General features: G+C 37.2%; 1 protein-coding gene and 1 non-coding gene across 3 annotated transcripts; one reads left to right on the top strand and one right to left on the bottom strand.

The window, feature by feature from the left end:
• Positions 1–9,067: 9,067 nt before the first annotated feature.
• Positions 9,068–103,371, bottom strand: LOC5578888 (neural Wiskott-Aldrich syndrome protein). 2 transcript variants are annotated; one of them, XM_021839641.1, is made up of 10 exons: positions 103,003–103,371; positions 89,085–89,386; positions 33,736–33,963; positions 33,565–33,664; positions 17,428–17,535; positions 17,079–17,332; positions 10,779–10,928; positions 10,550–10,711; positions 10,304–10,480; positions 9,068–10,097 (listed from the first exon to the last, which is right to left on the bottom strand). In XM_021839641.1, exons 2-10 carry the CDS (start codon positions 89,199–89,201, stop codon positions 9,825–9,827), a joined length of 1,569 nt encoding a protein of 522 aa, XP_021695333.1. In that variant the 5' UTR covers positions 89,202–89,386; positions 103,003–103,371; the 3' UTR covers positions 9,068–9,824. The 2 variants fall into 2 exon arrangements, with proteins under 2 accessions (XP_021695333.1, XP_021695336.1); XM_021839644.1 differs by lacking the exon at positions 103,003–103,371 and adding an exon at positions 90,011–90,227 and having other exon boundaries at positions 9,495–10,097.
• Trnaa-agc lies at positions 23,715–23,786 on the top strand. Its single transcript has one exon. It is a non-coding gene; the product is annotated as a tRNA-Ala (tRNA).
• Positions 103,372–103,888: the final 517 nt, after the last annotated feature.

Raw genomic sequence — 103,888 nt, forward strand, 5'->3', positions numbered from 1 at the left:
GATCCGTCATTGATTTCGGAACTTTCAATAGCAGTTTTTTCGTTCAAAATCAAGAAAATTTACAGGAAAATGTGTTCACTGTATTCTATTCTTCAACCGAAACACAGTGAACACATTTTCGTCGGATAATTTTTAGTTTTGAAAAGAAAAACTGCTTTTGAAGTTTGGATGATGACGATGATCACGATGACGGAGCGTTGATCGTTTAAGATGTTACAGCAAAAAAAAAAAGTTGAAATATATTCTTACGCATTTTGTAACAAGGGGATGGGTGGGTGCCGAAAATGGCCATATTTAGCGTTATGAGTTTTGTGAATAAACCCGTAGATGTTGAAGTCAGTTAATGATGCTTCACCATTTTACCTTACAACAACCTTATGGACTAACATGAAAAAGGATGTTCTTTCTATTCTATTTCGAAATCATTCATACTGCTTTTTGTTAACATAGTAATTATATTTGCGCCTTTCTGATACAATATTACAGAGGAAGTAAAATACATATGAATAAAAATTGATAGTAGTAAAGTTTGAATTTAAGCAGAGGTTTAGCTAAGCGAAATATTAAACTAAATTGTCTAGGATGGGGATAGGAAAAAATGTACATTCACTTCAACAAATGATAAACGTATGCAATGTTACAGGAAGGTTCAACTTATTAGACTAGGTAAATTGATTTAGAATATTTACACCAATTGAAATTTTATCTTCTCGCATTGGTAGTTGAACAATTCTAAAAGTGTATTCTGTGAAACAGAACCTGCTATGAAGTACACCTATCTTTTTGAGTCGGTCCACTAATCTGAAGTGTGACTTCCAGATTGATCTTCCGATTGACTAATCATCTATTTACTGCATTTATTCTACATCCAGTTATTTCTACTTATTGTTTGATTGAATCACGTTCGAAATTGTCGCTAAGTAAAATACAGTTTCGTGAGCAAATCAGCAGTCCCAAGATTTTGAGCACAGGTTAATAAGGCTTTTGGATAAGTATGATCTCAGTTGTAACAGTTAAAGTTAAAATGCGAGAAAAGAGCAAAGCACACAAAATTGGGCTTGTAGACAAGCAGTATCTCTTTTTGACTGTTCGCAGGGTGCGAAGAGAGAAAGACTAAATAAGAGTAGGGTTTTTTTTTCGTTTGAATTCAAGAAATGTGGTCTCAGGTATAAATAGTTCTAAAGAAGTTCGTTTAGTACAGATTCTGCTTTTGATTATAATATAGGTCTAGACCAAGGCTGGTTTCTATTTTAATGAAAGTTTTTAAAAAGTCTTTTAATGGAAGGTCTTCAAGGCTCTTTTTTAACCAAAATGGTATATAAAATCAATATATTCCTTCCATTTGCAGTGACCCCTGATTCGAAATACCTAGCCTGAAATTTCCATTGGGATTGCACTAAAATTCTCAAATATGCTATTTCAGGATTTCCTTCAGAGATTTTCCACCAATTCTAGTTTTCCACCGATTGTTGCAGTAGTTATTCTAGCAAATTTTTCGATTCTTACAAGAGTTCTTTCAAGAAAATCCCCAAGGGTCTACTCCAGACATTTTGAAAAAAAAAAAATCGTTTTCATAAACTCCTACAGAAAAACCTCAAGGAGTTCCTACATCGTTTTTTTTTTCTATTATGTCTCAGCCATTTTCATATGAACTCTTTCGTCAAATAATTTAAGGGTTATCTCAGTGTTACATCAAGGCAACCCTTGAATTGTTGGCCTTGACAGAACAAATAATTTTCCAATTCATTATATGTCCAACCACCAACTAGAATAGACGTTAAACTAGAAACCACCTTTATTTTATTCTACGGATGTATCATTTGGCGACGAAAAATAAGAATTCACGAACATGTCAGCTAGGGTGCCGGTGCCATTAGTGGACTACCTAAGCTATAAAAAATCATAATAAAATAACGAAAAGCCTTAACATAGATCTTTTGGCGTCAGCAGAAAGATTTCAACCTCTACTATATGGGAAAAATATAAAAAGAGTGATAACACTATTTTTTTAACATAAAATCGCTTGAGCCACTATTGGTACACGTGTTCCAGTAGTTGCGCTAGTGCTCCAGTAATAGAATGAACAAGGAATTTTAAGGCTCAAGACACCATCATTCAATCATCAGCAATCATCAAAAAATAAAAACCAGTTTTTTCGTTCAAATTTGGAGAAACCCTTATGAAAATCTATCATCGCATTACAGATAGCCAGTGCAATGCAATGATAGATTTTCTTGAGCATTGCTTCAACTTTGAGCGAAAAAACTGGTTTTGAAAATTTTTAAAACGATGATGGTTATTTTCCTCTTAAACAAAATGGTAAATTTTTATATAGGTTTAACATTTTTCCCTTGGAACAGCAACTAATATCTTTCCAATGAAGCATAAAGATCATCTCTGGGACTTTTCTTCGTTTTTATAAATCCATTTAAAAAACTGCTTCCATCCGTTGATCCACTAACGGAACACGACGGCAACTACTGGTGCAAGGGAGCAATTTTTTGCGTGAACTTAATTATTTATATGATAAAATAAAAAGCTAAAATTTGGCAAATCGAAAAAAAAACTAGAGACGATCTATCCACCAAAAATAGCATATGTCATTTTTATCGAAAAATGTACGGTTTATTCCATAGTCCAATCTACTGGTACATTAAAACCATTGGTACCGGTACCCTAATCAAGAACCTGGAATTCAAGACGTTATCCTTCAAATGGCCCAGCTTCTTCAGCAAATGGCGGTCCAGCAGCAGCAACTTCCGCAGCATCAAAGTCGCTATCTCAATTACGTTTTGCCGAAGTTGCCAAAAGAGGTCAAGTTTGAAGATAACGTGAAAATTCTGAAGAAAATCTTTGGTAATCAAATATCCATGTTGCGGAAGCGATTCCAATGTCTCCAGTTGTTGAAGAGTGATTGTGAAGACATAATCAGCTATGGAGGACACGTGAACAGAGCCTGTGAAGATTTTCAATTCCAGAACCTCACTCTCGAACATTTCAAGTGCCTGATGTTTGACAGCGGATTGAAAGCCTCGAAGTACGCCGATGTCCGAACAAGATTACTTTCAATTTTGGAAAACGAAAGGCCTGAAGCTCCAGTCGTCGTTAATTGACGACTATCAACCCTTTTGTCAACCTTTAGGAAGACAAGACGATAATCGAACAGCAGGGCAGTCCGAAATCAATGCTCCACGCCGTCAGGGACAGGAAGAGCGCAACGCATCAGCAAGTTTCCGTGAAGCATGAAAGTAAGAAGCCGAAGTCTCCTTGTTGGCAATGTGGCCAAATGCACTTCGTGAAGGAATGCGGCTACAGCACCCACCTCTGCAAGGAATGTAATCGGGCCGGCATAAGGAAGGATATTGTACCTGCTCCATGGAGTCTGCAAAGCCATCCAATTCAGCTCAAACAAACAGCAGCAAGAAGCGGAAGAAGGGAAAATCCTTCGGAAGGAAGTTGAATTCCTTGAACACATCGTCACAACGGAGGGCGTAAGGCCAAATCCTCAGAAAATAAAGGCAATTTTAGACTGGCCTTTACCTAAAATTCCAAAAGAGTTAAAATCTTTCTTGGGAACCGTAGGATACTATCGGCGATTTATCCCTGGTTTTGCTAATATTGCTAAGCCCCTCAATAGCCAGCTGAGAGGAAAGAGCAAAATAATAAATTACGAAACAAATGAATTCGAAACTTCTTTTACAAAACTTAAACAAATCATGTCCTCAGACTTGTTACTAGTTTATCCCAATTCCGGAAAACCATTGACGACAGATGCTTCCAACATTGCTATTGCAGTTGCTATCCATCTGTTACTCAGACCAGACGTGCGTTGTTTTGCTCCACCCGTTTCTTTTTTCATCTCGCAGTCATGCCGGTGTCGAGAAAAAAATGTATCGTGCTGGATACATCTATTCTCCCAAATCGGCCAAGCATTCCGGACATAAAGAAGTTTCTCGATGAGGAACTCAAAGTAGATATGTCTACAGTGAAAAGTTTGCAACTGCATAATGTGAAAAACGTTGTGTATCTCACGATGAATAGTGAGGAAGCAGCATCTGACGTTGCATCGAAGCATCACTTGAAGCATTTCATGGAGTGCAACGGGATAAGACGAAAAATCCCGCTTCCGATTTACGTCGATAGCACTGCTGTGGATGTGCGTGTGAATGACCTCCCGGAAGAAACTGACAACCTTGCTATCATTAATCATGTGAGTCAGTATGGTAATGTGTTCAGCATTCGGAATGAGGTCTGGAAACATTATTTTCCAGGCCTCAACAACGGTGTACGTGTGGTGCGAATGCAAATCAAGAAGCCGATTCCGTCATACGTAACTATAGGAGAAGAAGTCACTTCTATTTCCCACTTTCAACAAGTTCGCACCTGTAAAAACTGCGGTGGTAAATCGCACCCAAAAGTACGGTGCTCAGAAGTCATTACTAAAACTGCAGTCCAAACGATCCGTACCAGCCCACCGCTTCAACACCATCAGCCGATACAACCAGCATCCAAACAACAGCAGAACGAGATACCAAGCACTGATGAACAATGGCCACCACTGTCGAAGCCAGCGGCCGCCACTGATAAAGCAACAGCAACAAAACCCAGTGAAGGAGAAACAAAACGCCAACGGTCAGTCGATTCGGACACAGAACACATCCAAACAACCAAAAAACCCACATCGTCAGCATCCACCACAAGCGATAGCAGCGTTACGATCATATCTGATGTTTCCCCCGAGCGACCACGAGTTAGACGAATTTCGTACTCTTGGATCGAGGATGCAGAACTAATGTCGAATTCGTTTTTGAACCCAGGTTGGAACTGGCGCAACCCGTTCTGAATCACAGTTTCAACCCCAACCCGATTCAGGTTCGACCGAACTACAATTTTCTTGACGTTTGTTTGTTTATGTGTTGATCACCGACCCAGTTCCTAAAAACGAAAACGACATAAGAAAGCAGTACATAGAAGAGGATGAGAGAAGAATTAATGAATTGATTGCACAAGGTTGTAAACTTTGATACTTTGTAATCGATTTGTAAGGATTCCGGCTCCGTTATGCTTTATTGCGAATGAGCCTTTCAAATAAACGATTAAAGAAAAAAAAACATTGCTATTGGGCAGTACTGTCTCAATTAGAAGACGTAAAGGAAAGGCCAATAGCCTACCTCTCGCGTACACTTTCTAAAGCTGAGGAAAAGTATTCAGCTACAGCGAAAGAACTTCTTGCAAAACGTTTTCGGCCATACTTGTATGGAAGACCTTTTGTAATTTACACGGACCATGAACCACTTACGAAAGAACTGAAGTTGACCGATGCCACGAGTAATCATATTGTTCAAGATTTAGCCGTTGACGTGTCACAGCTAAATCTTGAACAATATGATTTCAAAATCATTTATAAAAAGGGCAAGCAAAACAAGGTAGCAGATGGGCTGTCAAGAATTCCACCCGGTGAACTAAATATGCATGAACTGTCAAATGAATGTTTTGATAATGACGAAATATACGGGCCAGAAATTGTCAACAAATTTCAGAATCAAATTATAATAAGGGTGAGTAATGACCCCTCGAAAAGCTCTCACATCATATGCAAAATATTTCCTGGACAAGTATGCCACGTATTTCATCAAGATCCTTATACTAAAGAAAATCTTACTGACATTCTGAAAAAATACATAAACCCTTCAACAAGCAACGGAATTTTCGCACCAGCTGGAATTATCAGAACATGTGACGAAATGCAGCATTTTTCTAAACGCCTTAAGTTTCACTATTCTAATATTCTTTTACCAGATATCATTTTAGGAACGGACCAACAAAATGCCATAACTTTAATCACAGAAACTATAAACTGGCATACGAGGAAGCAATAAAATCTGCTTACTTTCCTGGTATGTTAGAAAAAAATAAAATATTCATTAAGAACTGCGGAGATTGCAAATTCGCAAAATACGTACGTAAACCTTTCAAAATTCCTATTTCTAGAAGAATCTATGAAGGTCCTTTTGATAATGTTTTTATTGACGTCTATATTAGAAAACAATATAAATGTTTAACGTTAGTAGATTCTTTTTCAAAATTTGTGCAAATTTTCCAAATTTAAAATGAAACTACGGACGACCTGATCAGTACTCTAATCGAGTATTTCAAATTTTTTGGTTTGCCAAAAATGAAATTTAGAAATCCCCGATTCAGAGAATTCCTGGAACAACAGGGTATCGCATCGCATTTCGCCAGCAATAGCAATGCTAATGGTATTGTTGAACGCTTTCACAATACTTTACTTGAGATGTATTTGGCGAACAGACAAAAATTTGAGAACCTTACATTACCTGAAGGTTTAGCATTAACTACCTCACTCTACAATGCCTCAACCCATAGCATGACGAGCCTTAAGCCTCGAGAGATTATTTTCGGCAATTGTTCTTCTTTGAACCGAGCTGAGATCAATGCCTCGAAACTTAGGAAGATACAGACAGCAAATTACCCGTAATAAATAAAGACGATTACAAGACGCTTACAAATCCCATTCTAGTGAAAAGAAAAGCAAAACCGAGCCCTTATGGTCATAGATACCGTCAAGTAGAAATTGTTAACCAAACTGTGACAGACGGACAAAATATAAAATCACACAAAACGAACGTACAGAGAACTTAATTGATTAATACCGTTTGCATCGAATTACCGGACGCTTCGAAAGCCGGACACCTTAAATGTTTTCATGGTTTATGTAATGTTTAAGTAATCATTAATGTTATACTAATAAACAGATCGATTTTTTGCACTAACAAGTTTATTGTTAATGTTAATGTATCATAGTAGGCTATTAAATAATCAAAACAAAAATAAATATGTAGTGCGTGTCAAATCGTCCGTTGATTTTAATCTCTACTAAACAAATTATTAAGATTGATGACTGGTCAATACACCATTAGATTAAATATCCAAAATGTGTTTCTCTTCCATTCAACGCGTTAAACAGCATAATAAAAGTGTATTCGCGTTGGCAGTTAGTGAAATTCACTGGATTATGTTTTGAAATATTGTTTAAAACGGTTAAATGTCTGCGTCCGGAATACGAATCAAGATTCTCAGCTGCTTCAAAAGCCGGACATCATTGGATAAGGAGTAAATTGTACCTGTTAATAAACTCAAAAATGATTGGCAATGGATCAAACTGCTATTTTGTGGCTTCAGGAATGTTTATAAAAGTCTCAACTAGAAAAATTGTGTCTGTTTTTCTTTGTTCTGGTTAAATAAGTTAAATGAAGCTTCTAGATGCTGCATGTTTCTGAACCAGAGGCGTCAATAAGAAAGAGCTAACACAAGACGAGACAGGTCAAAGTACAAAAATGAAACCAATTGCCTGTCAAAAAAGACCATTTCTCATTGGTCGTTTTGGCAAAGGCCTACTTTCACATCGTTGAGTTTAATTGCAACAGGGCACTTTGTTGCTAGTCCGGCCGTGTTGCTAGTTCATAGATTAGAGTTTTTATAAAAAGTTTGGAAATTTTCCATTAAATCTTTTTGTTTCAAATCAATCTATATTCGATGTTAAGTTCAAAGCATGTGCTCCTACAATGCTAAAATAAATAAAAAATACCTAATTGGGTCCTAAAATTTTTAATGAAATCTTGTTTTTATTTAATAACACGAAAGAGCATGTTACTGTAACTACTTTAGCAATTTTTCCCGCTCAAATAACGGCTATATCATGTTTAAACTTTAATTTAAAAATTTGGTCCATAAATGAACCTTGACACTTTTGATCATGTTTGACGTTCGCTTAGTCGACAAAAACACCACAGGGGTTTTAGTTCGACCACTGGGGTTGTTCCTATCTGACATTTCGTAAGGGACACGGAAAACAAAATACACCCAAAATTTGAGTTTAAGCCAACGGATGTGACAAAATCTAAAAAATGTTTTTTTGGGCTTAAACCAACGGAAAACATTAGAAAATTGAGTAAACATGTGTTTTTGGCCTAAACTTAAGCGTTTGGCATAAAAATTGGGACAGGGCTTTAGGACCCTATTGAGACCAATTTGATGGAATTTGTGTCATTTTTCTCTAAAAATATAGTCAGTTCTGAATTTAAACCTGAGTTTTAAAAAATATAACATCCTTTATTGCACTAAATGAATGAAGCGTGCACGTAACAATCAAATTGTGAACCTTGATTTTTGAATTTGTTAACAAGATTTGCTTTAAAAGGATACTGGTAACACTGGCTTTTGTATCGTCAAGGATATCGACTGAAAAACAACCGGGCAGTCTTAGTTGAGCTGTCACGTCCTGTCCTAGGTCCATAGTTTGAAAAATCGAAACTCAGTGCATCATGTTGAGAAGGGTTTTTCAAGCGGTCAGGTGGACATGATAATTCAGACGAAGAAACAGACGAAATGGAAGATAAAGTTTGACCGGTCTGGTTTTGAGGAAAATTTTGTGCCTAATGCATTCGAGTTAAATTAATGAATTTTATTCAAATACGTTCTGAACTGTATTTTTTAAACATAAGTTGAAATTGTATTTTAAGAAGACTGAGATATAGCAAGGTTCTTGAGAAGGAAGGACTGTAGCGCACCGCGTACGAATCTAATTAGCGCGTTCGGTAAAATAATCCAACCCCTGTCGTTATACGGCCAAAAAGCCGATCGATTATTGAGTAGGCTATTGTGTCGCCAGCACTAAATTGAAGTTCGGAAGTCCAGACTTCCGACTTCCGAACTTACTTCCGAAGTTTTTTGACATTTGGATTTGGCAGCTACGTTATAATGAGAATGAACTTGTTTTGGCTAGCTGAAAAGGGAAGTAAAGTACGATAACAGTGCGCCGCCAACAGGCCTACGGATAAAACGGAATCTATAAGATAAACAGTGAAAGCAGGTGTTTGAGAAACTAAGTGGTGGAAGGAGGGAATGGCTGGTGGACGTTTACCGCCGTGAACCTGTCCTGTTCCTGGAAGAGCCAAGGCAAAAGTTCCACGGAAGATTTTTCACAACCATTAGTGTGTCATCCTTCACGGTGTTTTTGTTTTGATTTATTAGGTGCAGTGTTTCGAAATCATATGATTTGAACAAAAAAAAGTATCGGAAGTAAGCAAAGTTGCCAGTTTGCCAGCGCCCTCCCGACAATTTTTGTCTAAATGCACAATAAGAAACGAATCGAAAATATATCCAGCAGCAGAAGATTCTGTGATCTGGTAGAAACCACACGTAGTTTCGTTTTCCCATTTATATCCCGAAAGTTTGACCAAAGTGTAAATCTATAAACCCCAAGTGAAACATAAAATAGTGATTCATCTGTTTTGAATCATGTTGAACCCAAAAGCACGATAGATCAACGATTGTCTGTTTTGCTCCGATTCCTTTTGCGACTAGTAGGACTCTCCTCGATTTCCGTGAAACAGTTCTAACAAAATAGCAAAATTTAAAAGTGTAACATTGTATTCCCTTCACTGTAGTCTCACTCAGTTAGAAAGTTTGAATAAAGCTACAACATAATTATCTACTTTTTACCTATAAATACACATTCAAAAAGGCAGTTTGTTACATACTGTAGGGGAAAGAAAACAATAATTACAAATTAAAAAAAAAAGAAGGCATGTGCTCTCGTATGACTACACTAATTCCTATAAACTGTGCAATTACCGATCTCCTGTTCTCGGGATATCACTAAATCTTCTTTCCTCTGTCTCTCTCTCTCGGTAACCTGTTTCTACCTCCTCCCCGTTTGCTTCATTTGGCACCGCGTTAGCGTAGTTGACTCGTATCGCTTCCTAAAAACTTACCCCTCATCATCGTGGTCATCACGCTTATTAGTCGTCCCAATCGTCATTGGCCGAATTGGAATCGCTATCGTCCTCATCGCTGGACCGGATGACGCGACCCCGCTCGGCCAGTGCCCTTCGGAGGGCATCCGCCAGGGCGTCGGTTCCTACCTCGCCGCTTCCTGCGCTTCCGCTGCTGCGGTCCGCATTGGGTTCACGATCGCCGACCGGCCGCAGCACCGTCCCGTCCCGGATCTGGGACATGAGGTCCGATCGCGGATCGCCTCCGCTGCCGGTACTCAGCGCACCTTGGTCCACTTTCTGCATTTGGGGGAGGGGAAAATTGAGTAACGATGCAAAAGTAATTAAAACAGGAAACAATTTTTCTCTTCAGTTCTCTTTGATTTAAGACAGGTTAAAAAAATAATTTGAACAGAGACAAATTATATATGTAGGTTAAAAATCAAGAGACCAGAGTTTTCTCCAGCTCGATTCGAACCCATGTGTAGCAAAGGGTCTTCACTTACCTTAAGGGTTGTTCCCTTGCGAATGCTGTCCAGCAGTGCCGACCGGCCATCGTCAACGACTGGTAAGGGCGCGGCAGGGGCTTGTGCTTTCACCGATCCCGGCGTCATCATCATCGGAGGGGGCGGCGGCGGAACGGCACCGGAAGAAGAGGCAGGTGGAGGCGGCGGCGGTGGGGGCTGAAACAGAATTGAATTCACAAAGCAATTATTCGAGAAAATTGGAAGAAGTTTTAGGGGGCAACTTACTGGTCCCGGAGTGGGTGCTGCCGGAGCAACAGGCAGCATGGGAGGTGGTCGTGAGGGCGCTTGGTTCACCTTTGGTGGGGTTGTGGCCGGCAGCGGTGGCAATGTCCTGTTGGGTGGCGGAGGCGGCGGGTTCCGTTGCTGCGTATTGCCATTTACTAGGGGCTGCAAGGTGAATTATATTAGATCGAGTGAAACACGTGTATCGCTCATAACCACCGATTAGACTGACCTGTGACTCCTGTTGACTCCGAACGGGGACCGGGGGCGGCGCAGGGTGCTTCTGCTTCCGAGTGCCGCTCTGCTCCGACTTCATCGCATCCACCACCTTATAGTTCTGAATGAAGTCGTAGATGAATTCGCGCGTTTCGCGATCCTTCAACTGAAAAACAACCGACGAGAGAAACGAGAAATGCATATCAATCTCCAACAACACACACCTAGGTCGATCGACATCGGTAACGACTTTCCAACCAATTATGATGAGATATAGATAGTGAGCGCGAACGCATTGCGTTGCACAGTGGGAGATTTCGTCGGTTTTGGCGCTTCTAATAAATAGCGTTTATTAGTAGAAAATCCGGTTTTAAACAACTTTGTCGAAGATACAAAGTTCAAAACATCAATACTTTTACCATCATTTTTTTAACAAACTTAACATAAAACATTTCAGTTCAATATTGTATTGTAGATATTGGAAAAAGATTATGTGTCTATGGTAGATTTGGTGTTGCTGAATCTGATGCCGTTCTCAGATATGTTCCAGCACGTCACAATGTTTAGCTACAGGTCGCCAAAGAAGTGTAAAACACTGGTTTTAACGAAGTTTACATACAATTGAAGTATGATTTATCAAACTTTTTTTGTGATCTAATCCACTAAGAATGTAAAATAGGACTTGACCTTTTATTTTAGATATAATTTGGTTGAAATACACGATTACATTTAGATTTGAATTTAAACTTGAGAGATTTGAACTTTAACTTTGATGATAAGTACTGTTATATACATGAAGAATTCTGTGGCAAATTTAGCAAATTAATTGCCATACAAGCTGGCAAACTTGCACGCAAGTTGACTGAAATTGTCAAATGTTGCATTTTCAACAGCCAATATCTCAAAAATTAGACGAGCTATGATATTTTTGAAAACGACAATGAATTCAGCAACCCTTCCGGAGTTATTTCGGATTGTCTTGGGGTACCAAAATTGGCCAAAAATGGCCTAGATTTTCCCGGATCTTGCTTACTTGATTCAAATAGGAACTGACATCTACTCTAGCTTAGAATTTAACGATTCCGCTACGATATTGCTGAAAACTTTCAAGTCGCCGTTGGAAAGTCTCAATGGTGTATTAGGACTTGCAAGCAATTTTCCAAATCCGATAGAAACCTATTCAGTATCCTCAATATTTCTGCCAGTAATACTCAAAATACCACTAAAAATTTAGGCGTCCACCTAGAAATCTTACGGGTCTACTATCAAATTCCAGATTGCGTGCAGCATCCCAAAAAAAAACTAATTAAACATTCTCAGGATCCTACAAGAAACCTCTAATGTCCGTAATGAATACCCAGATTCCAGCTTCAACAGTCAGCAGTTGAGCACCGTTGATATATACACTATTGACATGACCGGGCCCTGGATCCGGTTTACCGGTTTCCAGTCAGCCCAAGGGGAGGTTGCTAAGAACACGTGGCGGGGTTTCAATGCAGGGCTCTGTTAAGGTGATTATAAAAGGGAACCAAACTATGAATTTTCAAGTGCACAAGACTGGTGAATCTGACAACAGTTCGCGTTGAAAATCAATAAAATTGATTGCTTGTTGGTGGTGACCAATGTGATAAATTTTCAACGCGGAACGCTGTTTGGTTCTCAAGACTTGTGCTCTTGAAAATTTGAGGTGTGGCTTCGTTCTATAATCACCTTAAACTTCTACAGAAACGCACAGGTTCGCAAGCACATCTTCGTACAAGCGACCCGTACAGCTTTCAAAGTACTTTAGCCCATAGGATAGCGGCTTAAGGGGGGGGGGGGCACTAAAATGGAGAATTTCCAAAACGATGCCGGTACAATGGAATTCAACACAGCAGGAGTCGAGGACGCGAGCGTGTTCCAGAAAAGCGATAAGGTGCCACGATCGCCGGTGCATAGCACGGAATATCTACCGACGTGTAGCAGTAGCTCGCACTCATCTAGTTCGTAAAGGACCGGCACACTGTGCATACCGCGATCAAGAGCAAGCTAACGATCGCATCAAATTGTTTGTCAACGCTTCCATGAACGAGCAGAAAACGAGGATGAGAGAAGAGCTTACCGAAAAGGCACTGAAAAGGGTTACGGAGCAAGCAGCGGCTGACAAGCTTAAGACCCCGAAGTTGCGAGGTGACAAACCTACGAAGAAGCGAAACAGAGAGTCACCAGGAGAAGAGGATGTCCCAAAAAAGCAGCCCAACGAGGAAAAGGTGCGGCGGAAAAGGACAGGAACGATGACGGGTGGCAAACCGTCGTCAACGTCAAAGATAAAAAAAGAAACAGAAAGAGAAGGTGGAGATGAAACAGAACGGGAAGAAGAAAGCGAAGAGTCGCCCGGGGGATGCCATACTTGTGAAGGCAAACGACCAAACAACGTACGCAGATATCCTTCAAAAAGTTAAGGACGATCCTAACCCGAATGAATTTGGAAAAAACGTGGTCAGAACGCGGCGCTCCCAGAAAGGAGAGATGCTGTTTGAGCTGAAGATCGACCAAGCGATCAAGAGCTCGGCCTATTAGGAGCTAATCGTGAAATCTTTGGCGATCGTGGCGGAAGTAAGGGCACTTACTCAGGAAGCAGTTGTTGAGTGCAGATATCTGGACGAGATAACAAACATGGACGAGGTGAGTGAGGAGCTGCGTAAGCAATGCAGACTTGGAGAGGAGACCATGGCAATCCGTCTGAGGAAGTCGTACGACAGCACACTGTCAGCGACGATTCGACTACCAGTTGACACGGCGAACAAACTGCTGGAGAATTGGCTGGTCGATATGCCCACTGAGACTCGTCACACGAGCAGATAGGCCACCGATGCTATGCTTCACAGAACCGAACTGTACAGGAAATGTGGAGAAAGAGGTCACTTTTAGAAAGACTGCAAGAATCGACCAAGGTGTTTTCTCTGCTCACCGGAGGAAGGAAACACCCATTCGACGGGCAGCTTCAAATGCCGTGCTTACAAAAAGGTGATCGAAGCACAACAGTAACGGAGGTAACGCAGCTCAATCTGAATCACTGCGAAATCGCATAATAACTGTTGTGGCAATCGACATAAGAAACTAAGTGTGACATTGCGATAATAGCTGAACCCTGGGAGGGAGGCACCGATACTACACACGAAATATAAGACAACATTATTTTGAAATGCAAGATAACTCCAGTATGCCAACAACAATCAAGGCAGGCTTCGAGAAAATCGGTAGTTTCCTTTTGTTGTGCACCTTCGATCTTTCCTGACAAACATGAAAAAAGGGCCACAGTTTTCTATGCATTAAATATTCATTTTCATTGAAAAAGTAGAACGATGCGTTTTTCAATGCTTTATGTTCAATCAGATTAAATGGTGCTCACGTGACATTACTTGCATTATGTGCATGAATTGATTTTTATTCGATTTTTATCACTTTTGAAGAAATACGAAAATGTGTTTTAATCAGTTACGCGCTTTTTTCATGTTAGTCCAATGTTTGAGATCTGAGCTCACAGTGACAGTTCGTGACAGCGGAATCTCGGATCACTATGACGTACAGAAATTTTGCATTGGTTTCTCCCTCCCAGGCTGAACCGTATCGAGTACCACTCAATAACGTCAAATGGGTGGCGAATAGCACAGGCACAGCAGCGATACAAGTGACTGGTAGGTTTCCTATCCAGGAAGTGATTGGCAGCTCAAATGCGAGATTCGTGATCGCCAAAATCAACGGAATCTACTTTTGTAGCTTGAAGAATTTAATCAGATGTTGGAGGAGTTTACCGACTAACTACTTGGTCGAAAACAATAGAAATATAAGTAGTAGAACGCCAGTGGCGTTAATTTAATTAATTTATTAATACTTACTATTGAAGTTTTTGATTGTTTGTTTAGTGCCATGTTGTAGAGAATGTTTTATTGTGGTTAAAAAAAATGATTTGACACTTATAGACCCGGTACTCAGACTGTCAGAGCGTGGCAAACTAGATGTTGGTCACACGAACAGTCGCGACATTGGCCTTCTACGGCTAATGCTTCTACTTCGAAAACTGATGCTGATTGGAGGTGACTTCAATGCATGGGCCGTGTAGTGGGTTAGCAGGGTAACCAATGCCAGACGTTCCAACATACTGGAGGCTCTAGCAAATCTAGACGTACGATTGTGCAACGATGGCACTGTTAGCACATTTGGGAAAGACGGATGGGTGTCGATCATCGACCTAACTTTCTGTAGTCCATCGCTGGCGGGTAACATGAAATGGACGGTAAGCGAAGAGTGCACTCATATCGATCACCAGACTATACGCTCGACGATACGTCGACGAGGAAGGATCAAACGTCGAAGATCGTCAGCTCTCCAATGACGAGCTTGTGGCAGCTGCAAAAGCATTGATGGTGAGAAAGGCCCCCGGACCGGAAGTAATACCGCAAAGCGGCGGTCCTAGCGTACCCGGACATGTTCCGCAAGGTGATGCAGAAATGCCTGGACGAAGGTCACTTCCCAGATATATGGAAGATCCAGAAGCTGGTGCTGCTACCGAAGCCAGGAAAATCACCCGGTGATCCATCGTCATACAGGCCTATATGCTTGCTGGGTACACTGGGTAAACTCTTGGAACGGGTTATTCTAAACAGGGTGACTACCAGAAAGTTCGAATTCCGACGGTCGACGGTAGACGCAATTCGGAAGGTTCTGGAGAGAGCCGAGAAGGCATCGAAGCATACACGATGAGGAAATTGTTAATGCGCTGTAGTTACAAGTGACGTGAGGAACGCGTTCAATAACGCCAGTTGGGAGGCCAACGCCCCAGCGCTGCATGGAATGCGGATTCCTGACTATCTGTGCCGGATTCTGCAGAGCTACTACGAGAATCGGGTGTTGGTGTATGCAACCGTCGCCGGGGGAAGTCAAGAGGAGAAGGAAGCGAGAAGGAAAGAAAAGGATGACAGAAGAAGACAGAGAAGCGGAGGAAGATTAGAAGGCAGTTTACTCAACATGCAAGAGCAAACCACTGGCAGACTGCGCAGAGTGCAAGAGCACGAAAAAACGTCAAGAGCGTAATAGAAGTGCAGATGCACAGCCCTAAGTTTAGAAGTTTAGAATGTTCTATGAACTTTTGGATATCGTCAAAATACACAACTTTGCAGAATATGGCATGTCGTTGAATTAGGAAAAAACATGCTATAGCAGTTTACGTAATATTTGTGGGCATATTTCGCATACTTGTAAGTTGTAACTAAAGAAGAAACCGAAAGATGAAAATTATATTATACGCATATGTAACTAAAAGTTCTTAACTATAAAATGAATAATCTGTAAGTGATTGAAAGATATGTTTAGCCCTCTCTTTCCAATGGTAACACAGGTAAACCACCGATTTTCGATGAACGATAACTAAATGGAATTAGTACGATTAACTCAATAATAATGTATGATTAAACATCAAAATAAGTGACCTAATGGTCAAACCAATGATAAACGATCAACTAACTATTGATTTATCACGAAAAAAAAGTCAAAGTGATTTTGAATAACTAAACTTATTTACAACAACTTTTGTTCAAGATTTTTTAGTAACGCCATTTTGGCAGTTAAATTGTCGAAGAAAGGGTTGACCCCTCTTTTCCCGTGATAGCTCCAGAGCTCCATTGATTTTTGACGAACTTGAGATAAACCGAATCAGATGAATACTACGAAGCAGTTGCGATCCCATACTCATAAGATTATTCCGAGAATCTACTAACAGTTTCAATAGTAAAACTATTGATAAACAATCAAATTACTATAAACAAACACAACCAAAAATTTTTAAATTGATTTTGAAAAATTTAGATCATGTACGTACAATGTTTTTATTTAATAAAAGTTTTTTTGTAAAGTCGATCACAGTCGTGAGAAAAAAAAGGCTAACCATATAGGGAGCCGGATCCTATTCTTGGCACTTTTGATTCATTTCGGCAGTGGGGTTTTTTGAAAGCTACTGAGCTCATATTTAGCCACAATATGCGTTACATTGAAGTGTTTCTTATTGCAAAGTTTCAGACGATTCGGACGAGAAAAACCCCCCATACCAAAGTGAATCATGGAAGTGCCCAAGTAGCTCTGCACCCTAATACAATCCCGTACATTCGCAAGGTCGACGTGAGTACCATTGACAATTTTAGCATTGTAACTAGCGTTTGACGAAAAGCATTCTAGCAGCAGACACCATAACACTTACGCGCTAAAACAACGAAATCTCCCACTGTGCGTTGGTGGAGGATCGCTTCGATGTAACTAAAAACTATATGGATGCTATACTCACATGCTGGTCCCGCACGCCCGCCTTCTCGAGGAACGGTTTCAGTGTTTCCTCCTCGCCGCTAAGATCGAAACCACTGGTCGGACTCCAGCCGACGTGCGTTACGTGCTTGAAGTTCGACGGCATGCCAATGTCCTCCTTGCGTAGGCGGGGCTTACCCTTGTTTTTGGCCGCCGAACGGTGATGGTGGTGGGACTGCTGCTGCTGCTGATACGCCTGGGGCTGCACGGCGGTGTTGGGAATCGTCGGTGCGGAAACTGCGTGGAGTAGCATGCGATCATGGAGAAAATTGGTGTTTGTTTGGGTTATGTTGATTTGAGTTAAGTTTGAATTGAAGGTGTTGATTACTTACACGTTGGTTTGTGGCGTAGTGTGACGGTGTTGTCCTCTTTTTGGTTAGACACCGGCGGTGGCCGCGCTGGAGGTGGATCTTTGCGGGTGCTGTTCCGTTTGAGGCGTTCTGGAAGTAGGGAAGATGAGATTTACACATGATTAACATGTCTTGACTATGTGAGGTGAGGTAAATGTCTACCAAACCATAAAATCATAATCATTCATAACGAATATGATGATAGAATCTACATCACTCTGTGTTCAGATCTTCTATAGAACTTTTGATAACAAGTAATCTTTTTATCAGACGCAGCATACAAGGGATAGGCAAAATGAATCAGGAAATTGCTAATAACTTTTCGAAAAATGCCTGAAATTAGATTCATCCAGGAGCGAATTTTGTCTAGTTTCTGGAGTTGTTCCGGATTTTCCGAGGTCATATCTCAATCACGTTTTACTATCGCTTGTTTCTTTGCGAGGTGTAAAGTTGTATAGATGTTCATCGTCAAGCTACCATGCAACGTGCATTTAAAAAATCTGCACTTCAAAAAATAATATAATTTTTTCAAATAACTTAAAGCGATCTAGAATACCACTACGAGGCGTGCAATTACCGTGACCGCCCCTAATTCTGTGCACTTTCACCAAAATCCATCAAAATTTGGTAAAAAACTTATTTTTCATATATTGCTACACTGCCCATAACTGCATATTTGTAATATTCGACAAAAGTAGGCATTGCATTTCATTGCAGTTTGGAAGGAGACTAATATTAAAAAAAAACTAAGAATTCAAAAGTGCTTATTTGAGGCTGACATTTTGTACTACTCATTCATATCGCATATTGGGTGAATAGTCAGAAAATAATTCTGATAGAAATTTCGTTGCTACTGCACTATGAGGCTCGTATATAATCTCAATGTGACTGTTATGCGGTTACAATTGCCAATGTAACAAAACAACTTGGTATTTATTTTTTCGAATTTTCTAGAACAATCTCACAGATTTCAGTAAGTCGATCGAAAGTATTTGCCATTTGATGACTCTCCCCGGGATTGACTCGGAATTGTCAAAAATGTCAATATATTTCAGATTGTTAGTACGTAGGCACTAGTTTCATAACGGGTAAAGTGCAACTTTTTTTTTAACTAAGGTACCGCGGGGCAAGTGAGAATCCGGGGTAAGTGGGACATTCCGTCATAGCTCGTTTAGGAAAAGTTTTTCAAGGGGGTATTCCTCTAGAAAGTTGAAGATACAATGATAAGGAAAGTATTTAGTACAAAAATTATTGTTATTTTTAATACCATGTGCTCCATGTAACAGTTGTCAGCTCAGCACCATTTTCAACTTGCATGATAAATTGTGACACGTTTCACGTTCTGCATTGGCTCACAAAAAATAATAGGGTCCTAAAGGCCTGTACCAATTTTAGTACCAAACGCTTAAGCTTAGGCCAAAAACACATGTTTACTCAATTTTTTAATGTTTTTCTTTTGTTTGAGTCCAAAAAACATTTTTTTAGATTTTGTCATACTCCTTGGCTTAAACTTAAATTTTGCTTTCCGTGTGCCTTCCGAAATGTCAGATAGGAACATCCCCAGTGTTAAAACTAAAAACCCTTGTGGTGTTTTTGCTGATTGAGCGAACGTCAAACATGATCAAAAGTGTCAAGGTTCATTTATGGCCCCAATTTTTAAATTAAAGTTTAAATATGATATAGTCGTCATTTGAGCGGGAAAAATAGCTAAAATAGTTGAAGTAACATGCTCTTTCGTGTCATTAAATAAAAACAAGTTTTCAATCAACATTTTAGGACCCAATTGTGCTACAAATCGAATTACCATCGTAAGCTACAATTTTAAGTATTGTTCAGTGAATCAAATTATCATCATAATAGACGAAAAACAAACAACAAAGCTCGCTCACAACCGTTTGTCGCAACTGTTGCGGATAAGGACACAATCAAAAGCAATATTATCATGACAATTACAGAGCGCAACATTGTCATAGCCTTTTCAACTCGCGATTAATCAGTTATTTTAAACACAAAACCAAATTTGTTTTATGGATTCTGTTTAATAATGCGGTAATGTTTACCAACACGGAGAAAGTTCTCGAAAATTGCAATGCGATGCTTAGCAAATCGCTGCGCACGTGGTTATCGATCTTTGTCATATTCTGTGCAAGTAATGATAAACCCATGTTGCGGAATAAAATTGTAGCAACAAGAATGGAAGGTGACAATGTCTTTGTTGCTGCGTGTTGGGTGACAATTGATTCAATGGTATTGTTACAAGCTGCTAACGATAAACAGGTAATTTGCTTTCATTTCATTTGAAAATTTCTATAGTCTAACTTACCCCAAAATATCATTATACCCGGGGTAACTGGGACTTATCGAAACAAGCATCAGAATCCAAACTTTTCCTACACGTTTCAAATATTTTCCAAAGAGTAGCTCTAAAACATTCAAAGGAATGATTTTTATCAAAGAAAAAATCTTTGATTACGTAATTGTTGAACAGGGAAGAAATTACTAATTTGTCTAAATATTTTTTTCTAATTTTATTTCAATTTAAAATTGAAAGAAGGCAGAGATATTTAAAATTTAAAATACATCTTGAGAATGATTACTATACTATTTTTATTGAACTTTATTTGATATTTCTACCAAATTCAGTAGTTGCGGAAAACAGATCCATGCCATTAAGTGGTTTCCGCCATGCATAACAGTAATAACAAATAATAAAAAAATATTAAAAAAATCGTCAATTATTGAAAGTTTACTTGCTGCATTTCGGTTGATAACTTATAAATGATATATTTTGAACATGTTTCATACCTCTTTACGCTTTCAGTGAGGAGTTTTCAGTTAAAATTAAATGCGATGTGACATAACCTTACATTTACGTTTTCTTCCTAAAGCGTTACGTATTTTATGGTTGATCCCTTCTGTACATCAAATGTGTACTGAAAATTGAAAATCCATGATTTATCAATTCTATTATTGCAATGGTTGACTTACTGATGTGGTTTGACGCATGAAACTGGATGTGTCCCACTTGCCCCGTTTAGCGAGGTAACTGCGTCTAACGGCTCACTGTCCATCTCTCTTTTGAGCTTTTCACAATTTCGAAATTATTCGACCAAATTCATGCACGCACCAGCAAATATGTTGCCAAAATGTGACCGAGTTATTGAATTTGCAAAATATTGACATTTTTAAATTATATAAAACAATATGTTTGAACTATCGTTTTTTTATGTCCCGCTTGCCCCGCGGTACCTTACACAATCTTATTCTTCTAATAGTAAAGAATCATTTTTCAACTATGTTCCTCACTATGCGCAGCAGTTATCAAACGTTATTTTCATCAAACATTCAACCCTCAATAAGTCGATATTTAGGGGAATTGTCGACGCCATCGAGATATGGAATAGGCTTTGAAAAATTGTTTGAGGTGACCATCATAGTAAGGGAAGATTAAAAAATGACGTCCATCATTTTTTTTGGGATTTCTACACTTTTTTTCGTTTTCTTGCCATTACATCCCCACTGGGACAGAGCCTGCTTCACAGCTTAGTTTTCTTGAAAAGCACTTCCACAGTTATTAACGTTCAACGGGATTTCTACACTCCATCCCCTCAATCGCCTGTTGCGCTTTTTACAGTACCTAATGCAAGCATTGTCACATTTTCGTAGATTCCTCCTCCCCAGAATGATGAACGTAATTTTTGAATGCTCCCTAACCATACAATAAAATAATTTCGATTTTTTGTATAGTTTCATAGATCAATGTAATGATCTAGAATCGCGAACACCTAATGAAAATTGACTATTTTATTATTTAATGAATATTTTTTGCATTGAACTTGAAATAATTAGAAAATGGCTACTTCTATAGAGAAGTGATCATTATGGTTTAGAATGATTTCAAGATTCTTATTGTATCATCTGAACGTATTTTGAAAAAAAAAAAACAAAACTTTGAAAATCGACCAAAAGTTGTTCATATTAATCAACAGTTTCGGAGCTATAATTATTCAAATAAAATACATGCAAAAACTTATAGGCCATTTTCAAAAGTTATTCTCCTGAACAAATTGAGATAATCTCTTACTTATCGCTCTCTGTAACAATCATAATTTGCAGCACATTATGAGAGCCTGCATATCGTATGCTGCTACAACTCTGATTAGATTAAGGGGGGAGGGGGGTTGGTTAACAGTGCATGATAAAACCCCTGTAAACAAACTCCAAATTTTGGGGGCACTATTGCCACAGACAAACAGACGTCACGCTATCATCACCTTTTAACGGCCGATTCAAATAAATGGTAGGTGGTCAATCCACCACCCACAGCGCTCGTATCGTTTTGTTCGCGTATGACATTTATACACTACCGCCATCTGTTGGTCCATCGGGCAAACACATCGATTTTAGCATTGGGCGTACATATCCTTGTGACAAAAGCATCGTTATTTGTTATAAGTGTTACGTCTGTTTGTACAGTTAACTCTCCCTTACTCGATATTCCGTATCTCGATATAGAGTCAGAGAACCATAGTAAAAGTTGGTTTTCTTGGCTAACTCCATGGTCCCTTGGAACGCAGTTGCACTGCTTTTGTGTTCTGTAACTCGATACCTCCCTAACTCGATGACCCCTTCAATATCGAGAATGAGTAGTAGTAGTAGGCTTGAATCTCGCGAAAATCACGTGGCTCTCTCACTGCAGTAGTTTAAAATCGTGAATTTCATCAAGTAGCCTATGTTGGGTACATGAATTTTCTAAATCAGTAGGGCTCATTCATTGATTTCATAACGCTGAAATTGACCATTTTTGACCCCCACCCACCCTCTTGTAACGCTTTTTGTATGAATATCATTCAGTTTTAGTATAGACCGTAACATCGCACATTGGGGAATTCCGACCCCAAAGGTGGAAAAAATTGATAAATTTCACAATAGAAAGATAAAAAATAAGTTTTATAGCTCATTCGAAAGGAAATTTTCTCAGGAATCGATTAGTGATGGTTTCATGAATGTGGGGCCACTCTGGGATAAGCTATGGTGCCCGTTTTGCCCCGATTCCTTGAAAATTTTAGATTTTCATGTTGTTTTGAGTAAAACTATTTTATTGTGGAGATTATTTCCCATGAAATTCATCATTTCTAGTCCATTAAACAATGTTTCACAGAGAACGTTATAAAAAGATGGAAATTTAGGGGATTATGGGGCCAAATGTACAATGAAATATTTTTGACGAGGAATTTTTGCTTTACACTTTTTCAACGTGTTTTTATTGAAATAAATTCTAAATCATGAATATAGCTTGCAGAAATAAGTTGTAGTAAAATTTGTAGAATATGTATGATAATTGTGTATGCTCTATGCAACATATTGTGAATAATTTACCTTCTTATATCACAAATTCCAAACATTTCCAAACGATGTGCGATAGTTTCGGTAAACGATATTGATCTAAATGATCGATTGCCGTTAGCCTCATTGATAGGAGATAGTGGGAGCATATAGTTTTTTGGCTATTTTGCCCACGATTTCTTTCGTAATTTATTCAACTTTTTTCCCAAATCAAATTTATTGTGTACTGAATTGTTTATTCTGTATCTGATACAATATTTAAATCATAAAACATAGGAAATCTTTTACACATAAACAAAAAAAAATAACCAAATGAAAAAATCAAAAATGAATCTATCAAGAAATCATTAGCCGTTTTTTCTGATTGCAACCAACTATTCAGGATCAGGTTAGTTATTCAATCATTACTGTACCAATTTCGTGAGAGTCAAAATGCATTTTACAAGAAATTATTCGGGAAATAATTTTGTCTTTTTATGGATATTTTTTATTCAATATTCCAATTGCCATCATACACTACAGAAAAAGTTATCATAAAAGTGATAATGCAGTTGTTTATAATGCTCAATTCTAGGTTTTTCCAAAATCGATCATACATTTCATTAGTATAATTTATAGTTACTATGTTTGTTATGTTGCCTCTACATTTGCTGTTAACAGATTGCTTGTTGGTTGACATCAATGTTCCTCATGGTGAACCATACTTTGTTAATATTGTAAACAGTAATTATGGTTACATCTGTTTGACTGAATTTCAAGCATGTTCAAGAGCTTTCTAAAATGCATAACATGAAGAAATTTAAATTAATTAACTCATTACGCGTGGTAAAGATGGAGAACTTATGGGTGAAAATATGAAAAAATCCACGAGCTCGGCTGGGATTTGAACCCAGGACTCTTGTATGCTAGACGAGCGCTTTACGGGCTCGGTAGCTTAGTTGGTAAAGCGCTCGTCTAGCATACAAGAGTCCTGGGTTCAAATCCCAGCCGAGCTCGTGGATTTTTTTTTTTTTTCATAATTTCACCCATGATTTGCCCAACTTTACCACGCGTAATGAGTTAATTAATTTAATAACCATGCGGATTGGATTACCGAACAGTCTAATATAAACGTCAATTTATTTTGAATTAAGCATTATTAACTACTACATCTTCAATCAAAATGTGCCATATTGAAATATATGGAAGACTTTGTTTGTTTATGATCACTTTTTCAGTAGTAGGGTGCAGGCAGAGCTACTTGGGCACTTCCATGCAATTTTATTCTCATGAAATTTCTTCAGGTATGATTGTGTAACTAATTAAATTCTGAGTGATTTGTTTCAATAAAAAAAAAAAACTCCAGATGATTACTTAATGGATCCATTTTTGAGTGTTTTTGTTTTATTTATGTGTAAAAGATCCCCATAATCTCCTATGTTTTAGGATTTAAATACTGTATCAACAATTTAGTAAACAATAAACACAATAAATTTAATTCGGAGATATCTGTTCAATTAATTATGAAAGAAATCGTTTTTAGGGGAATCGGGGCAAAATAGCCAAAAAACTATATGCTCCCACTATCTCCTATCAATGAGGCTAACGGCAATTGATCATTTAGATCAATATCGTTTACCCAAACTATCACACATCGTTTGGAAATGTTTGGAATTTGTGATATAAGAAGGTAAATTATTCACAATAATTTGCATAGAGCATAAATAATGATCATACATATTCTAAAAATTTGAATACAACTTATTTCTGCAAGCTATATTCATGATTATTAGACTATTTTAAAATTTATTTCAATATAAAAACACGTTGAAAATATTTAAAACAAAAATTCCTCTTCAAAAATATTTCATTGTACATTTAGCCCCATAATCGCCTAAATTTCCATCTTTTTATAACGTTCTCTGTGAAACATTGTTGAATGGACTAGAAATGATGGATTTCATGGGAAATAATCTCCACAATAAAATAGTTTTACTCAAAACAACATGAAAATCTAAAATTTTCAAGGAATCGGGGCAAAACGGGCACCATAGCTTATCCCAGAGTGGCCCCACATTCATGAAACCATCACCAATCGATTCCCGAGAAAATTTCCTTTCGAATGAGCTATAAAACTTATTTTTTATCTTTCTATTGTGGAAGTTATCAATTTATTCCACCTTTGGGTTCGGATTTCCCCAATGGGCATCGTTGGGACAAGCACCCACCCCCTCCAGCGTTATGAATTTTGTGAATGGGCCCGTAGTGTCATTGAAGGCTGCAAATGCGGGAAATAGAACATTTTTCTACAGTAGTTTAGGGTTGCCCTTAGCAACGAGTGTTTTGCTATTTCCAAGGAATCTTTCCTACAGCAGCGATAGGCGTGAGTTTCACTGGCTTCGTTGACTGTGACTTGTTACGCTTGCCTACTGTAGTGTGAATTTCAGAACTTTTCCCAACTCTGGCTATTGCTATCGAATGTTCGGGGGTTGTTTATCGTGCCAGTAAAATAAAACACCTATCCCCAATGGTAAACAAGCGAGAAAATATACTCTATCATCGCTCTCTCTTTGCGGCTGTCGTTCGCTACTCTTATTCATCGAGCATGTTACAACATTGCCGATCATGGACCGCTACAGATGGGATGTGTTGCTTCGCCGGCTTTGATCGTGCTTCAAAATCAAATCAAAATCATCCATTGAAGTTCATTCCATACGAATTGTATGGGAGCCAAAAAAACAGCCAATGGACCGATCCACGCGTTCATTCTTTGACGTTTTGGCGGTGCCGTGTTATTCATGTTACCATGGAAACGAGTGAATTCGGCACCGCTCAAACGTCAAAATAGTGAACTCGTGCATCAGTCCATGGACCAATGCACGAGTTCACTTATTTGACGTTTGAGTGGTGCCGAATTCACTCGTTGCTATGGTCACGTAAATAACACGGCACCGCTCAAACGTCAATTAGTGAACTCGTGCATTGATCCATTCTCTTAATTCTTACCGTTGTGTCCCAAATTTCGAACATGACTCGTATTCCGAACAGTGTGATTTCAATGTAAGATTTGATATTTTCACAACTTTTAAATGTGAGGACTTGAATCATAGAAGAATTGATGATTCTGTAAAGTAATTTGAATAGTTGTCATAAAAAATCGCAATTAAAAGTCTAGTGTTCGGGACATTAGACGTGTTCTAAATTTAATACAAAATGATAACTTAAGGGGATTATAAAACGAAGCCAAACTTTGAAGTGTCAAGTGCACAAGACGAGAGAATCTGACAACATTTCACGTAGAAAACCAATCGAATTGCTTGCTTGCTGGTGGTGATTAATGGGATAGATTTTCAACGCGGAGCGCTATTTGTTTCTCAAGTCTTGTGCTCTTGAAAACTTGAGGTGTGGCTTCGTTCTATAATCACCTTAAAACCGACCAAAATGTTACTTTGCGTTTGGGACGAATTTCTGGGAGAATTGCTGGAATTAATTTTTTGGATACTTGTATTGAAATAGTGACCAAGTCTTTAATGTGAAGATAAATCGTAGCCAAACTTCAATTTTTCAAAAGCACAAATTTGGAGATCTGAACACCCGTTCGAGCTTAAAACTTAATCGCTTGGTCACCACCAGCTAGTGGCCAATCGATTAAGTTTTCAGCTAAAACGGATGCTTGGTTCACCAGATTTGTGCTCTTGAAAATTTGAGGTTTGGATTCGATTCATCTTCACCTTAAGGGTGTCCATTAAAAATCATGTTTTACAATTTCCGGTTGCCCATGATTTGGACATGATGCTGAAATAACTAAACGTCCATCCACAATTCATAGGAAGTTAAAAGAAATTTTGCATTTATATGAACAAGTTTCTACTCTGTGTATTTAAACTTAGATTATATTTCCACAAAACCAGTAAAGTTCAACAACCATTCAACCTATTTCTCCTAAAAATGCTTTCGCAATTGCTAGTTCCTAGAGAAATTCTTGATTAGACAAGCTCATGTTGGATCCTGGGAGAGATCTTTTTAACAAAAATTATATCTCGTTAAGATCATTTTATTGGTGAATTCAAAAAAAAAAAAGATCTTCCAATCAAAGATTTTGCCAATAATCTCGTCAAGAACACAACAAAAATCTGCCTAATAATACCCAAAAGAACTCGCTGATTATATATTCATCAAAGGTCTTCCCATGAATCCATGAATTTATGTTGGGAATGGTTGAAAGAATTCACTGTAAATCTACAGGATTCTACACAAAATCTTGTCAGGGGTCTCATTAGAAATTTGTCATAGACCAAGGGCTATTCAAATTAGTAATCCAAACACCAATCAGTAACTCCACAAATCCGTAAACGGAATCCCTTATTAATCTGTCCAGGATTTCAGCAGATCTCCCAAGAAATCCACTAAAAACCTTAATTAGCAATCCTTCAATTGCCTTTCAAATGATCTTTCAAATAACTTTCAAGAAACAGGTCAACTATCGTTTTGATTCCCGTCTTGCAAAGATCTCATGGAAAATTTGCCGTGTATCTACATCGAAATCTATTATCTCATCAAAACCTCGCCAGAAATCCCTAAATAACCTTTCTAGAAAAGTTTCTAGCATCTTATTAGTAGCGTGGTAAAGATGGATAAATAATCGGTGAAATTATGATAAAAACATATACTCAGGTGGGATTCGAACCCACGACTCTAGTACGCTAGATGAGTGCTTTACCAACTAAACTACCGTATCCATGTCGTCACTCAGAGTGTCTACTCGTTTACCGAAATGAAATTCCCTGATATTTCCAGGTTTTTCCAGGTTTTGCAAAAAAAATCCAGGTTCAAGAAATACTCTAATATTATATGTTTAAAACAAACTAATGACAAATTTTGAAGTGTTTTCCATTTAATATCTATTTATACACTTCTAAACATTATTCAAAGCATGCTGAAGCCATTCCAATATCCAATATCACAATATGAAGATGCTAACAATACCAAAACTTAAGTTTTATTCAAATGAATTGTATTTTGTTTTGTTTATAAGAGCTCTGTGAACTGAATGGAACTTTCAAGTACATCAGTATGCTTCTTCTTGAAATATTTTTAGTGCATATTATTTACCATTCGAGGTTGGTCGTTTAAATAACTAAGACAGCTTGATGGGCGCAAAAGTAAAACTTTATTTGTATTTGTGGCAATAATTACTAAGGTAACCGATTTATTAGCAAGTAATCATACAGTACTGACCTGCAAAAAAAAACAAATTCTTTAAATTATCTCAAATTGAATCAATTGTTAGTGATTATCTGCTACATATTTAAGTAGATATATACCAAAGACAAATTAAAGACCTCCATGTCCCTTGCAGTTGCCCAAAATTTTATGGCTCATAAGGTAATCTAGAATGCCGTGAAAAGTGTACTGCGATCTGTCAAACTTGGGTACCTTTTGTACTACCGAGGGACCAAATGCAGTACTAGAAGTGGTACCCAATCTGAGCCCGAGTGTGACGGACCTGTATATACCCATCTAAAGTAATACAAATAATCCATAAAACTGCTGGATCCCGAGTCCATTTTTTTGGATAATAGCAACACGGATTATCAAGCCCCTGGGTAATCAAGTTCGACCACATAACATTTAACTGTGGCAATTTGAATAAATGATGAACTTTTGCATTTCATTTTAAAAACTTAAATTAATCATGATTGTTACGAAATTTTAAATTTGAAGTTGTTTAAATTCCAGATTACTTTTCTAAAAACATTTTTTTTTCTGAAACCAAATATTTTCCAATAAATTTAAAAATTGTGCATGAAGCAGGCCTGGTGGTGACTGAGTTTCTTGGAAATAGGAAATTAAGAAACCTCTCTCCAGAAAGAAAGAGACTAAAAAGTAACTAAAAAAGACCGAAAAGAGACAAAACAGTAATCAAAAAACGAAACCTTACAGGAACCTGTATGCAATAGTTTGATCGGACAGACATTTCTCTGAGAATAATTTTAAAACTTTTTTTTTATTTTTTCGTTACATTATGACGACATTTCAACAAATCTGGTATATGTCAGTAAAGGACAAACTTCCATTGATGTATTACGAAGACATTATGAGAGACATGGACTGATATCTTTATTGAGATTTTCACTCTCCAAGAATTTTCCTGAATTCCTCCAAAAATTTTGTTTTGGATATTTCGAAATAAAACCAGGATTTTCTCCAAAAAATATCACAAAAATAACCTCAGGGCTTCCATTAAAAATTCCTTCATATATTATTTCAGATATTTTTCGAAAATGCCCTTAGTCCTCTAGGATTTAATCTGATGATTCTCCACTCAGTTTTTCTAGAACATCCTCCAAGACTCCCGTTTAAAATATGTTGTAATATTCAACCAGAGACTTGTCCAGATGTCGCCAAGGATTTTTTTTTATGATCTTGACTACAATTTTGTCTGAGCACACCTTCAGGAATCACTCCAGAGATTGCTTCTATGATTTCTTAAGAAATTCCTCCATTAATTCTAAGAAATGTTTTCGTCTAAGAAAATTTTAATGAAATTTTCCAGAAAGCTGAGAAATTACTGAGAAAAATTCGTGATGTATTGCTAAAGCAAGTTTTAGGCTTACTTCTGTAACAGTTACTTATGTAATTTCTTAGGTCACCCTTGATTTTCAGAAAGACTCACTCTTGAAGAATCTCTTAGAAGATTTCCAAGATTATTGCTAAGATAATTGAGATTCCTAAAAAATTGTGTTGGAATAGTTATTCCTACAATCGGAGGAATTCATAAAAAATATGCTGTAGTGTTAACTTGTGTGGAACCTTAAACGAACTTTTCAATATTCCATGGGGAATTTTTCAGAAATTCATTGAAAAATGTTTGGATGAGCGCTCCAGTAATCCTTGAACGAAATGCTGGAGAAATTCCTATAAAAAATCTAAAGAAACTCTGAAACAGGTCGAATTTAAGGAATTATTTGAAATGTTCTTAATAGATTCACTCGAATAATCTCTCGAGGAACTTTTGGAGCTATTATTTGGAATAGCCGTAGATGAAATGGCGTTGAAATTTTTATCGGCTTTTCTTGTAAAAAATTCTGTGGGAAACTTTGGATATCTCTTAGATTAACAACTGTAGAATTCGGTTGAAAAGATAGTGAGAAAAATATCTGGAGGAAGTAGTAGGATAGTATTTGTTCTAAGTACTCCCTGAGAAAATTACTAGAGGTAATAACGTTGAAATGCTCAAGGATTTTTCGAAGTAAGAGTAGAGGAATTTCTGGCAGAATTTCTAATAAAATCTCTGGAGAAACCACAAGGATAATTCCTGAAGCTGTTCTCGAGAAATATGAGAAGAAATTTTGCATCTCAATTACCTGCAAGCAAGATAAGGGAAAAAATAGACTTTAGAGACTATTTTGGTTTAAATAGGGACTTCACCTTTTCAAAAATAGAGACTTTTTAGAGATTTGCATAAAAATGGTATCTATAAGAAACCTGCTACCAGCTCTAGATAGTTAGTTCGTTACTGAATAAACATAGAAACATAAAAAACATCAATCATGTCAAGCGTGTGAATAAGGGCGTAAGTCGCATGGTCGATTTCTCTTCATCGATCCTCTCTTCTGTGAACGAAGGTGACAAGAAGCAGGTTTGTCAGCATTTTTTCACTTCAGGACGCAAGATTGCATCGCTGCCAAGTGGTCTGAAGTGAAAAATGCTAACAAACCCGCGTCTTGTCACTTTTATTCACAGAAGAGTGGATCGATGAAGAGAAATCGATCATGCGACTTACGCCCTTATTCTAGCACACGCTTGATGTGTTGGTAAGCTGATACAATTTCATACTCGAAAGGATCCTCACTCAGGATCAAAACAGCTCATATAGATTTTTTTTTTCGAATGAATAGAGTTTTCTGGCAAATAATGGTAGCTCTGGGTTATGACCCAAAAATCCTTTGTCATGAACATCATGAATCTCTGCCTCAAAATAATTTCCCTGATCGTGATCGAAATTCCCTGAGAATTCCAGGTTTTTTCCAGTTTGAATAAAATTTCCTGATAATTCCAGGTTTTCCAGGTTTTTCCAGGTAGTAGACACCCTGTCACTTGAATGCGATCGACACGTTGATAGCTTTCCCTTATCTATACAATTTTACAATACAGTTGTTGACTATCAGTTTCAGCACTTAAGGTGAAACAGTTTGGAACCAAACTTTTGAGATTGCACTAAAACTTCTAAGGCACTGATCTCGGGAAGAATATAACCATCCAACAAGCAGGAAGCTTAAAATAAGAAAATCAGAAACGTTTGCCAACTGTTTCTCCAGTTTAGTGCCTTTGAAAACGTGAATAGGGGCACAAGTCGGCGCGTTTGTATACATGAGATCAATTGATATTAGAGCGATTCAAAATTTAAAAATATTTGAGACTCCAATCTACCATATGTTCCCTACCATTCTTACTATAAAAATAATATTCTGTGAAATTTTCAGCTTTCTAGGTGGTGATAAAAGGTGGCCCAAAGACAATGTAGGATTACATGGAAATTACTATGGAGAAATTTTGAGATATGTTGCAAACTCGCTAGTACTTGAATGTAAGTACAAACTTATAATCCCATAGTGAAAACTTATTCTTCAAACCATAATAAAGAAATTTGCTGAAGAGAGAAATTAAACCCGACGGAATGCAGAAGAGATATTCATGAGTTTGTTTGCTATTATTTAGTTTAATATGGGCTATTGCAGGGCAGGGGATTTATCCATCTTTACCACGCGTAATGACTTAATTAAATTGAAAATATGCGGATTGGATTACCGAACAGCTCAATATATGTGTCAGTATGTCAATATGATGTTCTATAAGATCTTCTTTGAATTTGTTCAATATGTAGCCGCTAGTAATCTGCAATACATTTCACAAGAAATCGGTAAGAATTGATAGAAAATCTACTTAAAATCCAGGAAATCAACGATTTTTGACAGCATTTTGAACAAAAATACTAGGGGTATTCACTTAACGGCGTAAATCCCCGCGTATATCGTGGTAAACTGATTAACTCAAATCTTTCACGAAATCGCGTAAACTGTGAAGGAAACATTTCAAATTGTTGACATTCGTCAGTTTTTCAATCTAGGAAGGCGTTGTCTATCCTTGTTCCGTTGTCATGATGAGAATAACAAACAAACTTTTCCCCCTTCTTTCCGGTCAGCAAATCTTGAGACAAGATTCACGAGTAGGAATTTTGTTTGATAGGCAGTCTTAAGAGGTCTGAAATGCCCGAAGAACAGTCATGGAAACTAAATCTTGTCAATAATTAGGAGGGTCTTTGTAGGAGGGGAGCAGACAGTGATGTAAGTGACGACGGTGTTTGCGCTTCAAAAACGAGTAGTGTGTTTAATTCTTTATATTCTCAAACACCCCATTCATGCAACCCAACTTAACACAATCCGAATCCAATTTTTAATAGAATTCGGTTCAAGTTTTTCTTCCATTCAATCACTTTAATGCTGTGCAACACAATTTTACAACTTAACGACACTTGATCTTGCGCAACCCATTTTTTCATCTCTTAAATGCAACTATCACATTCATGATTTTCAGTAATTATTATTTAAAACAGCAGTCAAATCTGCAAAAAGCAACAAAATCCTTCCGTTTTTACATTTATTCCATTCCATTTTTCAAGTTCAAACAACAACAATCGTTGAAATGACATAAGTTTGCTGCGGGTAAGCTAAGACAAGACGTGACAGATCACAGTACAAAAATGAAACCAATTGCCTGTCAAAAAAGACCACTTCTGATTGGTCGTTTTGGCAAAGGCCTACTTTCACATCGTTGAGTTGGATTTCAACAGGGCACTTTGTTGCTAGCCCGGCCGTGTTGCTAGATCATAAATTAAAGTTTCATAAAAAGATTGAAAATTTTTCATGAAGTCTATTTGTTTCGAATCCATTTATATTCCATGTTAACTTTTCCGCATGTGCTCCTACAATACTAAAATCAATCAAATATACTTAATTGAGAGCAATATAATGGAAATTGTGTCAATTTTCTCTACAAGTATTGCCGGTTTCTAATATAAACTTGAATTTTTTAAAATAAAGCATCCTCTATTGCACTATATGAATGAAGCGTGCAAGAAACAACCAAATTATGGGCATATTTGAATTTGTTCACAAGATTTGCTTAAAATGAATACTGGTAGCACTGGCTTTTGTATCGTCAAGGATATCGGCCGAAAAACAACTGGGCAGTCTTAGTTGAGCTGTCACGTCCTGTCCTAGCGGGTAACTAGATTATTGATCACTCTTTTGACATCGCACTGAGTCAGAAGAGAATTATTTCATTCGAAATATTTCATCGCTACAATTACGCAAAATCACACGTTACACAGCTTTAAGTGAATACCCCTACTGTCTTTCTACCAATTTACCATGAGTTAGTCATGATGTGAAGTGTCAAGCAGTGGTACACCTCCCGATTTTTTTTTTTAGTTTCTCGCGTAGCCCTTGAAATTTGAACAAACTAGTATTCTTATGTTTGAAAAACATATTTTCCCGGTGCTTTCTTTAAATTCATAAGTTTTTTTTTCGGTAATTTGTAATTCCCGGATGAAATTAGGGCCCTTCGACTCTCTGATTTGCAATTAGATATGTAAGATTATGCTGATATTTTGGCATACCTATACATAGCGTCCAATGCTGTGGATTGATGTCAATTGTCTTGTAGGAGGCTGGAGTGAGGAAGTACCTTGCCCACATCGAAACGGAAGGAACAATCACAAAAGAAACTTACCATCTCTTCGCCGGTTTCTGTTGGATATCGTTGAGATGGTCGTGTTCATGAATGCAGTCGCCTCGTCATCCGTGGCAAAGTTAAACGCCACGATTCCTTCCTGTCGTAGTATGAAGAAGAAAGATAAGTCAAATTCATTAAATTGGTCTTCAAATCAATTTTGGGCCTTACCTGGCCTTCGAACACCATCAGAAACGGCCTGGGCTTGGTGACCTCTATTCCGTTGTAGATCTCCTGTTCCCAAACCATTCGGTTGGCTTTAAGGCAGTATAGGCGAAAAAAGTACGACTTCCGGATGTTGTCCTTGATGAAGCACAACGCCCCGGTCCATTTTTTCATCCAGGAAGCATGTGCGGGCGATTGCGTCATGTAAAGCTGAACCACGGCGGTGCATTGGGTCTATGACAAAAAAAAAGAGAAATAAAAGGAAGAAACCAATTACAAAAAATGGTGATGATGATGCACCAGCGATCGATCGCCAGCAAAGCCGTTATGTTACTACTGGACGATCGGTGAGCGAACGGTGGCTGTGTGTAGGGGAGTACGGGGTGCAACCTGGACAACCTCAGTTTTAGCCATAAATTTTCGTCAGAATGATATTTTTAGTATGAGGAACGATAAATAAGGTAGAAAGAACAATATTTTGAAAAAAAAAATCTTAGAGGCACACAATAATCTTTTGAAATACTAGTTGTTACTTTGTTAACATGAAACATGCATTTTTCTTCAAAAAATATCGCGGTGTACCAATGACCGTTTGTGATGCAAATTAATGTGAGCCTTTTTTTTTGAGACTTTTAGCTCAACTAATGTTATAAATGTCCTTGTAGTTTGAATGCTGTTCAAGTAAGAGACTTTCACTCCAAACATTTTAGACATTGAGATTTGAAACGGTTATGGCTATTTGTTGTTTTTAGACGCAAAAAGTATTTTTTACAATTTCATGATCAAAAGGTTTATATACCTTTTGGCATTTTTGAATTGACTATTTTCAATGCGAATGAAAATTCGCACATGTGCTAGTGGATCAAATTGGAAAGTTATCATAATTTGAAAATTTATAACTTCTTCTTTTTCTTCTTGGAATGAACGTCCTTACTGGGATAGAGCCTGCTTCTCAGCTTAGTGTTCTCATGAGCACTCCCACAGCTATTAATCAGGAGCTTTCTTTGACAAAGTTGCCATTTCGCATTCGAACATCGTGTGGCAGGTACGATTATACTCTATGCCCAGGGAAGTCAAGGAAACTTCATATACTTCAGGGTGGTGAACAAACTGGTCATCAGATATGCACCCTTCTTTGTTGAATTGGCGATTCTTTCGAGTTTCACCGACCTCGTCATCTTTGGCTTTTTTTTGAACTGCATCACTTTTCGGGAAAACGGGTCATTCGGGGAACTGGCGTTTGGGAAAATGACATTCGGGGAAACTACATTCAAGCAAAGATAATATTCAACAGAGAACCCGGACGAGGCAGCCGACATCGTGGTAGGCCGCGCACACGATGCCTCTTTACAGTTGATGAGGACTTAAGGGCACTTAACGTGGCTTAACGTTCAGGGCGACTGGAAGCGATTGGCTTAGGAGTGGAGAAGACTCATACATTTTGTGCAGATTTATCGTAGCGAATTGTAGCCCATCAAGTATAACAAAAATAATCAATTTTACTTATAATTTCAACTCTTTTACACCTAATTTGGCTAGAGTACTCCTAATTTGGCCACTCTCATAAGAAATCAATGTGATTGGACAATTTAGGAATCGAAGACAAATCTGGGACGATTCAAATATGACGTCCATCGTTTTTCTGGATTTTTAGACCCCTCTCCCCCCTCTGTCACGCTTTTTCTAATACCTTATACACGTACTGTCACACTTTCGTTCCCCCAAATCCTGGACGTCATTTTTGAATGCCCCTCTATGGGCGAAGCAGGTTCTAGTGGCCTATATGGACCAAGGCGAAAAAATTGTTTCAGCTCAGTTTTGATATTTTCCATACATAATACGGATTTAAAGGTTGCTTTTGACGTATGTATTTTGCTTCGCATATTTTTTAAAGACATTTCTTCTTTGATTGGCTAAAACCGGGGCTTCTACTCTAATATCCTAAAGGATTTTCTGTAGGGATTCTTTAAAAAAAATATGGATAGAATCCCTGGAGAAATTTGTATAAGAGTGATCCGAGGAATTACTAGAATAATTCCTGAAATATTTCCTAGAAGTTGTTTTTGAGCAATTTCTGGAAGTATCTGTGATACATTCTTGAAGAAATCCAAATGAAAATACCTTGCACAATAACTGTGAAATTTGGCATAGTAATTGTTGTAGTGTTTTTCAAAAACCTTTGTGTTTTTTTTGTTTTAAGATTTTACTAAGGAATCTTTGAATGATCTCCTAGTGTAACAACTGAAAAAAATCGGTGGAAGAATAAGAGAAAAAACTGGAGGAAATCCTAGTATAGACTGCGGGAGAATTTTCAGAATAATATCTGTGGCAGTTGCTGGACGTAGAAGCGCTGGAATGCTCAAGAATTTCTTAGAGTAAATACCGCAGAAATTCCTGTGAGCAACCCTTGAAAAATTGCCGGTGTAATTTTTGGGTGAATTAAACGTATTTTTTATAGGAATTTCAGGATCTCTGGAAGAGTCACTGAAGACATTCTAGAAGAAAACTCTGCAGAAATCACTGGAAGCATTCTTATAGCTCAAGTAATCTGAGAAGAAATTCTTGGAGAACTGGTGGAACAGTTACGTAAAAGTCTCTGAAGGTTTATCTGGAGCCTCTAGAATATTGCAACAGGGTTCACTACAAGCAGAATATCGGAAAAGAAATCGCTTTAGATACCATTTTGGTTAAAGTAGAGACTTTAGAGACCTTTAATTAAAAATAGAGCCTATATGGAGACTTCCATTAAAATAGTGAGTCTTGTTAAAGCCCTGTTATTGGCTTTACTTGAGGTAAAAACTATTAATTTTGATTTGAAATAGTGCTGTATATATGCTATAGGATAAAAGCTATTTTAGAAACCAGATTTATATTTAAAACCTTCAATAGTTTTTAGAGACAATAAAAACAATTTTAATTGTAATGCTTTCAATTAACTATTCCTTGTTATTTCACCTTTGTAGTGACTTGTAGGATCAACCCAGCATCAAATATTAAAGTTAACTCTCCGCATCTCGATGTTCTACATCTCGATATCTTTCTCTATGTCGATGATTTTCGTGATTTCATGACAAAAGTTTATATTTTTGGTAAAAAATCAAATTTGTGAACTAGCAACACTGCCAGGCTAACAACGAAAAGCCCGGTTGTAATTCAACTCAACAACGTTGTGAAAGTAAGCCTTTGTCAAAACCTAGAACAGGACGTAACAGTTACATTAGAATGATTATAAACCGAAGACAAGTCTCAAATTTTCAAGAGCAATAGTCTCATCATTTCAAACAACGCTATGAAACTGAAAATTATCAATGCACACGGCTGCCAGGTTCTCTAGATCTGTGAACTGGAAAATTCGAAGTTTCGCTTCAATTTATAACCATCTTAAGACTGCTCTGTTGTTTTTCAGTCCAATAACAATAACCATTCAGACAATAACCAGTTCTATCAGTAACTTTGAAAAATATCTTGCGAACAAATTCAAATATCGATGATTGTTTCTTGCATGAGAGCAATAGAGGATGTCAGCTACTCAAACACTCAGATTTGATTTTCAAACCGGTTATTTTTTTGCGAAAATTGATATCAATTCAATTAATTGCTCAATATATACTCAATATCACTACTCGCTTTAGCATTGTAGGGACACATGCGATAAACTTGACATCGACTATTAAAAAGATTTGATGAAAGATTTTCAAGCTCTTTTAAAAACTCTAATTTACTAAGTGTTTGAAAGTAGGTCTTCGATCGTACGATTAATCAGAAGTGATCTTTTTGGACAGACATTTGTTTTAGGTATAGTTACCCGACTAAGGGTACATAACAAAATTATATCAGCATATGTTATTGTGTTATAAGTTTTTTTTCGAACATAGGTTGTTACAAACTTGATGCAGGATGTTGTTAAAATAACTAAAATTATAACAAAAAGTGTATGAATAGTAACATAAACCTAACAAAATGTGTTTTAATTCTATCAAAAACATATCAAACCAAGTTATAATGTTTGATACAAAGTATCAAAATTATAATACTGTTCGAAATACGATAATATTGTATATTATTGAAATGCTTAACTATCTATTTATTTTGTTATAAAGTTGTTAAAAATGAACATAAAAATATATCAAAGGGAAATAAAACACATTATGTTATATTTCTGTTATATTATGTTCTATGGATAACGGAGCCTAACAAAATTTCATCATAATATGATATGCATATCATATTCTGATAAAATTTTATTATATTTTTGTTACAAGCCTCTAGTCGGGTAATCATCCATTTTACAAATCTTTTTGTTTTGTATTCAATATTCATTTTTTATTGTTTTATGGGATGACATACTCAGAGCCGTAGCGTGGCTTTATGGTGCCCTTGGCGAACCGTGATTTGAGCGCCCCCTATGCATAGTTTTTGTTTTGCCTTGTACAAAGTTACCTGAAACATGTACCCGACCAGAACCACATAACAAAATTCTAACACATTCATATCAGCAGCAGTTATAAATAACAGAAGTTGATTTAATGTTGTTATCAAGATGGCTTTGTTCTCAACTTGTTATATTTTTAGTAACACATTTATAATAACATTTGTTATATTTTTGACATCGCATTTATAAGTTTGTTGCAAATAACATCAGATGTCATAATCAGCAACATAGTTTGCAATAATTTTGTTATTTTGTAACATCCTTGCAACACATTCTGTAATAATTTTGATATAATTGTAACAGGGTTTGTTGTATTTTAGTTTAATTTGGTATAAATTTTGTTATTTTAACTACTAACGGTACATGTTTTATAACAACTGGTGATATAAAAAAATCATATCAGGAGAACACATTATGGTATAATCTTGTTTCTTCCGTCTGGTCGGGTAGCGATTCATTTCGAAAGTGTATGCTGACATCTGCAATAATTATCCATCGAAATAGTAAAAATATGTCATAAATACTCAAGTATTAATTGACAATTAGAAATAACTGGTAAGACCTTTTTGAGAAGACATACAAAATATTTCTAATATATTTTAGCGGTGAATTGTCTTATAGTCTTGAGGCAATCTTGAAGATGTTTCAAATAAATTGTTGATAAAATTCATGTTTATATGACCAAAGATACATTCGCAGAAACTATTGTATTTTATAAGCAAAACCATTAATGAAATGTTAGTGAAATGTATATTTTTGAATAAATAAGAGTGGTAATCACCGAACTTTTGATGTTTATTAATTTCTAGGTTATTCTTCTAGGTTAATATATTTGTTAAATATTTCAAAAGAAATCTTCAGTTAATTTCTTTAGTGCAATTTACTAGCCACATTTTGTTGACTTTATCTTTGAAGAATTTCTTCAGCAATTCCTTCAATAAGCCGGTTTTTTTTTTGTCTTGAATCATATAATAATTTTAAAATGTTTATCGCTGTAGCTCAGATCTCTTATATAAAAAAAATAAAAGTTTTTTCATCCATGATATACCCACAAAGAACAAAATAAGATTTTTAAGAAAAAAATGCCTACATATCCTTCAGAAGCTTACTTCAAACAGCAGCATGAAATTAAATAAAAAATCCTTTCACTAATCAATCAACCCTTTCTTTAAATGTTATCAATAATTCTGCATAGGTTTTTGAGAAATTGTTTCAAAGTGCAATTTTTCTACTTATAACATTTAAAATAAATAAACGTCTATTATCCAGGGTGGAATATTCGTTTATAGAAACAAAAACAGTTCCTGTTTTTACGGATAGTAACCAATTCCGTTGGCGCGGTAAATGGCTGGGCATGGCGTACCATTGGTACCTCGCGTACCTGCAGGAATAAAATTGATCCCTTTGTGCGGTCCTTAGCCTCTTGCCCAGCAACTCCTATCCCTACCTCCTCGTGGTACTGGCCGGGATACCAGTAACCTTGGGGAAGATCGGGTAACCAACCCCCGGTGGGAACTTTGGTCGTATGCTGACAGGGAAGGGGGGGATCAGGGGCGGCTGATCATCGTCCGAGTGCCAGAGAATTTAGGGGGAATGGTCCTCCGGAAATCTAGGGGGTTGGTGTCAGGCCCTGCAAGTCAACCGTAAAAACACATCAGCACAGGAACGTCAACGAGAGAATACGGACCGGAACAATCGGCAAAGACCACAGCGACGAAAAAGGACTAGCGATTGGAAACTCGGGACGTGGAACTGCAAATCTCTCAACTTCATCGGAAGCACACGCATACTCTCCGATGTACTGAAGACCCGTGGTTTCGACATCGTAGCGCTACAGGAGCATTGGTGCGAACGTTTAGAGGTAACCATACCATCTACCAGAGCTGCGGCAACACACGCGAGCTGGGAACAGCTTTCATAGTGATGGGTGATATGCAAAGGCGCGTGATCGGGTGGTGGCCGATCAATGAACGAATGTGCAAGTTAAGCATCAAAGGCCGATTCTTTAACTTCAGCATAATCAACGTGCATAGCCCACACTCCGGAATCACTGATGATGACAAGGACGCATTTTACGCGCAGCTCGAACGCGAGTACGACCGCTGCCCAAGCCACGACGTCAAGATCATCATAGGAGATTTGAACGCTCAGGTTGGCCAGGAGGAGGAGTTCAGACCGACGATTGGAAAGTTCAGCGCCCACCGGCTGACGAACGAGAAAGGCCTACGACTGATAGATTTTGTCGCCTCCAAGAACATGGCCATTCGTAGCACCTATTTCCAGCACACCCGTATCGGTACACCTGGAGATCACCTCAGCAGACAGAATCGCAAATCGACCACGTTTTGATCGATGGACGGCACTTTTCCAACATAACCGACGTCAGAACCTATCGTGGCGCTAACATTGACTCCGACCACTACCTGGTGATGGTGAAACTGCGCCCAAAACTATCCGTCATCAATGATGTACGGTACCGACGCCCGCCCCGGTACAATCTCGAGCGGCTGAAACAACCGGATGTCGCCAATGCGTACGCGCAGCATCTTGAGGCAGCGTTGCCGGATGAGGGAGAGCTCGATAGGGCCCCTCTTGAGGACTGCTGGAGGACAGTCAAAGCAGCCATTGACGACTCTGCCGAAAGCATTGTCGGATATGTGGAACGGAGCTCAAGAAACGATTCGTTCGACGAGTAGTGCCAGGAGGTTTTAGAGGAGAAGAATGCAGCGCGGGCTGCAATGCTGCAGCATGGTACGCGGCAAAACGTAGAACGATACAGACTGAAGCAGAAACAGCAAACCCGCCTATTCCGGGACAAAAAGCGCCGCCTGGAAGAGGTGGAATGCCGAGAGATGGAGTTGCTGTACCGTTCTCAAGAAACGCGGAAGTTCTTTCAGAAGATCAACACATCCCGCAAAGGCTTCGTGCCGCGAGCTGAGATGTGTCGGGATAAGGATGAGACCATCTTGACGGACGGACGCGACGTGATCGAAAGGTGGAAGCAGCACTACGATGAACACCTGAATGGCGCAGAGAACACAGGCACAGAAGGTCAGGACAACGAAGGCGATGGCTACGTCAGCACAGCGGACAGCGGAAATCAACCAGCTCCCACGATGGGGGAAGTTAAGGATGCCATTCAACAGCTCAAGAACAACAAGGCCGCTGGCAAGGATGGTGTCGGAGCCGAACTCATCAAGATGGGCCCGGACAGGTTGGCCGCTTGTCTGCATCGGCTGATATTCAGAATCTGGGAAACGGAACCACTACCGGAGGAGTGGAAGCAAGGCGTTATATGCCATATCTACAAAAAGGGCGACAAACTGGAGTGTGAAAATTATCGTGCAATCACCATCCTAAACGCCGCCTACAAAGTGCTATCCCAGATTTTCTTCCGTCGTCTATCACCTATAACAAATGAGTTCGTCGGAAGTTATCAAGCAGGTTTCATCGACGGCCGCTCGACAACGGACCAGATCTTTTCCGTGCGGCAAATCCTCCAGAAATGCCGTGAGTACCAGGTCCCTACGCACCATTTGTTCATCGATTTCAAGGCGGCAATCATGGACGAGAACAGCTTTCCCGGGAAGCTCACAAGATTGATTAGAGCAACGATGGACGGTGTACAAAACTGCGTGAAGATCTCGGGCGAACACTCCAGTTCGTTCGAGTCTCGGCGGGGACTACGACAGGGCGATGGACTTTCGTGCCTGTTGTTCAATATTGCGCTTGAAGGTGTTATGCGGAGAGCCGGACTTAACAGTCGAGGCACGATTTTCATGAGATCCGGACAATTTTTTGCTTCGCGGACGACATGGATATTATTGGGAGAAAATTTGAAACGGTGGCAGATTTGTTCACCCGCCTAAAACGGGAAGCAACAAGTGTCGGGGTAATGGTGAATGCGTCGAAAACAAAGTACATGATAGACGGAGATACCTTCGAGGTGGTGGACGAGTTCGTCTACCTCGGATCCTTGTTGACGGCTGACAACAATGTTAGTCGGGAAATACGAAGGCGCATCATCAGCGGAAGTCGTGCCTACTATGGGCTCCAGAAGAAACTGCGGTCAAGAAAGATTCACCCCCGCACCAAATGCACGATGTACAAAACGCTCATAAGACCGGTAGTCCTCTATGGGCATGAGGCGTGGACTTTGCTCGAGGAGGACTTGCAAGCTCTTGGGGTTTTCGAACGCTGAGTGCTAAGGACGATCTTCGGCGGCGTACAGGAGAACGGCGTTTGGCGGCGAAGGATGAACCACGAGCTCGCTCAACTCTACAAAAACCCTGTAAAGATGGTGTTCGCTACGAATCCGGTCGGAACAAGAAGGCGTGGGGCGCAGCGAGCTAGGTGGATTGACCAGGTGCACCAGGACCTGGAGAGCGTGGGTCACAGTCGAGGATGGAGAGAAGCGGCCATGAACCGAGTGAATTGGCGAATTATTGTTGGCGAGGCTTTATCAAGATGATTGATGTAAAGCCAAATAAAAAAAAAAACAATTCCGTTGCTTTTCATTCAAGTTCCCATTCCAATGACCATATTCTGGGAATTTGCTTAGGGTTTCATCAAAATTTTGATTATTATTGTTTGAAAATTCAACCCGAAATTCCGTGAGAATACCCTCTAGAAATACCTAAGAAATAAGCTAAAAATTCTATTAGAAACCCGCTTAGTATTCTTTAATGATATTCTTGGAGAAACCTGTCTATGATTTCCTGAGAGAATTATGTCCCGGATTGTGTGTGAATCCGGCCAATAATTCTATGAAATCCAGATGTTTTAACTTTGAGTCGTTAGAACATAACCGTTTGTAGGAGTATTTCTAGATATTGATTGTTTTTAAATATTTTTACCACGAGTATTGCTTGTATGGTTTACAAATTATGCTATTGAGAACTATTGCAACTATTGCAGATATCCAATGCATTTTTTTTTGTTAAGTTTAAGAATTTCTATCAAAGAAATTCAAATAATGTATTCATTTTCATAACTTCTGGGAGCTTCCAACATATTTTGTCAAAATCGTTTGAAAAGTTCTTTCAACAAATCATATTTATGTCAAAGATTCGTTTAAGACTTAAAATTTAACCAAGTACGTCACACGTTTTGGCGCCCCCTGAAGGCTGGCGCCGTTGGCGAGTGCCAACCTGGCCAACCGCCCGCTACGGCACTGGACATACTAGCAAACACTTGAAAATAGTAGGATCAGCATAATTCAGCTTCAGCTTATGATGACCATCAATCCATAATGCCCCCCAATCCCCTATCCGATACAATTTGGACCGAGATGAAAGTGAAACTGGATCACACTGACTGCTGGAGGACGTGAGGAAGTAAGAGATATAGGTATCAAATCCCCCCGTGCGTGATGGTTTTTATTTCTTCGTTGGTTATGCATTATTGTTCATCACTCGGATGATGACGAGTGCCGAGTGCCTGCCAAATTGCGGTCAAATGGAAACACCCGCACCGGCCATGGCTTTTTTGCTCGGTCGTTGCGGTGCGGATGATGTCACAAAGTCAGCTTAATTGAGAGCGGTGTGATAAAAGATAATGTAATTCGTTGGCACTTTTTCGGGCGCTTGTTTTGTGGTTTGTTTTTTTTTTCTTTTGCATTGAAATATATGTATTTCATTTTGCACTGCAAACTGTTCGTGAATAATTCATAGATAGGTGTAAAAATTAAGTGACTCGGTCTTAGTAATTGGACTGCTGAAAATAATCAACATGAATTAGATTTGAACTTGCGGAAATATGATGATAGCTCGCTCACTCTAATGTTTACATCATAAGTGAAATAAAACATCCCTCAAACATTTTTTTAAACATGTTAAAAACTTTCAGAAAGCAAAATGCAATATATATAACTTGCAACATTTCATTTTCAAATATTCGATCAATGTTGGACCTTCCTTAACCGAGTGGTTAGAGTTTGCGGCAATAAAGCAAAGCCATGCTGAAGGTGTCTGGGTTCAATTCCCGGTCTGTCATTTGGTTGTGAATAAGTATTTGCCAAGAAAATTTGCCAGTCACGTTGACTTCATCGAACTGTTTCCTATTAGCTATAATTATCGGTCGGCTTTTATCTGTACAAAATATATTATCAGTTTTCATTAATGGCGATGATCACACAAAATCTGGATTCCACAAAGTGTTTGATAGATCGATTATGCAAAATGCGTTTAGCTCTCATTGGTTTGCTCATCGTTCGCATTTTTTTTTCCTTCTGTTTGGTTATGCATCTATATATGCATGCACCAGTCCCGGGCGTTTGAATATATAATGGGCGACGATCTTTTGTTTTCGGTCTATCGTCGGTATTTTTCTCCGATGCATTTATTATCATGTGCATTCTCACCTCTTTCACAGATGAGTTGCTGTTGTTGTTTTGGGCGGTGCAGTTTTTCACACTTTTTTTTTGCTTCTTTCGTTTGCCTACGAACAAGAGCATTATCTGAGCAATGTGTGTTAATTGAGTGCAGTTCGCAATATATGTAGGTGCATAGGCTCACAAAAGCACACAGTAGATGTTGTGTGTTGGAAATGTGCAATGTGTTGACACATGACGTATTTGTTATATTTCATCGAACGTCCATTCCTATGTTTATCTCAGGCGAATATATTGGCCTCTAGAGATCATTTGTAGACTGTAGACGTGTATATCTACAAACTGCTGAATGAATCAATTGAAATTTACGTCGTACACTACCCACCAAAAGTATGGAATTACAATTTACAATGATGTAATGTTCCGTCATATTAAACTGAATATTCTTTGGATCACATCAAATTTCAGTCACATTGAACGTGATTTTGCAAGAATGACGTATTTTTAAATTCAAATACATACCATCAAATTTACGTGATTACATATTTTACATCAAGTATTTTTCTTTTCGTGAAATTTACTCCATATGTAATATTAGTTTTTTTAGTGTGCAGCGTTTTACTGCTAAGAGATTTCCTAGAGAAACTCCTGAATAAATTTCTTTCAGCAAATTATGAGAAATCATCATCTGGTATTGCTGGATTTGCTGGAGGGATTTCTGTAAGAGCCCCTAAATGTATTCGTGGAGAAATTTCCTGAGGAATCTATGGAAGAACTGTGGAAGGATTTCTTGAATAATCAGTGAACGATTCGTGTAGGACTTAAGGGATTTATCTAAGATCTACAGCAGGATTCTCTACAAAGTATCATCCACGACTTCTTGCAGAAATTGCATTACGTTCACATCATGGATTTTTCCAGCAAATTCCAATGACTCCATTCAGAAAATCTCCAACGCTTGACGCAGCAAAAAAAAAAACTCCAGATATATTTTCGACTAGACATTGTTCAATGATATTTGCGGAATTTCTTCATTTTAAGGTGAAGATAAATCGAAGCCAAACCTTTGGCTTCGACTTATCTTCACCTTAATAACTTCAAGATTTCTTGAAATCTTTCTCTTATGAAATGAACTCATGAAAATAATATTTAAAAAAATCTAGAAATCTACAATTATTTCTGCACAAAGTCTAGGAGTGGCTCCTGGAAGGTTTCTTATAAAAACCCAAATTGAGGAACCACATCGAGTATCCTCGGAAAGTATGTTTAGGAAAGCTCCTTCAGCAATCTGAAGAGTTTGGTAAAGACAATCATTAAGGAAAAGATGGGAGAAAAGTTCTAGCTTAGCTTAGCTTAGACTGACTGCACATATCAATGGTTGCTATTCCGTGATTGACCGAAGTCAATGAAAATGCACAAAGAATCAAATAGAAGCTCGGCTGGGATTGGCCATAATCTTCTTCAGTGTGCATAATTCAGTGCCTCTATGTATACATGGTCAATAACGGCGCCGGCCACGTCCTTACAGTCAGGTGAGATTGGGGGAAGGACTGTTAGTGTGTAATCTTTGCTATTTGGAGACCGTGTTTGCCTATGCATCTCCACAAAGGTTACTGGGAGGGATGTTTGTTAATGGGAAGGATCGTTGGGTCACAGGATTCACTTTGATAAGCGATTAGACCATGATAAATAATTATTTGTGAGATATAAACATTTTCATTTGATATAATATTTTCATTTGATATGAACAATATCTATGTAGAGAAAAAATATGCCGACACTTGAGGTGACGAACCTTTCAAAGTTTGTTGAATAAAGTGAACCTTTTGGAAGTCTACACTTGAAGTGTCGAACCATTTAAAGTTTTTTTCTAATTACAAAAAAGGTAAAAAGAAGAAGGTGTTTTTAATAAAAAAAAAAATTTAGGCAGAAATAATTTGTGAATCAGAGTTTATGTCGACACTCGCATTGACGAACCAATCATATTTTTTTGAAAAATCATATTTACGTCTCACCGTTTTAACGATTAAAGGTGCAGTCATACATATTTTATAGATTAGAAACAATATCATGAAACGAGCTCACCAATTGATCCGTCATCCCTGAGCAGCAACAATCCTCTTTCAGCCCCACTCGTTTGCTCAGCTATATAAAAGCACTCAGAGAAAATAGGCGCGCAACCCGTGAGGGAAAACAACTGACGACTGCTGGGGCTTTCTTGACGCACTCCCCAGGAGCAAGCGTCAACGTCGGAAGATCAAAAAGAACTAATCGAAAGCGGCACTTTTTCACTTTACTCGATCGACGCGGCACTTTTTCACTTTACTCGATCGACGCGGCACTGTTTCACTTTACTCGATCGACGCGCGACATGTTTGATCCTGTCCTCATCGCCGGCCCCGCAGGAGCAAGCGTCAAGGTCGGAAGATCAAACTCAACTCAAAAGATGGGAGAAAAGTTCTAGCCGAAATACATCCGATTCTGTTTTTGCACGGGGGATGCGTACCGTGCAAAAAAAGTTTTCAGTTCAAAATTTCAAAAACCGTGCAAAAACAAGTAACACCAATTCTCGACGTTTCATGCAAAAATAAGGTTTTGGTGAAAAATTTTGTATGAAAACTTTTTTTGCACGGCCGTGTAAAAAAAATCCGTGCAAAAACAGAATCGGGTGTATATGGAGAAATTCTCTAAAGGCTCGCTTGAAAGGAATCTTTAAAGAAAAACTAGAACAGGGTTCCTCATCCGGTGGTCCGCGGACCCCCAGTGACTCCAACCATGGTGATCCTTTAGGGGGTCCGCGCTACCATTGTAAATAAGTGTCGTAATTGATTGATTGATAATCAAATATAACGAATCGATTTTTTTGAGAATGCAGGCCAAGTAAATTTACCTCACCTGCCATTTTTAAATCATTTCTTGAAGGTATTTGTAGAAAAGTCCAGGTACATTTTTGGCTTGCCTCTTGTCAGATTTCCCCAGAAATGTTGTAAAGTCCTTGTTAAATTCACTTGAATCTACCAATAGTATCTGTGGTGAGATTTTTGATACATATCTGTATTTTAAGTAGAAGATTGTAGACGACTATCTAACAGGTTTTTTTTTTAATTTTTAACGGCCGATAATTTGATCTAGATTAGAAGACCATGAGCAAGTTTCTAACAACATGCATATTAACCTTCATCCAGCCAACATACTTTTCACATGCAAAAAATACACTGAAATGTGCATAACTTTTTTATTTCTCGATGGATTCTGTTGAAATTTTCAGAACTTACCGAAAAACTCTTCTAGTTTATGGTCCAGGAAACTTGAAAATATGGTCCACGTGGTTCCGGAGTTATTCCGGATTGTCTTGGGGTACCAAAATTGGCCACATCGTCCATTCAACGGATATCTCAAAACCCAGATGAGCTAGAAGGTTGGTTTCTTCGGCAAAGTTGTTCAGCAGACTGAGGGCTATCCGACAGTAACAATCTTAATTGGGAATTTATCCGCTAGGTGGCGCCAGTTACAATTTTTCTTCTATATTCTATATCTCAAAACCCAGATGAGCTAGAAGGTTGGTGTCTTCGGCAAAGTTGTTCATCAGACTAAGGGCTATCTGTCAGTAACAAAATTAGTTGAGAAATTCTCCGCAAGGTGGTGCCAGTTACAATTTTTCTTCAATCTTCTATATCTCAAGATCCTGATGAGCTAGAAGGTTGGTGTCTTCGGCAAAGTTCTTCAGCAGACCAAGGGCTATCCGGAAGTAATAATCTAAATTGGAAATGTATACGCTAGGTGGCGCTAGTTACAATTTTTCTTCTATATTCTATATCTCAAAACCCAGATGAGCTAGAAGGTTGGTATCTTCCGCAAAGTTGTTCATCAGACTAAGAGCTATCTTGCAGTAACAAAATTAGTTGAGAACTTCTCCGCAAGATGGTGCCATTTACAATTTTTGTTCAATCTTCTATATCTCAAGATCCTGATGAGCTAGAAGGTTGGTGTCTTCGGCGAAGTTGTTCAACAGACCTAGAGCTATCTGGCAGTAACAATCTTAATTGAGAATTTATGCGCTAGGTGGCGCTAGTTACAAATTTTCTTCGTTCTTCTATATCTCAAGATCCTGATGAGCTAGAAGGTTGGTGTCTTCGGCAAAGTTGTTCATCAGACTAAGGACTATCTGGTAGTAACGAAATTAGTTGAGAATTGCTCCGCAATGTGGCGCCAATTGTAATTTTTCTTCAATCTTCTATATCTTACGATTCTGATGAGCTAGAAGGTTGGTGTCTTAGACAAACTTGTTCAGCAGGCTAAGGGCTATCTGTCAGTGACAAAATTAGTTGAGAATTTCTCCGCAAGGTGGCGCCAGTTATAATTTTTCTTCAATCTTCTATATCTTAGGATCCTGATGAGCTAGAAGGTTGGTGTCTTCGCAAAGTTGTTCAGCAGACCAAGAGCTATCCGGCAGTAATAATCTTAATTGGAAATGTATCCGCTAGGTGGCGTTAGTAACAAATTATCTTCAATTTTATGTATCAATAGTTAACAAGCAGATCAATGTTGGGTGGCTCCAGTTTGTCTTCGGCAAAGTTGTTCATATCGTGGCGAAAATTTTATATTCTACTATTTTATGTTCGACATTTTTCACGCTCGATTTGTAACTTACGCAGCTCAACAGCCACAATACATGAGTTGGAACATCAATTAGTTCTACATGCTTTTTTCACTCAAAGCCTTATATTTTATTTACGAGATGTTTTGGTGGAGCCTTCCTTCGCCGAGTGGTTAGAGTCCGCGGCTATGAAGCAAAGCCATGCTGAAGATATCTTTGTTCGATTCCCGGTAGACTCAGGATCTTTTCGTAATAGAAATTTCCTTGACTTCTCTGGACATAGAGTATCATCGTACCTGCCACACGATGTACAAATACTAAAATGGCAATTTTGGCAAAGAAAGCTCTCAGTTAATAACTGTGGAAGTGCTCATTGAACACTTAACTGAGAAGCACGTTATATCCTAATGAGGACGTAATGCCAAGAAGAAGAACGAGCTATGGGCTAGTTCATCTCGGGATCAACGGCTTTACTTCCCTTCAGAAGGAAGTCGTCACTGAAATTTGTAATGATTATCTCTAACATGGGTCGCATCTCAGGTCCTCAGCGTATGTTCTAACCACTATACCGAGTCCATTTCCACATAGAGTCCAAATTCTTTGTTTTTCTGCTAGAATTATAACGAACCTTTCTAATGTAAACAATAACATTGGGTTTTGACAGACACTCAATGTGTTTCATGATTGAATATTTTCGACGGCATGAGCGTGAGCAAGTGATTTTGCATCCGAAAACCATTCGTGAGTATGAGGAACACTGATCTCACAAGATTTTGCTTTTGTGGGAGAACCTCATGGTTGAGATTTGAATGTCAATGTACCAACACTGGATGTTCAATAGATCAAGGGCCATCTGAAATGGAAAACTGAACCAATATTCATTCGCTATATGGTGCTAGTAACCTCTCCAATATTCTAAATTTGATGATCCTAAACAGCTAAAAAATTATGTACCAAACAGTTCAGAGCCCCAATATCTGTCTGATAGTGATAAAATTGATTTAAATTTTGTTCCCTAGATGTCACTATTGATATTTTCATAGAACTTATCTAATTAAAAAACATGATAAGCAGGAAGGTTATTTTTTCGGCAAATAATATTGGATGGCTGAATTCTACCTAATAGGGATCAAGTTGGTTTGAGTTTTAGTGGCGCTGCCGTATATTTTTTTTAAGAAGAATTTTATTCCATTATCCTACGCTAAAATATCGGTCTTTTAGGATTCCTTAATCTTCCTTAAAACTATCCAACGGAAATGTTAGAGACAACGGTTTGAATGCTCAACTTGCTGCTCAACGCTAAGATTTAAAGTTAGAGCAATCTGAGTCCAAGTAAATGCTAAAGTAATAACAAATAATGTCACTTATAACAAAACTTGTTAGTTTATTTTTTGAGTTTTGAGTTATTAAAAACTTCCATTAGTTGATGTTCTTTAACTCGATATCGAAAACATTAATTTACTGGGATTGTGTGAAAATTTATTTTCATGAATAATCAAAATTCAAGGGGATTCCTGCACAGAAAAAACCGATACTCAACGCGTAATGCTTATATACATATATATATGCACATATATCGAAAAGTTATATGGAATAATTTTGTATGGCAAAAATCGTCTGATAAATTATGTACTTTACGATATTGAAAAATATATTCAGGAAAGTATTTTAAGTATCGGTTGTACATAATGGAGAAACACCAAAATTCCTCACAAACGTCTTTTTCAAACAAACGTTTTGATATTCGGGGATTGCTGCGAAGCTATGGGGATGAATTTTTAATAAGATTTGCTGTCCAAAAATCCTTGGTCTGCTTTGGATGAATTTTTAATAAGATTTGCTGTCCAAAAATCCTTGGTCTGCTGAACAACTATGTCGAAGACACCAACCCTCTAGCTTATCAATATCTCGTTATAAAGAAGATAGAAGAAAATTTGTGACTAGCGCAAGCTAGCGAATAATTTCCCAACCACTATCAGATAGCTCTTGGTCTATTAAACGACTTTGCCGAAGACACCAACCTTCCAGCTCATCAGGATCTTGAGAAATAGAAGATTGAAGAAAATTTGTAACTAGCGCCACCTAGCGGATACATTCACAATTAAGATTGTTACTGCCAGATAGCCCTTGGTCTGCTAAACAACTTTGCCGAAGACACCAACCTTCTAGCTCATCAGGATCTTTAGATAAAGATAATTGAAGAAAAATTGTTACTAGCACCACCTATCGAATAAATGTTCAATTAATTTTGTTATTGCCAGATAGCCCTTAGTCTGATGAACAACTTTGCCAAAGACATCAACCATCTAGCTCAACAGGATCTTGAGATATAGAAGATTGAAGCAAAATTGTAACTGGTGCCACCTAGCGGATAATTCCCCAATTAGGATTGTTACTGACGAATAGCCCTTAGTCTGCTGAACAACTTTGCCAAAGACACCAACCTTCTAGCTCATCTGGGAATAACTCCGGAACCACGTGGACTATATTCCCAAGTTTCCTGGACCATAAACTAGAAGAGTTTTTCGGGAAATTCTGAAAATTTCAACAAAATCCATCGAGAAACAAAAATGTTATGCACATTTTAGTGTATTTTTTGTATGTGAAAAGTATGTTGGCTGGATGAAGGTTAAAGTCGCTAGTGGCTATTTTTGAAGGATACAATACTTTTGAAAGAAAAAGCAAAAATTTTGTTGAAATCTTCGTGAATTTCTGTTGATACCCAAGGAAATCTTGTAAATATTGCGAAAATCTTTTAGGATGATTCAAAGAAATCTTCAAAATATATCTTGAATATATTTAAAGGATTGATTGAGGAATTATTTTTTTGGAATCTTCCCAAGAATAGGACCTGCAAGATTTGTTGTTGGATTCCGGCCCAATTCTTAGTGCACTTTTCTAAAGGTTCATAGTCGAGTTGTTGCATTATTTGTGGTGCATAGCATATGCCATTTTTGGGTGAGATATTTTTCAGGTCTTTTTAATCATGTATCGAACAGAATTGGTGCTAACGAATGTTCATTAAAAATGATAATTTTTTGAGTCAAAAAAATGTACTATTTTTTATTGTTCCAACGAATTCAGTAATTTTCATTAAAAACATTAAACATTTACTTATAGGTATTTCACTAAACAGCTCGAAGATTTATTATCATTCTGTTTATTCTAAAAAAAAACGTAAATTGGAGAAGAGGTTCTGATCAATCGTACGACGCAGCATAGTCGCAATGCTCTCACAAGAGTGCTGGATGGCACTGACGTCCATCTTCAGGATACAATTCCGGATCCTCGTAGTCAACTACTCCGTGTCCGTGGCCCACCCATTGTTTTTGTTCACTAGAGCACTGAAGGAGCCGAAAAATCCTCTATAAATGAATATCTATCGAAGTGTAGTTATTTCAGTCAAATCAGATTTTCATTTTAAACTTTCAAGCTCAAAATTGACTCAGTGCTTATGATATGGACAAAGCCTACATTTTCATAAGCTTCGATTGCATTAATATCCATTTTCAGGGGTCCGTGAGATGTTTAAAGATTTTAGAAGGGGGTTGCAGCTAGATTATTTGCAGGATTTATTTGAAAAAAAAAATTGTATTTGCATCTCGACTGTAGGTACAGTGTGGCCACCAAATTTCGCTTTTGGAATTCCCGCTTTTTTCCCGGTTTTCCCGGTATATTTTACATAATTTTCCCGGTTTTTAATCCATTCTTTCCAATGACTTTAATTGACTTTTTCTATATCAAAAATCGTTTTTGTGAAAAGCACTGCAACATTTGTTTTTTGAAGTCGGTTTAAAGTTTATTAGTTGTTTTTTTTTTATAGTAATTTGATTGTTTATCAATAGGTCTGTTGGAACAATAAGTTGATTGTTCTAATCTATAAAAAATCTTATTCTGAAAACAATGTCATAGTATAATATTCATCTGAATCGATTTGTCTCGCGTTAGTCAATAATCAATGGAGGTTTAGGTTAATATCTTGGAAAAGAGTTGGTTAATTGTGCACATAGAACAGATTCTACTCTTGACACGACAGGGGTTCAAATTGAATGCTATTTGAACCATATCTACCAACAATATGCCCTTTAAGCCAAACTTCGAATTTTCAAGTTCAAGTTTTAAGATCTATAGAACCTGACAACCGTTCGCGTTGAGAATTTGATTGGTTGCATTCTGGTGATTATAAAACTAACAAAATTTCAGCTCAGAGATCTGTTTGCTTCTCTAGACTCGTGCTCTTGAAATTTCGAGGTTTGGCTTTGATTTATAACCTAGGGCTGAAAATCTCCTTAATAAAGCTATAATAATAATTTGATTTATAATCATCTTAAGTGCATCCCAATGCTGAATTTCAGATAATTAGGCCGACAAAAGCCCCACGTGCCTAAGTAAATCATCAAGGTGCCCTAGTAGTTCTTTACCGTAATTGAAATTATTTCAATTCTAAATCCTTTGAATTTTCTTCTCTAAAGCAAACAAGTTCACTCACAATTTTAATAACACCGAAGATTATCATTTTGATACCCACCCACCCTCTCGTAATGCTTTATGCATCGATATCCTACACATTTTATATGAGCTGAAACAGCTTGATCGTTATTAAAATCGTAAAAATCTTTTATAAATAAAGGCTTCTTTTCAAGATTAGTTGTGGTATTCAGCAATTAAGGAAGAGTGCTAAATCAATCTACAATAAGTAATTAAAATTTGATTCAAAACGTCGAGTAAAACAGTTAGAGAAAAGTTCAAAAATATTAGCCCTGATAGTGCGAGAACAATAATTCAAAAAAAATATTTCGAAACATTGCTAAGAAAAAAGTGAAACATTTTTAAGAAATATGGTGTAGTATAGTAGTTAAATCATTAAGATTTGAAAGATATTTGTTCAAAATTGCGGATACCTCATGGCAATAGCATTAAACATAACTATTTTCTATAACTTGGAGGTAGGTTTGTAGATTACAGCTTGAAGATGTTCGTTCAAAACGATTTTCCCGGTGATCTTCTCAGATTCCCGGTTTTTCCCGGTGGATCCAAATTCCCGTCTTTTCCCGCTTTTCCCGTTTTTCCCGGTTCGGTGGCCACCCTGTAGGTATGATGGAAAGGAGAGAGGGTGTTTTCGGCCTTGATCTGACGGTTTCGGTTATATAATTTTTTTTTTCAAGGATTAAAAGCTGTGTTTGAGAACACTTTACACAACAGAAAATAGTCTTTAATATTTGCAAAAGGTTAAATATATAATCGAAACCGTTGGATCAGAAGGGAATATCGTTCAAGCTGCCATCATAGACTGAAACACCCTCCTTTTTTTTTTTTTTGAAGAAATATTGCAGGAAATTAATAGAGTAATTCTTGGAGAAATTTCTCGAAGACTTCTTGGAATACTTCTTTAATAATTTCTTTCTTAAAAATACATTCAAGAGCAAAACAAAATCCTCGGAGAGATGTTTGGGGGTATTCCCCCAGGAATCTGAAGGGTTGCTGGATAAAATCTATAGGAGTAAGTTGAAAAACAGGTATAAACCTAAAGTTTTCTTCAGATATTAATCCTAAGTTTCTTCAGACACTCGTTTATTGATTGTTTAACGGCCTTCTTATGGAATTCCTCCATTAATTTCGTTCAAATTGAGCTTAATTTTGAAGTTAAGCTCAATTTGAACGAAATTAATACAGGATTGCTTCTGATTACACCTTTAGTTTTAAAAGGAATTCCTTCACAAACTCCTTGAAAAACCTTTTGAAAATAGTCTTTCAGGAATGCATGACGTGAAAACGAAGATTTCTTTTTAGGACATTTTCTTGAATTCAATAAGTAATTTCACTGATTTCTTGTGATCCTTCTGTGCAAAGCGCATCTCTTTCAGAAGAATATACACTGATAGGCAAAATAAAGGGCCCACCTTGCCAGTTTCTCCCATTGATTTCTCCCATTGATTTGGTTTAAATTAAAGTTAACACACTTAAATCTTTTTTGATATTTTATTTTTGATATTCTTTTAAAGTTGCACTTGCGAAATTTTGCTAAAAACATAATTTTACTCAAAGAAAAAGAAAATCAATTTGTATTAAAAAAAAAATAGTGACCAAAAAAAAGTGCCCACTTCCTTCTGGGCCTTCTGGGGGTGTTTTTCATGGGGTGGAGTATGAAACCTCGTGAAAATCGACGGAATAATGACGGCAGATTCCTACATCAACATCTTGCGGGAAAATCTGGAGGTTTCGCTGATCCAGACGGGCCTTGAAGAGAAATTCATATTTCTCCAGAACAACGACCCGTAGCATACTGGCAAGAAGACCAAGTCTTTCTTCCGGTCTTGTCGGATTAAACTGCTGGAATGGCCTCCACAAAGCCCAGACCTCAACCCCATCGAGAATTTGTGGGCGATTCTCGATGCCAGGGTTGACAAAACTGGTGTTACCAACAAAAATAATAATGTTGAAGCCTTGGAGCGGGCCTGGGAAGAACTAGATCCACAACACCTACAAAACCTGGTGAAAAGCATGCCGGAGCGCCTCCAGCAAGTCCTTAAGGCCAAAGGAGGACACATTAGCTATTGAATTGCTTTTTATTTTTCTTAAATCATCTTTTCTGGGGCCAAGAAGGAAGTGGGCACTTTTTTTTGAGACTATTTTTTTTCAATACAAATTGATTCTTTTTTTTTGAATAAATTTTTTTTTATCAAAATTTCGCAAGTGCAACTTTAAAAGAATATCAAAAATAAAATATCAAAAAAGATTTAAGTGTGTTAACTTTAATTTGAACCAAATCAATGAGAGAAATTCTAAAACTGGTAAAGTGGGCACTCTATTTTGCCTATTAGTGTACAATTGAAAGCATTACGGATATTCTCGTGGCGTAGGGGTAACGCGCCCTATCTAGCGAATTGTGAGTCGTGAGTTCGATTCTCACCGGGAAGACGTGTAACTTTTTCACCAATTTCACTTCAAGCATTTAATCCATTTGCAAAGTATATGTAGTCAAAGTTTTTACTCGTCTAATTAGCTGTAAACGACAAATCATAATTTTAAAAAAGTAAATAAGTTGCTAAAATTTCTTCAACTCAAAAACTCTAGAATGGACCTTTGAGGATTGTATGAACTGTAGAAATCATTGGAAGATCTGCTGGAGTAACTACTTGAGAAACTGGTTGAAGAATTAGTGGAAAATCTCTAGGATAAATCCTGGAATAGTAGTTTGGAAAATTTGTGTTGGATTTCCAGGAGAATCATCACGGATTAGTGCCCTAAATCATTCCTTAAAAAATCTCTGGAGATATATGTGGATGAATTCCTAGAAGATTTTGTGGGAAATCTCTGAAGGGGACCCTGAAAGTATTGCAGATGAAATCTCTGAAGAAACCACTAGACGAATGCGTATAGCATTTCCTCGAAGGATCTGCTAAGCGATTCCTGGCGAATAATCGCGGAAGGGTCTATGAAGGTTTCTAAGTAATCTCTAGAATTATGCACTAAGATTCACTGCAAGGAGAAAGATAAAAAAATGACTTTAGAGCAGGGCTGGGAATGGTAATAACAGTAGGCTTAAATTTCGCGAAAATCACGTGGATCTACTCACTGAAGTATTTTAAAATAGTGAATCTTATCAAATAACTTATGCTGGGTACATGAATTTTCTAAATCAGTAGTGTGTTACAGCCTTCAAGTAAATGCGCGAAATGCAGCGGCAAATAGAACATTTTTCTACAGTAGTTTTGAGTTGTTCTTAGCAACGGGAGTTTTGCTACTTTCAATGCTTTTTGCTACAGCAGTGATAGGCGTGAATTTCACTGACTTTGCTGACTGATTTGCTACGCTTGCATACTGTAGTGTGAATCTCATTTTTTTCCCACCTCTGCTATAAAGACCATTTTGGTTGAAAAAAAAATTTAAAGACCAAATCTCTAAAAAGAGACCTGTTACCAGCTCTTGTAAAGGCTTCCTTGAACGGAACCCCTACAGATACCAGAAAAAAAACCGGAAAACTTATATGAGGTTTCAGGTAGATTTTTGGATTTTCTGTGGAGGATTTCCAATAGAATAGGATCACTGTAGAAATCCATGAAAATCCGAGAAAAAAAATCCAAATATAATATGGTCGGTGTTCAAACAGACCGGACTAAATGATATTATAGCGTTCTAAAAATACGTTCAGGGCTCCATCAATTCGAAATTTTACGATACTTTCTTAATACAGATGCATCATCAAATAGAAAAGTTTCAAATGTAAATATTTCAATATTTTGAAAGCTTGGGATACATTTTCTTGAAACCATAAAAAAAACACTTGATACACTCTGTCTGAACACCGACCATATATTCAAGTGATTTCTGTACGAAATCGTTGAACCCTGGAAAACTTTTGGCAACTCTCTGAAATCCCCTGGAAAACTCGCTGAAGTGATTTCTGGAGGTATCCCAGTATAAATCCTTGCAGGTATCCTTCTTGTGCTTTTGGATGAATTCCTGGAGGAACGTATAGATTAATCTCTGAAGTAATTTTTAGTGTGGTTTTTTGATAAATAGACAGAAAAATAATTGCAGGATTTTGGAAGAATCGTTGAAAAATGTTTCCAAAAAATCCTGGAATAATTACTTAATTGTTTTCTAAAAAGAACGCTGGAAGAATTTAAATCAAGATCTAGATCTATTGAAAAATCCTGAAGAATCTAGATCTTTGGAAAAAAAATCTTTAAAAAAGAGGAAACTCTTGAAAAAAAAAATACTGACAAACCGCGAGAAAACCTTTGGGGAATGCGTAGAGGATTCGTTAAACGAATCTTAGTAAGTATACTCTGGGGAAAGTCATAGAGAAATTACTGGAGAAATCCCCGGAGAACGTCTTCGATGTATGCGTAGAGAAATTCCACGAGAAAATATTGACAGAATTCTTTTAAGGATATATTCTTCTTATTCTTTTTGGCATTACGTCCTCACTGAGCAGAGCCTGAATCTCAGGCCCAAGTCAATTTAGATACAGTCCTTATTATTCAATTATTCAATTCTTTTCGTTCTTCATAAGTAAGAAAGCTCTTTAATGAACGAAACAATTTATTAGTAGCATATCAAAACTTGTTATTCAATATTGTAAAAATAATTGGTAAAGAATGGCCAGAGGCACTTTAAGACAACGCTAGCCTACATCAGGAAATTATCCGACTAGCCTAATCCACTAACCAAAAGCCTTCCATTCCAAGCAGGAAGTACCACTATTTGACACTTGGCTTTCGAAGTCCACACACAAAACCGCATTCAATCCAGTCTGTACAACGTTTTGCTGCGATCGGGAAAGAAGTTGAATAATATAATTTATGGTATGCAATGCACACATTATTGGAAACCTGGTAGACCCATGTCTCGATTGCCCGTAGACTGCAGAAGACATGCCATGCAGAAATATGGTCATCAGGCCAGATGCCGAGTGCATACAGCGGAGATCGAAGCTCTCGATTACATTTGACCGAAGAACTGGTTCGGTTGCTTTCCTGAGCGAAAGTAAAAGGCTACACGTACCTACCTACCTAAAGGAAAATCAGGAAATGTCAGCCTCAATATGGGCACGTTTTTCCCATGAAATGGGTTTCAGGCCCTTCGGCCAGAGGGCCGCAAATTCCACCGTTGAAACGGGAAATATCGAAAACGTTGAACTCCGATGCAGATGACAGTTTCCAATCGTGATACCGACCTACATATTGCACATCTACACACCAATGGAACAAACCACAATGCAGTGATTATCTGTGCGATAAAAATTAAAATTGTATTAATAGACAAAATTAAAAGCATGATTGTTAAGAGCGTATAATTGTTCTCTTGGGAACCAGTCAAGCTCATGAATCGGAGGGCTTTTTTCTCTGTTCACATGGCGTATCGTCTCGATGAGGAAACAAACGGTATTCCTCTTTTTTCTGTGGGTAATCTTAATTCTCTTCCCACTGACTGACTGGAGTGTGACGACGACTCGCTGGCCGTATGGATAGCAGATCATTTCACGGAATTAGCGAGCAAACCGGCGAACGACAGATACCAAAACATAAACGGCGATAATACGTTTTTGTTTCTACTGACTGGTTGGTTGTTTGTGCATTATTTTTTAATTAGAGTATTTTAGCACACGTTTCACATGAGCTGGTCTGTTTGTGTACCGGGAGTGGTGGATGTTTAGATTCAAATAGCGTTGCTATTGGGAGGAATGTCTAGATTTGTGTAACTTCCCTGACGAAGGAGGAAGTTACCGCAGCTAAATTGCGATTTATACGCAATCAATCTCTTTCTACCAATCGTTTTTTTTGCTTGGATATTGGAGATTCCGGAAAAGAACATCGCCGGAGGAAGCATCGCTTGCAACACAAACATTCCAAATCAGGCAGCATTTGTTCAGCCCTTCCTGCTGGCTAAGCTTTGCATATTACGGTCCAAATCGGATTCGAAGCGAATATTATTTTTGCAGTGTTTTTATCCGGCGTTTAACCCAACCAGGCATTGGCAATGCTCAGCTCATGAGGCAAGTTCAGCCAAATCCCAAAATATTGCCCCTGAATCCCAGAATGTTTACCGAACTCCTAAAATTCCAACTAGAAGTAATTAGATCCACTTCAAATTCAGAATTTCTATGGAAGTCTCAAAATTCTTCACAATGGAATTAGTTAAAGTTTCAAAAGCATTGTCAATATCAAGATTTGTTTGCAAAGAAATGTTAACATCAAGATTACTATCGATGCACGTTTGATTCGTATTCCAGTTGGCTTGAAAATAATTGAAAGTGGAGCTGATAGGATTGAGAATCGCTTCATAGGATATTTGAAACGTAACAGGGACATGATCAGAAACAACATCGGCATGAGTAGGGGGAGATCCCCCAGTGCCGGACAGCACCCAATAACGGACAAAGCCGAAACATTGAGAAATCATGGTCCAATCAAGATGGTGTATTAGTAGAAAAGAAAGCTATTATGTAGAATAACACATCCTTGAAATATGCATGCCTATTTAAAAAAGTAGAAAAGTTTGAAAATCTTTAAAAAATTGACGTATCCACTTAATTTTGAGCCTATTTAGTAAATATTTTGAATATGAAAAGATACTTTGAATCCCGCAAGCATGATCGAACATAATCCTAATTTGATAGTATGAATGTATTTTGTACCTTAATTGAACTAAATATGGACAAATTACAATTTTGGTTAAACATCTCCTGTCCCTCAGTTTCGGACAGCTTGATTTGTTATATGATATCTTTGTAATTATTGCATCAGTGTCTCAGAATACTTTCATTTTTCATGGATTCCGTCGATCATGGTATCAAATATGCAATAAAATTAAGAATAATGAACATTCAGAACAACATCGTAAAATGTGCTATTTTTCATCATATATGAAAGAGGTTTTTGATAGGCATCTTGCAAACTAAGAAAAACTCAAATTATACTTGTAAATGATGCAAATGCATTGAATTGGTAATTATAAACTATTCCTATAGTGTACACATTCGATGATGTTCAAATTTACAGAATTCGAGGCATTTCCAGATCTTGTCCGGTATTGGGTGCCACCTGGGAGGGAGAAACCAATACAAAATTTCTGTACGTCATAGTGAGCCGAGATTCCGCTGTCACGAACTGTCACTGTGAGCCCAGATCTCAAACATTGGACTAACATGAAAAAAGCGCGTAACTGATTAAAACACATTTTCGTATTTCTTCAAAAGTGATAAAAATCGAATAAAAATCAATTCATGCACATAATGCAAGTAATCCCACGTGAGCACCATTTAATCTGATTGAACATAAAGCATTGAAAAACGCATCGTTCTACTTTTTCCAATGAAAATGAATATTTAGTGCATAGAAAACTGTGGTCCTTTTTTCATGTTTGTCAGGAAAGATCGAAGGTGCACAACAAAAGGAAACTACCGATTTTCTCGAAGCCTGCCTTGATTCTTTTTGGCATACTGGAGTTATCTTGCAGTTAAAAATAACGTTGTCTTATATTTCGTGTGTAGTATCGGTGCCTCCCTCCCAGGGTGCAGCCTTTCGAGATCGATCAATTTGGTACTAAAACTCATCACCAAAATGCAATATCAAAATTCATATTTATATTTTAAAATATATTTTTGTACACTATAAAAATGATAATATTTATCATAAATGGGTAACACGCAGTCTTCAAATTTGCCTTTGCTTTTCGTTGATTTGATTCATAAAACAACGAGAAAGAGAATGCGCGATCCTTATTTTTCAATCCAACAAGGCTTTGATTTGATCCTATCATTTTGGTGAAAATACTGCATCATTTTTCTGAATCATTTGTGACTCAATCAACAAGGTAGACTAAGCTGCAGAGGGATAACAAGCTTTGCTGGTAGGCCTAGCAACGCACACTGTTTTCTTTTCATCGCGAATTCACGAAGTGCGCGTCAATGGACCTATGCACGAGTTCACTGATTTGACGTTTGAGCGGTGCCGAATTCACTCGTTGCCATGGTCACGTAAATAACACGGCACCGCTCGAACGTCAGATAGTGAACTCGTGCATCGGTCCATGGTTAACAAGTGATAATATTTATCAAAATGGTACTCGATGTTGTGTGTACAGAGTTATTCAGAATTCAAGTCATCTATGGTTGTTGCTCAACGCACTACTTTACCTGTTATTGAGTATTAGTTGAATTTGCTCATGTATTCTATATAATCGTGAATGTAATCATATTTTTCTTACAGCCACAATCAGTTTCCTTAGTCTTTTCCTACGAAAATGGCATGATATTTTATCATTGGCACTGGCATTGGCGTCATGATCGAACAGGAACACCACCACTGTAGCGCTGTGGGAGCCATGGATCATTTCACGGAGCCCAACTATTATTGCACCGTTCGGAACAGGGCTATATTATATAACCCTGATCTTCAACACTCTGTTATGCATTACTTCACAATATTTTATCCTATGTTTTGTGGCAATAAAAATGTTCTTGGAATGTCTGAAAAAGATCTACCAAATGAAAATATCATGGAACAAATTGTTTTCACATATAATACGCGTCTCTATTCTCACACTCAATTGAAAAAACGTATCAAAAGTCCCCCTTTCTAAGTCCTTTTAACCCGACAAACAAATTCCATTATGCCCGGATGGTCAAGTTTGACCATTAACGTTTTTAACATATGAATTTTACATTTTGAACCAAACTTTTTTTCGTAGATATACCATATATTTAAACGATTTCTGGTACTCAAAGAAATTATTAGTTTTCACCCAGGTATACTATTGATCGAAAATCGATTTGCATTCTCCTTTACGCCAGCAAAATCAGATGGGACATGGATTCGAACGAATAAGATTCAATACGCCGTAAACAAGAATAAGGGTGATAATCTATAGGAGATATTCTATGCCCAGGGACGTCAAGGAAATCGACAGGATGTTTGAACCCAGCCACCTTCAGCTGAAAACCGTTATTCTACACAGCGATTTTTTCTATGCTAGCTATAGTCTATCTAGAGTATGCAGTTTGCTTTGAAATGATTTGAATCAATGATGCATTATTTTTGATCAAGTGAGCACAGGAGCAATTGAATTGAAAAGACGCGAATCCTACGCGAAGCATTGATATTTTCAAAGCATGCTTTTCAAAAAATATGTGCAGCAATGATGATCCTTGAAGACTGGTAACACGAGCCCATAAAATCAATATTTTTCGAATTATGAATTTAGTGGCTTAAGTGTCCGGTACTGGGGCATCTCCCCCTAACCACTTGGCTACAAATGTGACTAGAGTCGGTTAGGGCCAAATCAATCGTAGAAGGATAGAAACCCTTGGCTCAAACCGACTCTTGCCACCTTTGTAGCGAACTGGTTTTTTACGCTGATTTTGAGAAGAGAAAACAAGTAGGGCTATCAGGGTATTGAATTCAGCAATATCCTGAAGAGCACTCATCAAATAAAATTTTGCCGTTGGAATTACTACATGACCGATGTTATGCTTCCAAGTCACCAATGACAATTTTTTTTGACTTATTGCGAGTCAATTTCCGCAAGTCATTTTGAAGCAAATTAACTCGCTGCCCAGTGCATTGAAGAGGCAAATAGGCAGCTATGAAAGTATATTTACCAAGCTTATTGCGAAGAAATACTCAAAGTTTCAAAAACTGAAAGTTTTATACGCCTATGAATGACGATGGCAACTCCCCACCATGCCCCATCAAGTCGATCATTATGATAAACAAAAAAGTTTGGATCCAGGTTTCAAGGGGCCCATATAGCCGTAGCGGTAAACGCGCAGCTATTCAGCAAGACTAAGCTGAGGGTCGTGGGTTCGAATTCCACCGGTCGAGCTGAGATGCAGGCTCTGTCCCAGTGGGGACGTAATGCCAGAAAGAAGAAGAAGATCCAGGTTTCAAATAGGTTTCAGTAATAACTGCTATATGCTCTTTACCATTCAAAGAACGAGCATTCAAATTTAAAATATTCAAAATAATATTCTATTAGAGTAACGTCATTCGATAATAATTTTATTAGTAAATTTTACACCAACTTGGACTGCTTCAGCCATTGTGGTGGTTTTGAACACCGCATCAATCATTCGATGCAATTGTTCAGTTAAAAATCAAAATCAGAGGGAAACATTTTTGCGTGGACGTTAATAATCATCATAGAAGATTATTTCGTTTGTAATTATGAATGTCATATCAACTAGTATTGGTTCATTAGATTTTCATTGTTTAAAACACGTAATTAGTTTGGTCAGTACCACATAGTTGGATAAATGTTGACGATAAAGGAAAAAAACAGGTTATTTCCACTATATTTGTTCACTATAAGTTGCCGGAATATCTGTCGACCGGCGGACATTTCCCAAAGTTCTATAGGTCTTTATAAATCTAGACATCTGTACTGCCCATAACTGCATATTTGTAACATTCGACAAAAGTAGGCATTGAGTAAATGGAACACCAAGTGTGCATATTATGGCAGAATGGGAGGACCCTAAATTTCTAAAAATTACCAGGAACTCAAAAGTGCTTATTTGAGGCTAATATTTTGTACAACTCATATCGCATACTGGGTGAACTGTCAGAAAATAATTCTGATAGAAATTTCATTGCTATCACATTACGAGGCCCATTTATAATCTCGATGTGACTGTTATGCGGTTATAATTACCAATGTGACAAATCAACTTGGTATTTTTTCGAATTTTCTAGAACAATCTCATAGCTTTCAGTAAGTTGATTGAAAGTATTTATCATTTGATGACTCTCCATGGTATTAACTCCATTAAGTCCAAAATGTCGAATGTGACTGTTTTGCAGTTATGGGCAGTGTACGAATCCATTGAAGTTAAAACAAAGACAATTAGTTGAAAATTGTAAAAACGCCGATATCTTGAATTTATCACTTTTGGCTGCGTAGATAGCATACTTAAAATTAGTACAAGCCCAAACTAAAATAACATTTTAGATAATGTACATCTTTATAACAGTGTACGCTAACATAACATTAATTAAGGTACCGTGGGGTAAGTGGATACAGAAAAATCATTAATCAACTTCATTATTACGTACAGCTTACGTAAATAATGTAATTCAAACTTTTTTCTGTGGATAACAAATGAAGGACTAATATACTTCAAATCGTCATTTATTTAGATTTTTCTGATTTTTATGTATTGAGTATGAGGGACTTGAAAATTTGCGCCAAATGATCCACTTGCCTCACCATATGGTGGGGTAAGTGGATCATCACTAATTTTTTTTTTTTTCTCAAAACATATATGGTGTAATCATCTATACTAAGAATTATATTGCTTTCGTTCTTGTTATTAGTGCTAGTTATGTTATGTTTTGATACCATAAAAATTGAAAAGTGTCTTCATTTTATCAAAATATTATTAAAAATATTTATACATTAGTTCACACTAATTCAAACAAAAATAAAACATTGTAGCTAGAATTATTTCGAGAAAATTCTTTAATATAATCGCATAAGTTATAAAGAAGTATTGTAGGATTATTTCTAACGATGTTTTCGAAAATCACTTGTAGTTTAAAAATATTAGATACATTTATTTTGGTTTAACAAATTGAAATCTTCTTATTCTATTTTTGAATGTATTTGTATCATCTGTCTAGAACAATGTATATGGTCAAATAAGGTACGATAACATGTTTTCAATTGGAAAATTTGTATGTTTTGCTCTTTTGCAACTCAGCTTTAATAAACCACGAAAAGTTTTGTTAGAATTTTGCAATATTCATTCTTTTATATTTTCTTATACCAGAAGATTAAAATAAATTTTAGGTGGATTAATTCAAATTTTCTATAGTCAATTCGACAAGTTTAAGCTAGTAATGAGAAACAGTAAAAACAAAACAATATTTGCGAGTATTCAAACTTATTCAAATTATCGTAAGCAGTCTGCCAATAAATGGTAATAATACTTGATCCACTTTCCCCATCCCATTAAAAAGTGGGGGTAAGTGTACCATGTCCAATATATCTGTATTTATTTATAAAATTCGCATATTTTTCATTGTGATTCATACAATTAGAACTGAAATATTCACCATGCGTTGAAAAAACTAATAGAATTTTATTTAAGGCAGAGACACAATGAATTTTTGATTGACGGAAAACAATTTTGAAATTAATTGATTTTTGCAGTCAACAAGTTTGCTTGTGTTAGTGTTGGTGTAGTACAAGTTTTGCATTAGTATCAGTGTGGACGTAAGAACATAACCTAAAACGAAGCAATGCTGCGAAAACATTCAACATATTCAAGTATTTATGCTCAATATAGACAAATGATCCACTTACCCCACTGATACACTTCCCCCACTGTACCTTACTACAAAAAAAAAACAACGTGCTCAGGTTAATTTGTTACTAATGGCTTTTCGTACTCACGAAGCATGCACTAGAGCAGCGAGCTCGATTTGCACACGGGGGCCATCTACACCTGATACCTTCAAGGCCGTTGGGGGACCACTTAGCATTGTTCACGTACGGACTTCAAATTTTTACTTGATTTTTTTCTTACTGAAATGAGCACTTCACAATGACGAACTTATAACATTTCGCATTTTTGATAAGGGACGGCCTACTAAGTATCCTACGGAATAAAACTAACTTGTGAATGAGCATGATTAGCGGAATTTGGGGCAAGTGTGCCATAGGGGCAAATGTGCCACCCCTGATTTTTGTAAAAACTACAAACTATATTTTTTATTTGAGATTAACAATATGTTTCCTTATAGCCCATAATACAATGACCAAAATATGACACAAATTGCTCTATTTTTTACGTATTTACATCGACTTTTGTGAAAACCATCAAATTTCAGTGATTTTTTATAAGATTTCGTTGTCCCTAAATAGCATGGTGAGAGGTAAATTGATACCGAATTTTTCAAACGTACTGTACATTGTGAAGCTATACAAATGTGTAAGTAATTGTGACATTTGAACGAAAAAAAATATTTAGTTTTACATACAAAATCCATTTTGGTTGAAATCTATACTTTTTGGGGCAAGTGTGCCACCTATATGGTAAACAAAAATGGTTGGGGCGAAATTCATAAAAATGTAAACATCATCAACAAAATCATGATAATGAACCAAAATGAGGCACCAGTAGTGGTTTTTGAAGTGTAGAAGAGGAATAGCGAACATTTTTGCTCCCACAATGCTTTTTTTCTCCAAATATTCGATAATAACATGGTTTTAGGCGTTTTAAGAACTATTTTGCTTATTTTCATCAATATTTTACCTTTATTTAGTGCTGATCTAGTGTAATATTATACAGATCCTACATAATGCAAGAGTAATTCATATATCGCATTGAATGGAGACAAAAATAACGATTTTAGTTATTCGAATTGACTAGTAGAGAGTTCCGCATGTGATGAACCTTGTTATAAAGCATCCCCTCATGACGGTAAACCTAAAAATATTTTTAAAATTGTCAATTAGTCTCTGCTTTGTTAGCAATATGAACAGGAAATAATGAAAATTTCATGACAAGTAGAATTACATGAATGTTCATTCGATGGCCGTCTTGCCCCATAAGGGTGGCACACTTGCCCATAGTGTTGAAAATCAGGGTGTTTTGGATGATATTTGAGGAGCTCCAAAACTAATACTTTTTGAAATTATTTTCTTTTTAAATAGCACAGTGCTTATGAAAAGATGTGAAACTAACATCGTGAGGCTGAATTGGCGGGTTTTTTAAGCTTTAGACAAAGTTAGAGAAAAATTTACTTAAGGTGGCACACTTGCCCCAAATCCCGCTATAATATACCTGATGGGTATGATTCTTAAGCAAGCGATCGTTAACTGAAAATTGAGCAATGTTAGAGATTTTGCCCGGGGGATTCCGGGAACGAAAAACGTTACCGTTCATCTGCCTGGTACGAGCCTCGACGATTGTTTTCGCGAAGGGTAGTCCCAAAAGTTAGACTTGTGGTGCCCCTGCAACTAGCGCATACAAACTTTTCGGTATCTTCAGTCACAGGACAGACGACCTAAGTGTGAGAAGAAACTCCGCAAATCATGCAATATTTTGTACCATGACTCAACTTTGGTACCGACGGCACTAAAAATTTCCTCCAGGTTTCTGAAACGGTTCCCATGTCACACGGACATTGAACATAAGTCTTGCTTTTTCTAAAGATATAATATTATTTAGATCACTTTTGCTAAAGTGAACTAAATATTATTCATGGGAAAGCGTTTTCCGAACAATGCCAGATTGGGTTCTCTTTTTCATAATACAGTCAACTCTCCCTAACTCGATATTGGAGGTACCATCGAGTTAGGGAGGTATCGAGGTCCAGAACACAAAACCAGTGCAACTGCGATCCAAGGGACCATTGAGTTAGCCATGAAAACAAACTTTTACTATGGTTCTCTAACTCGATATCGAGATACGGAATATCGAGTAAGGGAGAGTTGACTGTAATTACATGGATTTTGGAATAATCCAAGTAAATCATTTATTCCTTTTTTGATCTCTTCATGTGACTTATAGTACCTTGAGAGACCTTTCAAGACGACTTTGAACAAACGTTCAGTTTTGTAGTCATAAGTAAAAAAATTGTGCTTCTTCTCTTCAAGATGTCTGAGAAGAAGTTTGCGATCTTTAAGAGTTTCCGGCTAAGCGCGACAGTCTCCTTTCTTTGCGATTTGGAAGGAAACCTTGATTCCCCTAATGGAGTTGAAGATCTCCTGCCTAATTCCTCCAAATTCGGAACAACTGATAACGATAGGCGGCACTCTTTGCTTTCTCACTTGAATCAAAGAGCCTGGGCTAGAGACTGCTTCGATTTCGTGTTCGGAAAATTTGTCTAGAGCATCGAACTGATTGCTCATTTCAATGCAATTATCAACATTAACCATTTTACCCCTGGAAGAAAGCGCGCATTCCGGAGAAACGTCCTTTTCTCAATTTTTGTCACGTTTAGTGATAGGTTTAAATCTCACTTTTTGGAAGGAAGTTGTGAGTACAGAGATTCACACTTCCTTTTGTTTGTAGTTGCAACCATGTTTAGTGAATTAACGGAAGAAGACGTGACCTTCGAGAGGTTTTTTTCCCAAAATGTTGTCCAAGAAGCTAACGGGTCCAACGAAAAATCGAAGGCACGGGTCCAAACATGGATCGAAAAGAGATCAATAGAAGAAAAAATATTACTGAAATGTACCGTTTTTAGCACTGAGAAGTACTGTTTTATTGCTTTAGGTAGTTTTAGAAACTTCCAAGAGCAGAGAGAGTTCGTGTACGCACAGCACGACCGCACTACTTTTACCCCATTGACTATTGTTTGCTCTAGGTATTCGTGTCCCCTTGAGGCGTTCCATATTGGACCGGAACCAGCCCTATATTCAATTAATTTTATTTTACGTGTTTCCGTGCACTTCTGAATGAATCCTACGGATGCACTGTGTTGAATTTCGTCGATTTCATGCGCTTTTTGAATAGCGCCCAAACCGTTGATTTTAGTGATATAGTTTGTTTGGAGATGTTTGTAGGTACCGTCGTTGGGGGTGACAATGGGTCAAAAATGGATGTGTACGAATTATTTATTGAATAACTATCGCAATTTTACTCCAATATACTTCAAATTTGGTGTGTATGTACTTTGATGGTACATTAACAACTGTTCAAAACATTAAAGAAAAATATTTGTTCACAACGGCACCACAAGTGAATGAAAAATGACCCAATCTCACCCCATAGAGGGGATGACATTGGGTCACTGTAATTGAAATAACTTGTTTTTGATAATATGGTTGTAAAACCATTCACAGCTGAAGAATATTGATAAAATACGATGCAAACAAGATGAAAAGATATCTAAGATGTTTCACAAGTATGATAAACCCACTTAAAAGAACGATTATACCAAAAAATTGAAGAGCTATGAGAAAAAATATGTAAACACAACATTCATCGTCAAGTTTACACTCATTTTCTATTTTTTTCCCTCGAATTGTCTTCAAAGTCTCATCCCCATTGCCATGAAGCCTATTCTGTTTCCCCAAAGGTGTACTGAAACAGTGATTATTTCAATTCTTCGCAAATAGTTAAATTTCGGAGCGACATTCCACGATCAATACATTTCAGGCAGATGTTGATGTCATAATCACGATATTTCAGTGTTCCAACTCATTTGCACTTCCAGGAGATGTTTCTATAATATGAAAACACTGATAAATAATTAAATAAAAAAAAAAATAATCCATTTGATAAAATTTTACGATGTTGCTGCGCACGAAACACAGTTGCTGGATTGAGAAGTTGTCAAAATGCGTTGCATTGTTATTTAATGTACGGAATCCTCAAGTAAACTAGTTTGATGTTTCAGAGATGCTGTATTTAGAAAGAATAAACACATCTTAATGAAAAAGAGAACTACCGGCACCGTAAAATGTCAAAAAAGTGGACTTGCAATTTCATTTACTGTCGTTCTTGCTTGACCCAATCTCACCCCCATTTTTGATGTTTTAGACACCGTACCGAAAATAATAAAAATTTTGTTGAAAAATCAAATACATTCCGGAAAATACGTGTGAAGTGTAATGAAAAGACTTTAAACCTTCTACTAATATAACGGTAGAGGTTAAAGTACATGCGTGATACTTTGCACAGGAGAAATTTAATGTTGTAAATTTTATCTAATTTCAACATACAAGTTTATTATTTATTAACAAAAACTACTATTTCTAAAAATGTATATTGTGATGAATTATGTGTAATAATATGTTCCCTAACATATGAATTATTAATTTTAGTAATATCACCGTTATTAGCTGAAATATGTCATAAATCATATTTTTCCGTTTTGACCCAATCTCACCCCCCAGACCCATTGTCACCCCCATCGACGGTATATTAAAGTGCATCTTTTGATACGAAAAGAAGTCATGAAAAATGTAAAAAAAAATCTTAGTAAAAAGTTATGAACAAAAATGATTTTAAGCGAGTTTTTTCGTATAATTTTGTATACATTTTGTTAAAAAATTTGTAACTCTTTCACAAGATTTTTCAATTTTTATATCTTCTACAAAGTTGTTAGATATCTTAAAACGCGTGTTTTTGCTGAACATTGCACCTCTCTATCTCTTAAAGTAAAGGGATTATCGGTCAAATGCGTTTTAATAATGCTTATTTGTTTGACAGTAAAAACCCATGAAAAGACGGTTAAAGACAAAAGTTTTTATCGGCTGCGGAAAGGGAAGATATGGTACTTTCATGATTTGTAAGAGTTGTCCGTGCCATTTTGCGCCGAAGGCAGTTTATAGTGGCCTATACTACCCCTTTAGAAAAGAGTATTTTATCTATAACTTTTTTACTTCAAAAGATATGTTCAGCTTAAACACGGGGGTTTTCATGAAAAACAACTTTGTAGAAAATACAAAAAATGTTTAAAATCTTGGAAAAAGTTATGATAAAAAATATTATTCTTAGGGGTCATTCACATACAACGGCATATATCTCAAAAAGCATAAGAGATGAAAAAAACGTGTCTTCGACTAAGCTGTTTCAAATTACCAATTGCACCATGCCAATTGCCGAAGACACCATATGTCTATCTAAATGTTTTGAAAAAATAGTGTTTCTATCTCACTGCTAGGTGGATTGATCACAAAAAATTTCGCATCAAAAAATCAGAAGAACAAGAAACTTCTCCGAACAAACCATATCGCTAAATCGACAAAATAAAACAGTGGGATGTAAGCTTTTCTACGGAAGCGTTCCCTTCCGCAACATCGTCGTCGTATTCTCTCTGTCTTACGAAGCCCATCACACGGTGCCCCGACAGACCGTTATTATGTAAAAAAATGTCCATCAAATCTGAGCACAAGGCTCATTCTGCACCTCTGGGCCAATTTTCAAAAAAATACTTAGGAGGAATCTCAAGAAATCTTGATTTGAAGTTTTTTTTACTTAAAAATTCAATATAATCTATATTAAAATGTTGCAAAATCACTGAAAACCCTACAAAAACGCTGAAAAAGTTGGCCAAACTGTTCGCAACTAGTATACAATTGTTATAGTTGTTACAATTAGAAATATTTACAACTGGCTTAACTTACCAGAGTGGCTTAAGTATATTTTTACAAGGCTTAAACCAGTAAGCTTAGTTAAATAGAATAAGAAAGAAATGTCAATATTTGATTGATGTCTCGTTCGATAAGCGTGAAGCATTCAATGCAGAATATTATTAATTAACAGCTTATTTTACGACTTTCATACTAAGTAACCAGCCCGCGAAAGTCTGCCGTATTTATTTTGCTTAATAAAAATTGCTTTTTGTACATCTGGTTCTTCTCTTGATGTTTACGTCAAGTTTTCCACCGAGTATTGCCCTCAGCACTTAACATAAAAAATGTTTTGTTCAACATTCTCAGCCACAACAGGACACACACACGAGAAACATGATTTTCATATGGTCGGTGTTCAGATAGACTGGACCAAGTGTTTTTTAATGGTTTCAGGAAAACGTACCCCAAGCATTCGGTATAAGTATAATAAAATATGTGCATTATTTGCTGTTAGAAGGGAACTTATTTATTTGAAGAAACATATGTTTCAAAATAGAATTGGAAATATTGCAATTGATGGAGTCCTTGACTTATCTTTGCAAGGCCAAAATGTCATCTAGTCAGATCTGTCTGAACACCGACCATATGTAGCTAGTGGTTGACGATTAACAACTTCAAACAAATTCCCAATAAGTACTATTTAAGTATCAAATTCTCTAGGACTTTCACTCTATATACCTGCAACCCTTCACTTCGTTTTATTTTTTTCGGGATTCATCGTCAATCTGTTTATTGACAAGTCGCGTTCGACTCAGTAATTAAAATTAGCTGCTGCAGGTAATATCAAACACTTAAAAATAAGACTTGAAGCTGATTAAGCTGACAAATACAATCAGGTGTAAGAATTATAGACGAGGAGCTAATTTTTTTTGTTGTAGAATTACTTGGAATAAGAAGAGATGAGTTTCTGAATTTACTGTTCAATATTGCGTTTTGTCGCATTTACTCCTTGATTTGCAGACCAGGACTTTATTGGAATCGATCGCAGTTCAGTAAAGAAGGGTTACACTATTTCAAAGATGGACAACTAGGATAAGCTTGTAATACCATTTACTCTACTCAAACGTATATGGTTGCATGTAGAGAAAGAAGCAGGTTCAGATGTGTTGGTGCCGAAGTAGTGCTTGATTGAGATGTGGATGAATTTGTTGAAGAGCCATATAACACTGGACGTATGATAATAATGTTTCCCTTGTAGTAAAAACACGTGTTCTGGCTGCGAATATCTTCTTTTACGGATTACGTAAAATGACATTTCTACATTGTTGCTTGATAAAGGCTTATCGGACTTCATAGATCCATTATTTCATTAACAACTTTGCCAAAACACCTCGCGATCCTTTATTGTACAACACTGAGAAGTGTTTCGAAAACCAAATCAGTTTTCAATAATAATGCAAAGAGAGCAACGATGAATGCAAGCATGCCTAAAAGAAACTTCACTGTTAATTTGTCATGTATAAAACGCTTATTCTTGGCTCCCTTAGCACATTTATTTGAGAATCAGGTGAAGCTCAGCGACCCCGTGGATGACATCGGCGTATGATCATTCTGTTATTCACTTGAGCGTACCAGAGTAACCAAATCATTCAAAATTTGAAAGAACCGGTAATACTAGCTCTATTTGACTATAAAATACTCTGCTAACTATTATTGTGCTACATTTATTCTCAGATCCTTTTTTTTAAATAACAACATTGTTAATTATTGATTTATTTGGTCTACTTTTCAATCGGTTTAACATGGAAAACAACAATCAATGAAATTTGAACCATGAACTATGAAAAAAAATTGAAGCCAAGCATCATTTTTTTTAAGATCACGAATCTGAAAACCAAACATCCGTTTAAGCTGAAAACCTAATCGACTGGTCTCTAGCTGGTGGTGACCAATTGATTAAATCTTCAGCTCAAACGGGTGTTCGGTTCATTCGGTTCGGTTCTCCAGATTTGTGCTCTTGAAAATTTGAAGTTTGGCTTTGATTTAACTTATTTTATCATTCATATTCACCTTAAGGAGTGGATTAAGTTAAGCACGTTGTAAATATTTCTAATTTTAACTACGGTAACAATTGTTACTTGGTGAGAACAGTTTGGCCAACTTTTTGAGCGTTTTTGTAGTTTTTTTCAGTGCTATTGCAAAATTTTAATATGGATTATATTGAATTTTTAAGTAAAAACTTCAAATCACGATTTCTCGAGATTCCTCCTAGGGATTTTTTTCTAAATTGGCCCAGAGGTGCAGAATGATCTCAGGAATCGAGCCCTGTGCTCAGATTTGATGGACATTTTTTTTTACATAATAACGGTCTGTCGGGGCACCGTGCAGGTTTCGAACCCACGACCATCAGCTTTAGACCTGTTCAAATAATTAAAAATGTCTGTAAATCTACCGGTCAAGCAGTATTCGGAATCCTCATGCCAAGAACAATGTCTGGTCAAATTTTCAGCTCATTTGATAAAGATTTCAGTATGCTTCAAGTTAAAAATGTGTTTTTGGGCTTATTCCAAGGTCCGAAAAATCATAACTAGCTTGTAGAAAATCAAAATCACCTGCTATTACCACTATTTGAAAGCTTATTCTGTTCTGTAAAAGTTTGTCGAACACGTTAATAAGGTTAAATTTTAAGTTATCCAGATATGTTCTACACAGTACCCAGAGCTAACAGTTTTCTCAATATATATGGTACATAAAACACACATTGACATTATTTTTTCAGACCCTAGTCAACGGGAATCAAACATAATAAATTTATAAATTCATTGACCATCAACAGTTTACATGTTGCTTAAGGCAATAAATTACAATAAATGCCCAAAGATCGAACACCGCACCGCAACCTGATGATAGTTAAGGGGGCAGGATTCGTCATTGATTTCTGAATTTTTAAGAGCAGTTTTTTCGTTCAAAATCAAAAAAAATATAGGAAAATGTTTTCACTGTATTCCATTCTCCAACCGAAACACAGTGAACACATTTTTATCGAATAAATTTTATTTATGAACAGAAAAACTGCTTTTGAAGTTTCGATGATGACGATGATTACGATGACAGAGCGTTGATCGTTAAATCATGCATGACACATTTACCGAAAACGGTTGAATTGAACAAGTTAGCATTGCTTTTTCTTTCCGAGTGATGATTGTTTTGATCGCATTTCACTGACCATTTAGAACGATTTGAAAACAATCATCATCATCGACTGAGAAAAGGCAGTGGCAACGTGTTCATTTTTTGTATTCTTTGAAGCTCACGGCGGTACTCTTGGCTCACCCACAGTGGATTTACAAATGTGCTTCATAATTACCTATTTTTTACCATTTATTTTCGTTAGATAAATGGTAACATTGAACGGGATTGACTTTTAGATATGCATAGTCATCATGCCTGGAAATTAAAAATCTGAAATTTTCATGCAGGCATGCTTTTCAGTGAAAACACTCCCCGAAAAAAGAGATTTTTAAGAACCTCGAACCTCCACCAAACTATGTTAAAACTTGCTCCAATCATAAAATCGTGTTCGACAAAAGTTAGTAGAATTGGATAAACTACTATGCAGAGGTATTTCCGATAAATTTCCTCAAAATAGCCCAAAACACATAATTGATTTGAAGCGCACCTAAATTTACTCTAAATTGACTGAAATTTTGACCAGAAATTCATTTAGACGTGAAAAATCAAAGTATTGGTTGACTGGGGACATTTTTGAAAATATGAATAGGTCTAATCAGCATGGTTTGAATAGCTCCGCGTTTACTGTTACGACTCTTTTGATTCTAAATGCCGTTGTACCTTTTTTCTTTAAATTTCAAGTGGTTTTTGGAATTCATTAAAAATTAGTGCTTCAAGTATCGCACCAAGATCTATCCGAATGCCGCTAGGCCTCAATCACGTATCATTTACCAACGCTGTTTGGCATTTCTGGTAGAAGATTGCCATGTCATCAACCTGACAACTGACAAGAAACGATATTGGTGTGTCCAAACGTACATTACCCTACCGAACCACCCCATCATTGCATTCATCAGCAATCGATCGCTTTTTCACACTGGTTCGTGCACAAACCGTAAACCGAAAAGTCCATCTCTCTCTCTCTCTCTCTTGCAATCCGAAACGTGGCACGCTGTGTAATCAATTTTGATCTACTGTATCATCAAGTACCCAAATTGGCTTCATCTTCACCAATTGTGTGCACAAGCTCAACAACAATCTCATGATGCTCTGCTCAAGAAAAAAGAGGGGCAAACACGTTGTCGTCTTGTGTTGTACCTCTTTGAATGTAGATCAACCGACCGAGGCCGCGAGAAATTCAGTCAGAAATAACTTCTCATTTTTGCATAATAAATAGGTGGCAGCGCGCGGTGAGGTTCCATTGTTTGTCCAACCGACGGCACTATGGGCTATAAATCAGAACTTAACTTATTGTTTAAATTCAGGTTAATAAAAAATTAATGATAAAGTTCAAATGGGAAATGCAAAATATACTAAGCTCGTTTTCCAAAAATGTACCATGAACAATCATTCTTTCCATTTCATAACACATGAAAAAGAATTTTTTTTTCGTTAAAACAAAGTTGAACTCTATGAATTGCATTGAAATTTTGTAATAAATCTATCAAAGGCGTTGGTATAAAATCACACATGAACTTCAAAATTCTCAAATTCTCAAAAAAGTTCGTTTGAACTTTTGTCGCAAAATTCTGATTTCTAACCCATAGTGCGACCGATCCGTAACGAGTAAGCCAGGCCGGGCCAAGATGACGATGATGCGAAAATTGAGAGGAAAAATTATGACTTCTTATCACACCACAGGTACCTCCCACCTTCCACCTGCCCTGCTCTGCGCCATCAAACCATGGCGCTTCGCTTGGAATCGACAACTTGTGTCTCATCGGTGAGCTTAAAAGCGCGGAAAAGTAGTTTCTTCTGTCGGATTTGCTACAGTCAGTCGATTCAGTACAGGCCTTTTTCCATCTCAGTTCAGTTCAGTATACGAATCATCATGGGGGAGGTTAATTGCTCTGCCATCCATTCGTAAGAGGTACTTTCCTTTATAAATGAAGAAAATTGATTCCGCTCGAATTAAGACATGATTCATTATTTAGCAGTAATTTGATCGGTAACGGTAAAATTGCTTATTAGCTTTTTGATCATCAACGCTTTTATGTACAACCATTACACACTTGCTTGAGTAATTCAGAAATTGGATTTTTAATATGAAATCATTTTTCAAATTTAATGGAGCTGCTGATTTTTGGTAGTATAAGTTTTAATATCAAACTCAAATGACTCTGCATGCTCTTTAACATTCAGATAGCCCTACGATATCAACATTAGGATAGGTCATATGCAAAAGACCTTGTCCTGATCAGGATTTCACGGAGGATTCCTCCTAGGAAACCTACAGAACTTCTCTAGGGTTTTCGGTAGCCAAAAAGGCTTGGCATTGCTACAGGTTATTTTCGTGGAATTCTTCTGGAGTTTTTTCTTGTTCTTCTGCAATTTCCCACAAAATTTCTTGCTATAGAAAATATTCCTGTCCTGTTTTCGATATTGTTTAGTGAAATCCATTAATAATTTAAGATAATATCCAGGGTTAAAAATATATCCAGGGTTTATGGACGAAAGGTCGAAAGAACAAAAGGTCGAAAGACAAAAGGTCGTGAGTTAGTTGCTTGGTGGGAAATTTTTCCTTCTTTGAAGACAGATTTTCGACCTTTTGTCCTTTCTGTTTTGTTCTTCGACCTTTTGTCCTTTCCATCTTTTGTCTTTCGACCTTCTGTCCTTTCGACCGTTTGTCTTTCGACCTTTTGTCCTTTCTGTTTTGTTCTTCGACCTTTTGTCCTTTCCATCTTTTGTCTTTCGACCTTCTGTCCTTTCGACCGTTTGTCTTTCGACCTTTTGTCGTAGATTCATATCCAGAGATTCTGAGTTTGTTCCAATATGTCACCAATGCCAAAATATTATTCATAGGTGCCATAACGTCTGCCAAACGTATCCTATGGCCTTTCCCATCCCATTAAGGTGAAACATCTCGGAATGCAAACATGGCCGGCACAATGGCCGACTTCTCCACCTACTCATGTTTTTAAAGGCACAAAACTGGAGGAATAGTTGGCAAATGTTCCTGAGCTTCTTATTTTAAGCTTTCTGCTAGTGCACAAAGCCAAAATAAAAAGTGCACTGTTATGGGATGCTTTTTTCGCGAGATTTGTGCCTTTGAAGTTTTAGTGCAATCTTAGAAGTTGATTCCAAACTGTTTCACCTTAACATTCCACAATATCCCGTAACACATATGAGAAGTCGTAGAGTTCTCTGCATCTTTCTTAAGTATGTGTTCAATTAATCATTACTATCATTTCTCAGAATTGCTTAGTGTTAAATACATACAGAGATTCCTCCAAAAGTTCTTACAACGATACATAGCATGGGTAGAAAACTTTCATTTGCCGTATTTGCAGTAAATTTTGGGATCTCATATGTTTTTAGAAATATTTTCTTTTATGCTGGCCAAAACCAGTGCTTTTACTTTTACCCTAATACTTCCAGGTATCTCTCTGGAATTGCTCCAAGAGATTTTTTTTTGCAAGAGGAGAAGTTTCCTAAACTTTTCGAGTACACGACACTCTTAGCGATTAGGCCATTCGTTCCTTTGTTCCTTTGATAAGATTCGTTCAAAAGTTGTAACAGTCAAACTCCGCCTTTTTTCAAACACTCACAGGTCATTAAATTTCGTTCCACTCAATGTATTTGACATCACCTTTCATCATAAAATTATAATTTTTCCAAAGAATTAATGAATAATAGAAGTCTATTCTATTCCATGCGCTTGCACAGACAATATTGAAAAGCATCCTGGAAACATAGAAATTTCTTCCTGTATTTTCTTGTCAGCATTTATATTTGCAGCATATCAGAGATTTGATGCAAACATTAAAATGGGCACCAAATGTACCATGTACAAAACGCTAATAAGACCGGTGGTCCTCTATGGACATTAGAGTGATGCAAATTTTGAAATGTTTGCTCCCCTATGCTTAAACGATTTTATTTATGGTAATTAGCATCCTCCCAAAGTTTGAAATGATTCGGAAGAAATTTGACTGTGCACACGCCATTTGAAGTTTATATGGAGATTACTATGGAAAACGCCAATCTTTTGTGTTCAGCCCTCTATCTCTTCATCATAATATTTTATGGAAAAGTGAACAAATTCTTCTAATGTGAAATTCTCCCAGCTACAACTTTGCCGAAGACCACTTTTTGATAGGACCTCAGGATTAATTGTTATTCATCAACATAAAGTTGGTTTACATGTAGCATGCTTCACCAACTGTTCGGCAGGCAACAGTGTGGCTCCTGGCGGGAAGAATATATCAAAGTAATCCAGGCTACTATGTTCTACAGCAAAAAAGCAGTGTTGCTCTGAAAGTAAGTGAATGATCATCTCAACATAATTTACACTTTGTTATCAAAAATAACAAATTATCCTTAAGTCCCATCGAAAAGTGGTCTTCGGCAAAGTTGTAGCTGGGAAGTTTTCACAGGAGATGAGTGTGTTTACTTTTCCATAGATTATTATGTCGAGCAGTTAAAGGACTGAACACCAAAGGTTTGCCTTTTCCATAGTAATTTCCATATAAACTTCAAATAGCGTGTGCACAACCAAATTTCTTCCGAATCACTTCAAATTTTGGGAGGATCATTTTCATCATAATTGACATCGTTTAAGCATAGGGGAGCAAAAACTCCAAAATTTGCATCAGTCTAATGGACATGAAGCATGGACCATGCTGGAAGAGGACCTGCAAGCACTTGGAGTGTTCGAACGAAGGGTGCATAGGACGATCTTTGGCGGAGTGCAGAAGAACGGTGTGTGGCGGCGGAGAATTAACCACGAGCTCGCTAGGCTCTACGGCGAACCCAGTAACCTGAAGGTTGCGAAAGCCGGAAGGGTGCGCTGGGCAGGGCATGTTGCAAGGCTACCGGACAACAACCCTACAAAGATGGTGTTCGCGTCGAATCCGGTTAGCACAAGAAGGCGGAGAGCACAGCATGTGAGGTGGCTTGATCAGGTGCAATAAGATCTGGAGAACGTGGGCCAAAATCGAAGTTGGAGAGACACAGCCATGGACCGAGTAAATTGGCGTAACATCGTTAACGAGGTTTTATCAAATTAATTGATGTAACACCTACTAAAAAAATAATTAAAATCAGGGCAGGCAATCGTCAGATTCGTCACAGTGCGATGACGAAATAAAAAAAGACATCGTCATCCAGTATAATAACTCTGGCAGGTCGTCGTCTCTTCATCGACGAAAGAATGCACGACTAACTTCAATCCAAAATCGTCAACGAGCAAATTTTTCTTCATCCCGCTTGCTACCCTTACTCACAAGAAGAAGGCGTTTACTGTATATTCGCTTGCTTCGCACCAACCAACGAATGCCATCACATAATTGCTTGTATTGGCAAATGAACCCGCTTCCCTCATGATTCTAAATTAGCTTGGTTGGTAAGCGCGTGGTGTTGACGATTTGGAGATCGTTTGTTCGATTCCAGTCGTGTTTTGTTATTTTCTTTTTGTTTTATTTTTACAAAAAATGCTCTCAATCTGTCGAAGATACGATTCATATTTTTAGTCGGCTCAGTGCTCCCGAACGAAGATTCGCCCGTAACGAAGGAATCGTATTTGTTCGTCATGACGCCGAGCCTCTGCGCCGGATCTCTGCGGCAAATCGTCATCCGACGCTACTTGAGTGACGATGACGATGCTTCTTTTAGTTTCGTCGCCGACTTTTTCCATTTGAAGGTGACGATTGTCTGCCCTGATTAAAATGGGCAGGCCCACGGTGCAGACTTGGGGTTTTAAGGTGAAGATGAATCGAAGCCAAATCTCAAATTTTCAAGAGCACGGATCTGGAGAACCATATATCCGATTAAGCTGAAAACTCAATCGATTGGTCACTCGCTGGTGGTGACCAATCGATTAAGTTTTCAGCTCAAACGGGTTTTCGGTTCTCCAGATTTGTGCTCTTGAAAATTTGAGGTTTGGCTTCGATTCATCTTCACCTTAAGGTTTTCAAAAATAAACAGCGATTGGATTATTCACGAATGAATAACATGATAGACGGAAAATTTGGAAATATTGAGAAGGGCGAAACTGGGACAACCGTACAAACCGTTTCATATAGAGGGATAGTCAAAGCCGTTGGGCTTGGTGTTGCTAAGAAAGTAATGCGCACTCCATTGTTGTTTGTGGTTCCTTCTTGAGTCCTGTGTCCGGTACACGTATTTCTCCCGTATATCCTGGCTCTAGAGCCTAGGCTTAAGCGCCCTTACTAGCTCAATGAAACGATAAGGAAAGTAATTCTGATCTCCCTGCTATTTTACAGCAACCTATCATAACAATATAAAGGAAAACTAAAATTACAAGGAACGTTCTCACCAATTTCAATTAGCTACAGTCTCAAATATCCTCTTCCGTCGAGTCTAGTACACGACACTGAAGACGGCCTTAAAGTTTAGGTCGAAATACGCGTATCTGTCAAAGGATACAAACTTTAATGGAATTAAATGGTATAGTACTAAATTCGTTTTTTTCATCTACTTAAACTTAACAGATTTTTGTAGTCGGTTGAAAATCGTTGGTGCAGTTCTTAATTCTACCATGGATTCGGTAGATTATCAACAAAATTTGTTTGCGTGTAGTTTCTTCTCGTTTAGTACTATTTAGAAAACTTAACTCAGGAAATTGAAAATTTACATTGCTTATATTTCTAAAGTTTCTTGTATCTATTCTGCGAATGTTTGCTAATGTGTACTGACATAATATTCGTATTTTTCTACATTGGTATTGAACTATTATTGAAAAATATCACTTTTATATGAAAATCCATCATGTATTATTTATAGACACTTTTCCCAAAAACTGCACCAGCCGAATCTAAAAATTTGCGGAGACGATAAAAACGAGACAGAACAATTTTCAACACATCCGTTCGCACGCGCTGCCTACTGCGATCTTTTCAGAGACTTAATAAATTATAAAGAAAAATAACCATTTGGAAAAATCGGGTATCATGACGGACAAAAATTAAATCAATCAACTTATCCTGAGCCTAACTTCACAGCTTTTGTTAATTTTTCAAAAACTAGTCTTTTTAATTAGTTTCATTAGCTTTATTTTGTCGCATAGAACATTTTAGCACAAATAATACTGACAGTTTTATAAAATCCGCTGATTAATCTCAAAGTTTTCATGTCGAGAAAGTGAAACAATTAGCAATTTGTTTTAAATCCTGAAATGCTTAGGAAAACGTGATTTTCATGGGCTGTGAATATTTTAAAACCTTTCGGTTATGAAAATATAACCCAAATACTAAAAAAGAAAAATACAGAACTTGGAAAAAAGGTACATTCAATTTTCATAATCCGCTGGTTTGGACATAGTGTGTCCATTTCATTTGATATATTATTTTAAACGGTAATTCACATGTTCCAGCGTTAAATCACCCCAAGTAAAATGATCAATTTAAATCGAATATGTAGTATTGAATGTAGCTAAGCGTTTCAGCAAACCTTGTTCTAAATATTGGGAACTCTTTAATGAGCAATATAAAAGAATTTGGAACATTCGTAAATCATTTGAATTTTCAACGATTCTAGTTCTAACTGTTGCTTCAGGAATCGTATCGAAATAATTTTCATTTTGTTGAGACTATGACATCTGCTAGATATTCAACAGTTTGTGGTATAATCAGTAATCATATATAAATTTAACACATAAACTATAACAAAGCAAAACTTGAGTCTACATTCATTGAAATTGTGTTGATAGGAATGTATCAGAGACTCTATATTGTAAAATAAAGAGATACAACATCTCAATTAAGGTGACACGGGAGACCGTGTTAATTTCCCTATCTTTTGTCTCACTCTAACAATTATCATCAAAACTTCGTGGTAGCAAATCTCGAGTTTTAATGAACCGATGAAGCTGAAAATTTATTGGGTTGTGCACTACATATATAGAATCATAGTGATACATTTTTCGCATCAATATATGAAGTGGCTCTTGTGATTTGCTTCTTCAAATGGATAGGGTGATTATGATGACATCCCGTGCGGCCTTAACTTGAATTTTTCTCCATTTTGTAATACCCATGTAAACGGGAAGTTAACTCCATGTCCATATGAGGGCCCCGCTTTCAGGAAGCATCAAATTGCAAGAAAGTTGCTCTGTTTAGCAGTGGCTGAAGCAAAAACCATACATTCCTAATCAACTTGCTGCTTGATGTGGTCATTTCACTCGCCTAAGAAAGGCGCGTGTGCACTGTGTCTGTTCATCCGCAAGTCGAAGATGACTTGGCTGCCATTCATCTAAACTGCTGCGTTTACACAGCGTATTCATACCCAGAAAGAGCACCTAACCAAGCCCAAAGTCAGATCAACGAAGGGGTGAGGACTGTATCGAAAAGAAATTAGCAACATTCACGATCAGGGGTTGAATTCTGATAAAATTGGAAGTATCCTTCACTTATCGCTCTCTGTTACAATCATGATCCGCCACACATCATACGTCGATTTGAAAAAGTAATCGAGAATTTATAAAATACTTCTGATCACAAAAGTGCCATGCTATTTATGGGTAATCAACAGACAGCCTATATAATAACCAAGTGTAAACTAATATTCTTGGTTCTCTATTTTGTCAGTTTCTTCTTGTTCCCGTTTGGTGAGTTTATGTCTTCACGTAAAAAATCACGCTAAATATTTTCAAAACAAAATCCCAGGTCTCCTGTCAATTGACACCCTTGCGACGATCAGCTGTTTCAAAACGTCTCGTGAAATGGCTTATTGTATATTATAGGATCACATAGCACTTAGAATCACAACAAAAAAAGTAGGTAACTAAAAATGTTGCTTACTACATTTTGGAACAGTCCTTATTGGCTTGGGCATGGACACGCACTTACTTCGCTTGCCTCAAAGTAAACAAGTTTTTCCGTTGAAAATTAATTCAATCGTTCCCGGGCAATAATGGTGAATGCATCAGCTCCTAGACAGGTTTTCTCAAATAGGTTTTCTGTGTAGGTAATCACTTTCGGTTTCGTTCGCTCTCGCTCTTTTCGACACACTAACTTCTGTCTACTACTGGTGAATCCTCCAGTCCATAAGGTTTTTGGCAGCGTAAATTGGCATGACTTCAAATCTGTTGCGAATCGGGAGACGATGATGTGAAGTGCGTGCGATAGTTTAAAATTCGTTTCGTTGAATGAATTTTTTTTGCATCACCGATAACAATATAAGGCATTTGCGTTGGTAATGCTCAACGATGTGGGAGAACATTGATCTTTAAGAGGCAGTCGAAGTTTGGTGATTCAAAACGTACTTTTTTATCATGTTTAATACTGAGAAAGTTGCAGGGTGTTATCGGACCAATCAAATCACGAAAAAATTTTGGAGTATACCATTTGTACGAAATATGTTTATTTTGTTTCTTGAATTCACTAAGCCCCTTAGATGTGATAAATTTTACTCAAATTTTCAAAGTAGCTTACGATTCTTCAAACCAATTAGGCCCCAGCAGTGTTGCCCTTTGGTTCAGCATAGGCCGCTGCAGTTTGACCCTTCGAATCCACATGATTTCAGCTGATTATTGATAATTGAACTGATTTGCAGAATCCTTTAACAATATTAAACGATTGTGCTTAGCTTAGCTTAGCTTAGACTGACTACACATATCAATGGTTGCTATTCCGGGGTTGACCGAAGTCAGTGAAAATGCACAAAGAATCAACTAGAAGATCGGCTGGGATTGGCCATAAACTTCTTCAGTGTGCATAATTCAGTGCCTCTATTTATACATGGTCAATAACGGCGCCGGCCACGTCCTTGCAGTCAGGTGGGATTGGGGGAAGGAATGTTAGTGTGTAACCTTTGCTATTAGGAGACCGTGTTTGCCTCTGCATCTCCACAAAGGTTACTGGGAAGGATTTTTGTTAATGGGGATGATCGTTGGGTCACAGGATTCACATTGATAAGCGATAAGACCATGATAAATAATGATTTGTGAGATATATACATGCTTATATGTCAATATAATATTTTCATTTGGTATGAACAATATCTATGTAGAGAAAAATTATGCCGACACTTGAGGTGACGAACCATTCAAAGTTTGTTAAATAAAGTGAACCTTTCGCAAGTCTACACTCGTAGTGTCGAACCATTCAATTTTTTTTTTAATTACAAAAATAAAAGTAAAAGGAAAAAGGTGTTTTGAGAAAAAAAAAATTGAACGTAAATAATTTATGAATCAGAGTTTATGTCGACACTCACAGTGACGAACCTTTCATAGTTTGTTGAAAAATCATATTTACGTCTCACCGTTGTAACGATTAAAGGTGCAATCATACATATTTTATAGATTTGAAATAGTAGCATGAAACGAGCTCACCAATTGATCCGTCATCCTTGAGCAGCAACAATCCACTTTCAGCTTCACTCGTTTGCTCGGATATATAAAAATACATAGAGAAAATAGGCGCACGACCCGAGAGGGCAAACAACTGACGACTGCTCGGGTTTTCTTGACGCACTGCCCAGGAGCAAGTGTCAACGTCGAAAGATCAAAAAGAACTTATCGAACGCGGCACTTTTTCACTTTACTCGACCGATGCGCGACATGTTTGATCCTGCCCTCATCGCCGGCCCACGCAAGAGCAAGCGTCAAAGTCGAAGGATCAAACACAACTCTTTAACATTGTTAACAATATTAAACGACTGTGTGAGAAAAACTCAAATTTTCGTAAACAATAAAAAAGGTACACTGCCCAGCAGAACGCATGCAGAATGAACCGATTGTACCCCGTTTGGCATAAAGTCGTTTGGCATAATGGTCGTTTGGCATAATGGGCGTTTGGCATAATGGCCGATTGGCATAATGATTGACTTAGAATGAATATCGGCATTTTTGAAGCTTTTACCGAGAACAACACCGGGATCGCAATAATTTTTGGTAGGTTCTAAACAAGCGTGGTGTTTGTTCAGAAATGTTCCATGCTATCAATGTCAAAAATTGTTGTGACATTCGAGAGCACTACTAAATAAAACTCGTGGCGGGTCTGGTGGAAGATCTTTTTGGAATATTTTTTTTTCTACATCCTAGAACATAGAGTATCTTTGAGCTTGTTGTGATATAAATATTTGAGAATAGTAAATTGCCAAAGAAAGTTCGCAATTATTAATAAAGGGAATGCTTATAGAATATTTCGCTGCAGATCAAGCTCTGTCCCAGTTTGGACGTAACACTTGACGAAAATCACTTGATAAAGAAAGGGAAATTTATATGCAAAATATTAAAAGGTCTAATCTTAAAATCTATTACTGCATCATTATTCAAAAACAGCCTATATACGAGAGCAGATTATTTTTCGTTTACAATGTTAAAGGCTCTAACGCAAAAAATCTTCTCACAGCATAACTCAAAGGAACAACACATTTTTAAAAGAAAATATTTGTGGCAAAACTTTTCAACGATTCATCAAAAATACTTAATTGTAGATCAAAAACACCGTCTATTATCGAAAGAAGGGAAAATTTGTGATTGATATAATATTTTTGCCAGCATATCTCAAAAGGAGATCACGCGTCTACAGAAAAAAAGTTGAATATTGGCAGGTTATAAAGTAATTATCATTATAACAGCACGTCTTGTAAGAATTGATAAAACAGCAAAATATAAAAATGGTTGACATTTAGCTTTACTAAATATTAAAATTTAAAACAGTTTAGATATAAAGAACAGCCTATTTTTAAAAGCAGGCAAAATTTATTATGGAACCAATAAAAGGTTGGACGCGAAAAACTATTGCGGAAAATACATTAACAATTGCGTTCAGAATCATCGGAGTGATTGTGATACTTTTCCCCGAATGTCGTTTCTCCAAATGACGGTTCCCCGAATGCCAGTCCTCGAATGACCGGTTTCCCCGAAAAGTGGTGCAGTTTAAATAGGTGCTATAATAATCTTCAGTGGCTGGATAGTGAACGATAAGCCATCAAAAGAAGGAGTTCTTCTGTCGTTCTCGGCTATACACATTTTGGCAAAAAAGCTAAGGACGGTAAAACTCGAAAGAACCGCCAATTATATAAATAAGGGTGCATATTAGATGGCCAGTTCGTTCACCACCCTGACATGTATAAAGTTACGACAGTTATGAGCGCTAAAAACTTTTCGATGAAATGGGCTAATTGAGGAAATGGGATATTCGGGGGACTGGCATTCGAGGAACTGGCGTTCGGGTAAACGACATTCTGGGAACCGACATTCGATGAAAAGTAGGACAACCCATCGAAGTAACTGCAGTAATCGATGCCTCTTTTCGCTGATAACTTGAGCAGATCAATGTTATTGAATGCCGCTCTTTTGTCAGTTAGGAATATAGCTCCAAGGAACAACCTATGTATAAAAGAAGGTGGAAATTATTTAAATTTTGAATTCAACAGTTTCTATACCTATAATTATGATTATATCATATTTAGAAAAAAATATAACGGCTGAAAGAAGGGTAAAATTGTGCTAAATATATAAAAATCTTCAGTGCATAAACTTATTCTAATAGCGAAAGTCAAAAGAAGAATTAATGTTTGAAAGCAGGGTGATTTCTAGATAAATAATAAAATACTATTGGCAATAAATTTCCTAATCTGCTTTAGTTTATTCAAGTGCATATGATTATTGGGGCCCAGATAGCCGTAGCGGTAAACGCGCAGCTATTCAGCTAGACCAAGCTGAGGGTCGTGGGTTCGAATCCCACCGGTCGAGGATCTTTTCGGGTTGGAAATTTTCTCGACTTCCCAGGGCATAAAGTATCATCGTACCTGCCACACGATATACGCATGCAAAAATGGTCATTGGCATAGTAAGCTCTCAGTTAAAAACTGTGGAAGTGCTCACAAGAACATTAAGCTGAGAAGCAGGCTCTGTCCCAGTGGGGACGTAACGCCAGAAAGAAGAATGATTATTGAACAAAGTGTCATTTTATGTCAATTACTCCAAAACAAGCCTGATGTCATCAGATATATTCAATAGAAACGTAAAAACGAACATCTTAAGATATTCTTGATTTCAGACTCATTATGCCAAACGACTATTATGCCAAACAACCGTTATGCCAAACGACTTCATGCCAAATGACCATTATGCCAAACTACTTTATGCCAAACGGCTTTATGCCAAACGACTTTATGCCAAATGACCTACCACCGAATGAACCGTTTTTTTCCGCTATAGACACTTCAAAGAACTGCACCAGCCGAATCTAATGTTTCGCGGAGACGATAAAAACGTGACAGATACATTTTCAACACTTCCATTCGCGAGCGCTGCCTACTGCGATCCATCTCAAATGTAATATGCTGTTACCAAATTGTTAACAAGAGCTTAATTCATTTCTACCAAATTAGGATGATAGTGTTGCCTAACACAGAACACCTAGATATAAGAAATGAATGTTATGTTGATTGAAATGATAGTACCTAATTAAAACAAGTTTAATTCATGCACAAATCCTTAGAAAAGTTCCTGTGAGAAATTTGGGACTTATTCCACAAGAAATTCCTGGGAGAAAAACCTGCAGAGCTGGTAGCGACTGAGTGTGTTAAGTTCCATAGACCTCATGTCTCAAAAAGAGACCTAACAGGAATCAAAAAGATGACCCAGAAGATAAGAATTTTTATTAAGATTTCTTTTGGAATTCGACCAGACGTTTTGAAATACTCTTAGGAACATGAAGTTTTGAACGAGTGATGAGCTTAATGACATGTTTATCGAGAAACGAAGAGTAAAGCAAGCTTATTTTGCAAAACGAATTGCACCTATTTACAGCTCGAGTCTTATCTTCGAAACCGATAAGGTACACCCGATTAAAACGGGGGTTCACGGACAAAATCTTATCAATCCATATCAAACTGTTGCTTCCGACTTTGTGAGGAAATTTTAATCAGAAATGGTGAAAACTGAAATTACCATTGTTCTGCAACAAACTTTAAATTAAGGGTATTATTGTTTGAATTGCAGAACACCTCAAATTGAGAACTCTTAAAGACAAGACAGATTATTAAGAGCTCGAGGAGAGTTCAAGTATAGAAACACAATAAGGGAATAATGATGTCTTACTAACTTCCGCCATCGTTATCAATCAGCTATGAGTCATTTGGCAGAAATCCGTTCGTCATAAAATGATGTATCATATCATTACAACCACCTCACATACACACACTGTTCCAGAATTCCACCGTCAATCAATGATCATAACTCGCTCACTTCGAACATCAAGAGAAACCATAAAACCAATGCATGTTTTTTTCTCCAACGATCATTCACTCACCTGACACCGTTTCCCCAGCAGATCGAAAAGCTGCTCGTTCTCGTCGTTGGTCAACAGCTGGCTCGGGCGGTTGGCCTTACTGGCCTTATCCACCTCTGTCGAGGCTTGTTCCTTCATGGTGCTGCTCCTGCTGATGGTCGTACCACCGTCCCCCCTTTTGGCCGCGTTGAACCCCGCTGTGGCCACGTTTTGTTCTGTCGTCACGTTTTGTTCAAATTTACGGAATTTCACTATAAACTTCTTACGGTAGAGAATTCACTCACGAATTCCTTCAGGTTTCACCCGAATCTAGGTTTCCTTCACTGTAGATGGTGCAAAATATAGTTGACACAATTTGAACTCTTCTGGCACTCTGATGCACGATTGGGGTAGAAATACCCGACCAGTAGATTACAACAAAGTTATGTCACAATTAATTATATCAAAGTTTGTTACATATATTAAAATTTTGTTTCATTTCTGTTAAAAGCACTTTGAGATGGTTGAGGGAATTATTAAAAAATCTGTTATAATAACGCAGGCTGTATTACAATTGCTTTAATTAAAAACTTAAGGTAAAGGTGCATCGAAGCCAAACCTCAAATTACAGTTCATCTGTAATCCACTGGTCGGGATATGTATCGACGACCCCGTGAGTGTAATGATGGTCATGTAACGACGCCCAAAATGGGAGGAAACCCCGAGAAAAAAAAGTCGGACACAGCCAGTCGACTTAATTGTTCTTGACGTGATCGTCTCTCGTCGCCTTCGATGCTGCTGCTGCCGTAGATGTGTGTTTTCTAATGAACAGTAAAACCCAAATATTTTTTTCTGTATCACTGCTGTCTTGTTTATGCTGGATTGCTTTTCACTTCCCTCCTAGATTCTCACTTACAGATTTTTAGCGTACTGTGGCCAGCGGGCTCGATTCTGTTCGAATTTCTCACCTCAAAGTCCATCGGGAGGTGGGTTCTTTCCGTCTTCGCCTATTGCTCTATAATGGTTTTAAAGTTGCACTTCAAAAAGACAGAAAGAAAGAACACTGCGGAAAGCGCAACAGAGTCCACTTGAGAAAGATCCAACCGGCGAAGACGAGTGGGTGGTTGGCGATGGCGAAAAGTAAAATAACACGCGAGGCTTACTTAAGTCGGTGCTTACGCGAGTGAATATACACATTTGATGAAGCTAGATAAATACCGTCACATGGTGATAGTGCGGAATTAGGAGCTGCGGTGATGGCGATTGCAGCAGATAACGGAATCGGTTAAGCCCGAAAATCTAAATCTAATAATAATTCCTACGTTAGAGTTACAGATAAGATACAAAAAAGAGATTATTTTTGCAAATAATGGAAACATAGCGATACAAGTGAAACATTTCAAACGCCCGGTTAATTTCTTATACTGATTCGAAATTCGACATGGACGTCTATTTGTCGCGGGAATTTCCTGTGAATATTTTCCAATAACAATCCTGTACGAATCCATAATAGAATTCCAGATGGTCATTCTGGGGCCTTTCTTAGTCGAGTGGTCAGAGTCCGCGGCTACAAAGCAAAGTCACGCTGAAGATGTATGGGTTCAATTCCCGGGCGATCCAGGATCTTTTCGTTATTGAAATTTCCTTGACTTCCCTGAGCATAGAGTATTATCGTACCTACCACACGATACACGATTTCGAAAATGACTGTGGAACTGTGGAAGTGCTCATGGAACACTAAACTGAGAAGCAGGATCTGTCCCAGTGAGGACGTAATGCCAAGAAGAAGAAGAATTATGGAAAAATTGTAGAAGAAATTTTTAGTTAACACTGGAAGAATTTTCGAGCGAATTTTAAGATTCATAGTATTTGCTAGAGCTTTAAAAGAGTTTCGTAAGAAATCTTTAGTGGAGTTCCTACGAGAAAATTAAATACCTGGAGTAATTTATTGAACTTTGCCCAAAAAAATGTCGAAAAGATAAATACCAGCCCTATTAAAGTAGTTTTCCATCTCAGGCTAGCTCCACTCCTAGAAAATAATCCTTCACGAATTCTTATTTTTGGAAAATTTTTGCTGAAAAGGCTTAGGAAGCTTGTGTCTGGTGTACTTACTTGTTAAGTTTCTAGGAAAATTTGAAAAGGAATGCTTACCAAATTGTTTTGAAGAATCACTGGAAAAGTTTGGGGGGTTTTTCAGTGGTTTCTCTGAACTAATTTACAATTTAATTTCTGGACAGATTCCTTTAGAAATTGTTAATGGAATTTATGGAAAAATATATTGAGTTTTATATTCTAGATAGGAATTCTAAAGTTATTCTTTAAAGTAATTTCTTTACAATCCTTAATAGGAGTTAGTGAGTAGTTTTTGAAATAATTTAAGAAGGAAGATCTGAATGGACTTCGATGAATTTTTGGAGGAACCCTTGTAGCTGTTCGAACGGAATCACTGGCTATTATTCGGTAAAACTCTTTGGGGAGATTTCCTATACTAATTTCTCAGAAAAACACCAGGAAGAATTAGGCGGAATACCTAGATTCATTCCACAGAGATGATGGAATAGGTTTTTCAATATGACGATGTAAAATATCTCAAGATTACTCAAGGTCTGAATTTATTCAAGTTCCACGAGGTGCTAATGTTTATTAATGGGATATTAATTAACCACTGAAGTATTCAATATTTATTTGTGGAAACACACACACACACACTCAAGTTTAACACAAGCGAAAAAAATCTACGATTACACTCTATTTAAAGGGTCATGACTTCAGATAAATCATCCAAAAATTCAATATTTTTTTCTATACGATTACATTCTCCACCCTTTCTCCAGAACGCCAAAAGATACAGACAGCAACTAGACTGTTTAATGAGAAACTTACGACGACAGAAACGCCTCCATCATTCATATAATTGAGGGTATTAGAACTATTTTGGATGAAAACATCATTTCCAAACACAGCGATTTTACGGTAGGGTGATGACGTTTGATCCCGCATTCGTTTTGGCTACTTAAAATTTAAACTCTCATGCTAAGTGTGCTCCTCGCATAAGGGAATTTCTTGATCGATTGATGCAAGACCCCTCTAGATTTTTAGTGCACATTAAGCTTATGGGTATTACTCCAAAGATTTCTTCAAAAGTTCATTTAGTGTTTGTTCCTAAGGAATTCCTCCAAGATTTTTGTTCAAGTTCCTTCAAGAATCCAACTTGGAATTTTCCTAAAGATAATCATCATTGTTTTTAAAACCGCTCCAGAGATTACATCGAGAATTTCTTAAGGACACTATCCAAATATATTTCGGAAGTTTCTCAAGAATATCCCAAGCACCAGGAATCCATCCATTGATTTTTACATCGATTTCCGGATCCTTTTTTTCAACAATTCAAACTTTTTTAAGAAACCGAGTGATTTTTGAAATATGAGCCATGACATAAATGATGATCGGAGGAACTACAGTCGGTGCAAAAGTTAGTAACCAAAAGTTTTTTTCCATGTAAAATGCCCAAATTTGGGGATCTGTATCTCAGCTTCTGGTAGGCCAAATTGACTAAAATTTGGATGACGAACTACAAATAACCTGAAGTTTTGTTTTGTTTAACCAAAAAGTCTCTCGATTACTTACTTTTCTCTTTGACCAACCCTCTGAAACTCCTAGGAAAAATACTGAAATTTAGTGAGCTCGAGCTCAGTATACACCAAACTTCAGGGTATTTGTAGTTCTTCATCTAAATTTCAGCAAATTCAGACTACCAGAAGCTGAGATACAGATCCCCAAACTTGGGCATTTTGAATGGAAAAACAGCATTTGGTTACTAACTTTTGTCACTGACTGTATGTATGAAACCATGAATGAACTTTTGAAGGATCCATGGGGGCTTTTCTGTAGAAAAATTACTCGAGAAATGTTTGGAAGAATTGCAAGATTCATTCCTGCACGGAATGTTATCAAAATTCCTAGAGAAATGTCTGGAGGAACTTCACCAGGAACCCTTTGTCTAATTTCCTAAGGAAGTCCTGGAAGAGTTCGTCATAGGTTCACTCAAAAAATCCCGGGGGGATTTTTTACATAACCCCAGGAGGAAACCTGGGTTGGGTTTCCTGGAAAAATCCCTAAATGGATTTCTTCAAATTCTTCTTCCTGGTAACAACTCATGTAAAAATCTTTGCAAAATCGCAAGGAGTGTGCTGCTCAAACAGAACAGATGCCAGATCTCTATCTGTTTCATGTCAACGAGATCAAATGATCTGGAAGATTTTCCATTTGAGGCAGCAAAAGCCGCGCAAAATGAAAATTTTCTTGCGTGGCTGCTGCTGCCTCAAGGCGCAAATCTTCCGGATCATCAGCCAACAGTTTGGTCAGGTATTTGTCAGATACCTAAAGTCATTCCTAATGAAAAATATCGGTACCGCAACCGTTAGGCAAATAAGAGTTTAGTTTTTTGAGTTTTTTTTATTTTGAATCTGTGGAGAGAAATATTATATTTTCCCATTAGAAAACGATTTACAAGGCTATAACTTAGTGTAAAGGGTGGAAATAGTAGTTTACGGAACAAGTTGCAGAATGATGATTCTGAAAAATCGAGTTCTGCAACGAGTTACGTACAACATTTTTTGTAATTTCGTAGAAGACCACTTGATATTGATACATATCGGAATGCATTCACCATTATTTTACAATTTCTGAAAAATTGTTGTGCTGTAATGATTCATTACGCAACTCAAAACAGTTGCGTAATGAGAAAGCGTTGCGTAATGAATCATTACAGCACTGGTTTCAGTTGCGTAATGACTATTCCCGCACTGCATACTTCAGTGCAGGAAAGTAGGCCGTTTCATGACAGATTGGCGTGATGAAAAACAGCCTATTACGATGAGAAATTGCAAAACAATCGTTCTGAATGTTCTTCAATGGCTTGTTTTCTATTCGTCATCAAACGTCAACATCCCACCGCAAAATCGCTAGTGTTTGGAGGGGATTTTAACCTCCAAATTGCCAAATAACCTCCAAATCATCACCTCCAAGTTAGTTCTAATACCCTCCGTTATATGAAATATGGTGACGCGTCGATCGTCGCAAGTTTATCGTTAAACATTCAATATTATTCCACTGTTTTAGAAAAATTAAGATCCGGCCGTTGAGAATTCTTAGTAGAGATCTGCAAACTCAGTTATTTGAGGTTAGTTTCGTTGGCGACAGAGGGCGCCCTGACCGGGATCTCAGTCAGTCCGAGCGCGGACCTGATTTGACGTTTCTAAATGTACCGTCAAACGGGGTATCTTGCAACAGGGGTGAAACTTGCACCACTTCGACATGCAACCGAATTAACATTTCGGCAACCGAATTAACAATTATTATAATTTATTTCACAGTTCATTGACCACAGGTACAAAACAGAAGATTTTAGCGTGTGTTTGGGTATTGTTTCTTTTTCGGTTGGTTTGCTGGAGCTGAAAATCATATTACACGTTGCATTGTATGAAAATAATGCTGAAAATCGTTCCTCGTACCACACAAACGGTAGAAATATGTCATTCGAGGCTATTAGTATCAGTAACAGTACTTAGTAGTGTACAAATAGACAATATAAAATTTTTGATAATTTCATGCTCAAACACTATAAAAATTCCAAAACGTTTTTGATTACCCTTGTGGGGTAACATGCAACAGCAATTTTAATCTCAACTGTTCGATATTTCTTGCCGCTCGTCATCAACAACACATGAAAAAGCTAAATTGAACATATATTTGTTGAATAACATTCAAATTTTTGTACCTCAATCAATTCAAGACGCGTTTGGTACAGATTATTCGAAAATTTACATGAACCGCATTATAATTAGAATTAGTTTTATTTTCTTCATGAACATGATGAATAATTTTGAAAATTTGTATCAAAATTACCTAGCAGATCTGCCATTGGGAACTTTTTGAATGAAATATTACACACTTAAAAAAACTTACGGATTACGGTGAAATTTCACCGTAATCTCAACAGCTGAAGGTACGGTGAAAAATTACCGAACAATCTGTAAAATCATTGAACAAAATAATAATGAAAAACAAGAAAATGGTTCGACTGGGAATCGAACTCGTGACCTAAGGATCAGGAACCAGGCTTGCTACCACTAAGCCAGCTTCCACTGCTTGATAGTGGTGTGCAAAAACTGAAACAAAAGGAAGCTCATGCCTGCCAGAGCGGCTGTCACACGATTTCACAGGAGTTCGGTTAAAATAATGCTGTTACCGAACTGTCCGTTATTAATTCACAGGGTTACAGTTAAATTGTTTGTTTCACGGATTTTTTCCGGTAAAAAGTAGATTTCACGGATTTTTTCCGGTAAAACAGTCGATTTCACGAATTTTGTCGGTAAAATAGTAGATTTTACAGGAAAATCCGTATTTTTGTTGTTTACCGTTCAAATTCGGTGATTTATTTCACAGGATACTGCGATTTATTTTAAGTGTGTATGATAGTTATTCCAAAACACCAACAGAGATTATTGTAAGCATACATATCAATATGTGATACGTCACATTGATTGAAATATGAACAAAAAAAAAAGTTATGTGAAGTATTTGTAGAAAAGCTTGTTTGTATTTGTAGAAAAGTTGCATGAAAACGTTTTAATGGCGTTCCAATAACTGTAAAGACTTATAACATGCTAGAATTTCCCCGTGTAGACACCCTATGCGATACCAATGGAGATTTTAATCGAATTGGCTTAATACTCATAATTCAATCAATAATAATTAGTTTTCTAAGTGTAGATCATTCTGTTTTTGGTAATTGTTATGCTTTTACTGCTGAAAATTATTGAATGTTCATAATAACACGATAAAGGCTATGTTTTGAATAGTGAGCTTTTCGTAGCACTGTGTGTTGCATGTTACCCCACATCAGGGGTAGCATGAAAAATGTATGTTTTTCGTCTCTCCTGATCCCAGAAAACCAAATACTGATAAAATGAATACCACGTGGTAATCTTTACGTGGCGATTAGGATACTAGATGGTTTTTGTCTCATCTGAATCCATAAATTTTTCATCTATATAGTTTTGAAGTCAAAAAGTGTTGCAAGTTACCCCGTTTGACGGTAAAAAAGCATCCCAATGCAGGGGTGGGATCCAAATTTACCACGATGTATACTCGTAGGGTTGAGCAAACTGTGCCACATCTCGAATTATTTTTCAAAATGTGGTGAGTATCCATGTTTTCGAAAATTTGTAAGAAAATCAAGAATGCATATAAACAAAATCTAAAGGCGTTAATATTATTAATTGAAAATGATTGTCTTTCGAAGAAAAATAGAAAAATTGGGGATTAGACCTGACGGAAATGGTCTCATTCCATGAACAGTTTTGGAGAACTTCTTGACGAATTCCTGGAAGAATTAGTTGATTTATCTCTAGAAGGACCTCTGGAATAATTCCTCAAAAAGTTTCTGAAAATATTCCAGAAGTAACTTCTGCAGAAATCACTAGAAGAATTACTGAAATTTTTCCCTAAGGAATCTAAAATGAAATTTTTGAAGAACCTGTGGAATAGTCGCCGCAGAGTTTCTGAAGGTATCTTTGGAGCCTCTAAAATTTTGCACCAGAATTCCATTAAAAATAAAAAGACATGACATACATCAAACAGTGACCAAGTCTCTAATAAAAGATCTGTTACCAGCCGTGCGATAGACATTGCTAATATCCATAGCCTATAGCTATATTTGATAGCATTTGGAGCTATTGAGTGTCGAATATGTTATATTCCAAACCCTTTAATATTGAAATTATCACCATTGTCGTGGCTTTGCATTATCAACTCCCGAAGAATTCTTCAAGCAATGTTAAAACTTTTAAGCAAATAATTCGTGCAATCTGAATGCGAACTCTTGACATTTGTTCACTCAAGTTTACTGTACCAAAGAACACTTCAACACCATGTGGCGGTATTTCCCAAGCACAAACAAATAGATGAATAATGAACCGTAGATACAGAAGTGGTTGAGTAGGGTGCTGGTACCAATGATTATGAATGTATAGTTCACTCTTTATGAAATAGATTCTAAATATACCAAATTAAAACGACATGGGCTATGTTTTGGCGGATAGATCGCCTTTAGTTTAGTCAATTTGGCAAATATCAGCTTTTTGTCTGAACTAGCCCTATAAATAATTTAGTTTTAGCAAAAATGAATAAAAGTCCTAAAGACGATCTTTATACTAAATTTGAAAAATTCTAGTTGCTGCTCCGATAGAAAAATGTTAAACCTATGTGAAAATCAACCAATTAATTTTTTTTTTATTCCTCAAGGATCTTCTTAAGAACGATCGTAGACCATTTTTGTTTACAGAATAACCCTTTATAATACGGTAGAATCCACAAATATACATAGACGTCGCATAATAATGAACGCGCTATACACTGCTCGATTAGACCACATTTTCATAGACTCCCTTCCCCCTAATGATGGACGTCATTTTTGGATGACCCCATATCTAAAAGTCCAGATAATTTTGGAACTTGGGTTTGCTTTGGGTGTTCAGTAAAATTGATTTAAAGGTAAAACGCTATCTGATGGTATCTCATTTAATTTGGAATTTGATCGCTATGTGGCGCTGGTAGAAATAAAACTTTTACTTTTATTTTACAGATATCTCAGAAGCCTGTCCATTGAGAAAGATGGCGTCTTCGGCAAAGTTGGTCAGTCGCTCAAGGGCTGTCATTATTTGATCCAAGAAATTCGATGTATTGCAACCAGGCGGCGATAGCGAACATGAAACTTTTATTTTGCGGATATTTCAAGATCCTGCTGACCACTTATAATAATGTCTTCGAAAGTAGATCATGGTCTATAATTATTTTAGTTAATTGGCGATCAAAAGGGAGGATAGGTTGCGAAAGTTTTGCAAATTGAAATGAATATTTACGGTTTCCTGTGCCTTAAATTGCAAAAATCTTGCCAGTTAAATGATTGTGGTGATTTTTCATCCAAAGTTATCATTAATAATTTTGATTAAGATGCACTAATCCCTATTCTAGAAAAGTGCTAAATCCCAGCTGGAAATGCTTCAATATCTGTAATGCAGATTGCCTTCGGCCATCTATAAGCACAGTGATATAAAACGTAACTCGACATAACGTAACTCGATATAACGTAACTCGATATAAAATAACTCGATATAACGTTATTTTTACCTCGATATAACCTAACTTTTTTTTTTGGTTCCATTTATTTTTACAATTCTCGCGGAACATTACTAAAGGACCTATGTACAAATGAGAGATTCTCTTCTCTCTCATTCTCTTTCGATTATAACAGTGGAATAATAAAGATTTTGGGAAGTTTTTCACTATAGATCGAAAGTCAATTTTCTTGACTAGCGTTTCATACAAAAAACGCAACAGAAGAGGTTAATGTGACACAGTTATTAATGAAAGAGAAAGTAAGCAAAGAGAGCCTCTCAATGTTAGATAGGTCCTTTAGTAATGTTCGTTCCGCGAGAATTTTAATTAAAAACATGGTTTATGAACTGCAATAAACATTTGTATGAAAACTTCAATAATTATTGATTTAGAGTTTGCATTCAAAAAGACTAGATCAAGTGCAGATAAGACTTGTGTATCGCAGATCCATTTAAAGCATATATGATATTTTTTTTTCTTAGAAATGCTTAAGGAAATATTAAGCTATTGTATTGGGAATTCTTACATATATCCTTCAAATGGTTTCGCCAAGAATTAGATGTTTCTCCTGAAATTTCTACACGGATTTCAACCAGAGTCATTCTGAGGATGCCTCCAGAGAATCCGCCAATAATTTCTCCATGGACTCATCTTAAACTCTCCTGGTATTCATGTATAAAACTTAAAACATATTCTTAAAATAATTCCGAAAGACATATTCCAGAAATTCCACTAGTTAACCCTTCTGATATTCATGTTTCTAAGATTTTCTTCGGAAATAGTGCCAGGGATTCCACCTGTTTTTTAAGCGATTTCATAGATTCCTCTAAGAGTTTCTAGGAACATTTCATCAATATTGACTTATCGGATTCCCGTTTTAAGATTGACTTAAGGAATTTCATCAGAAAGTTCGCATTCAATTCCAATTCAATGATTCATATATTCCTTCAGGAATTTCTCCAGAATATGTTCCAAGAACTGTTTCCAAGGAATTCCGGATTCTAGGAATTTTAAATTCAACCATTTCGAATTTCCCCAATAGTTTTTTTTAAAGATATCTATAAATTCTACTGTGTCTTTGTACACAAAATTCATCAAGTAATTTCTCCAGGATAAAACTGAGTGAGTTCCGCAGATCCCCCAGAAAATTCTCCTACAATACTGCCAATAATTCCACCACGTATTATTTTAGAAAATTCCTCAAAAATAGTTCTAATTTTTAATGAAATTTTCTAGTGATTTCTTCGATAATTCTGGAAAATACATTTTCCAAAGAATTGTTGCGATATTTATTCTAAAATTCTGTCAAGAAATTACAAAATGATTTTCTCAAGGAGTTTTACCACGAGTTCCTCACAAACAAAATTTTTGAAGTTCCATATTTGCCTGCTAGAAATGTTCATGGATTGCTCACAATTACCTTTTTCAAAGATTTCTGGAAGATCTCATTTATCATTTTCTTATATAGTTTCTCCGAGTGTTCAAGGATTTCTCCGATTTCTCCATTTCCTGAAAACATTAATTTTTCCGGAATGCATTTCTTTAAGGATTACTGCAATATAGAGGTAAAAAAAGTAATAGAACACTCACCCAACACATATTGAATACGGAACATTATCGAAAAAATATGTAAGATAAACTTAAAATGCCTGCTAGTTCAATAATATCAATGTAAGACCCATTTTCTCATTAAACAATACATGAAGAACAAAATTTAGGAAAATATTGAGGTTTTACTGTAATAATAATTATCATTATAAGGATATATTTAAGGAACAGCATAGGCGAAGAGTGATTGATCGCTGTTACGCTAATGTATGTGCATTCAAATAAAGCTTGGAATAATTTTCGCACAAACTACGAAGAAAGTAGATTCAATCGGTATTAGAATAACGTGCACCCGAGTTATTTTGAACGCTACCTAATGCAACTGCTGAAGACGCCATCTTTATAAGTGATCAGGCTCCAGAGATATTTGCAAAACAAAACTTTTATACACACTGGCGACGCCTGGTGCCGGAATTCTGTAACTGAATGACCATCTCATGTTAGCCCTTGATTTCCTCAGCCACTTTGCCGAAGATGGGTTTTCTATACTACATATATAAAACCAAGGGTGTTGTACAAAGTATACAAAAATCAGCGCTGCACCCGAAAAGTTAAGGATTCAATAACAATAGGGAAGGGAATTTGAAGTATTTAAATTATCAAAGATTTAAGAGATTTTCCATGGAATTCCTCTATTATTTGATCCTGGAATTGCTCCAGAGAATTAAAAAAATGGACATTTTAAGGGATTTGTGAACTATTCCCAGGTAGTATTTCAACAGGTTATTATAAGGTAATCTCTGACAAAACTCCATCAGAAATACCTGATGATCTACTGCAAGAATATCTGAAAGCACTTCTGGACCTTTGAGTATATGCAGAATTCTTTAGGAAAACTACTAGAGCAATTATTGGAAAAAATACCAAACGAAACCCTGGATAACATCCTTCAGGAATTTGCGGAGAGAGCCTGAAAAACTTCCCGCGGGGATTCCCAGACGAATTTGTTTAGGAATAGTTGGAGAATTTTTTGAAATCATTGCTGTAGCATTTCTAAGTGACAAACCTGGAACAAACTTGAAAAAAAAACTCGATAATTCTTCCCAAGATGTCCTGTAATAACACCGAGGAACACGTTTTTGTCTCAAGCACCAAAATGCCGCTATTCACTCAATTAAGGGTTGCTGAATCCATTGCCGTTTTCAAATTTATCATAGCACGTCAAGTTTTTGAGATATTGACTGTTGAAAATGCAAAAATTGACTATTTTAGCCAATTTGCATGCAAGTTTGCCAGCTTGTAAGGCAATTTATTTGCTTAATTTGCCACAGATTTCAAATTTTACGTGTATAACAATACTTATCGGCAAAGTTTATAATACTTTCGATGCGGAAAAGTTATTCTTTGATGGTTTAAAAAAGTATTGTATTTTACCATATAAGAGAAACGACGAATTTTGTATGGGGACAGCAAGCATGTCGAAAAAATCGGTTTAATCCAAATTTAATCGCGCAATTTCAATCAAATTTAATCCAAAATAAAAATTTAAGTGCAAAACAGCATGATGTGTGGATTAGATCACAAAAAAGTTTGATAAATTATACTTTAAATTCTATGTAAACATCAATAAAACCAGTGTTTTATACAACTTTGGCGACCTGTAGCTAAAAATTGTGACGTGCTGGAACATTTCTGAAAATGGCATCAGATTCAGCAACCCCAAATCTACTCGAGACAAATAATTTAATTCTTGAGACACGCAAAAATGTAATTTTTGTTTCGCTGTGTAATCGGAGAAATCCATGAAAGAATCATCAGATGGGGACGAACCTGGTGTAGTGTTAAAGCACACGCCTCTCACGAGGACCTAGGATCGAATCCCACCCCCAAAATAGTCACTTATGACGTAAAAGCTAAAGTGACGACTTCCTTCGGAAGAAAAGTAAAGCCATTGCTCCCGAGATAGACTAGCCCAGGGCTAAAATTCTCGTTATTTTTTAGGAGGAAACAGAAATCGTTGGGAGTTTTACTAGAAGAATTTAGAGAGCAATTATAGGATTAATCTCTGAAATATGAACTTCAATTATACATGGAGAACTTGTGGAAGAATTACCAGTTTTAAAAATACCCATGTTATAAGGCAAAAAGAGCCAAATTGTGTACACTTTGAGCATGTTTTGCCAACACACTCCGTCAGCATAACTCTTTGCGTAATCGCTTACACTCTCTTTCCGACTGCGTGTCCTCATTGTGTTCGTGTTGTTACACTTTGCGCGCGTCTGTCTCCTCTTTGTGCAGTGGCTAAATTCTGCTCTTTGCGCGCATTGTGCGAGTTGATGCCAGCCCTGATTACCACTACTCTCTTTTCTTTTGACGTTACGTCCCCACTTGGCTGCTGGCTGCTTCCAGTGACATGATTAGAGAGCTTTTTTATGCCAAAGTAAAAGCCAGAATGGCATTTTGCTTTATAACTGCGGATTTTACCACAAGACTATTCTTATCAACTCCCAAAGAATGCTTTAAGCCATATTATACCCTTAAGCAATCCCTTTATCTAATTTGAATACAATTTGAGACCTATGCCTCCCAAGTTATTGAATCAATGAACACTTTAAATAACACTTCAACGCCATGTGACGGTTTTTCCCGAACAGAAACAAATAATGAACCGCAGAGACGGAAGGGGTTGAGTATAAATATTTCTCGAACGAAAGCAAAAAAAAACGGGACTCGCAAGTCCCCCAGCACAGCGTATGTGCTGAGTCTGCTCATTAAGCTTCTCTTACCCAACTCTCACTGCTTCAGCACCGACCAGAAAGGCCTATTTTCCGGAACACAATACGCTTATATGGATTGATTTTAATAGCCCCAAGGGAACTGCCTAATGACGGATTCCATTCCGTCATCCAATCGTCCTAAATACAATCACCTTGTCCAAAGGAGAAGCGTGCCACCCGCAATCCTGTCCAGCAATGTTCCGTAAATATGTATGTTTATCAAGCCATTCGTCATCCGTCCACCGTCAGTAACTTCCGCTTGAAGGGGTTTACAGAACCATAAATTGAAAACACACACGTACGGCACTAACGACGACGAAGACAGGGGGGACACTTCTCCCTCCGCCGCTCCCAGGAACCAGACATCCAATTCCTACGAACGCAATGATGTCACCAAATCCCAGACATTTGCGTCCGTCTTCTTCGTTCATGTAGTTTGATGCCCAGCCACAGACCTTGAAAAACTGCACTTCACTAGAAGAAAAACTGATCACTTCGCGACGAGCAATCGGACCGAAATGTTCCTTTGCGTAACCGACGAAATCCGGAACTGAAGGGCTGGGTTTTCCGTCCAGCAGATCGGGACGAATATTTCCGGAGACGAGGCCACGGCACGGCACTGAATTCTGTTTGTGGTGTTGCTCCGGGAAATGATAACTTTCGAATGGGTTCCGAGGCGCGGACGAGGATGGATTTTTCTCACTCATTCACCACTTCAAAGCACAGACTGACTGACGGATCGACGAGACGACTCCCCACACAACACCAAACTTCCACCCAACAGCGAGCGCAAAGTATCTGTAATGGATTCCTGAAAATTTGCTCAGCGACATGTTCACCTGAGAGAGAGGAGACAGCTCACTGACAACTGGCTTGTTTTCTTGGCTTCTTTGATTTCTTCTTCTCATGTTTGGGTTGTGCACAATGGTTCGGAGAGCATAAACTGGGTCAAAACCATTTTCACATCCCATTTGTTATCGAAAAGATCATAAAAATAAAAAACTAATCAATTGCAATTTGAATCCAATTGACAATATTTAAATATTCAACAATTTTATATGCGAGAGCACACGAAAACAACCTGAATTTTCAATCACATCCAGTTTAAGTTTGGCCAAATTTTGACGGTTTTTCACGCTCTGCCCTTCGAATGTGCGGTTTTCCAGTGACAGTTGATGACAGGTTTCCTTGACTTTTGCGAGCTCGCAATCTAAGCCAGCTGTCTCCTCTCTCTCAGATGTTCACGTTAGTTTCTATTTTATCACAGATAACAGATGTTGAAGCTAAAATTGTAAAACTGTGTAAGGCAATTAACGGTCATTTTGAATGGCAACACAAGTA

This window comes from Aedes aegypti, chromosome 1 (genome assembly GCF_002204515.2).
Source record: "Aedes aegypti strain LVP_AGWG chromosome 1, AaegL5.0 Primary Assembly, whole genome shotgun sequence".
NCBI lineage: Eukaryota > Metazoa > Arthropoda > Insecta > Diptera > Culicidae > Aedes > Aedes aegypti.

Bases quoted from the DNA above. Each gene is read 5' to 3' on its own strand.
- LOC5578888 (XM_021839641.1), bottom strand. From the start codon at position 89,201: ATGAAGGAACAAGCCTCGACAGAGGTGGATAAGGCCAGTAAGGCCAAC. The intron at 17,333-17,427 runs GTAAGTAATCAA...TACTCCACGCAG, and splicing joins ACTACGCCACAAACCAACGT to TTTCCGCACCGACGATTCCC. The intron at 10,481-10,549 runs GTAAGTTGCCCC...ATTCTGTTTCAG, and splicing joins CAGCACCCACTCCGGGACCA to CCCCCACCGCCGCCGCCTCC.